The 144,179-nt window shown below is 41.0% G+C and overlaps 1 long non-coding RNA gene across 1 annotated transcript; it reads left to right on the top strand.

Moving 5' to 3' along the window:
* Positions 1 to 79,920: 79,920 nt before the first annotated feature.
* LOC144246566 (uncharacterized) lies at positions 79,921 to 143,763 on the top strand. Its single transcript, XR_013340224.2, has 3 exons — positions 79,921 to 110,310; positions 141,323 to 141,578; positions 143,339 to 143,763. It is a non-coding gene; the product is annotated as an uncharacterized LOC144246566 (long non-coding RNA).
* The last annotated feature ends 416 nt before the right edge of the window (positions 143,764 to 144,179 follow it).

Raw genomic sequence — 144,179 nt, 5'->3', positions numbered from 1 at the left:
GTTAGGTTGTGTTTGGGGTTTTTTTCAGTTAAGGCAAAGTATTCTCTTTTTTCTCCCTTTATTCCTAAAGCAGCCTGTAGGAAAGATACCAGGTACCTTGCAGAAGATACCAGATACCTCACTTTTCTTAATAATTCCCTTTCAAAAATCCATGCTGACTACTCCAAATCTCTTGCTTGGTTTTATATGTCTAAAAGTATTTTCCAGGATTATTCACTCCATCAGGGATTGAGTTGTGGTTGACCACCCGACAGTTCCCCAGGTCCTTCTCTTTGCCCTTCTTCAAGAGAGGAATGACATTTGATTTCTTCCTGTCCTAGGGAACTTCCTTTGATCACAATGACCTTTCAAAGATAATTGAAAGAGCCATTGTAATGACACCAGCCAGCACCTTTAGCACTTGGGGATGCATCTCATCCTGAATGCATCCTCACCTTTTCCCATCTTTATCTACAACTTGCAAGTAACACTAGTTAATTAAATATATGACTGTGTCCAAAGGGTAGCTATTTCACAACCATTTTTCCCCTTAAAGATATAGTTACCTCTCTCTGCTCATCTACTGAGATCTTGCCCAATGGTACTTTATCAGGTGCAGAGTTTAAAATCTTTGACAAATATAACAGAGAAAGTCAACTGTTCCTCTTACAGCAAGGAGGGAGGAAAGTTTGCCTTTCTAATTCTATGGTGACAATTATCCTACTGTCATTATTCTGTCTCATGCTTCAGCACAGATTTATAAAGCTGATATATGCCTCCTAGGCTGGCTCTCTGAGAAGTGGATAAAACTCTGTCTTTTTACAAGCCTGCAGGGAAGAGCTAATTCAACCAGGTTAGTCATGATTTATGAGCATTTATCCTAATCACCTTTTCTGACAAGCCTCCCATTGGGATCCCACTAGGTTGGAAGCAGACACAAAAATCTAGTTTCATTTCTGTTCTGAGATGTGCAGAACTTTTCAATTCAGACTTCCATCTGAACACTTGGTAAAAGTGACTTGAACTGTATCTGCCATGGAAAGTTTCTAACTGTTTCTGACCTGTTTCCAGCAGTTTCCCAGGGCCACTGAACATAGTGTATAGCTCATCTGTGCTTAGTGTTAGGGGTGCTGCTGAGCATTCAGGTGGTGCTTCACATTTTCAATGAATACCAATCTTAATGTTCATTATCATTCCAAAATCACCCTTTTGGGGTAACTCTGAAATGTAAAGAAATGGAAGCAAGAAAATTAAATATTCTCTCAAACAAGCAATTAAAAAACAGAATTTGGGGTGCTCGATCTTTTTATTTCCCCTGTTATCCTTCAAGCAATGGATTTTTTAAAATAATGTTGAAAAAAAATGGAAAATCCATCATTGCACACTGAAGATTGCTGACTTTGGGGGACACTTCACAACAGTTTCACAGATGGAGAAATAATTGAAGGGCTTCTATGATGTTCTGAATAATGATTTTCCATGTGGACCTAGTGATGTCATGTCATGAGGGATGTTATCTTTTGTGACATTTTTTTCTGGTTACTCCCTCCAAGAGTGACATTTAGAGGGAGGTAAATGTTCTTTAGATGGAAGCTGTAATTCTGATGTGCTTCAGTGCCTCCATATCTCCTGAGAGCACTGGACTTTTCTTTCTGAGAAGGCTGATGAGGTACTGAGCAAATTCAATGAATAGGCTTACCACTGTCTCTTAATGCTTCAGTAATAATTTCCTTTCATTTGTTTTCCTTTTTAAATTTGGCTTTTAATACTGTGGCAAGCAGCACTTTCAAAAAAAACTGGAGGTGATTAAAAAATTCACATGTAAATTGGGAGGGCACAAGGAAGAATTTGTTACCCTGAATTAACACACCTAGTGAAGTTAAGGATTTTGGCAATATGGTTTATGTTATCATTCCAACCATAGTTCTCTTCAGATGCATATGGAATCTAACCTGAGGAAGACAAGCTCAATTTGAAGGATAATTAATTTGTAATTTTACTTTAGTTCTGAATCTCTCATGTGCAAACCATAACATTTAAGGGAACACGAAACAATGGCTCATGTCAGGTGAAAAGAGAATTGTTAATATTCTGGAGAATGGTGGAGATTCTTTGGTGTCAGTTCCAGCAGGTTTCACTGCATCTTGTGTCCTGTGGTGGATAGACTGAGATCTTCCTCTCCAAGGAAGCCTGAGGTGTTCAGCTCTTCACAGTTCCTGGCTGCTGCTGTCTGGAGTTTCAATACCAACAGGGCAGCTGGAATTCAGCTTTCTGGAAGGAGGCCAACCAATATTTCTAAGCAGCAGAAGTGATCATCCATATAAATTTCTGTAGTTGATGCATACAACCTTAGATTTACCCTCTCCCTTAACCTGCATAGGAGAGCCTAATTGTTTAATAAAAGAAGGGATCTTAGTTAATTCATTAGAGAAAAAGCTTTTACTTGGTGGAATAGCTTTTAAAGCAGCAATAATAACACCATTTATCTGTCAGGAAATCTAGAGATGAATAAGTTCCTACAGCCAAATGAATTAAAAGTAAAAAGAGTAATGAAGTATGTTTAGCCACATTTGCAGAAAGTGTATGGAGCATAGGTTCACTGAAAGCCATGTCCTTATCTAGATTGATACTGCCAGAAGATTTGTTGGTATTATCAGTGCCTCCACGAACACACTTATTCACCTCATTTGCAGTTCTTCTCTTTTGATGGTATTTTTATTTTCAAAAAAAGCATCACTGCTTTGTAGTGGGAGAGTATACACTTTAAAAAATGTTTCAGAGAAACTCATGATTCCCACTCACCACTCAAGCAAGGTTGAAATATTTGAACTGCTATCTACTTTTTGAGTAAAATATGTATTTCTTTGGTTTCCTGGGCACAGTGATAAAAGCATTCCAAGTTTTTTATAGCTTATGCAGGCAGAGAGTTTTCCTTCTGAAAACCATATTTAGCTGAAAAAGGGAGAGAGAATTAATCCACAATCAAAGTCCACTTTCAGAGTGTGGGCTTATTTCAATAATGCTTTTTTATATGCAGTTTTCATTTGCATTTAGGATTAGCTTCTGCCCACCCCTACTTATTGTCATACCAATAATTGGTGACTTGTGAAAAATGAAGTATTTTACCCTGTAAGCCTTACAAGCCAAATACTTTTTACTGGAAAGAGCTCATCTTTGTCCTTGATGGAAAACATTTTCCTCCAGTATTCTCTGTAGCTAGGAGCATTGCTTTTACCAGGTAACAAACCATCATGCCACAGTCCAAAGGCTGCCCTGGGGCAATCAAAATATTCCTTTATAGGAAGAAAAAAAGAAAAGCAGGCATTGGAAGGTATTCAGAATACTTCTAATGCCCCAAAGCATGAATTTGCAATTCAAGGAAAATTAGTGTCCTATATTATAAAAACACTGATGTGAATTTTTAATATCCTAAAGTTCTGGGATGTTCAATTCCAGAAGTGTGTTTCAGCCCATCAAAAAGAAATGAATCATGTAGAAATTGTGGTGACAGATTCATGCTCAAGATATTTATACCACGGTTGTGATTGATACATGAATTTAGACAGTTTAGTTTGTAGATTTGCCAATGCTATTTCTCTGTCACCAATTTGGTGTTTGTGTTCATTATTACAGAGCACGAGGTATATTCCTGAGCACACAGTGACTTCCTGTTAGCAGCTGTATTTGAGAAATTTGCTACAGATTATTAGCTCTCTTTTCAACACCTTTTTCAATTGGGGTTGTTCTTTACAAATGCTAGGCAGGAAACCCACCCCCAGCTAAGGGTAAATAAATTACTTGCAGGGCACATAAATTAGTGTGTGTGTTAAAAAAAAAAAAAACAGTGAATTTTGCATGTGTTAAGTGAGGTAGCCAGCTCACATCATTGCAGGCAGCAGAGCAATCTCACCTGGCATGCTGCCACAGCTCCAAACTTTCTCAGTTGAAAGCCACCATGGGTGCACACACTGATACACATGGAATTACGTGCTCTGGATGAAATCCTGCTTCTGCTGAAGTCAATGGCGAATTTCCCATTGATTTTTCTGGAAAGCAGGAATCTTGTTTCATACACTCTGCCTGTTTTAGGTGTGAATCTCCTGAATTACATTATGCTAATGTTTTGCCTTGCACACGCTAAAATTGGCACCCTGTATTTGTAGTCTCTGAATAAACATCAGGTTATGTCAGCTTGTACACTACAGGTCCTGCAAATTCAGCAGAGAATTTGCCAGGTCAGTAGACTTTCACTGACTTGGGCAGTAACACCTACAAAAATTCTGGGGTCTGTCTATGCCCGTATCCAACTTCCATTGATGTCCAAACTAGAACAAGCTCAAAGTTTGTTCACCACCACTACCAGGACCACATAGAGACATTCACTTCCCCCACTTAGAAATGCATTCAAAGCTTGTCCAAGTGGAAGAGGAGCTGAATTGTGGCTGCATGATTCCATGCTGATATTGGAGACAAGTGTCTCAACCAAGGGTTGAAGGGCAGTGAATTTGCCAACCCTTTCGCTTTTCATTGTTACCCATGTTGATTTATATCAGTCAGACCTTGATCTAAATTACTCCTCCATCTTTAGAGAAAGGCTCCTGTCCTGGAAGCAGTCCCACCCGTACAGACAATAGTCCCAATGTAATTTTGTGCTCTTCTCTGGATTTATATCCCAGGTAAGCCAACAGGAATGAGTTCCTTAGGTATGATAGGCACAGCAGGCAATAAAAGGTATATACAGCGAAACACACAAAAAAGTCTACAGTTTTATGAGACAGCTTCAAGAGTAGTATTTGTCTAACCCAGAGAAATGAATTGAAGGCTGTCAGGAGCACAGAAGGACATTTGCAGTGGCAGCAAAACAGAAAGACAAACATATCAACTAAGGCTTTTGATCTATCAAAAGAAGAAAAGTCTCATGAAGAGCAATGAGCAAAACATATTTTGTGCTTCCTTTCCTTTTAGCACTAAAAAGCAAGGAAGATTTATGGATGCCTGACAGGCATTTTCTTTATTATGAAATTCACCAAGAAATACTTTTAATACTGTTTCAATGAAAACACTACTGATTTTCTTTATTTTACAATTTGGACTGTCAAGTTACCAGTATAACTTTTTTGTTTAGGGGTGATGGGTTTGGTGGTTTGTTCCCCACCCTGAGAAGATAGATCTGCGTGAATTGAGCTGCACATTAATTGTAACACTAAGAATAATCAATAGTTAAACCAAAATGGGATGTCAGTATGTAATGGTATTCATTAAATACACTAAACAGGGAAGCTGTCCTCTTTTTGGATGCAAGTTATGTCTGGTAGCTATAATGAGTATTTCTTTCAAATGCTGTGTAGTGCAAGGGACAAAGTAAAAAGAATATCTGGCTTAGCTCTTAAGTTTGGGTGTAATATCACTGGTGATCTGTGAACAGCATTTCATTCAAAATGAACATTGACTGAAAATAAAATGCAGCCTTCTGCATAAAAATATTAATGCCTAAGCTGGCAGAAAGTCTGGAATTTTTGCTGCCTCAGTTCATTATATTTTTAGATCCTGTGCTGATCATATTTACTTCAGAGAGGTTATTTTGTTATTATCCTTCTTTATCAGCCCTAGCCCATGTCAGATTAAAAAAAAAAAAAAAAACAAAAAAAACACCAACAAATCAACAAGACCTAACCAAAAAAGCCTGAGAACAAATCTTTTTAAAAATACTTTCTCCAAAATGGGAGTTGCTATAAAAAAATGAAATATAACAAAGTATCTCATATGTTGTAGTTTGAATTATTGTGGACTTATTTAAGGGGAAAATAATTAAAAGAGAAAGTTCCTGAACACACCACCTCATTTATTCTATTAAAAATGATTACTCATCTTCTTCTAAATCATCTTTGCTTCATTTATAAATAATCAAGGTTATGATGTGCTGAAAAAAACCCAAGAAAAATATCAAGTTTGGCATCCCAATTCATTTAATTCATTTAAATGAAAAACTACAAAGGCCTCTTTGAAGATGTAGAAGACAAATTCTGTAAAGATAAAAGCAGAAATAACAATCCTGAAGTATTGCTACGTAAATGAGGCTAGATTGAGCAATGGTATTTGTTTCCTCAGTTTGACAAAATTTTAGTGCTTTTGAAACTGGGAATATTGGGCATTGTTCTCTCACTTCTTCAGAGAAGTGGAAATGTATCCTGGACAAGGGCTTGAGCAGTGCACTCCAAACTGCACTCAGAGATATTGGGGTGTGGAAGAAAATATTTTAGGTATCATTAGTATTTTTTAAAATTTTGCTTATTTCATCTGTATCCCATTTAATTTTCATTTCCTTTTTTATATGTTTTCATAATGTAAATAATATGCTCGTAAAGTAGCACATGTGCATTATTTTAAAATGTAAATATATGGGAGGCATATTCAAAATGTTTACTGATAGCATTGTGAGATCAAAAACTATTGATCTGGAGAGTAATTATCCACATGATAGGTCCACCCTAGATATGATTTGTGATCATACAATTGTCTGGTGGTATTGATCATGCATGGTTGCATGCAGAACGAGTGCAAATGGAATTAAATCAGACTCTGTACTTGAAGAGTTTACAGAAAGGCTCCTGTTCATTTTTAGAAGATAAGGCTAAAGATGTTAGAGAGGTGATAGGAAGGTTAGAATGTAACTCAGACACATGAAATAAAACTGTTTTAGGAAAAATAATCCAAATAACACAAGAAATCTGTAAACCAGTTGTGCAGAGAAGGAGTTACTAGAAAAGGGAAGGGGGATTGAAATTTGGAATAAAGCAGCACAAATGGTCAGAAGGATTTTGAGTAGTACTGTGGATACATATATTATGGAATAGGAATTAATAATTTATGTTGACTTGGCTCCAATATGGCTCTGTCTGGAAAATTGCATTTTTCCCCAGGGTATTCGTATATCAAAAACCTATGAACACCAAAATGGAAGGAGTTTAGGACCAGTAAACTACTATGGGAAAGATCACAGTTATGACATTATGTATAGAAATAAAAAGATTTATTAAAATGAACCTGTTTTGCAAAAGAAAAGAGAAGAAGAAGAAAAAGGAGAATAGGGTGAACTGATTATTAGTGGCATAGTGAAGAGCAGAAGAAATGAGAGAAGTGTTAAGCAAAGAAAAATAATGATAGCTTCTATATAAAATTCTTAATGATGATAGAATGATGATCAATTGCTTAAATTTTCATGACATTCCAAGTACTAGATGTTTTCCAAGAACATAAAAAGATGCTTCAGAGTTTAATGTTTCAAAGATGAGCAAGAGCTGAAATAGCACAGGTCTCTGAGATCAACAGGGAGTCTGTCTTGGCACTAGATTATTTTATATTTTTGGTTGTGGTGTTCTGGGAGGAAATATGTGATAGACACTGAAGTTTAGATGATGGCTCCATGTCATGCAAGGATGACAGAAGCATTCAGTCCACTCTTATGGGTGTGCAGGCACACTGGGGTGATGAGTTGTTGCAATCTGTGGGGACTGAGACTGCCTAGAAATGCTTCTGTATAGTGAGAAAAGAGGTCATTATCTAGGGGCTTGCTACCTGTGTGAAGCATCTGTGTAATTGTTTGGTAGGATCAGCACAATTATTTTTTCATAGGGATTTGTTTTCCAGATCAGAATCAAGGTTGCTTTTTTATTAAAGTCAATGATTTGTCTTTCCTTGCCCTCAAGAAATTCACTTTTTTAAAAGAGCAGTTAAGTGCTGATGTATTTTTCAGCATGAAGTACAATTGATTTAAAATATAAAATGAGCAACCCTAAGTGAAGCATCTTTATGAAATGATGTAACCCTCTTCTACTGCATTTAAGTCATGCTATTTTTGTTATTGCAGAGCTCTCCACAGAGCTGCCCGGGGACAGTTATAATATGGTTTGAAGGTCTTGTGGCTTTTGTAATGTACTGGACAAATGTAGACATCAATCAAATCTAATTTGCTTCTGCCAGCAACTTCTTACCCCTCTGAATAAAAAACTGCCACAAACACACCACAAAACTCATCAGCTGACCTTCTGCAGTTCAACCTTCAGTCAACCCACTAAAATCATTCACCAAAGTATGAGTCAGAGAAGTGGTACCCTAATGCTGATGCCAAGCTGCTGGCTGTCTTCTATCACTATATTGCACATGTTCCTGTGTTTTAACTGGCGTAAAATACTTTTTGCGACATAAAATTACAAAACTCATACTGACACAGTTCTGAACTCAGAATGCAGATAGCTAACCACAGGAAATTTAAACTAAATAAACTTGCTGCTGTAGGTGTGATCAGACACTGGAGCAGGTTGCTCAGGGAGGTTGTAGTCTCCCTCCTCAGACCTACTCAGAACTGGAGTGGACTCAGGTCTGAGCAACCTGCAGTGCAAGACTTTGCTTTGAGTGTGGGAGGTTGGCCTGGATGATTTCCACAGTTCCCTGCCAACCTCAGACCTTCTGTGATTCTGTGAAGAAGCCAAGTATTTCCAGCAAGCAAATGTTCTGTTGTACCAATTGTGGTATTTCTAGTTTCTGTGTGCTCTTTGGTCTTTTACATCTCTCTTGCTTAAATCATGTGCTTAGTGCTATATGAAAACCTGGCTTTGTGCTGAAAATGGTGAATTTCTGTATTCACTTTAGATTACTGGTAGCAGCTAAGCAATGATCGTCAGAAGACGATCATGTTATATACAGAGTCTTCTTATTACTGACTGTGTAGCAGATAAACATTAGTCAAAAACATCCTTAAGGGATATTTTGGATGAAAAAGCAGTGCAAAGGCATAGTTATATAATAAAGTACCAACTGTTATTTGAATTAGGTATTACACATCCCTGTTTTGTCTGGCACAGATGTCATGGAGACACACAAAAAAGGATGAACACCCTGTAGCAAGTGAGGGAAAGGGGGAAATGTACACACCCAGAAGCTTTATTTGTCCTATGCATACAGAATTAATTGCCTGATGTATCTCTTTTCATTCTGAGAAGTAAGGAACAATACTCCTGTTTTACAGGCTGGAAGTTTAGGCACAGCTGCATGAGGTCACCTCATCAGACTTCGCTGGTTATGTGCTCCAAAGCAGGAGAGTAAACTCCAGTCTCCAGAGGTCCAGATTACTGTTGGAACCACTTAATGAACCACAGGCTAGTGTCTCAGTTGCATGGTAATTTTGTCCAGTTCTACTCAAGTGCCATGCTTGGGGTGGTGTTCCACATAAGAGTAATGATTTTTCAGTGGTATTGTTCAGATCTGAGCTGATAGATACCTCAAGAACATTGTTGAAAATTGTCTTTCAGGAAAACAGTTGTATTTATAAGTGGGGACTATTAATTCTTTCTAAATTATGAGTTAATTCTTTCTAAAGGATGACTTTGTCCACTTAACCTATTGCTAGTGCACTTTGAATATTTCAGTGTGTGCTGAGTTATGTGAGTTAGTTAATGGGCAAGGTCAGTCAGCACTTATTACCATGAAAAACTCATTTAGATCTGCTGATCCCCTTGATGGTGCTTTGTTTCTCATGGCACACTGGGTTTTATACTCCTTTTCAGTGTTTGGAACCAGGGGTGTTTCATTGCTCTTTTTGAACACAGCACTCAAAGGTTGAGTTATGTGTCGTGGTGCACGTAGATCATTGCTGCTACATCTGAGCAGCTCTTGAACCTCACTCCATATTCCTTGCACTTTTATCTCTTTCCAAAGTCTCTGGAAGGGTAGAAAATCTGTGAAATGGAGGAGTTTTGGTGTGGCTGCCACACACGTTTCTTGGCTCCTTGCCCAGCTTCCAAACTAACCTTCAGATGCCCTGCATATCATTCCTGGTGGTTAACTACAAAAAGCCAAGTTTCAGGTATTGAAAGGGAGTCTGCTCTGCCTTGTGCTGTCAGCAGACAGCAGGGGTACAGGCTATAGAAAGGTATAGCCACAGTACTTCCTGACTCTTTGGGTTTGTGGGCTTTTCCTACTGTATTTTTTTGAAAAGCCATTTGCTAAGACTGACAGAGACATATAATGATGAGATATATTTGTAAACTCTTCTGGGTTAATCAAGCAGGCAAGTTACCATGAGAGCAATATGGACTTTTCCAAAATCATACATATTCAGGTGATCTCTATGGCTTGAAGAAATATTTGAAAATGTGGTTTTAATCATGCAAATACAGTTCTGTAGTGACCATATTCATCCACAGTTTCTGTGAACCTGAAAAGTTATGCTTTCTATCTGGTTACCAGAAATTTCCTTGTGTATTCCCAAGGGAAAGGCATAGTTAATATAGGAGATCTGTTTGCTGCTGAGCTGACCTTACTTGGCATTGCAAATCAATAAATCACAGACAGACATTTCTGTGTCACCTTTCTCAGGATATGAATTCTCCTACTTGCATGAGCATTTCTATTTTAAAAGAGTGTAACCTACACAGGCATGTAAATACCACAGTCAACACTACAGTGTCTCTTCCTGAAGAACATATGGTACAGGCACTCGTACCTGCTGCTTCTGGTTGGTTCATTTGTCTATTCTGCATTCAGGTAGATGAGGTCTGCTTGCTTTTAGCACATTCTATTAGTAAAGAAAGATTAGAATTTCACACCGTGTAAAATATTTAAGCTTGTGTCTGATACTGTGTATTAATAATAACATATTGATATAATTAGCTATGGGAATAGAGGTGTGTGTCTTTTTTGTGTATTGACAGAATGTCAATACATGATTATTAATGAAAACATTAATAAAAATCTTCATTCAATTTCCAGCAGAAACTTCCTGGTTTTGCCATTTTCATCTGCCACGTGAAAGATAAATAAAAAGATCCAGAATATAAATCTAAATTAGTCTATTAGAGGGAAACCCAGTAATGTGACTACCTTACATGCATTTGTAAATATTTTTTAATCTATTTTTCTCTTCTATTTTTTTTCCCATTTCTCTGAATGTCTAAATCAGTGTTTGGGTTCTGTGGAAGCACCTGCAAATTGTACAAAAGCAAACTGAAATTATAGCTGTCATATCATTCTCATTAGGCTGTGTCCCAAAACAATTCTAGGAACTAATAGAAATGTAGACATCTGAAATTGATAAAGGTTTAATCTGGATGATTTTTGAATTGCTTTCCTGGTAAACAAGACTGTAATAAGCCAAGACTCATTTCTTCCATATGAATGAGTATGATACTCCCTGAAGGATGGTTTTGGTTTTGAGCAGTTCTAATTTATATGTCATTCTCCAGAAACAAAGGATGGGCCAAAACTGAGAATTGCCTTGCTTTAAACTGTTATGTTTCTAGCAAGCAGCCAGCCTTGCTCAGCTGACAGCAGCAGCTGTCTTGCCAGAGTCTCAAGGCCCAATAATCAGAAGAGACACTTAAGATTCCTGGTCTAGGGAAAGGTGTCCCTGCCCATGGTGGGGCACTGGAACAAGGTGGTCTCTAAGGTCCCTTCTAATCAAAATCATTCTCTGACTCCTGCATGCATTCTAAGGTAGTATTTGCTGAGTGCTGCCTAAATATGTATCTTCATCTGCTTAGGTTTCCTTCTATTTTTAATTCCTAAGGAAGTGAATATCTGCTTTTCAGAAATATCTGACCTTAAGCTGCGTTGATGTGGTTGATGTGTAACTGAGATGAGATGGGTATCTATCATAGAATTACAGCTTTCAAACGCAAGGACAAGATCTGCTTTCAGAATCAGTTGATCACTGAGGTTTGTACTCCTTTGGGGTTTTTCTGGAAGGTTATATCAGTATCACAAAAATGCAGAATGCCTTTGGTGCAAATGACACCTGATTCTGACTGCTGAAATGTATGGGCAGAAAATTTCATGGCATATTCCACACAACCACTGAATTCCTCTCAGTGAATTAAACATAACTGCTAGTTTGAATAGATTCTTTTAAAAGTAAATTTGAAAATCCTCATACTATTTGTTATGTCCTAAAAGGCATTTTTGTTGACTCTGAACCTCCTTTAACTCCTCTGAATCTAACCTGCCCTTCATACTGGCAATTTAAATGTGTCTGCTTTTATCAGTCCACCTGTGGAAGATTGAATTAACAGCACAAGCCTAACAGAGCTTCTTCAACTGCAAAATCTAAGCCAAATACCATTTTTATCAATTTGGTTTGGAAAATGGAAACGCTAATTATTTATGGAGTTGTGCAGTATTTCATGACATGCAATTTCATTTCTGACAGATCACATAATTTTATTATGGGGGATGGGATTTGCAAATGCAGGGCAGTGATCTAAGCCCCTTCACACCAAAAAGCTTGGATGGTTGATAAGAATTAACTTCAAATTTTTTCGTTTCTGATCCCTCTTCTCGTAAGTTTTTATGAATTATAGATATGTTCATGCATGTGCACAAGTGTGCATCTTTTCTTCATTATGACTTTCATTGAAATGACCTCTATGATAGAGAGTCTGGAAGGGAGTAAAACAGAACAAACTTTCTGTACAAATATTGAAGCAATGATGTACAGAAACTTTGAACTTTGATATTTACAGCTTCACAGTGGTGCCTCTTTTGTCCAAGCTTCAAAAACATAAAAAGCTTCAAACAACATGGAAAAAATAACTTGTTCTGAACGTTACTGTTTTTAATTTTTATACCTTTTTTTTTTCATCTCAGATATTCTGACCATCATTAAACCATGTTCCTAAGCACCACGTGTACACACCTTTTAAATAGCTCCCAACCATTTCCCTGGGCAACCTGTTTCAATGCTTAGTAACCCATTTGGTGAAGAGATTTTTTCTGATATCCCACCTAACCTTCCTCCTGTGCAACCTGAGGCCATTTCCTTTCATCCCATCCCTTGTAGCAGATCGCTGACCATTTCCCCTTGGATTATGGGGGCTTCATTCTGCTGCCCATCTTTGTCTTCCAATTTAGGAAGCTGAGTACCCATACAACAACTGGCCTTGCTGTTAAGGACTGAGGCAAAGAAGACAGTAAGTACTTCAGCCTTTTGTCACTGTTTCCCCATGAATCTTCATCCACTCTTTTTGTTGCTAATACATTTATAGAGGCATTTTGATTGTCTCTTATGGCAGCAGCTGGATTAAGTTCTAGTTGGCCTAGAGATTTCCAGTGCTCTGCTGAACCTTACAGGAACAATTCCACATAATTGTATTCTTCCTAGGTAAAATTATAGGTGATGTGTTTTAAATGACTGTCTCCTTTCTTCCATTTGTATATAAGTGTGACCTACCTTAACTTATGCAGTATCTTGTCCCAAGATAAAACCAAACAAAATAAAAAGAGCAAGAATGTTATTTTTCTAAAGGTCATGTCTCTTATGATTAATGTGCTGTTTTGAACACAAATATCACTTAGCAATTTTAATGTGAATGCAACTACCACATTTTTAAGAGAAAACCAGCATGATGTTTATTTGTTTAGAGTTATGCTAGCCAAAGCCATTTGGAGAATGAATGTTTCCCATAGGTATCCACACTTTATCCACAAATCAAACAAAAAAAAATTGTAAAAGCTCTGGGTTCTTTTGTATTTTCACATTCCAACCTGTGATTTTAACCTGACATTTCCCATCTGCCTTCGATTAGTGGCTTCTGTGCTAGCTTTTTATTCCATTGTTGAAAACACGGTTAATAATGTGGAAGGTGAAGAGGGAATGCTCATGGAATAAGGATGAAGACAGAAGGAGCATTGTGTCTTTGGCGATTGTAATTTTCTTCTTTTATTATTATTTTCCCCTTCTTATACAGCTTGAAAGGTCTGCATGTACTGTCCTGAAATGCCAACTGGCTGTCAATGTCATCCATCAAGGGTCGAGCAAGGACTCACTGTGACAGACACCTCTGCCTGAAAGGTAATTACTTACCCTCAACCTCCTAACACTGAAGTAAGCATTGCTTATAATGCAAAATGCTTAAGGCCAGTGTGGAATCAAAGGTTTTGCTTCATATTTATTTTGCAGCTGCTTTATTTACACTTTGCCATATACTGATGACAGAAATTAATCTGCTTGCCTGAACTGGTTGTCATGATCCCAGAGTGGTGTTACCTGGCACAACAGCAAACTGCATCCATGTCAATGCTCCTGATGTTAGCAGTCAAAGGAACACAGGCTTGGAACTCAGGCAGCATGGCTCTGTCCCTGCCTCTGGGTGACCTTAGGGAAATTCTTTGTTGCCTCTCTGCTTCAGACTCCTTTCCCCTACCTAGAGAAGAAATCCAGTGTACCCCCAGCTGGATAGCTGCAACAAAGATACAACCCATCACTTGGGGCCTGTGATTTAAAACTAGGTCTTCTTCTGTACTAATTTCACTATCACAACTCTCTATTTTTTTAGTCATACATTTAAAAATCAGAAAAAGCAGACTGGGGCTGGAAGGATTAATATGTTTCCTTTGATACTAGAATTCTAGTATTTTGGACTGTATTTCTGCATTTCTTTTCTCAAGGACTGCATATAAAATGCTATTTGCTGACTTCTCATCTATATAATTAAAGCAAGCTCTATTATCAGAAGGATTCTTTAGAGGCTTAGCTGTTATCCTACATATTCACTGTTTTACACCCATTAAAAATTATCTTCTAACTTTCCCTTCTATAGCAAATATATATAAAAGAGAAATTATCCCATTGTCAATTTATAGATTAAAAAATAGAGAAAAATAGGGTATATTTGATTTTTTTTTTTCCAAAATCAGTAGTTATCTAAAGAGCTATAGATTTTCTAACTTGCTTGATCTGTGAATGTGACCAGACATTTCTAATCTCTATCAGATGTTGTGAAGCTATGCTTTTTTCCTCTACACTGTTTTGAACACATCATGTTAATGCTTTCCTTCCTCAGGACCCTTAGCAAAGAAACATAAGGGGGCTTGCCATCTACATCCAACTGCAGATTTAATTTTGAGATTGCTTTCTTATCTTAGTGAGGAATTGCATCCTCCAAATGTAGTGGGCATTAAACATTGTACAGCTCTGTGAGAAGCCTGCAGCCCATATTGCTAAATAAAGTGCCTCTGCACAGCTTCAGTATTAGAGGCACAGCTCTGCTTCTGCCTGCCCCTGCCTCTCTGAGGCACAGCTACTGCAGGAAGTGCTCAACTTGTCACCAATGCTTCTAACACGCATGAAGTAAGCAACCAAAACTGGTAATGCAGTCTGCTTTCATATTAAAGCAGGATGGAAAAAGTTTCTCCTATTTTGAAAACCAATCTTCCATGGTAATCTGTTAAATTGCAAATGCACAGTAGTGTTATGCTGCTTTCTCAATGGGGAAGGCCCAGGATGGATTTTAAAGCAATCAGGAATACAAGGAGGACTTTAATGACACCCAGTATGCTGGATAAGCTGGAGCTTATCTCACTAAATGGCAGAGAAGGTGGTGACACTCTCCTGTGCTCTGAGCAGGAAAAGACCTCAGCTGGAGCCAGTGATTGCTGAGATTGTCAGCCCAGAAGCTCTGGTGACTTGGACAAAGTTTTCCATATCGTAAGAAGAAATTCTCCAAACAGAAAGATTTGCACTATGTAAGTGTGAATCTTTGGGTTGATTAGAAGAAATGAGAAAAAACTTTTTCTGATGCTCTTTCATAGCTTGTTTCAGAGGTAGCTGAAGCTGCTGCAGCCTTTCTGAACTCTGCCTGTGCCACTTTGCTGAAGGGCAGCTGCTTTGTTTGTTTGATAAGACTACTGTAAGTGCCAAAGTAGAAGAAGCTTTCAGATGTGAGCATAATTCAATTTCTGTATGGAAAGTGCCTTGACTCTTTTTTAACTCTGTTTTAACTTCCTCAGACTGAAATTCCAGGTAGTGGTAGAAAATGCAACCTCATATTCTCTTTCTTGTCCTCTTACCAGCTTTGTCTGATATTGTACTGGCCTGTGAGGAGAAATGGAAGGAACTGGATTTTAGCCTACAAATCTAAGCAGTACAGCAAGCTTTAAATATTTTAAAAGTTTCTGCAAGGAGGAAGAGGAACAAACTGTTCTCTTCAAGTTCTGAGGAAAAAAATGTAATATGCTTAAACTGGAACAAAAGCAGATTTAGGAGGAGCTTTGTAGAAAGAATGCTCCAGTGGCAAAGATAATTAAGGACTAGAATAGATTGCATATAGAGGCTGGGGAAGCTGGAGGTTTTTAGAGTGGTTACAGAACCATCTGTCAGAAATGCTTTAGTTGATTTGGGGCAGGTGGATGCACCAGCTGATCCTTTGAGTCTTCCTTACTCCTCCCTAGGATTTAGCAGTAAGAGACTAAAGAAAGGGGAAAGACTATATCAAGCATCCACATCAAGGTGAAATTCACATTCCAGTGTTGAAAACACAGCTGTAACAACAAATTTAGTCACATGCTATGCAGCTCTGGTCAGCAGGTCAAGTATTCTCTGCCACCTTCCCATCAGGCACTCGCTGATTGCTGGATCATTTGCTTTAAAGTAAAAGGGATTTTTTTTGGAGTATTTGTTGGAGAGATGTACGTGAGTTTGATTTACAATAAAGCATTGCCAGTTTGAAAAGGATTGCCATTATGCACATTAGTATTAAGCTGAGGAATGGGATAGAAATTCTCATCTCAGATCATTTGGTTTCCTTTGCTCTATATTTTGTGACCTTTGGGTAATAAAATGACCTGATGGCATAGAGGGTTAATCTAGTTTGCTCTTCCTATAATCAGCAAACTATTTTTAACTGGAGGTGAAAGGGTTAGTTAGTCTTTAATATCTTCTTAAGTCATGCAGTGTTAATTTAAAAAGTTCATTTATTTCATTTCACTAGAAAATATTCTGCCTCCAGGAATTATCCTTTCTGTGAAAACTGTTCTGACTGCTTTCTATGTCAATTAACATGATGCTTTGAGGATATTTTCTATAGGAATGCTCAAACTTAGAGCTGTGCCCACCTGCACTGATATAACTTGAAAAGCAAATTGCATTATTCTCTCAGCAAGCATTTTAGTTCTTTATTGTTTTAACCTGAGTTCTTGTAAATCAGCCAGAGCAATCAGTTTTAATGACTCCTCTAAGAGAAAAACAAACAATGGAAAAGGTCTGCTTTATAAATTTAATCCAGGGGAAAAAAAAAAAACAGAAGCAGCACTGCATTTTCCCCTCATCAAGACCCCTGATAAATAACCAGTTCTCATTGCTTGCCCTGTGCTGGAGGTGAGATTTCTGAGCATATGAACAGTAAAGCTGAGAAGTTGTTTTTCAGTGTTTGCTGTGGGCAGCAGTAACTCAGCAATCTGCTCAAAGGACTGCACCAACAGTAGGGAACAACGTGGCCCTGGTCCAAAATAATCTGATTCTGGTCATTACATATTTAGTGATCCCCAAATACGTTTGCATCAATTAAGGGCTCGGTTTGTTTTCACTGAAACCCAGTGCATGACTTCTCAGCTTGATTCAGCTGAGCCTTCCCTTCTGCCAACCATCCATACAAAAATGTGTTTCTCTGAGATGCTTTGGTTTTTTAAAGAGAGAAAATTTGGAAAACCTTTAAGGACTGAGTATTAAACCAAGAAGACTAACTGACTTTTCTGACTGCCAGGCATCTGCTCCTTCCCGTTGTGGGGAATTCCCTCAACAGCAGTGTCATGAGCCCTAAAAAGGAATGGCAAAGCCAATGAACTGTTTAAATCTGCTAGCATTCTCTCTTTTCTCAGCAGACAGAATGTCTTGATTCATGAATTTTTAAGATTATAAATTATAACTATAGAATCGTAAAATAGTTGCAATTGGAAGGAATAACTGGAGGTAATCATCCAAGTCTTATAGATGTTCTAAAAGTAATGGGTTACAGTAATTGCATTCTAAATCTGGTAGCTTATTTAATTGTTAGATGACTGTAAGACAATATTTTGGAGATTTAAGGCCAGGAGCCCTTTTATAGGGAGAGGAGGGAAAAGTACATTAAAATGACAGCCTAAAAGCTAGAAATGAGAGGAGAAGAAGAGAATGAGAAAGAACATGATTTAAGGACATTATTCCACCTGAGAAGTAATACAGTGGTACAGGGAAAATGGACTTATTCTTTCCAACAATACCAGTAGCTCTAATAATATAACACCTACTGTGAGCAGTGCTTCCCTGCCCTGAGAGCAGTGGCGTTACTGCACTACTGCCTCAAAGACAGGGTTTTAACCTTGCACCCAGTGATTTCCCTGTTGAACAGCCTTACTCAGTAATAGCAGTGTGTGCTGTTGTTACACTGCAGCAGAAACAAGCTTGCAGCCCATTTCCTTCCAGCCTTCACTCTCCCTGCTTCCTCAGCCCTCTCTCCTGCCACAATACTCCAAGCAAGTCTCCATCTCTAGAGAGGCAGCATTTCTGCAGGTGGTGTTCATGTGTGCATGTCTTAATTGCTAAGCAATTAACATCTGCCTGATGACCAAAGCCTGCCTGCATTGCTCTCAGTGTGCCACTGGCTGGCATCTCTTACCTGTTCAGGTATGGACCTTTACAAAACCTGCAGGAACAGCAGTGGCCAGGCAGAGATGATAAGTGAATGAAAGGGCTTTCTTTCCAGAGAACATCTTGCTAAATATTTTTTAAGAAAAGCATTTCCACCTAAACATTTAGTGTCTGTACTTAGTCATAGTTGCTATATGAAATCTGTATTCTCTGCCAATAAAATGTTTTATATAATTCTGGAACAAATCCACTGGTGGTGGACCAAAGCAAATTCCAATGCTATAAATCATGATCAGACAGGTTATGAAGGATAATAAATATTTATTTTCCTAAATGATTGTTTAATTAAGATATAGAGAGGCCAAAGCAGGTCTCTGTGGCAACACAAGAAAATTTTGAGTGCTAATAATTAACTGTTTGGTTAAGATTCCTTCCCATCATACATCTCTGCATGAGCTTACCATTAGCAAGGAATTAAGTACCTGTACACAAAAAAAATGGTGGATTCTTCAGTATCTGTACTGTATTTGCAATGATTACTGATATATATATATATATGGAGTCTTTTTGTTTTAATTAAAATCATCACAAATTAAATTATTTAGAAATTTAAAGAAGCTCTGAGATAAGAGGACATGTGGAAAAATATACAGAAAAATGTACTTATATTAAGAGTTCTTTTCCATATCATGGTGCCCAATATGTATTTTATTTATTCATATGTTTTGCTCTTCAGAAAGTAAATGTCTGTAGGATGAGAGACTGCTTGGAAAGGAAGGGTCACTCTTCTGTCCTTTGAGCGACTGAACATGTTGTTGGGAGAGCAGCTCCCAGAGCCCAGGGGCACACAGGAGGGGAGCCCAGCAGGGACAGCATCTGTGGCACAGTGCAGACTGCTGGAAAGAACAGGGACAACCTGACAAAAGTGCAACGTGCCAGAGACACTTCTCCTGATGCACAGAGGCTGTGTAATCTGCTAAAGTGACTGAGTCAGAATTCAACCAAGCCTAAGAGGATTTATTCACCAAAACCACAGTAAGGTATTAATTTTATAATTAAGAAATTTCTTGTTTCTAATGCTCTTATGCTTATTGTTTGGTTTTCGTTTTTAAAGTTTACTTTCAGTTTGTACTTAGAAAAATCACTCTTGTTTGCTCCTGAGAGCCTTCTGCATATTTCCAGTGGGTTCAGAATGATTTTGTGATTAGATTTGGACTTTCACTGGGTCTTGTTGTGCACTGTTCTGTGGAAGCATTTTGTCAGTTCTTCCAATAACTCTTTCACCCTCCACGGAGCACAAGCAGGCTTGGCATCTGCTGTGTGCACAGCAGCAGCTCCTGCTCTAGTGGTAAGTACAGTTCTAGTGAAATCATGCAAGGAGTGCTGCTGAATTAAGATATTAATTTTCTGTTTTCTCCACTGATTGATAGCCAGATTTTGCTCTCTTATTGTAATGCTTGGAATTACCATATTTTCTTAATATGATTATATTATGGATGAGCTACTTTTCACACCATTCAAGGTAGGCCCAGTACATTATTTTATACTGGTTTAAAAGCCTGGGTTTCCTATAAACTGTTCCATTAATTACCCAGTTTTTGATATCTCTATATTCTTAAATGGGCACTTGGGAAATTTCCTATACCTTGAATGGCCAGTGCAACCTCAGAAAGTTTGTGTAAAATAAGCAGTTATTTCAGATGAGCAATAAATTCTAACTTTCCTCTATAAAAGGTACTGGCCAGATACCATAATTACAGCAAAGGTGAATAACTGATTGTTAGTCATCTCCAATTTCTATTCTGTTTCACTGATAGAAGATAGGAAGCTGCTCTGTTCAACTGCTTTATTTTAGGAGTGCTTGATCAGCAAAATTGCATAGTAAAAAATGCAAGTATAAACTATTGAGGGGATTGAAAAGAAAATTTTATTTTAAGAAATGCTTTGTTTTTACTGTGCTGAAGCCCAGTTAGATTCAATTTACACTCTGCTTCCTTCAGATTTTATGGAGCTTTTACTTTCATGACTGTGAACAGCATCTGTGTCACAATCCACATCATAGAATTAGGCCTGTGGAGACACTTCCTGACATGCTCCCCTGGATATGTGTAAAAAGAGAATCTCCACAGCATAACTTGAGATCAGCTAGACAGCTTCCCACATTAAAGCTGTCATGCCACTACCCATAAAGGGATCCACTCTTTCCCTCAGACCTCTTGTCTTTTTGAAGACTTCCCTGGGTGTTCCATTGGATGTTACCTGTTTGAATGGCCTCAGGATAAAAGATGATTTCAGATGACACTATGAACTTCTATTATTCTACTATAAACTTATATTATTCTATATGCAAAGACATTTTAAAAAAATTCTACCTCTAGCCTATCCATAATGTCTTTTTTTAGGCAAACTACCTATAATTAAGAAGTTACTTGGTATTTTGCACTGAGATCAGCATTATGTGATTTCACTAGATTTCTTACCTGGCCTGTAAAATGTATGTAATTTAACATAAAATGTGAGATATAGCAGAACATACAGAAATGTTTAAATGAAAACAAAAAGTTTGCCATCATCAAGCCTGGCAAATAGAATTGATTATTCAGTGTGGTGTGTCTTATTTGGACTGAATGTTGTTCATGAACATTTAATTGGACTGACAGTTTAGGCTTTGATGTTTTGCAAATCCACAGCTTCAAACTAACAGGAAAGCACAGCCAGAATGGCCTGACTGGTGTGAATACACCCACAGAAACAACATGCTTAATGTCTCTGTTCTCTCATATAATAGCTACTGGTTGAGATTTGAAAAGTTGATACATTTAAATGGAAGCTCTTTCTTTGTGAGAACTCTCTAACCTGGTTCTCAGGAGGACTAGCAAAGGCTAGAAGGCTACTCAGCATGAGCTTGAATTTGATTATGACAGATATTGGCATTCTGTCTAAAAGCATGTTTGAAGTGAAACATTTTTACTGCAGTAGACTGAAATCTGTCATTGTTACCTGAGCATGTGTAATAGTCTCTAGGCAGCCTTTAAAGCAAAATGGTTTAGTTGCAGAAGGCATTTCAGGTTTCCTGAAAGTCAAGTTTTTTACTGGAAAAGACTGGACAGTCCAAATAGTAGTGGAAAGTACAACCCAGCCTCTCTTGAACTGCTAAATAGTAGTTTACATTTAAGCAACAGTTCATGAATGGGATATTATTTACAGGTCTTCTTTTTCATTCAGTCTATCTTGAATTAGCTATTCCACAGTCAGAAGTAGGGATGGATGGTAGTCATAACTGGGATGCCCTGGAAAATGTACTTTTCTCCTTTGAGATAGACTTGGTTTGGGTGTGGTGCTTACTTATGGTAAGTAAGCTTACTCATGGTGCTTACTTATGGTGTTCCCTGTACTAGGGATTTGAGGGCTTGGGTATTAGGGCTATGAGAACCATCAGACCCAGGGAATGTTGATAGAATCTGCACTGTCAAACCCTGTGAGAAACATGGATGTAGAGCTCTGTTAGCTGGGCATGAGTGAACTTCTCAGGGTGGCACCAGCAGCATAAAAAAAATAATGTGTGCTGGCATCAAGATGGCAACCTTGACACCAAGAAGGGAGCATCTCACAGAGCACACATGTGGCTTTTTCTCACTGCCTGAGCAGATGGGAGTTTTGGTTGCATGTGTAATATGGATGGATTTGTTAGCCTGAGTCAATATATAATTGGTAGTATTTCAAGCAAGATCACTTGCTTAATAGACCAGATCTTTTCTCCAGACTGTGCAACCAGGGAAGAATTATGGCTTTCCATTAGTAGAGACAAATGTAAATATTTTGCACATAGGTGTAAGAATTTTTAGGAGAAAAGGAATCAGAAAACTTGAGATAAATGTTTTCACTTTCTGTTAATATGACAAAACCATTATCTATTGATATCTATATTTATCTTTCTATTTATAAAGCTAATATTTTTTCATCTTTTTTATACCTTCAAATAAATCACCTGCAGCAGTTGCTATTTGTGAAGCAATTCAGAATGTTAATAATTAGAGCAGAGAGAAAGAGAGAAGTAAATTCAGAGGTCCTATTGCCAGCTCAAAACAGTGGATGCTTTAAAGATATTTGGGGTTTACATTTATTCAGAAATGATAGATTATGGGAAAATTAAGACCAAAGAGACCTACCTTAGGAATATGCTACTCTGGGGAGGAAATATGCTACATCAGATGTGTTAGACTACTCCTAAGACCTTATGTGAGTTTTGTTTGCATTGCTGGTTTTTAATTTTACTATTGAAAAAGCAGAAGGTGCAGCTAATCAGAGGTATTAAAAGCCTATTTTACCTCAACAAAGAATAGGTTTCTAACCTTGTACCCTACACACAGAAATAACTGTCTTCCCTTAACATCAGCTTTCTGTAGCTTTCTCTTTCTGTTATTTTTCCAATTCTATCAAATAGAGGAACTAATGTATGGAACCCAGTGCTAATTCCAGTCATGTGGTAGGTAGGACCTGTCTTTGAGCAAGTGAATAGACAGGGAAAACTGGCAGCTGTGGAGGAGGCAGGGAAAAGGAGTCTGTTGGACTGTGTCAGGAGCTGGGTGTCTACATCCCTGTGATCAAAGAGTGTACCAAGAACTCATTGCAGTCTGATGATTTGAATTATCCACTCTTCTTTCTGAGGTATTTCTGTAATAGTGTTGCCCTGCTACCTGAGAGCAGAGTTCCTCTAAATCTAAAGGAGATGTGCATTTTTCAAGATTCCCCTCCTCTATGTTTTTCCCCCCTCAGCCAGGAATTCAGTGCAGCTGTGACTTCACACCTGGCAGCAGCACTTTGCTGTCCTGCACAACAAGTGTCAGTCTTGTCCTTTTGACACTATCAAAAAATCCTTTCAAGAGCTCAGCCCTTTTTGCGTGTGACCATGTTCCAAACGAGGAGCTAATCTCCTGCCCCACTGCTCTCTGCTATCTGTTCCATCTTTGCTGAAGGATCACATCTGTGCAGCCCAGCTCGGGGCTCCTGTGCCACATTCCTGCCCTCACCATCTCCCAGAATTCCAGCATTCACTACCAGGGAACATTTCCCATGGGATCCTGGCTCTGATGCTGCTGGTCTCCAGTGTACCTTGGGCAGCCAGGGCCCTGCTGAGTCCAGGGCTTCTTCTGCATCCATTCATCAGCCATCCCTCATGCTTCCCTCCTTCCTACTTCTTTTCTAGTGAGAAAAAAAAAAAATAAAATGTAGAAACAAAAAGGAGGTCACAAACCAGGAATGCGACTGAATGAAGATGAGATTAACGTAAAGAGGGAAAAAAGAAGAAACTAGAGTTCTTAATATTTCCTTCATGCTATAGGGCAAGGCACGGATCAGTCCTTGTGTTATCCTAACTAATTTGTCTTCTTTAAAATACAGCCCTTTTATAGAGATAAACACTCTGCTTAATCAGAGTGTTCTGTGATGAAAATATATCTAGCTAAAGTGCTAATTCAGTGAGCTTTTTCTTGACAGTGCTATTGTTTGAAAAAATCTGTTTTGGTCTGTAGTACAGAAAAGGTGGAGTGCCCTGTGGAGATTTTCCCTATTAGTATGCCAGGCAGTTGCTTATATTTCTCCATTCAGTAATCCCTGAGCTGAATCCATAGATTTACCATAGACAAATAGAAATATGCACAATACATGTAAATCAACTTTTGGTTGTGAATAGGATTTGTTTGCTAGCTGTTGATCACTCTCTACTGTTCTTTATGCTATTGCTTTCCAAATTGGTGTCATATAAAGGTAGAAATGTATTTTGAATGGATTCTTCACAATCTGACACCACTTAGAGGTTGGATATTGTCAGAGGCAGATACTTAATCAGAGCTTAATCAACAAACTAGAAGAATCAAAATTAGTTGATGATCAAAACAAAATATAAATTTATTCTGTAATTGATTAGAGTGGCTTGGGAGGTTCTGTAAATTAAAAGATTTTGCTCAGCTGGAATGAAAATCAACCTTTTTTCCTATTTTCCATCCAGAAATAATGTTTAATAGCAGTTCAACAATCTCTGCTCCTGAGGAAAAGTAGGAAGAAGATAAAAGGAATAAAAATGGCATGTAGAAAATACCCGATAATATAAAGAGTGCTACTTTGTATGTATGAATTTAATCAGGGCTGGGGTGGAGGCAGGACAATGGCAAAATTCGTACAGTGAAACATTTCTTTGCCATGTATTTTCTTGCCTGCCACAGAAAAAATAATCTGTTAACACTTATGTGCATTTTTTAAAGGAGGCCCAGTAGCAGGGAGGTGGGGAGAACAGTTCTCAGTGTCCAGAGGTGTTCTCCTTCACCCTACATCACTTTTCACTGTGTCCCGTGGTAGGACTTGCCACAGGAGGTCACTTAATCCCATGAGAAAGGATGGCCCGTGGGCATGGCAAGTGTGTGACACGAGGAGGGACACTGGCCATCCTGGTGGATAGAATGTCTCTGGTGTGCAGTGTCTCAGGTGCAACTTTTCCAAAGCAAAATATTTTGATTCTGAAACAAAATATTTTAGATTTCCACTTACATTTTTTGTATGTCTAAATTTGTCCAGAAAAAGAAGTTTTTTGAGACTGATTGTAGGCCTAGAAGGGCTAAAAGTATGAAGTATACAGAAAATAAGTATTTCAGACTGGTGATGCAGAGGGAATGTAACACACTGCATCAACACATCTGAACACAGATCACATCTAACACAGAGATCAACACATCTGAAGTCTTTCTGCATTTCTATTCCAGTTATGTTCATCTGTTTGTCAGTGCCTATGGGAAGAGAGGTGTTGACAGATCGAATCTGCACTGAGTGAATTGGCTTTGGCCTTAACATAAGTTAAACAATCCTTTAATTATTTTTTAAACTACTTTAAGCAACTTTTTCTATTTCCAAGTTACTGCTGCTACCACAGGAAGCATGAGAAGCCCTCCAGAATGTGGATGCCTCAAAACAATCCCTGCTCAGGCAATTGAAAGGCCATTTTAAATGATGAGGTTAAAACAACACTGGCTGGTGCAATCCACAAAAACCTGCACCAATCTTAATGAAGTGCAGTAAAGATTCAACAATCAGATTTTGTAGTCAGCTAAAAGTCACAGGGAAAGAAAGGCCTCATGGAATATTTTGTCATTAGAGATCTAAAGAATAATAGTTTCTTTGGGAAAAGTAATTTTAGGCATATTTACAGATAACTTTTTTCCATATTTAGTGGGATGGAGGTTATTGTTGGAGATCTTCCCCCTTCCAATTGTATTTGACATAAAATAATTATTTTTCTTTTAAGAACACATCCAGTAAAATGAATATGAAAAAGCTGTCAGGCATGCAATTGTAATGGTATAGGATGAAAAGCTGGGAAGTGAAAAAGATGGCATATTGAGAGAAACATTTAATTTCTGAGTCCTGAATTTTAACTTGGCTGCACATTGCACTCTTAACAATAATAGAAGAAGGGAGGAAGAAAATAAATCAAATAGAATTTGCCAAACAAAAGTGTGCACATCTCAGAAACAAGAAGCAAAGACTTACAGCATACATCCAGGGAAACTGGCTTTTCTCCTCTGAAGGCAGGGCAGCTTCTCAAATTCTAGACTAATTCTCTGCTCCCCATATCTCAGGGGTGTGAGATGACACACACACCTGCAATTCAGCAGCCCAATAAAAGGAGTGTTTTTCAGAACTGTGCAATTTTTCAAGGTGCAAGCAATCAGCTGCCCAACGTGGCACATTGCAGAGTAAATCAGCTAGCCTGCTACTTGAAAAAAAACTTGCCAGGAACATTGTTGGATAGCAAAATAAAAAGTAGGAGAAATCGTTTGGAAAAACATGCCATAGAAAAATAGGAATGATCTATTAAATGGGGGGAAAAATCTACTGATACCACATAAGAATACCCAACAACTTTGGAATATTATTGCTCTTGTCAGTTCAGCTGCCTCCAATTAAGTATTTACCATATGTGATAATATAAAGATTCTCAAAAATTCACTAGGCATAATTATTTTTTGGGGAGAAAAACATAGTGTTAAGTATATTTTAGATTTTTCTCTTTTCTCCTTGCATCCCACCCTCTTGGCTCTAAATAGTTTTCTTCCAAACGCCTAAATCTGGATTTCCTTGCCACATGGAAGTTTTATAAATTAGCTGCCTCTGCCTAGCAACTGTAGCAACATTTCAGGGACAGTTAATGATTTAAAACAACTCGAAGTAATGGAAAGAAAACCTCACATGCCAGAGTGGCTCTTACACTATCCTTGAGAGAGCTCATTTGCAGGGAAATCTGCACCACTGAGAATCTTTTCTAGAGCTCAGATCACTCTTTCTGTTGACAGCTCAATGTTCTAGTGTGAAAAAAGGGGCAACACTTGACACCCATCGGCCCTTTATTACAGTTCCAGCTTTGAGGTCTACTGCTACAGTATTTGCAGATCAGTCACAAAAGAATGTGGGGTTTTTAAAAATAAATTTACATACGAAGTTGCATAGCCACCTTAACTCAACCAAGTGTATTTAGTTGTATTAATTTTAAACACCTTAGTAACCATCATGGGTTTATGGTTTTCTGAGTCTAAGGAAGTGGAGCAGACCTGTTCTCCTACTGCTCTGTCTCCTCAGTTGCCCAAAGAGCAATGGGAGGTGTGCATGGAAAAGCAAATGGGACAAAACAGTAACAGGAGTGGGGTCTCTAATGCACTTGGGGGCTGCATGTTTGATGCTTCTTTCCACTGGAATGCTTTCTGACAATTACTGATTGTCTCCTAGGGCAAGCCCCTGTTTGAGTCCCAACCCTCAGAGTGCCACATGAAGAAACCATTCACTCAAAGGCTATTGGAGTGGAACACAGAACTGAGAGAGAAGATGAATTAAGATCATTTGAAATTAAGAATCTCTTAAATAGATCTAACCAACATGTCTCTCTTGAGCAGAGGTTGGAATGCTGAACTATAGGAGTCAGAAACATTTCCATTTTAATGGCATTAAGTAGGACATTAGGCAATACCCTTGAATTTTTCTGCTACAGTCTTTGTCTTCTGAATGGGAGAGGCTGAAGGACAACAGTGGCTGTACCATAGAACATCAGACAGGGACAAGAACACACCTGGGACAGAAGCTGAGCAAATGCAGAAAACAAGAACAAGGAACCCTAAGCCCAAAATAATTATGTGACTTCAAACAGCAAGTTCTTAAAGTTAACACAGAGTAGTTGTATAACAACAACCAAAAGATAATCAGTAGGATGACAAAGTCAGGAGCTTTGGAAAGGTGTGGGATTCTCAATAGGCAGCAGAAATCAAGAATTGTGGTAAGTCAGATAAGGCTGAATGCAGCAGGACCTTACACAGACATATCCCACACACTTTGGCTATGGCTCTTTTCATTACCATTGCTTTTTTAGCAACACTAAATTCAGTCACAGATGTTTAAAAACTGTGATTAGAGATTCTGTGCTAGGCAGAGAAAAAGGAAAAAAGAAGCTGTATCAGCCTTGTCTTTCTCTTTTAGCTTTCATGCAGCATTCACAGGGGAGTCTCTTGAAAAAGAATTAGATTTCAGTGAAAATGCACTGTGAAAAGGCCTTTGATGAATCCTGGAGCTACCCTGTTGCTTTACTCCAGCTAAAAAATACATGTTATTAAAGGAAAGTAATAATTGTATTCTGATGGCATTTTTTTTCAAAAAGGTATCATATGTCTGTGTCTTACCTAAGAAAAATAGCTGCCTTCCCAAGCCTGCCAGTAGGTAAATAACTTGTCTGGGTTGAGCAGCAAATCTCTGAGACAGTAGAATTTTCTTGTGGTGCTGTACTTCAGAAACACTGAGAATAAAGGGCAAGGGTTTCATGACATTCCATTTGGTGGTGCTTGGAAAACAGACAGTGTATGTGTGTTTGTGAGTCATGAGGCTGCAGGCTGGTATTTCTGCCAGAGCTTTTCTCATGGTATGAGTTAAAGTAAACCCAGTGATGTTACTAGAGCCAAAAAATTGGAGGCCTCAGCACAAAGTTGCAAATTTATTTAGAAAATAAAGGATCTAGTGGTTTAAAACTGGAAACAATGTCTAATTTTAAGTTTTATTGCTATGATTTCATTTGGTTCAAGCACAACAAAGATTTTCAGTAGTGATTTTTGCAGTCAAAGAACTAGAGCCCGATCAGATCCCACATCCTGGGACACTTCAAGAGAGAAGGAATCAGCTAAAAGGGAGGAGAGTGTGCGATGGGCCTTCCTCTCTGTGAGCAGCAATCTCAGAGTGCTCCAAAATGCTTGTTTCAAATCCTCTAACCCACAAAATGTGGTTGCTGTTGTTATATTTCTTACCTTGTCATCCCTCATATCCCTCAATAGCTGGCAGCGGCCAGCTATTGTTAAGTTTCAAAAGAAAAAAACACACAGGCCTCAGATTTTGAAACCGTTCCATCTGTATTTGGCAGTAGCCAATTTTACTTCTTCACAGCTACCTTGGATCTAGGCAATGTGTTTAAATAAATAAATAGATAGAGTCCACCTTTCCCAGAGGCTTTAGAGTATGAGGACAGGCAAATATTAAAGTGCAATAATAAAGGAGTAGGAGTAGACAAATTTGGGAAGCTTAAGAAATTAATAAAGGCAGAGGATTTTTTGTAGCTGAAATTTTCTTTAGAGTTGTGAACTCTGCTGTATCACCATGGCATGCTGCAGATGCTACAGAAACAAGAGACCTCAAGGCTCCTGCTCTGCTTTGCCTCTTGTGATATGTCAAATCTTCTGGAAATTATAATTCAAGTAGTTACTGTATACAATTTTTCCTTATCTTGCATAAAATTCATCCTTGTGCTAAAGGCATTTGCATCCCTTTCGGAGTGCCAAATTTTCAGTGCTGTAGAGATCCATGGCACTGAAGAACAGATGAGAAAGATGGCTGAGTACTCTGCATGAGACGATGGGGTTTGTCTAGTGCATATAACCATAAAACCTTGAGCAATTATACTGCTCAAATATATTATGCTGTTTAGAATGGTGTTTTCATATTCTTCATAGATTTTGTTGCAAGTTGCAAAATAGTGTTCACTTAAAGATTTATCTCCTGTAGTACAGGTAGTTTGGAATTTCAGCTTGCTTCTTATTTTCTGGTGGTTTTGCAAGGTTCTAATGACAGGGTGGCAATGAAAGTGTTAAAAAAATTATTTACAAAGATACCAAGTAGACTAAAGTAAGAGAAAATGAGTCAAATATCCAGATCATTAGCTTTTGTGAAAATGAAAAAACTCATTACATTCTATTTTTTTGTGTGCTTTTGATAATATATTTCCATATATATTTGAGAACTATGCATTACTGCTACTATATTTCTTCCTCCTTACATCACATCTGCATGTCCAGGTGGACATCTGAAGTGCAGGGAAAATTTTCCCTTGTGTGAGAATTTCATTGTGTACTGTAATGGAAGAAGCACTAGAGTGTGGTGACCACTATCCTTTAAGCATTTGAAACCTTGATTCCAATCTTGGCTTGAATTTCAAATGAAAATAAGTAAATACGTAATCTTTAAGCCTTAAGTTTTTAATGATGCCCTTGATGTAAGTATCCATCCCAATAGTTGATGCAATTGTGTGGTTCTTCCTCTGTTGAGGACATCAGAACCCCTAGCAAGCTTATTGATGGTTAAAGAAGAAATGTATGTCTCACGCTCAGTGCATGAAAACTTCCACAACAGCAGATTTGTTCAGTCTGGGAACAGGGCTCATTTTCAGAGCAGTTAGAAAAAATGAGACCATCGAGTGCTGAAATGAGCTGCTGGAATCCCTGTCACAGTTCCAGGCTCAGTCTGGCACCCACCGTGGCTGCACCTGCTGATGCCATTATGCTGACAGGTACAAATCACCAGTCATGAAGGAGAAAACCATGAAACAGGCAACAACTGGTGCTGACTGCATAAAGTAATCACCAATCCCAGAGCCCGAGGCAGCAGGACCTAAAAGGAAGCAGGTGGACCACCAGGGACTGTGTGTTTTCTCCCCATCCCTCCAGTACAACAGCCACCAAGCATGCAGAGACATTTTGCAAAGTGCTTGCTACAGACAGACTCCCAAGGACGTGACAAACCCATCTCTCTCTTCTACTTTTACACACATCTTTCAAATGCCTACACGCCTCACAGAGATTTTCCACTTGTATTTTGAAATTGGATGTATTTTGCATCTTTTATGAATGTGCTGAGTGTAAGCAGAGAAGGATGGAGTTTCTGTGTGCTGTTGAGCAGTGTGAGCTTTAGTTTTGCCATGTGTCTAATTAGGTGGCTTTTTTAGTGTGTGCTCTGTATGGGCTAATTAGAGGAGTCTGGCCTACAGCCAGGCTATTTCTTCCTTAAAGATTTGGTTGCTCTACAGCATTGTTGGAACAGATTTGTCTTTCTGGTTCAGACTGGGAATGAATAAATACCACAGGTGGCAGAATACGAGCACAGAACGTTACCTGCCTTGTTGATAGAGATAGACTGTAAGTCCTAAATGGATGATATTGGCGCTTGTGAAAAGTCAGTTCTGTTCCTCACTGATTATCAGAGACATTTCAGCAAAATGTCCAGCAAAGCTGCAATCACAGTAATTGCATAACAATTGCAATCACAGGTCTATTTGGCCTTTCTGGAAGAGCAGCTATTTGTTATACAGTGGGTAGGTTTTCAAATGCCCTGGCAGTGTCAGGTTTGTTAGTGAACTGTGTGCCTTGCTGAAAAACTGCCTGGGGATCAGGAGTAAGGCACAGACAGAAATTAATGGCATCTATTTTAGCTGAGCTTGGCACAAGACAGAGGGGTACCCAAACAAATCCCAGAGAGAAAGTAAGCAAGCTTACAAAACTGAAGTCTTTAGAGCTGTTTTCTCTCCTCTTGCTTTTCCTGATTTCTGCTTTTACTCCTCATATGTATATCATATTTATTACCTCCCTTCTACTCATTTCACTGTAATAATTAATATGAAATGTTACATTTTATTGTCATAGATATTGGCTATTGTCATAGATAGTGGCCATTGTCACATACACACCTCAGAGCACCACTTGATCATGGTATAGCACTCTTTCTCAGTATTTCTTGCAATTGGTGATAGATTTCTTTATGCTACATGTAGTCCCAGATGCTGACCGTATGAACTCTAATCCTCAGACTAGAACAGGGAATTGCTTTGCTGGAATATTTACACATAAAAAGGCAAAAGCCTTAGTTCAAAATATGCAGCTGAATGGAGCCCATCTATTGCAGAGCCCTGTGAGACCCGACCTCTCATCGAGCCCATAGATTGTGGCCTAGAGGTGGGGAGGCCAAGCAGACCCTGGGTGAGGAAGGATGTGTGATGATATTGCCAGTAACAAAGTGCATGTGAGCTCTGCACTCACACAGCAATTGGAAGAGAACTACAGAGGAAGAAAGTAATTTGGGCAGGTGAGTTTCTCAAGCAGCCCCTGGACATGTATTTCAGCTCCCCCTCTTCCTCTTGTGGGAATTGGCAGTGCTGCTGCCACCCAGCTGGCAGGTGCCATCCCTCCCTTGCCTGCTGGCACTCTGCTCAGGTGTCCTGCCTGGTACCTGCCTCCTCTCCATTTCTCTCTGTCCTGTTTTAACTCTGCTTCTCATGTTTTGTGCTTGTTCTCATTTGCGTTCTCAGCTGGTTTTTTTGCCTTGTTTATTTTTTCACCATTAACCACGTTCCTCTTGAGGTGTTTAATGTAAATCAACAGGTCTAAGTCAAATATGGGTTTGGCACTTTCCTGATGCTGGGAGCAGAGCAGCCATCTGGGCTGTGTGTGGTTTTGGGGAGAGATGCTGTTAGAAGATGGCATCAGCTCCTGCTTTTAATTACAGTCAGGAGTGCACATTGTGGAGGTCCAGAGTAAAGTTGAATTCTTTGCTATTTTTACTCTACATTTTTACCTCACTGAATGATATTGGAGTAATTTCTTGTAAACCTATGAGGTGCCCTGGGAAAACCTGTCCAAACCTTGAGGGTCCCTCTTAACTTCAAATCACGTATTTCAGTCAGGCAGCCTAAGGAAGAGTTGGGGTCAGTGTCCTCTTTTTACTTGGCTGTGACTCGAGAAGGAACACGTGTGGCTGTGGCAGTGGGGAAAGGCAGTCTGGCTCAGTGGCCTTCCAGCCCTTCCCTCTGCACCATGAGCTGGCTTCTAAAGGGACAGAGCTGCAGGAATGTGCCCTTCTCTTGGGCATGGAGTCAGCAGGGACATGGGGTGTGTTACACAAGGTGACCAGAGGCAGCATTTCTGTCACTGCATAAGGGGAGGGATGGGACAACCACATAATCGTCCATGGGAACTTTCAATATAGATGGAATTCTGTTCCTCAGAATGTGGCAAAATGTAAGGGATAGTAAAGGACCAAGAGAGAATGTCTGTGCATTCTCAATAAAACAGGCCCTCAGTGTTAAGCTCGTGCCTTTTCACAGACTTGTGGTGTCTTCAGTCTTGCCCAGAAAGCTGAATATTTTCCCAGGTGGAAGTAACTCTTCCAGGTTTCCCACACAGCACACTGAGGAGACAAGGAAGATGTAGAAAATAACAAGGGAAAGTTCCTGTAGGAGTCAGAGAGTCACTGTAAGGCACTAAATGGGATAGTTCTTGCTTCAGAGCCAAAGGGCAGCATAATTCAAAATCATCCTCCTAACTTTGAGGAAAGGAAGTAGGAAAATGCAGTGGTGGGTGAGAAAGCTGAGTCTGTGGTGTCAGAGTGCAAGAGGCTGCAGTTAGAACAAGAGATGAGATGGAAACAGAGCCAGCAGGGACAGGAAGAGATTGTGCTAGCAGTAGGAGAGGAAACCTAACCTTGAGCAAGTCTACAACACATAGGAACACCAGCAACTTCAGCAAGAGCTAGAGCCCTGCTCCTCAAGAGAAAAATGAAATGCATGCAGGTTGTCCTTGTGTCATCGTGGGGGAATCTTGACACAGAGATGTCTTTATGTTATTTACTACTCCAGGTCAAGGGTCCAACGCTCTTGGATAGAGCTGTTACTGATAGTGGTTTCTCAAGTCACTTTCTCGTTCCAGAAAGACTAAGAAGGTGATCTGCTGTATGTTGGGAAAAACACATGATCCTCAGCCTCACTGTTTAGCATTCTGGGAGGCACACAATGCTGTATGGTCCTAGTCCCAGGGAACTTCAGACACAGCTTTCTACAGCTCATTTTATTTTTCACATTATCACAAATTAAAGTATTTTTCAATGGTTGTTGCTTGGCTGTTTGCTCAGCTTGTTTTATGAAGGAAGCAGAATGAATTTAAGTCTCTGAATGGGTAAAGCAACTTGAATTTCATTTCTTTCTGTTGATAATAATAATAATGTCTGCAACAAGTTTGGGGTTCAAACCTTCATCTTCAACCCTAAGGAATAAAAAAGCCCTTAAACCTCTAGGAAGAGACTAAAAGTAAGGATGTGTGGAATTAAAAAACGAGCCTCAGAGGATAAACTGAATTATGATTCATGCTGCAACACGGATTGGATCTTGTCTCACACAAGGAATCATCAGGAAGCAACAAGCAGTTAAGGATGAACCCAGAGCATGCCTGCAATTTTAATGACAGGAGCCAATCCTCAACAGGCACTGTCTGTTTGTTCTGATGAGCCTGACGAGCTCATTTTGGCTGCTGCCACCCAAAGAGCACCATTCTCTTCCTCTGTGACTCAGGCACAAGCACGTAGGATGGAGATCTTGCACGAGGCTCAATGTTTCAGGCAATGTGTATCCTGTTTGGAGTAACATTAACAGAGCATTTTGGCACATGCAGGCTCACTAACAGCTTGCAAAACCACCCTGAACTCCAAGGAAAAGAAGCTGTTCCCTCAGATGCCTCTCCATCCGTCAGTGTAAGCCAGCCAGCTCTTCCCCCTTGCATTTAGTCCCAGGATTTGTCTGGGTTTTTTATCTCCCTCCTACTTACAGGCAAGGTGATGGAATGCTGCTGGGCATGGGAATTGTTCCAGAATCGAATCCAGCTGCTCTTTAGTTTTAAGGGCTTCATTAGCAATTCACAGCTGTATAGCTTAGCCAGAGGAAGAGAAGGCAAACACAGCTTCTTCTCTCCCACTGCTTCCAGGGAGTTATCATGTGCACATTACTCCTCTACCCCCATTTTCTGAGACCGAGAGAAAATAACGGTCCAACACATGGAAACACTAATGTGCCTCTGTTCCTGTGACCAGCCCTGCAAAGCCCTGTCACCCTTGTTGTGATCATGCTGGTTACAAGCTCCAACAATGCATAACTTGATTTTCTTTAGGAGGTGTGAGTGTCCCAGAACTGTGTTCTTGCACTGATCAGGTTCCCCAAGAAGAGGTCACACCTTCCCTCCTTGTCTCTAATAAAAATCCATGGCAGATTCACTGCCATTAATGATCTAGGAGGGAAGGTTCTCCACATCCCTTTTCATTAATGGAGAAGAATTTTTGTATAAAAATTGCATTTCAGTGGTTTTGGAAATTCTGTAGTTTAACAAGGTGAATATTCTTCTTAAGAATGACAGGTTTGCTACTGGTGCTGTTGATTTTTATGATGTTTTATGTCCTTGAGGGTTCATAGGTTGGAATAAACTAGGCAAAGTAGAAAGCCAAAAAGCAAATAAAGTTTAACATCAGTCAGGTGTTCTGTTGACACAGTGAAAAGGTAATGTGGAGTTATAGGTACTCGTTTGAAAAAAAAATGGATATTTACAAATTGAAATAGCCCAAGTGAAAATCTTGAGATAAAAACTAGCTTCAGTGCTTCAGCTTAATGGGGTTTGAGGGGTGGGGAATTTGTGATTTCTTCCTTCCTGCCCAAAAAACTCTAGGAACACTTAAGCTTTCTAGTGTGAGGTGTGTGGCTGAGGCACTGCCCCTGCCATGGCAGATGTGGGAGGTGCCCCCCTGGGACAGGGCAAAGCCCAGTGCTCAGTGATCCATGTATATCTCCCCTTGATCTCTCCCACTACAAGCACTGGGTTGTACCAGGATAAGGGTCTAAAGTCTTCTTCATCCTCCCAGGAAGTGTCTGACTGCAAGGTGGCAGCCAAAACTTCTGTAATGCTCCATGGAGACGGTAACATTAAGGATGGCCTGATTTAGTGATATTTACCTTTCTCTTACAAGCAACTTTTTGTTATATTGGCTAGAATAACAAAATAGGGAAGGCCAGGAGCTGTGCTAGTGAATGATGACAGAGACTGCAGCTGAAGCAGTGGGTCTCTGCCTGGCACCTGTGCAAATCCTAGGAAATGTTAAACAGCTGGTAATGGTGTTAAAAAAAAAAAAAATCAGCCTCAGAGAGAAATATCCTCAGTGGAAATATCATTTCCGATGGAACTTACAAGATCTCAGACAGCTTCTACCACTGGAGGTGCTTCTCTTTGTTCCACTCTTATCCCTCAAAATGTGTGTGTTGAGGAGCAGCCAGAGTGGGTCTGGTGAGAGCCTCTCTGCTTCTCATTGGGGTGTGATTTGTCTTCCATCACACCTGTGGCCAAGGTCATTAAACCCTGGGCACCCTCTCCACTCCTGGTTTTCACTGAGGAGCCAAACAAGGACTTCATCAGGGAGTATTGAACCATTTCCTGCCGTGTGTGTTCCTGCCTGCAGCTGGATCAGGGTTCCTTGGGGTGTTCTCAGCAGGGCACAGCAGCCCCACAGCTGCTGCACAGGACAAGCCCAGTTCTGCTGGGGTGCCCAGTACTGCAGGGAACTGCTGTGCAGCCCCCAGTTTTATATCCATGTGCCAGCCACAAGAGGGATAAATACACCTTGGCACCAGCTCCCCGTGCCTTGTTGGCCAAGGCTGCCAGCTATTACTGGGACATATTTGATATATGCATATTTTATATACAAGGATATAAGCAGTATTGGAGAAGTAGCTTTATTTCAGAAAAAAATCCATATCAAACAACTTGACAATGCAGACTGCTTTATTCAGGCAGAAATTCCCAGTAACTGGGAGAACTTGGTTTTACTCAGTGAATTTTTTTTCCTCTCTCTTTGTATTAGAGCTCATTTGTTTCTTACTGATTAAAAGAAAAACACTTTGGAACCAGCAGAAATGATTTACAGTTTAGTTCTTTAGGAAAATCAATCAAAATATTTTTAAAATAGAAGATAATAACTGGAGCCGCTCATCAAGATTTAGGACTAACTGCAGGCTTGATTGAGGACTCTAAAATTAGCCTTTATTTTATTTTTAATGTAAGCATGTGCAAAGCATAACTCAGTAATTATCAAACTGAAATGTCACTGAAAAATGGCTTAACTGAATCCTTGTATTAGATTAAAACAGAATGTCCGTTCCTGCTGCAAATCTCTTCAGCAAGTGCTCTCTATCTCAGAACATGTAGCTCCTTGTTTGAGACTGTTTCCACTTCAGATATTTTGCAAGGCATAATCATGTATATACCTTACTTCAGTAGGAATGCTGTGATTTACACCTGATGATGAGTTGGTTCTACATTTATTCTTTGCTAGTCCATTTATGTCTCTCTCTCCATGGATTTAGAACCTGCTGAAACCTGGTGCCATCAATGAGCAGACTCTGCTGTCCTGAGCTGCCCCTTCTCTGTGTCTTCCTTGGATCTTCACTGTGAGCAAGAGCTGGAGCCAACTGAGACGTGGAACTTAAAATATATTTGCCTGCCCTAAGGTCTTGTGCCACTTCTTTCTGTAGCTCTCAATCATTCCAAGGTTAGAAAACCACCCAAAAAAATCACTGTGTGCAGTACGGTTTGCCCTCTGTTCCCATCATTGCAAATGGAGGTTATTTAATGACAAAAGCACAAAAAGCTGTGATTGTAAGCAAACCTGCAGTTTTAGTTTTGCTTGTAAAACATTCTGCATTGCTCCCAAATTGCATTAAAAATTGAACTCTTTATGCATCCTGATAAATAAAAGCAGGTGATTTCTAAGGTAAGTAAGTTTTGCCAACACCTTGTAGGCACCAAAGGGGACTCTGGAGATTGGGTCCCTATTCCAGTTACTTACAATGCTGGGCTACAATGAAGTCACTTAGCTCTTAGCTGCTCTATTGGAAAACTGAAAATACTTTAATAGATCATCTAAATGGGACATCTGGGCATCTGTTCCAAATGTTGGTCTCCTTTCTTCCCTCCTACAAAATAATGGTACTTCTTTATTCAAATTACCTTATTTTGTATAGGGCAATGGTGTTGTCATGAGAAAAAAGCAAAAATTAATTGCCTAAAATAAAAGTGAAAGAGTGTTTCCAGTATGGCAATGATAGGGATTTATGCAAGAGCCAAATTTGCTCTCTTGCTGTCTTTAAATGAATATTAAATAATATATGTAGGTATAAACATTTCAGAAGGAATTAAACATTTTCTTATTAATTAAATAATTGCTAAATTTGGGCTAAAATTTCTGCTACTTTCTAAGCAGAAAATGCTTTAAGATAGGAAAAGAAATAAACCTCTCATCTTGGAAGCATCAAACCAGATGTCTTCATTCCAAAGCGGTGTGGGGTTTTTTCCCAGCAGAGTTTCTTCCAGAAGCCATCTGATTAAACATTAGCAAAGCTGTTCAGTCAATCCAAATACTTGGACATTATTTTTCTTCATGGTAAAAAAAAAAGAAAATGTTTTCCCAGCTCTCATAGTTGCAGCCGACAGAACTTTGTTATCCTCCTATGACCTCCAAGTCCTGGATGGCTCACTTTAGTCTGAGCTTCTTCTAAATAGAAACTACCAAATCCAGGGCTGCTTCATGAACCATAAAGTACATTAGCCATCAAAAGAAATGGAAACTTTCCTCCATTTGCTGAAGGATTAATAAGCAAAGTGGTTACAATTTAAGAGGCAGGAGCACAGCCCTGGTTGCCTGGAAACGGGAGGATGCCTTTGGAAAGTCACCAGGCTTGCTTAGGAGAGCAGTTCCAACACAAACTGATGCCCATCTAGTCCTTTTTAAAAACATGGCTCTTCTCATTGCTTTTTATCAAGACTTTAATGATTTTGAAAATTAATTCAGTGTTTACCATATTTCAGCATGAGAATATATAAAGTGCTACCCAGGAGTTAGAGATGGATCTGAATAAGGGTCCCACATCCAAACTTTGAAGAAAAGATTCAGATTTCAGAACTGCTCTTTTTCTTTTACTGATGACCATACTGCTCAGGAGTGTTCAAACCTTGGTCAACCTATATGACTAGAGCAAGCAAAAGTTTGGGTGTTTTGCCAGGAGCCATACATGAAGCTGAGCTGTGAAAAGCCTGTCTTTCATCCCAACCAAGCTCATTTAAAGTAGTGTATAAAATTAGTTATATGTCTGCAGGGAAACCAATATAAAATCCTGACCAGTTGTGGGAAAACAAAAAGTAATCATTGTATTAATATTGCCAATGCATTAAATTTTCAGGCATGCTTTCCATGCAACTTAATCAGCAAAACCATATAAATAATATCCCCTGTGCTAAAAAGACCTTCAGTATCCAGCATACATTATGGTTTATTAGTATGATGTGAGTAAACCAAACCTGACCTACACTTTTCTGACACTTCTCACCTGTGACCTTTTTTAGGCATGCAGACATCTGGGGACACCCCCAACAATCAAAGGAAAAATGGAATTTCTTTGGAATTACACTCCTGGACTCAGCTTCACAACAGAACCCCACCTTTGGGCTGTGAGGACCATGTGAGAAGGAAATTCAGGTATCTCAGGTTCTGGCATCACAGCCCTTTGGATGTGATGGCTAACTTGATGAAAGCATCCAGAATTTTACTTAATTTTTGGGTAAAAAAAAATCAAATCCAACACTTTTTCTAAAATGTGTCTCGCTTCAACCATTGCTTGTGCCCACTGCAAGTGAGCATGGGAAATATCTTGCCTTTCATGTTGTGTTTTGCAGAACATTTGATGCTCCCAGCTTCTGCATGGCGAAAGTAGACACAGTGAGAACAGACATTTTCAGAGTCCCCAGGCATGGAAGGAGTTACTTTGTTCAAAAATGAGTTAAAAAAGAAAAAATTGCTAATACTTTAGAGGGCAGAAAGGGATAGATTCAGGACACCAGCTTTATGCCTTACACCCTCACTCTCTGATAGCTTGAACCTTTCATTACCACAGTTTCTCTCTGTGTTAAAGTGGAGATAATGCATTTTTACTGGGACTATTGTGACAGGAAGTGCTTTGCCAATTGCTTTGATGTCTTTGAAGGAAAAAATACTCTATCTGCTTAAATTTAGACTGACAGAACGTTTGAATCAGGTGCAGGTGGCTTTGACCAGATTCCTGTAGGGCCCTTTATTGCATAAGGTATGGTGCTTTTATCAAACACGGCTTTCCTTTCTTCATTGCTTCACAAACGATTGTGATGTCCCCCACAATGTGACACTTTTGCCTAGAACTGTTTGTTCTTGCTTAACTCCTGTGTGTGCTGAGAAATAGGAATATTTCATGAGAGTCTTTGTGCCTGGTAATTTTATCAGTTCTTATCATGTTGCAGAGAAAGAAGTGGCAGTAAATTGGATGTCTTACCTTGAAAAGCTTTCAAAAAGAAAACGTGACATGGTGAATAGGTGCCTGGAGGGGAAGGGTTTTTTTCTTCTTGGGCTACAGGAATGTAGACAGGTCAATATGACAGAGCTATGTTAGTATTCATGAGGTGACTTTGCCTCGAGAGCTCGCTGTAATGGCTTGAGAAACATGCTCCACTGTGGTGGCTAAATGGCAGATTGTATCCTGCATCAGAGGCTGGGGGAATGGTGACAGGTCCTGAATACCAATAAAGTAGGAGCTGATGATTGCTGCAATTTGCCAGTGGCCATGAAGTGCCTGAGACAGATAGCAAAACCTTCCTTTTACTTCTCTTGTGGGTGTTTGCCAGAGTTCACAGAGAATAAATACTGCACAGCAGCTCAGACAGCTAAAGAATTTTCTCATTTCATCAAGTCACATGGCACTAGGCCTAGTGGCAAGCATAGGAACCCCTCATCCTGTGACCCCAGCATCCTGGAACCTGGGACCTTAAAATGGTTCTTCCCAAAGAAATAAATTAAACCTTGTCTTATCAACCCAAAGAACGAAGGGGAATCAGGGCAAGGGCGAGTCCCTTAAGTACAGCTGGCCCTCAGCAATGGTCTGTTTGTGTAAAATCTGAGTATTAAAATTGGGTGAACATCCTGCTGTGGTTAGATTAAATTCTTTACCTGATTTGGAAAAAATACTAGGTTAAATATCTCAATTGCATAATTTTACCTAGCACTCTTCAGTACTGTGGGCCAATACTTGATTTGGCATAAATCAACATCATTAGGCATACAAGTATAACAGCAGCTGAGGCCCCAGAGCTTATATGGATGGGTATGTCTTCATTTAGCCTTAAATTCCTGGTTCCTTTACCCTGTGTTGTTTTTGGTTTTGTTCCCAGTTTGTTTCTCTATCTGTGAGATTTCTTCCTCAACACTAAAGAAATAAGCATGTCACATCTATTAGGAACAGACTGGTTACCATTTCTTTAGATCCCTGTATTTGGGGCACTCACAGCAAATCTGATGCAGCAGACCTTGGCACACAATGGTTCCTGTGCCATTTTATGCTCGAGGCAGTGTCCCATCAGTGCTGGCACAGTGGCTCCTGGGGCAGATCCATCTCAGCCCACTCTGTGCACAGTCTGTGCCCAAATCCAGCCTGCAGGCAGGTCTTGCTGCTCTTAAATCGACAGATCAGGAAAGAGAGGCCAAGAAAAGACAACTAGTCTGCCTTGTCCTGATGTTTGCAGCCTAACCATGGATACATGCCCAGCTTTGTGAGCTCTATTTGCTGCTGCTTTGCTGATGAAATCCACTTAGTGGCTAGCATAGCCAGAAAGGAGGCAGCTACTCCAAATAAGAATCAGCATAGACACGCTGCGGTACATGTACAAATTATGGACTCAGCAACTCAGCAATCAGTTTTTTTCTGATTTAAATGGAATACACTTGGAGATGATGAGAGAATTCAATGGATTCAGGATTTTGTCATTTGTCTGCTGCTGGGTGAGGCACAGAGGGCCTGCATGGAGCAGCTCCCTGGACCAGAAAAGCCAGGTAGTTTCCAAGCAGCTTTCCTTACCAAACAGGAGAGTAGGAATTGTGTCCTAGCTGACATGTGGGGCACCCTAGTGGGCATTCTCCAGGCACTATTATTCCAGTTAAATGTGTTATCATGGCACATATTTTGCAGGCAGATGATTTAAGCATTTTTGGTAATTAATTCTTATTAGGCTGTGCTTTGGCTCTAGAGAAAGCAGTGTGAAGAGCCCTTGTTGCTCCAAGCCTGGAGGTAATTACTGAGAGTGGACTTTATAAGGTGAAAGACAACCCGTCTGCTCCCAGCTCCTCTGCAATGCCCTCACCCGTGTTAGAGCTGGGGTGACTCAGGGAAATGCCACAAGGCTCGCAGGGGCTGCATGTCTGAGGATGCTGATGCCAGGTCCTGTGTCACAGGGACATCTGCTGGAGCAGAGCCTCTTAACAGCTGGAGACAGAGCCCAGCGCCCTGCACCGTGGTTATGGATTGAAATACAGCTGAACTCTCGTTTAAATGCAACTAAGCTCTCATTATTTTCTTTCCTCAGCTAATTTTACCACTCCGTGTCTTTGTTAAATTTCCCAGGCATCAGCACATGTGAGCAGAGGATTAAAAATTCTCTTTGACCTTGTTCCATACTACAGCACTTGTCAAAATGCTGCTTCTGTAAGAGAGTTTCTTGCTCCTGCTGTTTCTGTGAAGAGGACTGGCTTAGTCCTTAGGGAGGTGTGGGGCTGCTTTGTCCCCTCTGACCAGAATGTCATCTGGAGCTGACACTGCTGTACAACCTTGAGAAAAGAGGCTGTGTGTTTTATTCTGTGTGTTTTGTTCTGTGCCAGTACTCCCTACACACTGCACAGACAACATCTCACACGTTCCTTTCTCTGCTCCTCAGAGGCAACAAGTACCCATAGAAGTAAATGGAAAGAACATACCTTATTCCTCAGGATCACTTTGACAGCAAGCTTGATGCCTGCCATGCAGAGCAGAGGATACTCCTTTGTGTGGTGGCTATTTCTATCCCTGGGCTGTGGAACTCTAGAGGTAATAGCTGTTAGTACTGGCTTTAAGAGATTTACTGCTTAAGCATTCAGGAATAGTAAGTTAATCACTTTAAATCACATCTGTAACAAGGAAATTTCATTCTAAATTCTAAAGTGTTGCAGTAATACCCTTAGGAACAGTATCATTTGGGACTGCTAAGGGCTTAAAGTACAGTTCTTATCTTGACACCTGAGCAAGCACCTTTGATTCATGCTGCTGCAGCTGGGGTATGGTATTGAAGTATTGATAACTCTGCAACTCATGATACCAGGTCATCATCTCTCTGTGCCTCTAGTGAGGTGTAGGACAAACAAGGGAAGTTGTCATGTTTTCAGTTCCTTCCATTCAGGTCAGTTTGATGATCATCAGACAATTCACATCCCCACATACCCGAGTCCTTCTGATTGATCAAACAGTAGTGATCTCAAAGATATTTGAATTTGAGGTCCCTTTCTACATGGCTGCTCTCCAGCCACTCCTCCCAATTTATATTTAGTTACTCCATCCTAGATGCAGGACCTGGAGTTGTGGCTTGTTCAGTTTCATCCCAGCTGTCACTGGTCAGTGAATGCCCCAACCTATTGATATCCCTCTGCAAAGCATCTTGAAACTAACAGCCAATGCAACATTTGCCAAAACAACCGTAAGATTTTGCAAACTACTAATGTCTAATATTGTGATGCAGTAGTTTAAAATGTGGGGTTGAGATGATGTGAGTTCCCCAATGAGAATGGCATTGTCCAGGTCAGGTTTCAGTTTCAGTATGCCCAGAGGGAAAAAAAAAAAAAAAAGTCCTTTTCTGTTTGCTAAAGAGGAATATGGTAAAACTCAGCTTCTGCTCTTCCATTCCTGTATTATACCTACAAGGTTGATAGCTGATAATCATTCTGTGGCAAAAAATAAGTGTAAATACATACTTATTTATGCACACATATAAAACAGAGGTAAAATCTAGCATGTGTTAACTATTATGAGGCCTCTCTTCTCCTCCTGTAGTAACCTCCATCCATATTGTAGATCAGGGAGAAGGAGGCCCTTTATACCACTGAGTTCTGCAAACACAGCTCCTCAGTGCTCAGATGATGACTATCAATCATTACAACTTAGATTAGCTCTCAAGTCCATGCAAAGACAAATCTCTCCACTCTTCTTTCTTGTCATCACTATTGATGAGCATCAGTTAGAAGTTTCACGTCCTTTGATAATGTCATTTTAGATGTTTGTTTCAAGTTTTTATGATGCAGAATCTCTCCTGGAAAATGACAGGTAATGCAGCTCTATAGTATAGATGCTGAACTGGAAACAAATGTTTTGCACAGTACTTTCTCAGTACTCCCAGAATCCACTTAGGCAAAACTGGAGCATGAGATGTACTAATATTTGGTTCTTGAAGTAATATATCCACTTACTATTTATGTATTCAGTACAGGAAACTGTCTGCCTTTAGTACTGCTGATACAGCAGCATGTTCAACAACTGCAGAACCCAAATCCTATTTACCAGCAGGTAACCAAGCAGAGGAGCTCAGTGCCACAGCTAGCAGACCAGGCATCACCTCAGATCTCTAACTGGCAAAATTCCAGTGTTTTTGCAAATAAGTAGCTTGGGCAGTGTAGAGACTGCAGAGCTCATGAGTGACATAAATTCACTGGCTTGTGTCTCTCCCAGTACAGCAGCAACATGAATAGTGTTTGTAGCTGTGTGAGCAGTGAATCCAGGGAAATTTCTACTGGTGCTCATAACAGCCACCTCTGGCACAAGTAATATCACATCCCTGTGCTCATTTGGAGCACTAGGACCTACTCTCACAAATTTCATGTAATGTTTGTACCCGATTTCTCTTGCAGGACATCAATTTCCAATACATTCATTGTGTGCTTATACTGTACATACACTGTGTATATATATATATTTATATACAACTAGACAGAGCTAGCAGAGTTTTTCCTGTGTATTTGGAGTCTGTTGAGCATGTGTCTGCAGGAAGTTTCCATAGGCTGTGCTTTAAACCTGCATCTGGAGTAGGTGCACATCTTGGACCGTGTTTGTTGTTCCTTGACTTTCCCTTCTCCCTGCTGCCATTTGGGCTCAGTTGACTGGAAACCGGTTCCACCCCCTGTAGTGCCAGTCTGATTCAAGCAGTAAACCCTCTCTAATGTGAGGGCTAACTTTTCCTCTGTGAGATGACCTCAGATAATTTTGTCTTCCAGACATGTGAAAATCAGCTCTCATGAAACCGCGGTGTCATGTTCTGCGTGTTTTCGATAGTCTCTTTCCAAACTGACAACATTTGTATTGTTAATCTGCAGCGCTTATTTCAAGTACAAGAAAACATGTTCCAAGAGTACAATATCGTTAGCATCAGCTTGGGAAAGTGAATATAGCCTGCACTTGCCTTTGACCTTCCTAAAGAAGGACCCTGGCACTAATTCTGAGCACACAGTATCCAGACATGCTTGGGCAAGCAACAGGAAGGTTACTGGTCTCATTCCCATTTTTCAAGAGTGCAGTAGGTTTGCTAGGGACTGTAGCAAAATACAGGTGGGAAGTAAAGACTTTTAGAAATTTATTTCAACAAGTGAAGCAACAGAAGGAAGCTAGGCAATACCTGTAGTCGGTGGTAATGTATACAAATACACATGAAGAAATTAGCCCATGAGGAAGGCAAGGTCACTGATGTTTTGGGGATTTTTATCACAGAAGAGCTGAGCAGAGAAAATGCTACACTTCACCAATCTGTTGGTAGAAAATGTTGCTGTTAGTACAGATAAGATGTCTTTCAGAGAGAGGAGGGAATTCCATTTCTTTGAACATGGCTGGCTCATGGTGGCTTTGGGCAGAGACAGAGCAGCAGCATCTCAGTGTCACCCTTCTCCCATTTGCAGGCAGTAAAATCCATTTCTGTGGGATGAGGTAGTTCTCACTTGCTGAGTGAGGCCAGCCCTGCCAAGATCGAGCCCCTGGGCTCTCCATCTGCAGAGAAGTGCTTTTACTGATGATGCTAAAAAGATGTCCAGATGCTCCTCCTGTTTTGCATTTTCAGGCTGCTGCCAAACCAACTGGGAAGCCATATTGTACAGATGAGGCAAGTCATCTCCTGTATAAATTTGTGTGCAATTCATAGTCCATGCCTTTATTTTCCAGCAAACTTTCTTTTAAAGGTCAAACCAGAAATTTGGGAAGGAGTTTTGTCTCTCTCAGGGACAAAATGCAGCCTCCTTTCAGTTATAGTACCCAGTTGCTTACATGGAGTGTTAAACTGGATCCTACTGGAGAAGAAATGTTCAGCAGGAGAGAGTTTAAAAGTAATTAGTAACAGGGGAAGTCAAAAAGGTAGCTTTAGTACAAGTCGAAAGTAGTGCATAATAATGATTAACTGGAGAGATAATATGTAAGTGGAGAAAAGAGCAGTTAATTTATCAAGATAAACAATAAGATAGTTAAAACTAAGGGCAATAGAGGAAGAGATAATTAAAATCCAGTACTGTTAAATACAAAACCACACTTTGCAGGAGCTAGGTATTTATTTTTTAATCGAGCCCAACCGAGCAATCAAGGGAATGCAAGGTAAAGAGCTCCTAAAAGAACAGTGAAGCATCAGTGTAAAGGTATCTTTTAGGAGACATTTAATCTGTGTATAAACAAAATTGTTTTGCTTCTATTTTGCCATCAGCATAGAAAATTGCAGTATGTCTCTATTTGTCTGCATCTTTGTAACCTCTAACAAGAGGCAAATGGAGAATGAGAATGTGATGCTGGCATAAGTCAGAAGTAAGGAATTTTTAGTGCATTCAGTGTTACATGTGTGAAACTCATATCAAAGTGATAGATAAAAGATACATAAAACACCCTATAGAAAAGCAACAAATTCTAATGTGTTGCAAGAAGCCAAGCAAAGGAACTGGGAAATAAAGGGGATGTGAAATGTGGAACCAGTTCCTCTGTCCTGCATCAGAGTTCTGCTTTTTTGTTTTGTTCATTCGGGTTATTTATTAGTTTTTTAGCACTTTACTATTAAATAGAACTGGATTGCTAATAACATAGTGTGGTCCAGAATTTTGGTGATGGGGAAGCAAGGAAATTTGGACCTCTTTATAGACATGCTCTTTCTACCCTAATTCTTAGCAGGTCTATTTATGAATATAAATTTGTGTTTTTATAATCTCAGAATGGGCTGGAAAATACAGGAATTATTAGGCCCATTTCATGGCCTAAGTAAGATGACTTGAGTGAAATTTATCTGGGATTTCTCTGGCAGCCAATGGCACAATAAAGAATGATGGGTTTCATTTTCTGCCCTACCACTGATGTTGTGCCATGGTGACAGGCAATGGCATTTCAGATATTCATTGTAGTCTTACACATGCCACTTTTTGTCTCTCCTGAGAATATCTGGTTGAAGTTTCAGATTTGCCAAAAAAAATTGGATATTGCCAATTGCAAGGGACTGAGCTGGGTGGGAAATTGGGTGAAGAGAACCCATGAATTTCCAGCAAAGCAACCAGCATCTAAGCAAATACCTGATTTTCTATAGAGAGTTCTTCTGTCGGGTGATTTTAAATGATCAAGACATTTAAAAGGAGGAAATATGATCCAAAAATGGGACCACGGGTCAGGGGAGTCTCAGAGGTGTATTTGTCATAACTATGTTTGTGGCTAGCCAGAGAAGGAGAGAGAAGATGATTTAGAACAAAAAAACAAAACTCCCCAATGTCTGCTTTTTTCTGTTTTTAAGTACCATTAGCCACACATAATTTGACTGCAACCACTTTGTAAAGGCAAAAGACATAAAAAAATGTGTCTTCCCTAAGAGTGTTTCTTCTCTCTTTCATCTGGCAGTCTGCCCTAGTAATGTTTCCAAGGCAGAACTTCAATGGGAAGCTGAAAACTATCCAGAATTTGAGGTTTATACAACTCTAACATTTAGCATTCAATAAGATATATCAGAGGGCATATGCTACCATAATTTTTTTAATACTGTGGATACCATTGAAAAGAAAATAATTTTCCCCTGGGTAACAAATTCTTCCCAAATCCTGTTTCACTGCAGCATAAATTTCTATAATGGACTGAAGCTGATTAAGATCTATAGCAGGTGGCAGGTTTGAGATGGAATGGTGCTTTCATAACTTAAAAATAAAAATGGAGGGCTTTTCTGCTTTAGATGCTAATATGTGTCAGCAGCAAGGTAAAAGATGTCTTAGAAAGTGCTTTTTCTGTAGATGAAATGTATTGTAAGAAAACATGTTTCCCCATGTTGCAAGAGAAAGTGAAAGATGGGCACTGAAATACCATTTACATTTTTATATCACCTTTCATTCTGAACGAGGAACAGCTGATTAGAAATTACCCTGGTTAGAGAAATCCCTTCACCCACCCCAGAAGTGCACCACCCTCAAGAGAGGGATGTAGCAGGTGTTTAGCAGCGTATGGCACATTGGTGGGAACAAAAACATTCTGCCAGGTGAAACATACTGGGGAATTATATCCAGGCAAGGCTGCTGTGTGCAGGCTAAAACTAAGCCTGGGGTTTGAATTAAAGAAAAATGGATCCAGGCTGTGCTCACATTTTCAGCCTGTGACTAAACATGGTAATGCTTAAATGCAGAATCACTGATCTTATTTTTTTTGTTTTATTCACATCCACTTTTTTTCTCTGCAGCACATAGATTCTCTCCTCACAAAAAAAGAAGCTGCCAGGCTTTGCCAATGATAGCAGCACTGAATAAGATCCTAAAAGTGGAGCCATAGAATTCAAGAAGTGATCAGGGGCTGTGTCACTGGAAAAGTCATCCACTTGCTACTCTGTGTATCCTTTATCTTCCTTTTCCCCTTCTTTCACATCCCATTATATCTCCCTCTGAAATGGGCTCTTACTCATTTTCATGCAAGGATGGCAGAGATCCTTTTTACTGTGTTGAGTCACCTAAATGGGATGTCTGGGTATCTTCCTCATGTGGGGTACTCCCAGACAGATGAGACATCATGAAAAAGACCTGGTGCCTGATCAGCAGAAACATCACAACAGATGTTTCAAGCATTCATTGTGCTGGGTTGCTTAGGACAAAATCTTGCAGATCATGGTCTGTGGTTAATATGAATTAACCAATATGAAGTTTTGCTACTTCTTCTGTAGAGGTAAGGCACAAGATATTTGGAGCAGGATGTGAATTTCAGCTGGAAATAACAGCTATTTCTTACAATAAAAGGCATCTGAAATGTTTTAAAATTATTTATGTACAGGATCCTGCTTGGTATATTCCAAGCAATTCCATCAAGATCCTGCAATATTAAAATGCCTGGCTAATTGCAGTGACAGTTTCATGCTCAGGTGGCCTCTGGCTGCCTGGGAGTGGTTAGGGCTGACCTGTCAGGTCAGAGCTGCAGGTGGGCAGCAGGTTTTAGCCACAGACTTCTTTGTTCCAGCCACTGAGGCTGCAGGAACCTGGCACAGTAACTTGCTGCTCCTACTTTTTATCCACAGAGAAGATATTATTATATATTCTTCCACACATTGGAACACTGATAGACAACAACAAGCTGCATTTCTGAGGTCTGTTCTGAAAAGGATTGCACTCTAATGGCAGTGAAGTGCTAAACTTGACATTTTTTCCTTCTTATGTAACTAATTTTCATATCTCCTAAGTTAGACACAAGTTCCAATAATGAAAAACTAATTTGCTGATGTCCCAGCTTGGTGGCTCTTCATGTGTGCACACACAGAAATTTTCAGCAAACATCAATGTTGGAAATTACTTTAGAAAGTCATATAGGGAATCAATGGTGCAATTGGGAACAGACAGAAATCTTGACTTATTTGTTACTTTCCTGGTAGCTTTCCTGATGCTCTTAGCTGATGGACACCTGCAACTTCAGTTAACTCATTCCCTATCCTAACTGTTGTGTGCTTTCTTCAGGGAGCTGCAAATTTAGTCTTTCTTAACTCTGCTTTAGGACACATCAGAGGTAATCAAATTCAAGTCCTATGTATCAGGAAAGAATGAAATGAAATTAAAATTATAGCTAGGACTCAAATTACAGTAATTTGTGATGTTAATGGCAGTGCTTACTATCTTCCAAGATGTGGCCCTTGCTCCGAGAAATTGAAACCTTTTTCTTTTTTTGGTATTTTAGCACTAGTAGGAATAAATCTATCACCTGGAGGTAAGGAGTTTTCAAATAGTTCAAGAATATTTATGGTTTTTAAATCCAGTTCTGGAAAGGTAGAAGAATGCATGCAGCAAATAGGTGAAAGAAGTGTTACAGCTTCTTCCCAAAGTTCTTACCTTTCTTTAACTGCAGATGGATGTTTCCTTGCTTTGGCATAACTATGACAAATGACCCATAAAATGTCTGTCCATTCACCTTATTCACATCCCTACCTGCTCTGAAAATTACCTCTGGGGAGGGAGAGAGATGAGGGAAAGGAGTCACAGCTCTTTTCAGCAGCAGACACAGCACTGGTGGTGTGTGGCTGTCACCATCACAAGTGACTGATCTGGAGCTAATAAAAGGGCAAAATTCCTTCCCCCTCCTTCCCAGGAATTCTGGGCCCAATCACAATGATAAAATATCCACTCTACAAGGGAAAGCTTTGATATTTTTCATGAAAAATTGTGCCAAAATATGGTTGGAAGCTTAATGCCTTCCTCAGTGGTAATGTCTGGGAGAAATTCCTGTGCTTTCAGTGATGAACTGAGGTAATGAAACTCTTGCCATGCAGCAGCTCTAAACTGAATTGGGGGTGGTAGGTAAACTGCTCTCTTCTTTGAATGCTACCTGGTATTTTCTGTTCAGCTAATGGTCACAAATGTCTGTGACTATTATAGAAATGCCCTTATTTTTAATTCCTTCCATAAAAAGCTACAGAAATTCTGTCAGGCTGCATTTCTCATCTGTTCAAATGAGTGCATTTGGGTTTGTTTTGTTTTCTCCACAGCAGTGCTGCTGCATCTTAAAGTGACTTTTTACCCCATCAAAACCAAGGAGGCAATTTTGAATTTAATTCAAAATGTGAAATATGACTTCATGGGAACAGATTAACGATAGGAGTTTGAATGCTTTCTTGAGTCCCTCCAGCTCAAATAACCATAAAAAACCCACTTGGCAAAGAGGTAAGTTACCAAATCTACTCAATCTATTCTGAAACAAACATTTATTGCTACAAGTTATTACTACCGATATGATTTTAATTCTTAAAAAATAAACTCTGCAATTTATTTGGCTCTTCCTCATTAACCCAATGATTAATGCTTTCCCAGTACTACCAAATCAAACCCATTTGGCCAAAATTTCCACTGATGAATCAGACTGAGATCAGGAAAATGATGGAAATGTGGAAAACACAGATTACATCTTAATATTGATGACGATTGTTTATTATTTTTTTTGTTGGTTTTGCTATTATTATTATCATTATTCTGTGTCATTAGGTCACTATAAACTTGCATGTATCCTTGCTGTATTAAGGAAGATTCATTGTTTATATGTGGGGTGTCTGGCAACTGTAAAAGCAGATTAATCCATTTCTAGTTACTTGTTTTATAAGAAGAAGTGCTCAAGCTAATGTAAGGAGAGGTTATTTCTTTTACTGGTAAGAATCATCAAGCAATAACAGTTAGTTTATCACTCCCATTGAAAGAGTGATAAACCAACTGTTTACAAGTACATTTAACTGTAAATTGGACCTTTATTTCTGTGCTATATAAAGATGTAGGTAAACATTTAAGGATTATTCAAATGGACTGTTTGATAGGAGCTTTCATTGCAGGTTGCAAAACTATCTGGTCAAAATGACCAGAACAATTCTAGAACAGTGTCATTAAATGTTGAACAAACCCATCTGGCACGTGAGAGAGTCCTCTCTGGGTGATGGGTGCTAAAACTTGTAGCATGTGTAGTTTAGTGTTGGTTTGAAATGGTGGGAGTCCTAAGAGTATCCTTGACAAATCTTCTCTTTGTAAGAAAAAAAAAATCCATCAGGCCTTACTAGATTTCTTTTTCTTTTTTTTTTCTTTTTTTTTTTTTTCTTTTTTTTTTTCTTTTTCTGACTGAGGAATATCTGTATGGTTTTGAAAGTTCTCTACTGGTCTACTGGCAGTTTTCTTTCCTGAACCTCTAAGAAAATGCTGATGGTTTTCTAGAAGCCTTTGCTATGTATTAATACTTGACATATTTCAGTAGTTGCCTCAGTGCCCATGCACAGGAGACATCAGTGGGGGCCAGTGACAAAAAATTCTTGCAAATGAAAGTTATCAACAGTGTGATGCTCATGCTGCAGAGGAAGAAAAAAAATTAATTCTTTTTATTAGGTGAGAAGTTACTTTCCTTTTCCCAGGTTAGCAATCTGTCATTTCCATAGGATGCAGCAGTCAGACCAAGTGTCCAGTGTGTCATCTGGGAATATTGGTCTGCTCTAAGGCAAATCACAGGTGGAGGGAAGATCCTTTGTGATCTCCCTGAGCAGCTGGTAATAATTGCTTAATACATGCTGTAGGTGCACTGAAGAACATGCAAATAATTCTCCACAATCAGCAAAGAGTGACTGAGATGTACCTGAAAACACAGGAATTCTCTGATGATGACCTGCAGAAGGCACTGCTGCTGCCTGGGGTCCTTCTTTAACAGAGTTGTATTTTACCACTATTTGAAAGATCTGACTTTTCATTGCAACTGTTATATGCAGGAAGGATACTGAAGGGTTCCATGTCTCCACAAAACAGAACTACCACTGACTTGCAGAATATCTGCTTGTTGTTTTTTTTTTTTTTCTGGACCAAATAAAATCAGTTTTATGCTTGTATTGCACTTACCAGGTATCACCCTCAAGCTGAAGGAGCCTTGTCAAGCTCACACCCAGCAAGGAAGGCCTAGGAATGGTAGGAAGAGGATGCAGATGGCCTGAGTGCAATCAGCTGTCACCCTCAGAGCTGTCCTTTCATCTTTGGTTTTCTAGATGGGGATTGTTGTCAGCAAACATGAAAAATGCACTAAAGTTTTAGTTTAGAGCATAGAAAATTGAGGGACTTTCAATCTGGGGGGAAGAGAAAGCGAGAAGGACCATGGTCTTTCCTTTTGGTATGCAGGGATGGTATTGTCCTGCTGAAGCTGTGGATCAGCTCCAGGGAAACATGGGAGAGCTGGCTGTGGGCAGGATCTGCCAGTAAACTTTGGCCTGGGCTCACTGCACATTTGTAACTTGCAATCACAGCCTCAGCAGGGTATTAAACACGTTTGTTTCGTGATGCACTGCCTGCCTGAGACCATTTCTCAGCCATGGGACTTGGTCTCCAAGGCAGCTAAAGCTGGAGGTTTACACAGTAATTCTGCAGAGGGGAGTAAATCAAAGAGGGAGAAAAAAACTCAGGATTTCTCTGGCAGCTTGATGAAAAGTATGGTAAGACTAAAACTAAACTTAAGAATATCTCACTGCCTGGCTTGTTTACAGGCACTGGCAAAATATATCCTCTTTCTTCATTCTGCTTAGTTTAGGTTTTCCTGACAGTTCCCTCAATTCTGGTTGACCAAACTGTTGCTCCTGTTTGTTTTGTATCACAGAAGCACCTCTTCCATGTAGGCAGTAAAATGAATAGAATTTTTTTGCATCTCACAGCATAGAATTCTTTTTAAAGCATTTTTACAGTTAAATTTCACTTTGGTTGACTCTGCAAATATACTGAGCCTCCAAAATCAGATGTCCATCTTACCAGTATTTTATGGCAAATCTTAAGGGATCCTGGTAGAGTTCAGGATGGAATTGGCCTCATTCTTTTACCTAAGCAATTAATAATTCATCTGGTGGTACTTACTGTGTATTCCTTCTGACCTCAAGGTAGGAGTCAGCATTTCTGTGAGGATTCAGGCTGGATTTCAAAAGACCTGTTATAATGGTAATGGAGCCCTGTTACTTAGTCCTGGCTTCAGCAGCACACAGGGGCTTTTTCTCACCAGGTGTGACATGAGATGAGCAATCCCCCACAGGAATTTGGCACAGAATATTGCCAGTCTTTCATTTTTGTAGCACATTTTTTATCTGTTTTCTGAGGGAAAAATAAACAAAATGCATAAGGTTGGTGGGAATCCAGTCTATTTTTCCAACCTGAGAGATCATGAGTTTCTGCTGTTTATTTTTTTCTGAGAAAAATATTTCAAAATAGTGACTCTGATTTACAGAGTGGAAAAATTAAAATTAAACATACAAGAAGCATCACTCCCAGTACCCAAGCTGCTGCCAGTTAAGAGCAACATGTTGGTTCATCCTGCAGAGAGGTGTAGGAGCCCTTGGAAAGTGCAGAGATCCCCCAGCAAGTTCTCACTGCAGGCTTGGGACACCAGAGTGGTGGCTGGGTGAGCCCTCAGAGACTTCAGGCAGCTAGAATTGACTTAGATTTTATGGCATGTATTTTGTAGCATGGCTTAGCACAGATAGGCCCAAGGGCTGATGTCACCCTGATTCTTAAGATTTTCTAAAGCCTTCTGAGTTTACATTCTGTTGGAGAACTTTCCCACACAATTTCTATAAACAACATATTGTTTTGCATTCCTTTATGGGGGTGGAGAAACTTGATGTACTAGTGGTTTGTCCAATGTCTTTGGAGAGGTGGCCCATTCACTCTCCAATCCAGTGTCACCTTTGGGAAAGTATAAAAGTTGGAGTCAGGGCATAAACTTCCTTCTTTACCTTGCAAATAGCAGGTGGCTCATGTCGTGCTTTCACGTGTTCTATAGCAACAGGCTGGTGGAGTGCAAAGCTGGCTGTACACATTGAGCTGCAGCTCAGGACAGCCAGCTTTGGGATCTTGCAGGATCTGTAAATTTGTGGTACTTAAGAATTGGACTCGATGATCCTTGCGGTCCCTTCCAGCTCAGAATATTCTGCGATGCTGCTGGGCAGAGCAGAAATGCTCAGTGAGACACACCCTGGCTTTGATGGTAGCTCCATTCTGGAAACATTGGCCCCAAACCATCTCCCAAAGCCTCGAGCTTGGTGGAGGTCTAGGAAGGAGGGGGAGAAGCTCTGCAGTCCCAAACCCACCAGCAAGCAGTCAAGGTCCAAGGAAAGTACTTCAAAATCCAAGGTGAAAAAACATTGCAGTGCTGTATTACATGACTAATAAAGCAGACAAACATCATCAGACATCCACAATACATTTATAGGCTTAATTTTGAGTTTTGTAAAGCGGATTAGAGACAATTTATTCATTAAGAAGATAAAACTCCTTTCTCTGGAACTCAAGTGTTTTATTAAAAAAGTGTGTGTTTTATAGGTTGTAAAAGAGCCATAAGCAGCGCAGTGAAATTGTCAGAGAAAAAAAAGTCAGTTGTGTAAACTGCTTTAAAAAGAGCAAGGGCATTTATTTTGCTTAAATCCCTTTTTAGTGGATTAATGCATTATTAAAAAAAAAGACAGATTATATACATGGATGGAAAAAAACCCATGGGCCTTTTGGTTCTCTCTTGTCTTTCTCTCCTACTTACTGCAATTTGTCTCCCAGTAGTATTTAGAGGCTACGAGGCTGAGGCCTCTGCGAGTGCTGTAAAGAAGCACTCCTCAACTGGAGAAGCATCACTTGGATGAAAAACTTGATGGAAAAGTCAAAGTGAGGGTGGGGAAAAGGGAAATAGGGTCTTGTGTTTAAAATGGACATAATGGTTACAGAAAAGATTGATAGATTCATGTGAAGTCTTAGAGATTGAAGCAACCCCTTTTGTTTTGATAGCTACTATGAGCAGGGCTACTGGGAATAACCTTGTTTTCTTATTATTTACTCCATTTTTATGTCATGTTTTCTCTCTTCTCCAGTTTCCTCCACTATATCCCTCTCTTGCTCTGCAGTTTTTCTTTCCCTGGCTCACTGTCCTTCCCTCCTCTCTCTTTGGTTTCCTGTCTGTAGCATTCCCTGCCCTTTCCCTCCAGAAGCTGTCAGCCTTTTTCTGTGCTACTGCCTCCATCCACCCTCTCCAAGGCATCTCTTTGGAATTATTTGCCAGCTTTGAAAAAGGGCTTATAAAATAAATGACATTTATAACTTAGCACATGAGTGATTTGCTAAAGGTCTTAATTACCTGCCATAAAAAGAAAGCAAATCATGAAAATTCACTTGGGATTAATTGTTTTGGGAAACCTGGGCAATTTTTTCCATTTTCTGCTCCTGATTGGACCTTCCAAATGAACTACTGGACCTTCCAAATGAACTCCTGCCTTTTCAGCAGGCATGGGAAATTGTGGTTTAAAATAGATTCGTGCTAGAAGCAAAGTATCTTTTTTTTTTTTTTTTTAATGAGGGCAAAGAGGTATGTGCCTACAGCCAAGTTACTGCTTTGAGAAGCATTTGTTGCAAAGGGTGCAGAACTGTCTGTAACACGTTTTGCAGCTGAGTTGGACTATGCACAGTTTTTTGACAGCACACCCATGGGTTCTGCCATACCAAGACAGCCTTCTCCATCAACAGGATCTCTGAGCACCCACCTTGCTTAGAAGCTACTTCTGGGGAGCAGAGCAGGTGAGATGTAGAGCCAAAATGACATTATAGGGCTTTCCCCAATCCGTAAGCCCTGCAAGTGTGGATCGACAATCCTAACAGAAGATAGCTCTGAAATTACTTTCCACCAACCCTTCTTGGTGAAGGATTTCATCCTCATTTCAATGCTGAAACTGTTTCCTTTCACATGCATGTTAAAAATAGATGGAAGCCAGGATATTGAGCAGGTGCCCTTGAAAAGCAATTTTTAAATTTTTAACAGGATAGTATTATTAATCATCAAGAAAGAGAGGATGAGCATGAGATTTCTGGAGTATTTTCTTGCTCTATAGCACATGCTCTTTCTGAACAAATCACTGTATCTCCTAGTTCCTGTATGACCATCCTTCAAAATGGAAATGAAGCATTCCCTTTTCCATTTTGTGTGCCTTGTGTACTTAAGTTGTAAACTTGTTGAAAAATAGTCTGGCTATTGTCACTCCCTCATTGTGTACCTCACTTTTGTAGTGCAAAGGGCAAACTGTGTTAGAATAAGGAAAAGCAGGCCATCTGAATATTTTTCTTTTTTTTTTGCTTCACTTTTAATTTTCATATTAAAGTGGTCTCAAGCCTTCTTCCTGAAGTCTGTGAATTTAAAACAAGAGCACAGACTCTCACAGATCTCTCCAGCATGGAGTAAAGACTCTGATCCCTATGTGACCTGGAATTAAGCCACAGGTATGAATGTTCATCCTGGTGTTTTTGCAAAGGAGGTTTATTTTTGCTATTTTTTGCAATTATTCCCAGGGCTCTCCTATTGCAGGTCACAAACATATGCCAGCTCAATGGTCCTTCAGTTTATTTTTGTCTTCCAGCAAGGTAAGCATTCATCCATGGAGTAATTTCTTTCAATGAGGCATTTTAATCCAAATTGCCACTTAATACCTGCAGGGTCAGCTTCCCTCCCGATCAGCTCTGGAAATTAAGGGAAGCTTCAAAAGCTGCTGCAAAGTTGCTTGCTGAAATTGTGGAGGATTTCTGAAACACAGAGCAAAATTAGTAGGACAAGCTCTGAACCTTCCGATAAAATGCAAAACTGTAGGGGAAAAAAAAAATGTGTCAAATTAACTCTTTGTCCCAGTCTCTCAAGTTGTGTGGGTCTGGGTTTGGATCTGAAGGACTCAGTAAGTAAAAATGAGGCTGGAGTCTCACTGCACTGCACTTGTTCATTGATGTAGACTGAGCAGTGTTATGCTCTTCTGTGATTCTTCCTCTTGAACTGATTCTTGCGTTGTTTTCTCTGGTACCATAAAACTGAATGATCATTCTAATTTTGTGTGTTTATGTAGAAGCAACTGCTATAGTCTCCTGTTAAAATGGAAGTGAACAGGGCAGGGATCTGTCAAATTATCTCTGTGGAAGGGTAGATTTTTTAAAAAACTAAGCCAGACATTCAGACCACCACCAAAGCAACCTTCCATATCAAAGTACCTATGGAATTTGAGGGGAAACTACACCCTGTGTATTTACATGGCTTTTTCTTATTAGTAAATACTAGTGGATCCCAAGTGCACAAAAACAACTAGAAAAATCATGCAGGTCTCCTATTCCATCTTCCACTGGAGTAACAACTGAATCAATAGTTTCCTCTCTGAAAATCAGAATGTGGGTCATTAGAGCCAAGTGTGATAACTCTTGTAAATGGTGGTGGCTGTCCCTATGCAGTATTGAAGGAGAAGAAAAGCATATGGACACAAGCCACGTACAAATCAAATAGCTAAACCCATGTCCTGTAGCTCTGTTGGATCTGTTGGCCTCTGAAATCTGCAAATTGGAGAGCAAGTTTCTGAACTTTATTGGAGGTATTTTTAAGGTTTTAAGTTTGCAATGCCATGAAAAACCTGTGTGTCAATTCCCCCTATTTCCCACTCTGTACAGCCTCTTCCACCTGCTAGCAGATGCAGTTTAGCAGTCAGCTAAATTAAAGAACTAATGCAGAGAAGAATTAAACAAGAAAAACAACACCTGTAATTAAAAAGGCTGTAAGTTACCAACCAGTGATGTATAATTAAAAATGTCAATAATTGTAATTGTTCTTTAGTTATTCATTCATGGCTTGTTCCTTTTAGCTTTATTATAAAAGCTACCTGTTGATAATCACGGCATAGTCTAAAGACTTTCTACACCATTAGATGGAGAGGATTTAAAGCTGTTCATAATTTCTTATAAATAGTATAAACCATGTCAGAATGCTGTTCCATTTGTTGGACTCAACCTTTAAGCAATCTGTCCATAATTGCACTTGAAAATGTTCAGAGCAATTTGCCAGGCACCTATGTGGACAGTAAGTATCCTGAATAACATATGATTGTTGTACTCTGAGCACCAATAACAAGCAGAGCACTGAATGTTCCTGCTTTTAAAGCAAAATGTAATTGTTTCTGGAATACTTGCATTTGAAAAATCATCTGAGTGTTTTTACTGATGATAAATTATTATTTTGTTTTGACTTTAGAATAATGCAATTATATAACACAACTGTGAGGAAGAAATGGGTCAAAGGGAACTGTAATTACACTCAGAATTGAAGAAAAATCTCATCATATGTTTTCTGTCAGCCCAATTAATATAGCTGCAGTTGTACAAACTCTGCTTTCTAAGATGGCATTGAGGCTTAGGATGGTTAAGAGCTGATTGCAGTTGTGCTTAGGGTTTTTCACAATATGGAAGTGCTGCTTAACCCATCCAAACTTTCACAGAGTTTTCAGCAGGTTCTGGCTTTCATTTCCTTTTTTTATCCTCTACAAATGTAACTTCAGTTACAGTACCTATGCAGATGATCAAGACTGACCATTATGATATACATAATTCAGTTAGTCCAAGTTAAAAATCTACCATCCCTTGTTGTGTGTTTTCTCCAGCAACTCTAGCTGATGGTGGCTGAGAATTCTTAATTGCCCTCTTTAAAACCTTCCTTAGTACTCTATTTTACTGTGAAAAATACCAGTGTCCTACCTTTTATTTAAACTTTAATTAGACATATTTTGATATTGGATACTTCTAGAACCTGCAGACATTTATTCTGTAAGATCTTAAAGAAATGGTGTGCATCCTAACAACTGGCATGTTTTCTTCTAAGTTCTGCCCTTATCTTTGTATTTTTGTTTGCTACAAAACAATTTTTTTTATTCTCAACAAATATACCATTCCCCAAACTGCTGCTGCAAAGCTTTTTTGTCCAATCTGTCAGCTATGTTCTATTCCACTCTGCATCCTGATTCCATCTTCCATAGGCTGTAATTCCTATGTGGCTTTCAGAGATCCTCTCTGCACCCATCCAGTGATTAAAGTCCGGTTCCTGCTTCGGAATAATCATTAGTCCACACATTAGATTTATAAACAAGTATATTTATACTCTCTGCCATCAACAGGCCTTGGGAAGAATCTTATTCTTATTAGGAAGAATAAGCTTCTGCTGATTTACCTCATTATTTGCCTTCAGGTGCTTCTTTCAAGCCAGTGACTCTCTGTGTGTTGGAAATGGCAAGATCCATTTTCACCTGGGGGCAAGCTACACATTTACCTCTGGAGGAGGCATGAGCACAGGCAGTTCCCATGGTTCAGCTAATGTGCTGGAAATCTCCCCTCCAGCTTTTCTCACAGTAACTTGCTCATAAGTCACACCACCCAGCTTCACCTGTCAGCCTCACACTTGCTTTGAGTGAGGCTGATTTCTCTTGTTCTCCCTCAGTTCACACTGCAGCAGAATATTTAAACTGAAAGGAGCTTTCTGTGCAGGTAATTGTTTTGCCATAATATTTCTTCTAAATTTTTATCATAAACTTTTTCCCTAAATAAAACCTTAAAGGGAAAGGTACAAGGTAAGCCCAAATGCTTCCAATTGCTGAAGGAAAGAGTCTGCAGTGAAGCTTCTGCTTAAAAAAGTGGAAAATAAGAAAGTATCTTTTATTCCATCATTTATTAAAATTAAGGGAATGAGGGCCTCATTTGCTTAAAAATTGTCTATTAGTATTCACCTGATGGCAAGCAGGCTTAATCTCACACCATTAAAGAAAACAGAAGCTCATTAAATAGTAATTCTTTTTAATAGTGACAGGAGCTTGGGTTTGAGCAGCACTGCTCTAAGCTCCCATGTAAATTGTTCATGATGATCACCAATAAGAGAATTTTTTATACCACTCCCCAGTCCTCTCCTACTCTGCTTTCATTCCATAAGTAATCATTTATGAATGCCAGACAGGGAAATAGTCCTGCATTGAGGGAAAAAGCTTTCACTGTCAGACTTCTGATGTTACAAAACAGAAAAGAAGCCATTGGACACAAAGCAGGGGAAGTAATTCCTGAACAAGGAAGGAGTGTTCTGAAAGACACAAGAGCTTGGGGGGTCAGTGAGAGTTCTTAGCTTTTGGCCAGTACTGCTGTGGTTTTGAGACAACAAGGCACATTGAATTTTTCTGCTTTGACAGCTGCTGTTTGAGCTCTCGTTACCAGATGTATCAAACCAATATCCTGTTGAAGATCTCTCTCTGTCCATTGCTATGCCTTCCCTTCCTCCAGAGGATTTAGCCATTAATGCCACCTTGCTGCTGTGTGGGCCTGTTGTCAGCACTGCCCAGCTATTCACGTGTTAAAGCTCTACTGCAGTGGACAGGGTGCACTTATGTTCATTTTAAACCTATAGCTGAAATTCCTATTCTACTCTGAATGTTATAAAATGTCCTTTGCTCCCATTACTGTCCTCAGTAGTTCTGTTTTGCATGGTACAAATCATGCTGAGCTGCTTGTGGCTCTTTGGATGAACAGCTTCAGGCCATGTGGCCCAATTCCTTATTTAACATTATTCTGTTCTCTCCCACACCATTTCCTGTGCTAGGGATGTCTCTGGGCCAGGCATTGTTTGTTTTGGGTATGTGTGTGGGCAGATTGCTTAGTGCTGCTCCTTAGACATGCTTAATTCAATTACTGCCAGATTTTCTAGCCTCTTGACATTGCTATAGATAGCTCTTTAGTAATAATATTATCAATTATTTAAATTTTAATTTGTGCATGCAATAATTACATGATCCTTTACTGCAAGAGGAAAGAGATCTCACTTTCCACAATTATATGACCACGGCTTGTCCTCAGAGGCCTAAGTTTTATTTAGCATCAAATGGAATCATTGCTAATGCTCATCAAATAGCCATTACCCTATGGGAATGCTTCTGTTGGTCCTGCTGTCTCAGGACATAGCTTCTCTGAGAAGTTATTAAAGGTTTATCTCACTGGGCTGGCTGTCAGTGGATGGGAACTGACACCCTCCTAAGCCCTGCCGAGGCAGTTCTGCTCCCCCTGCTGCAGCCCCAGCCCAGCAAAGCTGTCGGGTGTTTATTCTGGAGCAGAGCTGCTCTGGGACTCCTTCCACACTCCCCATCACTCACACTGCCTGAAGGGCTGGGAGAAGGTCCTGGGGGATTTTGTGCTTTCTTGCCTCACACATGCTCAGAAAGGTATTTCCAGGAAACCAAGATCTCACGTCAGCACACCGAAAGCAGGAGCTGAATTCTGGTTGTGCCTGCCAGATGAGACAGCTGGCTGAGAAAGGTTTGTGGGAAGATTGGAAGAAGGTTAGCATGACATCCTCTTAATGGCCTTGTTAGCTCTTCTGTACTTCACTCTCTGTTGCAAATAGGCTTTCACATTTAGGATTTGCATCAGCATCCATACTTGTGCTGTGTTATTACCTACTACAGTTGCTTTGGGTGACAAAATCTTCCTCTGTGTTTAGCACTTGCTATTACATGAGGTAGATTAGTCTCCTGTCGTGTGCAGCAGCAAATACAGTGGCCTAGTGCAATGTATACATTTTCACTAAGTGTGCTATTAATGTTCCTGTACTGTATAAACCCTGGGTTTGTTATAGCTTGCATGCTGTGGGAATTCCTTTCTGTGACTCTATCAAGCCAGTGGGTTTCTCTTTGGTGAGGGTTTTTTCCAGCAGTCATAGGGTTTTTTGGGATGAAGTGAAGATTTTGATGCCTTTCTTCCTGCCACCAAATTTTTAACTAACTCCAAGGTTTTGGACGATCACTGCTTGTTCTCTTTTTTTTTTTTTTTTTTTTTTTAGCTTGGTTCTGGAAAATGGTAATATGCCCACAGAAAATTAATGTTACATCACATTTTCTCTGCACAGAGCATGGTAATTAAAATGTTACCCACTGAAGGTTAAAAGCTGCTGGAAGAAAGGGTTTTCTCCCCTTCGGATCAGAGAAGCAGTGCAATTCATCCTGCCCTGACTGCCCTCTGCCTACAATGTGCTATTTCACTGAAGCAAGCACCTGTCAGTACTTAACAGAGAACAGCTTTTTGCTGTAACTGAACTAAGGCAAAAAATTAAAAATAATTTCAATTACAGCTACTCTGTTGGTTTGGGGGAAAATATGAAGAGTGGATTTAGTGGGATGAGCAATAAAGGAGTTGTATCTCTTCTATTGTTTATCATTCCTTACCCCCTGGACTTCATAGTCATAATGATAGTCTTGATGATACTCTTTTCTGGAAGCCAAAACCAAATTCTTCTAGTTACAAAACACACATAATTTTAATGGCTAATTAAGAACAGGGAAATACAAAAACAAGCACAAATATAGATCCAGGAAAAGCAGTAGGATTATCTTCTTTCACAGTGACCCAGAGAAAGGAATTAAATGTATCCAGGATGTATATGAGGGTTTTTTGGTCTCTATAGGAAAAAAAAAAAAAAAAAAAATAAAGTGGGATTTTGCAGGGGATCTTTTTGCTAACAAACATACTAACCAACTTTTGTACTTTAATTTCACTGGATAAATCTGCTAGTTTGGTTTCGGCAAAAAAATCTAAACTTTTTGTAGAAGAGCATGCTTTTCAGTACAATAAAATGAAAAAAAGGTAATCAAAGTCTTGCCTTTCCTCCAAAAGTGGTTCCAACAGATGATGTTGAACAAATCCTTTTTCAGCTGCCTGGAGCCAGTGATGATCATAATCACAAAGGGAATAAGAACATGAAAGAATAATCAGAGCATCATAAAATTGCTTTTGGAGAGATTTTTGCTGAATTTCTACTAATTTGAATGGGAACCACAGCCTTGGTTTGTGATAAAAATGTAACCATAGCATAACTCTCATTGCTAACCCCTTTCTTCTGAGCAAGCAGAGGATGCTGTTATTCCCCCTTACAACTCCTTTCTTGTAAGATTTAAGCAAAATGTGAAGTTAAAACCTGCCAGTTTTGGGGGTGGTGACTCCACAAAACTCAGATGTAAGCACTAAATGCAAACTAAATGCAGTTGCTGCACTCTGGCTTAGCCTGCCTGCACTAAAGCATGCTGTTTTACAATTCCATAGGGTTCATTTCAACATGCAATAAAAGCATGCATTTTACAAGCATGGCATTAGATCTTTCATGTGGTCAGGGTTTGCATTATTTCTGCAGAAATACATGATATGCTGTGATCTGCAAAGCACTGGACACATCCATTAAATATTGCATGAACACCAACACCAAGGGAAACATAAAATATTGAACCTGGGCAAATGGATAGTTCAGTGTAGGGGAATGCAGAGATTTTCACCTGTAGGCCACCAGATTAAAAAAACAGTTCAGATTAGTGCCAACACCACACCAGATATAACTTGGCAGGTGTTCATTGGCTGAAATTATTTATGTTCTCCAGCTTCTGCTGGAAAAAGGGTTTGATCACACAAGCCATGGTTGTTTGTGGCACTCATGAGACAGATCATTGTTTCCATAGAACAGCTAAGGTTTAAAAAGGCCTGGATACTGTGAACTTTCCAGGCATGTCTAGGACAGGGTCAGGGTCTTAAGACTTGAAAATTGCACAGGGGTTTTTATTCTCTCTGCAGAAAGAAACAGTCTTTCTTCTGCAGGAAGGCTGGGCTGGCACATCCTCTGGAGTATGAGGCAGTGATGTGACTGCACAGCCTCCCTCCCAACCCTTTTCTCTGTTGGCCACCTGATTTTTTCCCAGCACAGCACAAACCACCCGGGGCTGTCTGCTCAGGGCCTCCATGGGGAAGCATTTCTCCACCAACCTCACTCTCGCTGCTTCTTTGCTCTTCTCCCACCCCCTTGCTTTAGGTTCTGTAGCTGCTCCTGCCTGCAAGGCAGCAATCACTGATGTGTTTGTTAAGCTCAGAAGACATAAAACAGATGTTCTTAGGACCTTGGCTGGGGACCCATGAAGAGATTATTTCATAATAGCAGCTCCCAGTCAGACTCATTGCTATCACTCCTTCATTTTCCTGGTCTAGAAATTCCTTACTCATCTCTTCAGCACAAAAGCACTGTTCTTCTCTGACAGATATAATCTTTGCTGACTTCATAAGAGGATCTATTTGATTTTTTGATATTAATAGATCCTTATCTATCTCTGCATCCGTCTTCAAGAACATGCCTGGTCTATTCTGGTTGGATAGACCATTTATTGTTACTAAAATGGATGCCACTTTGTAACAAATAAAGCTCTCTTTTCTCCAAATTTCAACTACAAGTACCAAATAGAGCTGTCCTGTATCTTTGTCGTGGCTTCATAAACACTGTCCTCTAGGCTGAAACGTCAAGGTTGAAATTCTGGGATCTAACAGAATAAACTGCTGTGATCTATGAAACCCATGTATTTTGGAGACTACAAAAGTCTGTGCTAATTGGTCTCCTGCCTGGTAATGGGGAAGGTGAAGGTGCAAGCACCACTAGCAAGTACAGCTGCTTCTCTGAAGATCTTAGTGTAGGAGAAGTACATATAATTTGGTGTCCCTAAGACACGAATAGGAGTGGTTTCTAAAAATCCCTGCAAAGTCAGTGTGAGGGCTCTTGATCCATGGGCAATGGAGCAAGATTGGAAGCAAAATTGTATGATTCTATGGGTAGGAAAAAACTTTTGCCTTCTACCTCCTGCTGTCTCCTGCTGGAGCTCCTGGCTGTCCCTGAGCTCTGGGATGAGTGGGAGCTGATGAGCATCTCCTAGCACAGCTCTGCCTCTGCTGTAGGCTCTCAGAGCACTGCTTGGAGCAGTGCCCACGGCTCAGAGAGGGGCAGCAGGGAAGGTCCCACCAGCCCACAGCTGCTCCAGCTGCCTGCCCCCACAGCTGGGGCAGGGGCAGTGCTGGGGGTGGCACAGGGAGGGGAGGGGAGCTGCAGGGCATTCACTTTGCTCCCCTTTTACCAGGAGTTGTGGGCCCCCCTCCCACCTGCCTGCCCTGAGCAGCCTCTTTGGGACACGGCTGCAGGGCAGTGCTTGCTGCAGGGCAGCTGCTCACCCTGAGTGTAGAATTTAGGGCTAAACCTCTGCCTTCCCCTGCCCATCCCTTGGCATGGGAGGAGCACAAAACCCCCTCTTTGTTCTTCACTCCAAAGGGAAAGGTTGGTGGTGTCACAGATACTGGTGAAAACACAAGTGAAAAAGTATTAAACAGCTGAATGAGAGCATTGCACTAATTATTCATGAACTTTTTGTGTGAATCCACACCTTGCAAACATAGGGGAAGTAACTACACATGGAAAAGCCATGAAGGAAAGGAAAAGCCCATCAGAGATAGGTGATGGTTGGATTTGGCCAGCCCAGCAGACTGGGTTTTGTAGGAAACTAAAACTCAGCATCAAAACAGCTGGCTTATTTACTCTGCCATGCTCATAAGCAAGGGAGGCTAATCCAAAGCATGGCTGCAAAACTGCTTTTTTAGAAACTGCAAAACTGCTACACCTGTGTTTTGTGTCTATTTTGTGGATAAAAGTCACATTTGTTTAATGACTTGGGGGAGAGCTGGGGGAGATATTGGCAAACCCACCTTTGATTTCTCTCTTTCAAGCGAGCCTGGGCAGGCAGAACTGGACACCTCTGCTGTTTATTGTAGCACAGATCTGCAGTGGCACAAAGCACTTTGGCATCTAGCACAGCCACTGCTTGCCTGAATTTACAAGCAAATGAAATCTGTAAGAGCACTACAAGGAGTTCTGAGTGGATCCCATCCCTCTGCTGGCAGGTCATTATGCAGCACAAAATGAGGCGGCCTCAGCTAGCAGCTGATGTCTCCAGCACACATGAGCCCCACATCCAGCAGAGGCTGGAGGAAATCCCCCTGCTATTTTCTAGATTGTCTGTGGGAGTACAACAGCAACAACAACAAGGTAATAAAATGTACAACTCCGAAAAGGCTGGCTTGCAAATACAGCTTGTCAGTGCAGTACAGAAACCCTTATTGAACATTAATTTGCCCCTCCTGCAACACACTCTCCTTAAGGTGTGAAGTCCAACATCATGGGTTTCTCTGCAAGATCAGGGGTCGAAATTACAAGCTCTAGGCAACAATTCGAATTGATTATCACATCCTTGCCTCTTCACACCAGCATCTTGGTTTTGACAGCAGTGCTGTACAGCTGCTGAGAGGCAGCAGATGCCCAGGCCTGGCATCAGATCTCACTGCAGGAGGAATCGGGCCATGTTCTAAGTGGGCATTTTAATTGGCCTTGTTTTAATTAAAGGAACTCACCTGTGCTAAAAGCAGCTGACAAGAGCACCCTGGGAAGCCTGGGGAATGCTGGGGAAAGCCACACCTGCCTCCCCTTTGCAGGACTGGAACGACCAGCACGGGGGCTTCAGCCTCCCCTTTGCTTCATGAGGCTCTTGTGGAAAAGCTCTTCCCAGGACAGAGCCCAAACCACCAGGACCCATCTTCCCAAAAGATGTGCAGCTGCTTCAGTGCTACGGAAGATATGAAAGGCAGTACGTATGTAGCTGAGCTGTTTCTTAGTCTTCTTTTGAAACAGATCACTTTTAATATGGAAAGCAATGTGCAAACTCTCCTTTTTAAAGGAATTTATTGTTTTAAGTGTGTAAAGGAAAGTCTGTCTCCCGTTCTTCCACTACAACTCAATTGCATCTGAAAGCAGAGATAGTCCCTATTGGCTTCCTGCATCTTAAAAATGCTTTGAACTTTGCTGGTTTTTTGGTAGGAAAGGAATTGTCTGGCTTCTCTTTTCAGTCATGTTTTCTTTATTTATTTACTTGTACTCTGGGAGTGTTGAAGTTCACTTGAGGCTGCAGGAGTCTGAGAATATGTCCTGGGTTGTAAGATAAGCTTGTATTCCATTTGCCATCTGTCGAAGGCGAACCGGTTGGACAGGTTTTTGTTATCTCTCTCAGAGACAATGGTTTGTCCTGTAGAGGCAATGGTTTGTTTATACACCATTGACTGATTTAATGAAGGGCTGAAAAAATGTAACACCGTGAGGGGTCCCACCCAGAGGGGGGAAGCAGCTCTCTCTTTTCTTCGCGGGACTCCGAGAGAAGCAGCTCTCTCTCTCTCTGCGCGGGATCCCCGGGGAAAGCAGCTCTCTCTCGCTCTCTCTTCGGCGGCACTCGCAGCGAAGCAGCCGGCGCGCAGAGGCGACGGCAGCGGAGCTCAGAGGCAACCCCGGCGCAGAGGAAGACCGGCCCCCACTGCCACCAGATCTTCAGAGGAAAATTATACCCTTCTAAAGATCACCACTTCAGCTGCAACTCATCAACTATTGCAAGGGAAAGCAATTGTCCCAGCAAAACTGTACTGGCATTCCTCAGGTTCTAGACTTTTTCTTTCACTAGTTTTGTTTGTACCGATTGCATTTGCCTTTTTTTTAAATTGTTGTCCAGTTTTCTCCTAGTAAAGAATTGTTACTCCCACTCCCATATCTTTGCCTGAGAGCCTTTTAATTTAAAGATCCTGGTAATTCAGGGGGAGGGGGGTTTGCCGTTCTCCATTGTACAGGAGGCTTTGCCCTCTTTCACAGACTCCTGTCTTGTCTAACCAAGACAGAATTTGGCGCCCAACGTGAGGCCCGAGGGCATTGAGAGGGAAAAAGGATTAACAGTTCTTAAGTAATTTGGTTTTGTTGTGTGTAAAAACATCTTCAGCATCACCATGTGGTCTAGTTTACCTTGGTTTGGGTGGCATGTGATCGTAGCTATACTTTTCCCATTTGCAGACCCTTATCTAAAAATGGGTCCTATAACTAAGGCTACGGTGTCTGTTATCAAGTTTGGCTTCTGGGTTAATTGGGTGAGGAATTCATGGATCTTTAATTTCCTCTGGAAGGCAGGTACATGGATTCATAGCTATCACACGTTAACTGTATGTTTTTGGGGTTACTTTAATAACGGTACCTACTGCGAGGAAATAGCACCTGGGCAAACTTTCTCTCAACCTTTTAACCATCTTTTTGGGTCTGCTCCACCAGTTCTCAAAGGGTTAAGATCCTTTATAAGTGCTAATGATACCATACAATGGGTGGTGTTGCTGATAGTCCTGTTATATTTAGCATTCAGAGATAAGGGAAGATTAACCTGGATAACTACCCTCACACCTACACCACAGACTCGAGATGCTGCTGCTCCAGAGCCTGACCCTGCCCCACAGCCCACCTCAGAAATGAACCGCCCAGATTGGGTGAGGGTTCTGGTTAAGGAGATACGAGAGATGCTGAAGGAGTGCATTTCCCCAGCTGGTGAGAAACCGGCCCTTTGCCTTGAGGAGGGACAGTCTAATAGTACAGCTGTGGAACCCACTAATGTTACAACTGTCCAGGTTCCAGCTGAACCACAAGGGCAGTCACGGTCAGCAGCAGTGGCCCCGGTAGAAACAAGGAAGTCTAAGGTGAAAGCAGAGCACCCTGCAGATAGGGACAGGAATGGAGGAACCTCACAACCCACAGGGGAGCCAGAGATTGCTATCATCACCGAGTCCCTGACGTACGAAAGTCTTCGCAATCTGCATAAAGACATTGTGCGACGAGGGCGTGAGGCTTATGCTACCTGGCTACTCCGGGTTTGGGATCTTATGGGTACAGGCGTGCAGCTGGACGGTGGTGAGGCAAGGAACTTGGGACCCTTGACCCAGGACTCGGGTATAAATCAGGTTTTTGTAAGGGAACCAGGGTCCCTTTCTCTCTGGGAGCGGCTCTTAATGAGTGTCAGGGAGAGGTTTATCCACAGAGAGAGAATGCAAGAGCACCATCATAGAATGCGCTGGAAGACCCTCGAGGAAGGGATCCAACAGCTGAGAGAAGTGGCAGTATTGGAGGTACTCTTTGGGAGGGATGGACGACACAATAATGATCCTGACAAGGTCAGGTGTACGGGACAAATGCTGTGAAGTCTGGCAAATCTTGGGCCATCTCAATACGCCACCTTCATTGCAACGATCAATGCTGACACCCACCGGGAGACAATAGGTTCTGTTGCCAACAAACTTAGGAATTATGAGAGTATGATTAATGGCCCAATGCAGGCTCATATCTCAGCTGTGATTAAGGAGTTTAAAGAGGAGATGAGGGAGGAGATAAGGAAGGTTAATACAGCACCCGTGAGAGTCACAGGCCCCAGAATCAGCACCCAACAATCCCCAGCTAGAGAGAGAGGGTACACCCCAAGGGCTAATCTGTGGTTCTTCCTGCGTGACCATGGGGAAGACATGGGGAGGTGGGATGGGAAACCCACTTCTGTCCTGGCAGCACGGGTCCGTCAACTCAAGGAGGGAAACTCTAACCGGGGGAGTTCCACCAAAGTGAAGGTAGCCTCAACCTCCCGTGACCAAGCTTGTGGGTACGATCTGTCAGACCCCCTTGAAGGGACCTCTAGTATGTATGCCCAGGGAAGGAATGATAACCAGTGTTAGAGGGGCCCTGTCTCTAGCCAGGGAGAGGCACGGGAAAACCGGATCTTCTGGACAGTGTGGATCCGATGGCCTGGCACATCAGAGCCACAAAAATATGATGCTTTAGTTGATACTGGTGCACAGTGTACTCTGATACCATCGGGACATGTGGGGGCAGAGCCTGTTTCCATTGCTGGTGTGACAGGGGGATCACAACAATTGACTCTGGTGGAAGCTGAGGTGAGCCTGACTGGGAAGGAGTGGAAGAAACACCCTATAGTGACTGGCCCAGATGCTCCGTGTATCCTAGGCATAGACTTCCTCCGGAACGGATATTACAAAGACCCAAAGGGACTCAGGTGGGCTTTTGGAATAGCCGCTGTAGAGGCAGAAGACATTAAGCAATTGAACACCTTGCCTGGACTGTCAGAAAACCCCTCTGCAGTAGGACTCCTAAGGGTGGAAGAACAACGCATGCCAATTGCGACCTCGACAGTGCACCGCCGGCAGTATCGGACGGATCGAGATGCCGTGATCCCCATCCACAAAATGATTCGGGAGCTGGAGAGCCAAGGGGTGGTCAGCAAAACCCACTCACCCTTCAACAGCCCCATCTGGCTTGTGCGCAAATCTGACAAAGAATGGAGATTGACTGTGGACTATCGTGGCTTAAATGAAGTGACTCCACCGCTGAGCGCTGCTGTGCCGGACATGCTGGAACTCCAGTACGAGCTGGAGTCCAAGGCAGCAAAGTGGTATGCCACCATTGATATTGCTAATGCGTTTTTCTCCATTCCTCTGGCAGCAGAATGCAGGCCTCAGTTCGCTTTCACCTGGAGGGGCGTGCAGTACACCTGGAACCGACTGCCCCAGGGGTGGAAACACAGCCCCACCATCTGCCATGGACTGATCCAGGCTGCACTAGAAAAGGGTGAGGCTCCAGAACACCTGCAATACATTGATGACATCATTGTGTGGGGGAGCACAGCGGCAGAAGTGTTTGAGAAAGGTGAGAGGATCATCCAGATACTACTAGAAGCTGGCTTTGCCATCAAGAAGAGCAAAGTCAAGGGACCTGCCCGAGAGATCCAGTTCCTGGGAGTGAAATGGCAAGATGGACGACGCCAGATTCCCACTGAGGTCATCAACAAGATCACAGCTATGTCCCCACCAACCAGCAAAAAGGAAACACAAGCTTTCTTGGGTGCCATAGGTTTCTGGAGAATGCACATTCCTGAGTATAGCCAGATTGTGAGCCCTCTTTATCTGGTTACCCGAAAGAAGAATGATTTCCACTGGAGCCCTGAGCAGCAACAAGCCTTCACCCAGATCAAGCAGGAGATCGCTCATGCTGTAGCCCTTGGCCCAGTCAGAACGGGACCAGAGGTCAAGAATGTGCTCTACTCTGCAGCCGGGAACCATGGGTTGTCTTGGAGCCTTTGGCAGAAAGTGCCTGGGGAGACTCGAGGCCGACCACTGGGATTCTGGAGCCGAAGTTACAGAGGGTCTGAAGCCAACTACACTCCCACAGAGAAGGAAATCTTGGCTGCCTTTGAAGGAGTTCAAGCCGCCTCGGAGGTAATTGGCACAGAAACACAACTCCTCCTGGCACCCCGACTACCGGTGCTGGGGTGGATGTTTAAAGGAAAGGTTCCCTCTACCCACCATGCCACTGACGCCACATGGAGCAAATGGATTGCCCTCATCACTCAACGCGCCCGTATTGGAAACCTGAATCGCCCTGGGATTTTGGAGATAATTACGAACTGGCCAGAAGGTGAAAACTTTGGTCTCACTGATGATGAGGAGCAAGTACAAGTGGCAAGGGCTGAAGAAGCTCCACCATACAACCAACTACCAGCAGAGGAGACCTGCTACACTCTTTTCACTGACGGTTCCTGTCGCATCGTAGGGATGAACCGGAAGTGGAAAGCAGCCGTATGGAGCCCCACACGCCAAGTTGCACAAGCTACCGAAGGAGAAGGTGGATCGAGCCAACTCGCTGAACTCAAGGCCGTTCAGCTGGCTCTGGACATTGCTGAAAGGGAGAAGTGGCCAAAGCTCTACCTTTATACTGATTCATGGATGGTAGCCAATGCTCTGTGGGGCTGGCTGGGAAGGTGGAGGAAGGCCAACTGGCAACGTAGAGGAAAGCCAATCTGGGCTGCTGATATATGGAAAGACATTGCCTCTCGGGTGGAAAGGCTGACGGTGAAAGTCCGTCATGTAGATGCCCATGTCCCCAAAAGTCGGGCTAATGAGGAGCACCGGAACAACGAGCAGGTAGATCAGGCAGCAAAAATAGAAGTGTCAAAGATAGACTTAGATTGGCACCATAAGGGGGAGTTGTTCCTGGCTCGATGGGCTCATGATGCCTCAGGTCATCAGGGCAGAGATGCCACCTACAAGTGGGCACGAGACCGAGGGGTGGATCTAACCATGGACAGTGTTTCCCAGGTTATCCATGACTGTGAGACGTGTGCTGCCATCAAACAGGCCAAGAGAGTGAAGCCCCTATGGTATGGTGGGCGGTGGTCCAAGTACAAGTATGGGGAGGCCTGGCAGATTGACTACATCACACTGCCCCAGACACGCCAAGGCAAGCGCTACGTGCTGACCATGGTAGAAGCCACCACTGGATGGCTGGAGACTTTCCCTGTACCTCATGCCACTGCCCGGAACACCATCTTAGGCTTGGAAAAACAAGTCCTGTGGAGACACGGCACCCCTGAGAGAATTGAGTCTGACAACGGCACCCATTTCAAGAACAGCCTTATCAACACCTGGGCCAGAGAACATGGTATCGAATGGATATATCATATTCCCTATCATGCTCCAGCTGCCGGCAAAGTTGAACGGTGCAACGGACTCCTTAAGACTACCCTGAAGGCACTCGGTGGGGGAACATTTAGAAACTGGGAAATTAACCTGGCAAAAGCAACCTGGATGGTCAACACCCGGGGGTCTGTCAATCGAGCTGGCCCTGCTCAGTCAGAACCCTTACACGCAGTAGATGGAGATAAGGTCCCTGTAGTACATATGAAAGGTATTTTAGGGAAAACTGTTTGGATTAATCCCACCTCAGGCAAAGACCAACCCATTCGTGGGATTGTCTTTGCTCAAGGACCTGGTTACACTTGGTGGGTAATGCAGGAAGATGGGGAGACCCGCTGTGTACCACAGGGAAACTTGGTCTTAAGAGAGAACTGGGTGTAAGATTTCATGGTGTGCAGATGGAAATAGAATAAGGGGTGGATAATGTCCTGGGTTGTAAGATAAGCTTGTATTCCATTTGCCATCTGTCGAAGGCGAACCGGTTGGACAGGTTTTTGTTATCTCTCTCAGAGACAATGGTTTGTCCTGTAGAGGCAATGGTTTGTTTATACACCATTGACTGATTTAATGAAGGGCTGAAAAAATGTAACACCGTGAGGGGTCCCACCCAGAGGGGGGAAGCAGCTCTCTCTTTTCTTCGCGGGACTCCGAGAGAAGCAGCTCTCTCTCTCTCTGCGCGGGATTCCCGGGGAAGCAGCTCTCTCTCGCTCTCTCTTCGGCGGCACTCGCAGCGAAGCAGCCGGCGCGCAGAGGCGACGGCAGCGGAGCTCAGAGGCAACCCCGGCGCAGAGGAAGACCGGCCCCCACTGCCACCAGATCTTCAGAGGAAAATTATACCCTTCTAAAGATCACCACTTCAGCTGCAACTCATCAACTATTGCAAGGGAAAGCAATTGTCCCAGCAAAACTGTACTGGCATTCCTCAGGTTCTAGACTTTTTCTTTCACTAGTTTTGTTTGTACCGATTGCATTTGCCTTTTTTTTAAATTGTTGTCCAGTTTTCTCCTAGTAAAGAATTGTTACTCCCACTCCCATATCTTTGCCTGAGAGCCTTTTAATTTAAAGATCCTGGTAATTCAGGGGGAGGGGGGTTTGCCGTTCTCCATTGTACAGGAGGCTTTGCCCTCTTTCACAGACTCCTGTCTTGTCTAACCAAGACAGAATATTATTCTTGAATAATAGATGCATTTTTTTCAAGTGAAAATCACATGAAAAATGCTTTACTATTTCATATTGGAGAAACCTCCAAACTTCATTTATCCTGAAACATATTTCTTTTTGTGATTTTGTGGTGTTTATTTTATTTCAAATGAAACTGATAAAATTTTGAAGACGTTAAAATCAAAAATTCAGTAGGTCTCATTTTGAAAATATCTGTTTTTGTTCACTATATTTGTCAATGATGTTGAATATATTTCTTTCACCAAGGAAATGTTCAGAACTGTTTTATTAGGCTTTGTCTCTTAAAGCTTTCTAAAGTGTATTTAATGCTTCCTAGTACACAGAGCCATAGATCATTAAATCCTTTGGACAGAGATTGATTTCATTTTGTTATCTGGATCAAGTTGATTCTGATTAAAATGGGGAGTAGAGTGGAAAATGCTTTTATGAGCTTTCTTTGCATGCACACCACCACCTGGAAGGAAGAGCATCATCAAAAATATGTTCTTTAGCAATACTTTAACTTCTTCTTAAAACATTTATTTACCCATTAACAGTCATTAAATGAATAATTCTGTCTATATATAAAAGCAAGATTATAAAAGTTGGTTTAGGGTGGATTTGTTGGTTTTTTATGACTAAATATCTCTCAGGAAAAAAAAAATTATAGAATTATATAAGCATCCAGGTCTGAATTCTTCTGTCAGTTATATATGGTGTTTTACACAAAGCCTTTAAAAAACAGTTATACTGTTTTGACTATCAAAAAGTATTGAGGTGAATATTCTGTTCTCCTCCAAAATTTGTAGCTTTACATTAGAAGAAAAACTCAGAGAGAGTACCTATTGTAGTGCTTTTATTTCAGAAGCATTACTTTTGTGGTATAGCTGTTCTGTAATACTGAGCCTACAGGTTAAAAGTATGGAAGATTTAATAATGCATAAAAGCTGAGGTGGAATGATAAGGACAGAAAGATTGATTGAGCCATGTTTGTTGCTTCTTTGAATGTTTGGATTTGCTAGACTTTTTGTTTTGAACAATGGATGGCAAGAAAATAATGAAAGAGAGTGACACAATATCCAAACTGTTTCCCTGGGCTGGCCAGATAAGCTAAAAATGCGATCTGTGGGATTTTTAATTGACTTTTCATGAACAGAAAAAGCAATTAGAAAAGGGAGCAGAGAATTTTTTTAATAATGACTGTTAGGACTTCAAAGAGCTACCACACTTTTCAACTTGAAGAAAAGTAACATAAAAATAAAAGCAGAAAAGTCGGGAATTTAATGCTTATTCTGGCTCCATGATGTTTTGTAGTTCCTAGACTCTTTTAATTGTTATATCATGTTTAGCATTTTGTGTTGGGCTGAGCTGTGAATGTTAATAGTGGTTTAACCCTCCTGGAATGTCAACTACTGTCACGTTTCATGTGACCTCGGGGCTCACAGTCAGTGTGTAAATAGGAAACATCTCTGTCTTGGAAGCACAGCCTGGGGTGGGAGGATCTGTGTGAATTAAGTTCTGCTTTAAAACACTCCAATGAACACATCTCGTTCAATATTATCTGTTTTCTAACCTAGCTGGGCAATCAGGTATATGAAAGAAAATAGGATGAATGCATATGTTCTTAAACTTCAGAATGTGAATCAGGAATGTCATGAATTGTTTCTTCTCGTATTCACAATGTGACAGGAAGACATTGTTATTTTTAAGCTCTTTTGGTGTTGTTAATTTTGAAGTAACATAGGTATTTTTTTATACATACTCATGAGACAGCTGGTTTTCTTTTTTTTTTTTTAACTTTCAAAACTTGCCAGAAATCACCCCATTCCTATTTTTCCTTTCCACTTCTAAAATCATTTAGTATCCATGAAAACTGTCAGATAAGTAGTGGCACACATCAGAGCACAATTTGGGCAGCACACAAGCTTTCTGCATCTTGCTTGAGGGTTTGGAGGGGTTTCGCCACTCTATTTCTGGCAGCAGTAGGGGAATTATCCAAAATGAATCATTAGTCTGACAAATTTTGCCTTTTTCCTGTTAATCCAGAAATTTCCCAAGTAATTTGAAGCTCTTGGAAGCTAATGCAAGTTCTTTTTTAAGCTATCCGCTGAATGAGATATGGGAATAGAACTTTGAAGATTGTACTTGATAGTCAAGATCTGAGACTTGTAGTTTATATGTTGTAGATCAAATAGTTTAGACTTGAAATTATCTAAAAGTTACACACCAACTTGGATACATTAAAATTCATGGTTTGGGTACTAAAAATGCATAAATGTCTGAAGGACAGCTTGAGAAACTAAGTCACAAAATTACTCTTCTTTACTATCTCACTCTGAATTACTTCAAAAATAAAATCTGGTTTAGTCCTAAATGTGAACTGTAATGTTTTAAGGAGTTTTCATTTGGCTTTTTCACATTTTGCTTTGTTCAGTTAACTTTGCTCAGAAAAGGACCATTCTGTTTGCTTTCCATGAGTGCCTTTGGTGACAATCACAGATCCCTGAGCCCAAGCCACTGCATGTTGAAAGCAACAACAGGAATTTCTGTCAGGGGGGATTCAGGGAGCTCTTCAGGCCTCTCCTGCACAGCTCAGTTTGTGGTCTTAGACACAGAACACAGGGCCACAATTCCCTTTGCACCTGCACCCTCCCTTAGGTGAGCCAATCCCAAATGGAATTATTGCCATGAAGATGTGCATTAGCAGGACTTCAGGCCAGCCTTTATTTTAATGGGACAGATGGGGACAGCACAAGTGCCTCTAGCACCTATTTTTGACAGAAATATTTGACAAGTGCTAAACTGAATGCAACTGGTTTCACCTTTATATTGCACTTTATCATTTCAAGCCTCCTGAAGTTCTTATCTCTTTGTCTTTAAATCGCTGTGAGAATAGCTATTTAAATTAATAATCTACCTAATCTAAAAACCAGGTTTTACTTAAAAGTGAAAGGCTGTTACCTAGTCCTTCTTTCATTACAGGAGGGGAGAATAATAAATTTAGAGATGTATGATTAGAAGGACCTTAATTTGCTTGGCTGAAGGCAAGCCCTAGAGTTAAAGATATTTCAGGGTCTATAAAGACATTTCCTCAGCACTGCCTTGCAAAATGGAGTCATCTGTCATGCTCTGCAAGGCAGCCAAACCTAAAATGCTTGGTGGGGGGCATGGCTGCTGGACCCCTTCCAACAGGCAGAGAGAACTGGAAACCACAAATTAAGCAAAATAACCTGGTGTTTACAAGTCATGGCTTAAGCAGGACACATCCAGTATAAATTTTTCCACTATTCATCTCTGAATCTATGTCTAAATTCTGTGCCTACTCATTGCAATACTTCTCTACTTTTGTTTGTGTGTATTGTACGTTTGCAAGGGCAAACACGTTAAAATACTCTTTTCTTCTTTTTTATTTCCTCTCTCTCTGTGGTGTCATTTTATCAGAGGGAGTGATCTTGGACTAATCAAAGCATACAGATAATCCAAAGAGGGGAAAGAAGTTTAAAAATAGTACAGAAATTAGCTCCTCAGCAATGGGTGTTATGTGAATGGAAGAGGATTTCGGATACCTTGACAGTGCCTAGCTAAGTCCTTAAGCTGTCTGAAGATACTAGGGAGTGTGTAAGGATCCTTTTCTGAGTTATATGCTTCAATTAAAGTACAGAGGGAAGGTGTGTATTAATACTGAAAATGGCTTTAAAATCCATTTTACACATTTAACAAGTAAAGCGCTGCCAAACTATTGTCAAATTATAGTGAGGCAGCAGTTTGTGATAGCAAGAGGTGGGCTGAGATCAGCAAGGACTATTTCTGTTCTCTCCTCCCCATTCCTGACACAGGAGACAGGTTGAAGCCTGAGAGGCTCTGCAGGTTCTGGAGCAGTGACCCAGTCAGCCATGGCCAGCGTGGGCACTGGGGAGAGGCAGCAGAGGAGCTCAGGGATTGCTAAAGTTCTTAACAGCCAGCCTAGGAATGATGTGGTTTTGACAGCCACTTCTACTGAATCAACTAAGCTAACACAGACCTGAATTAACAGGTGGTTTTGTTAATTATATAATTGTTTTATTTTTAAATCCATTAAGATGAATGAAACTATGCCTTGGGCGAGACTGGGAAATTGGTATACTGGAAAGAGAATAGTACAGTGTAATGTGTGTAATCTGAGACAACAAAACACAATGTTTAAGGAAGTCAATGAACAGGTAAATAAACATTTTCATTTGTTTGCTGCCTTGGAAGTCTGACTCCTGAGATCTTTGCACTGCCCAGATTGAGGTGATGCTCTCTAAATGACTGAAGGCTCCTGTTAAAACATGGCTTGGTTAAGTAACTACTGTTGGAGGGCATGAGTGTCCCCTTGCTGCACACAGGAATGATTTGCTACAAAGCTGATCCAGCTCAGCACTAAGGCATGGGGACAGATGACATGTTTGAAGTGAAGTGTTGGTCCAGAAGACTGAGTCAGCTTGCTTGAGATGCGTCTGCAGAGACACACTCCTATGGTCTTTTGAATTCAAAAGCTCCAGAAAGTTATACTTCACTTCCTCTGACTTCCTTTTCCCTGGCATTTCACTGTTGTTTCTTTTCACTTTTGCTGCCAATTCTGACCTGCCAATTGCAGATTTTCTGAACCTTGAACAATAGCTGTGACTTTGCTGTAAGAACTCAGAAACTCATTAATAGAAGGACTTGGCTTTGAGCAAATGTCACATCACATTAGTGTAATTCTCAGGCAGTAGCTAGCTCTTAGCTTGGCCCATTCATTCAGGCAGAGCTCAGAATGCCTCCTTGCTGTATCATAGAGATATTCTGATGATGCTGATTACTTTTGTCTCCATCTGCTTTGATTGATAACTCAGGCAATTATTAGCATTCTGAACACAGCAGGAGCTTTTCTCAGCTTTTGTCAGCATAAGAGGACAGTGGCAAGGAGGAAGGGAATTTGTAAGCAGTATCCCATGGAAAATAGCCTCCAGGGTCAGAAAGTATTAATGAGAGAAGTGCTGCTATAATTAGATGCTGTGCATGTGTATAGTACACACGTCTTGCATTCTTCTCTTCTTGGAATACAGCCCTGGGATCTCACAATAACCAAGATGAAGATATCTGAGGATTACTAGCAGCCTTCCACAGTGCTACTTGCATCTGCCTTTACAGGTGAAAGCAAGGGTAACACTGGGTTTAGGAATCAGCAGCTATGTATGAGATTGCCATTGAAATGGCTCTTCCTGGGCTAACAGAGAATTCATCATTTATAACAGGGACTGCAGAAACAGCACAGAATGTTAGTTTGCAGTGCTCTGTAGCAATACCCTCAGAGCTCAGAAGGATTTATCTTTAAATGCTACAACAGCAGAAGGGGAATGAAGCTGATTTTAGGCCTCCCCAGTGCACTAGCAGGTACATTGGTCCAACAGTGCTTGACATATTTTGAAGCCTGTATCTGCCTACAAAGCCTCTTCCTCCTCCCCACAATTTACATGGGAGGCTGTCTCCACCTCCAGTGCCAACACTCTGGCAAATATTTATTCCATCCGAGTGTCAAAAGAGTATTAAAGTCATTGGGGCAGAAAACTGAAAAGCAAAGAATCTTTATTGTGGTTGATGTATGACTCCCAGGGTCTGAATTGCAAAGCATGCTAATGCCTTTCCAGAATCGAGATGCTTCCTTTGGGCTGGGAGCACAACCAAAAGTGTCCCTGAGTTCCTAGTGCAGGGGAATGACTGAGAGTAAAAAGCTGCTTGACTACATAAATAGATAGATGGAAAATGTAGCTCTTGTTCGTGGACCACAAATAATCGATTATGTGTAGTGAGTGTGTATTCTTAGCTGTAGCTGGCATGCACAGTGAGCAATATGAAAGCAGTAGGGTGAGGTTTTCTGGGGATTTGAACAATTACAGAATATTGAGATTATTCCTGAAAGTGAGCTTAGTTTTTTTCCTCTGACTGGACTAAGGTCTGCTGCTTTTTATGAAGATGATGGGCCTGGTTGTGTCATTGAGTGGGCATGGTCATCTGGCAATGAAAGCAGCTCATTTTACCTGCTTACTGACTGGCATAACTGCAGAGACAAGGTCTGTGTCCTCAGGGAGCAGAAACTGATCTCTGGTGTATGGCAAACCGTGGGGAAGAGGGAAGAACAATTACCAAGGAAAAGGAGAAGTGCCCTCTGGAGATGTGGCCACAGAGCTCCCTCCCAGCCAGCTCAGCAGCTCCAGAGGGAGCTGAACAGAGCTCAGGGTGAGTAATTCACACAGCCCTGGCCTCACGCTCTGCCTCCACATCTCCCAGTGGCTGCCTGGCACAGCTGGCCCTGGGGGATGCACCAGGGCTCAACTGGGCTCTGCCTCTCGTGTGCCATGAGATGGAAATCTCGGAGGTTGGAGTTAGTGTTCATTGCTGATTCAAATCCTGGCAGCTCTGGAAACACAGAGCATCTGAACATCTAAAGCTCACTGACAAGGATACTGCTAAAATCCATGGCTGGTTTCGTGGAGTGCAAAATGGTTTAAATCTGCAAATAGTCTGGGCTGCACAGGGGCTGATTTGAGACCTCTTGGCCAATGCAGTACACTATTGTTTTCTACTACTCTTTTTTCTTTTTTTCTTTCCACATATAACTTTGTTCATATCTGGCTGGTGTTATGATAGTGATGAAAAGACACAACAATGTAATTTCTTTTTAAAATACAGGACTTGCACTAGAAAGGCAAGCCCAAATGAGGGTGATGCCTGAGGTATTGATGGATCTCTACTGTTACTAACTGGATTATGTCTGCTGGGCTGTCAGCCTGAAGTTAATGGAAGGGTAATGAGGACCTATCCATAAACAAGCTTACTTGAGGAGAGGGGGTGAGAATGTTTGACACTGGACTGACTTTTAGGGGTCTCAGGTGACAATTTGAATGAGTCATTGATGTGCTGTTCCGCTAGGGAAATTCACTCAGTCCACTATCAATTTCCCCTGACACTCACAACCCTCACAGGGTTTCTGGTATTGGTTATTTGTTACCAGGCAAAAAGAATTTGATTTTCATACTCCTTAAGTGAAACAAAGTTGGAGGAATGAGTAAGACAAACAAGGTCATCTCCAGTGCAAGGTTTTGTAAGTTAGATTCCATTTCGTGCACACACAAAAAAAGGTAATAGCTGTTTTCTTATTTCTTTGCATCTTTAATTTCCCTCAAAGTAATGTGTGGGTTTATTATTTTTTAAGCCAATATAAAAGACAGACAATAGATGAAGCAAGAAAAATGTACAGTTCTTTTCAGGGAGGACATTAATCTCTTGATACAGGATTGGTGACTTCTGATGAGTTCCCAGCCCCACAGTTCAGTGCTGATATGTATTTTGGGGGCCATTAACACCATTGCTAAATAGCTGTTACTGAGGCTTTTCCAAACTGAATTCTTATGTGCCAGAGCAGCATTCTTTATTGCTTTACTGTGTGATGGCTAATGGTAAATTTGCATCAAAAGCAGCCTTTGGGATGGCTGCCCAGCTCTGCTAAAATGTACCCATCTCAAGTGAAAATCATCATGTGGCAGATCTCTTGAGGGACCTGGTACTTTGTAGTGAAGTATGAAGCACCCAAGTATTAATTTCAGATTCATTTTCCTGAAAGAAGAACTCCTCAGCTGAGTGGTGCTGTGCTCAGAGGTGGGGAGGCTGGCTCCAAACAATATTGTCTAAGACTTTCCAAACACCTTTTACATAAGAAAATAACTTTCTCAAAAGGTACTGAAAGAAATAAATCTGTCCCAAAGAAACTTTAACACAAAATATCAGGCTCATTTTTGTGAGATATTGAGGCCACTTCTTCAGGTGAACTGAGAGATATTAAAGCCATGCATCTACTCTGGAGAGATTGAGAAAAGTGTCTATATTAAGAATATGCTTGTGAACCCACAAAAAGTGCTCCTGAAATATCCTTGAAGTGCAGCGTGGTAAAAATTTAGAAGGAAACAGCTGCCTTCTGCAATGTTTTTGGATGAGGAGTAAAACAGGATAATGTTTCCTCCCATAATGTCAGGAAATTTTTTTAAGCAAAAGTTTTTTTTAAGGTTGACTATCACACTTGATGCTTTTTTTTATGACAACCTCAGGGTAGTGAACCACTACATAAGATTAGTGTAGATGAAGACATACTTCTGTGAGAGTTTGTGTTCATTTTAACTTCTAATTTTTCTTCTATCGAGCTCTGTTTGTCAAACAGATTTTAAATAAAAATTCAGGACATCAAATAACAGATGGCAAACACTAGGATATTAAAAGTAAAAAGCCCAATTCCAATTCAGTTCATATTTCCTTGGAGAATCTTTAATTTTCATGTTCAGTAAGACATTGCCTGACCTATCCCTTGTACATCCCATGAAATGTAATCAAAGCAAGGCTTCTTTCTGCATCTCTGGTTGTTCTGACTATGCAGGGATACCTGCTTGGATTGGATCAATCTCAGCCAAAAAACAATCTTTGCTACGCTTATGCTGGAAGAAGACCAATAATATCCAGGAACAACAGCTTATAAAGTAGGAGAAGGATTTTTTTTTCTGTGTATCCTGTTACGTTTTTTCCTTGCAAAACATGGATGGAATCCAAGATAGTGAACAGTGGTGTTTAGGTGACAATGCTCTCAAGGGAAATGCAAAGTGATGCATTTGGTACCTCAGATCCTCAGGCTATCTTTTCACTTGCCACTACAAGGAAATTGTCTTCAGTCTTCCAAATAAATTTCTTTAATCTGAAAAGTGCCAAATAGTATTAGGCTTTTCTTAGGAATTAATCTAGGCAAAATGAAGGCTAGCCCTCTAGGCAAGGGAATTTTGTATCTGTAAACTACTGCTGCTTAGTCTGTGTGGAGCCCTACAAAATTAGTATATTGCTGATAGCTTCATATTTTCATTTGCCTTCTCAGCAGTTACATTCCAGTAGCTTCCCCAGATTGGATATTAATTATTCACTCTGCAATTTGTGTATCCATGAAGTGGAATTGCATAACCTAAAAAACCAACGATCATACCTAGGCACTTACAAGATCTTCTTGATTTACTGGCTGATCTTCCATTCAGCCTGATTTCATGGCAGTCAATGGACTAGCAAGTTCCATTGCATGTCAGCCTAAAGGAGGGGGCCACTAATAGCCCTGCGTGCAGCAATGGCAGAGGAGCAAGCTGAACTTTCTGTCCTAAGGCTCCAGAAAGCATTAACCCTTTTTTTGGAGCACCCCGTGGTGATGAGCAGGAGCTGTGGTGTGCTGGAGAGAGAGCTGTGACACAAGGGTGAGGGCAGAGGTGGTGACAAACCTCCAGTGGTTCATTCTGCATGGGCACTGCAGGAGCAACAGCATCCACTCTCCTAGTTCCTCGGGGAAATGTCTGTTTTCCTGTGTCTTTCTCCAAGTGGAAACCTTATTTCCTCCTGGTGTTAAGTAATGGGCAAAGGCGTTCTTTTACATTTTTTTTTTTTTTTTTTTAGCAGCAGCAGGTTTTAAGTGCAGCAGCTCCTTTTCCCTTTTGAATCAAATGAGTTCAGTTTTGTGCTTCTGGGTGTCTTCTCTTACAGGGTATCCACTGCTAACAAAAAAGCTGACCCCCAGCACTGAGATTCAGCTTTCCCAGGAGGGCAGTGTTAGAATTGAGAAGGATAATTATGCACTGCTATATTCCCTTGCCTTATTCCACATGCCATGAGAAATTGTGCAAGGAGATGAAGCAGCAGCCATGAACTGCTGTTATTACCATTACTTACACAGTCATGAAAACAAACAGCCCTTGCAGAGAGCTCTGCCATTGATTTGTGAACCTTGGTCACCCCTGGGCCTGGGACTGTGCCTTTGTTCCTTACCTGCAGCCCCCTGTTCCTCTTCCTTAGCTCAGCACTATGACAAATTAGACAAAAATTACCTCTGTGCTTGCACAGCTTGTGCTGAATCCTTAGTGTGCAGGAGGATCTAGATCATTGCTGGAAAAAGCTGATAATCCCTGCTATTTGTCCATTCAAAATGGGTCAAAAAGATTACCCAATTGTGCTAATTGCCTTCTGGCACTGCTTGTGCAACAAACCTTTTGTCTGCATGTGTAGGCCTGTGCCCAACAGTAGGCAGTCGTGTCTCTAATATCTGAGCTCAGAGATTAAACTTCCATTCCACAGAGCTGCCATCTGCTGCAGCTTGTGTCCAGCCACCACAGAGCCTTGATAACTAATCTTGCACACAGCACTGGTGCTGTCTCTGGGCTTTTTCAGGCCACCTTACTGGGATGACTTCCTTTGACTAGAACAGACTGAATAAACCAAAATACATAAAACAGCCTAGTAGGTGAACATAGATGTTAACCACCTCATTTAGCCTCTGCCTTGAGGCAGGATAAAGTGAAAACCAAAACACTTTTCAAATTATATGTTTGCCCACCGAATGGCTAAGTGCAAGTTCTGCATAATGGCACTGACTGAGTGTTTCAGGCTCGGTGCTGTCACCTGCAGCCACTGTGTGTGTGACACTGCTCTGTTTATGCTGCCACTGAACTCAGGCCATCGTTGCCCTGCATTCCTGTGGTCCCAGCATTTGTGGTAAGAGATAGGTTGGAACTATTTGAGCTGAGCCAAAAGGAGCCCAGGCTACATTTGCAGTCTCTTGTGCAAGTTTTTGTTTGCTCTACTTTGATGGGGGAGAGACATGCTGACATGTAACCTGTTACAGGAATGTTCCCATCTCCAACAGAGCTGAAATGCAGCTTTTTAGCAGACTGTCATAAAATACATATTGGAATTTTAATTAATTTCATGTACTGCTTGGAGACATTTAAACTTGAAATGGTTGTGGGCATGAAGGCAGCCTTCCATCAGCCCGACACCCCAGCACCAGGAGCTCTCTGGCTGCCCTCTGGGGCTCCCAGGGCTCGTGGACTTGCAGAAGTGATTAACAGAGACCAGATCTGGGGGGAGGTGACTCTGGGCTAGGATGTTTGAAATGGGTTAGTGATGAGGACCACCTAGTGCTCTGGACTGAGTGTTTTGAGTGGCAAGTATGTGGTACAGTAATCTCTGCGAGCCAGATGGAGTGGATTTAATGTCAGGAGACATTTTCCAGGGATCAAAGGAGCTTATAGAAATAATTTATTTTTACCTTTAAATTAAGAGAAATATGCTAAATGTTAAAATGGCCCTTAATTCATGAGCTTCACATCCCAGGGGTATGATTAGCACCAGATAACTGGGTCTCCCTGCTGTGCCTTGTTGCTTAGTTACGCTACACAAGTGCACTGTGCTTTCATTTTCTGTCTTATGTGAGCAGAAGCAGCATGATATAAAAGTTCAAAAAACCTGACAGACTCTGAGAGTACTCTCAGCTGTATTCCAAATCACTTGGGCTTCAGCAACACCACATGCACCGTGCTTGCTGTGAATGGAAAGAAGCTTATCCTGATGGTGGGTGTAAATCAGTAGAGACCCCATTAGCTGCAGCTGCTGGAATAAAGCAGTGCAAACAGAATCAGAATCATGCCCAAAAGACTCATCTTTTGTGGAAGTAATTTGTTTTCATTACGAGAGATTAGCATCACAGTGGTATGATAAACTTAAAAGGCCTTGGAAGTGCTATTGTTGTTCTTAACTAAATACTGATTCCTAAAAAAAATTTAGCAGATTGCATATTAATCTCCTAAAACAGAATTGCCTTGAAGAGCTAGATGCTTGAAGAGTGCATAGTGTCTTCCTTTTTACTGGCTTTATTAATGAGGGTTTGGCTGTATTGTAAAAAAATCCGAGCTGGATTATGCTGGGTCTCATGAGAGCCATTGGTCTGGTGCAGCTGGGAAATCTGGGGAAAGCTAAATGCAGAAAAATGTGAGGACCTGCAATGGAGAGAGGGACATCAGTGGGTTGCAAAATAAGGCTTCTGTTCACATTGAGATTTTCTGCTCATGAACATGTATGGAGAACATGTCTTTCACAACACTTTTTTTACTGTCAAAATACTTATTTTCCTATTTTGGTTGTGCTGTTAATGTATTCTTAAATACAGGTACATAAAGATCTCATAGGAATTCAGAGAAAACACAGGTCTGCTTAAGAAAAGTTACCTGGCAATCCAAATGGTTTTGCAGAAATCTGAAACACCTCACTCTAAATACATGGCTGAGTGATAACAGCAGTTTCCTCAGGGGACTGCTGGTATTTCTTTGCCCACAGTGGCTACAAAGTCTGTTAACACCAGCTGCTATTGATTCTTCTATTTCATGGCTGGTCTTCAACTACACAAAGATTAGAGAACAGTCAGGTTAGTAAACATGTTAGTTAATCCCCTCATACCGAAATGGGTCAAAGATCCTTAGATTCTTCTGTAATATTTTGGTTAGCTGTTAAAATTTGACTTTTTGGGGGTGTTGGGGGTTTTTTGTTTTGTTTTTGTTTGGTTTTATTTTGTTTGTTTGTTTGTTTTAAAGAGGACAATGAAAAATATGCCTCAAATAGTAATTCAGCAGTATTTTTTTTAATGGTGATTTAACAAGGGTGTGTTAAAAATTAATCTACTTTCAGTAGGGGAGGTGAGGAAGATACTGATAGTAAAGCAAAGAAGTGGCAAAAGATGGGATTCTCGTGAATTGGCAGTTCTGTTCTAGGTTTTGGAGGGTGAGAAAAAGATGCTGTTTTCTAGCAAAGAAAAGCTGTTTTCTAGCTCTCTTGATTGCTTCATTCATTCTTAAAGGTTGTGTCAATCAGCCATTGGTTTTTGTCAGGGTTAGGATTACCCAATACTACTGTTGTTACGTGGACTTAGTGGGAATGTTCTCTTGTCAAGGCCAGAGTGAGCAAATTCTGGGAACCTTGAAGTGACCAATGACTTTCATTTTCCTTGAACTGACTTTTGACAGATGATGGCTCCAAAGTGGTAAAACCAAAGCAGCAGCTTTGCCAACTTTGTTTTTATTTTCAGTATTTTTTATGTGATGATAGATATATTCCTCCCTCTGATATGTTCTGTTTCTTCTAATACACATTTTACACTGTGATCCCTTCTTTTAATATCCTTTTATTTAGACAAGCAGCCAGCCTTTCTGTAGCAACAGATAGCTGTATAATTTACTGAGAAAATAGTTCCTTTCCTGGATACTTGCTAGTATGAAAGAAGTTTTTATCCTGGGGAGCCAGTCGTTCTAGCCCTGCTACCTGTGGTAGATAAGATATTGCATATTAACTAGAAATTAATAAAGAGAAGAGGCCTCATTTTCACTTGTAGATTCTCCAAGGCACTCATCAGCAGGCTCCTTGGTCGAGAGCTTTTGCCTGGTTTTCAGCTCACAAGCCAATAAAGTTGCAGATATGTGGGAATGCAGTGGGCTGACTTGGTCCACGTGGATTTTACAGATTCATCCCATTAGTAAGGGACAAAGGAATCTTCCCTTTTAGATTTGGGTGGCGGGTTTTTTCCCTATTTGATGTGAACACATGCAGTCAGTGAGATAGCAACCAACCATGTAAAATGAAAGAAGAGAAGGAAAATGCATGACAGTACAGATTTTTAATTTTTTCCATGAAATCTATATATTTCTTTCTCACTAATTTACTATGTTTCAACACAGTGACTTCCTGCTTAATGTGATAGAAAGTATGAAAGCTGTTTATCATTAAAAAATATAACAAATAGCTTGGAATTAAAAAAAAAAACCCAAGCTTTATTACCCTACATTACCAGAACTGTAATTTTTACCCAAGAGAGATGGGAAGGCATCATTTTGAAGCTAAGCATCCCCAAGGATAATACATATGCTATCCAGCAAATATTTGGTTTTCCTTCCTGAGGAAAAGTCCTTCCATGGGAAAACCTGCCCAGTCAGAAATGCTTGCAGAGTGAAAATGCTTACTGCAGAAGGGACAACTTCTGCCTCAGTTTTTCTGAGTGCAATATCACTGCAGTTTAAGATAGGTTTAAATCAATGTGGATGATAGTTAAGTATTCTGGTTTAAAAATGAAAAATTGATTTTCACCAGGAGGATATTTCAATAAGGTCAACAGGGCCATGACAATTGAGTAAATCAGCTTTTGTTCACAGTTTACCAAATCTCTGTCACAATAACTTAAGCATGTAAACATTTGTAAAACCAGTTTTCTTTGAGGGAAAAGTGGTAATCGGGGCCTTCTCCTAGAGGGAGAGGAGCTTGGCCCTACTGCTTATATCAATAAGCATTGGTTGAGTTCAAAGGAGCTCTGTGGATTTATATATCCAGAACTCCTGCTCAGGAGATTAGACACCTCTAACCTGTTTTGCTTGCCACCTCTGATACAATGTGGTTCAGATGGTGCAATTTGGTGTCCTCTCTGCCCTGGACAGGTGTTTTAAGGGCTTATTTTACTTATCATTATCCTCCTCTGATTCTGTTAGTAATAAATTCACTTTGCAACTTTAGGTTGAGCCTGTTTTACCCTTGCAGTTTTTTCTCCCCATCCTTATCTCAACTCAGAACCCTTTGATTGTATTTTTCTTTTTCTCTCCAGTGCCCAGTTGTGGCAGGGGAGGGTGAGCAAGCAGCTTTTGTGGGCACCTGGCATTGAGCGAGCCAATGCCAGTCAAACCATAACAGATGCCTAATCCTGAAATTCAGCCTTGAATAATGTGCATGGTTTTACTGCCTGTAAGCTTGTGTTTGTAGTTTCTCAACTTTCTGACCCACCTGAAAGTGCCACAAACCTGATCTGATGTGATGAGGTGGGGAGCTGTGAGGAGCTGTGTAAGACTCCCAAGGTCCCACACAATTTTATGGGTTACCACGAAGAGCAGCTCCTTACTGGGTCTGGAGAGCAAGGTGATGCACCTGGAAGAACCTTACTGGGAAGATGCTGATGGCTGTGCTCTCAGTCCTGTTTTCTCCTGAGGGTGGGATCCATTGGGATGTGTCCATTTCCCCTGCCAAACCCTCAGCCCAGTGCAAGGGTCAGTGAGAGGCTGCCTGAGCTCATCCTGCTGCTGGTCTCAGCAGGATGCTGAGAGCTGTTTCTTATCCTTGTTGCTGTCCTGCTGCTTGAGGCCAGTGGAGTGTATGCATTTTGTAAATGCAAAACTGGATCTAAGTTCTGGTAACTCCTGCAACAGGGAACAGGTAGTTTTTTTCCCCTGGGCACTTGCAAAAATCTAACAGCTGTGGGATAAGCGAGGTATGTATTCATCCAACCAATCAGTGGGAATAAGGGGAAACATCCCAGATTTTCATGAAGCAAACTAAACCCTACCTTTTCTGGCTTACCTGTTTCTAGTTAGCACAAAAGTCTCTAGGTTTGCTCTGTTTTCCTAGGAACTGTTTTTCTGTTGTCACAATCAAAGTGAATTTCAGGTTTCATGAACTTCCTTTCACCTGATTAGATGTAAGCAGTTCTAGGAAGCTGTTCTTCCTTTTATCCTGGAAAGTTTAAAAATGTGAGAATCAGTAATACAAAGTTGTAGGTATCAGGGAAAGTTGTTGGTGTCTTCAGAGAATATTGTGTTTCTGAGTGGAGCTGATTGATATGGAAATGCTGTGCAGTGTAATATTCACACTATCTCTGTACACATTTTACAAGTGGTGAGCACGGTGATTTTTTTTTTTTTTTGTCTGCAAGTTTTGACAAGAGAAAACTCTAAATGCAACTTCTCTATGACTTCAGTGATTGTAGCATGGGGAATGCAGATGATGGGGAAGGGTTGTACCCAATTAGCTTCTTTTATCTAGCTGGGGTCTGCCAACAGTAGGAGTATAGTATAGGAAAGCAGAGTAGGAATTGACTCTGAAGGAGGAGCTTAGCAGAAATCACAGCCAGAGACTATTTGAACTGATTGACTGTGCAGCTGAAACCTGAATTAACACCACTAGATGAGAAAGCTCTTCTTGGGGACTGCTCTGACAAACCTGCATTTTAAACTCCAGTGCAGTTCTGCAAAGCTCTCTGTCTTTGTTGGTCTCCTGATAATTTCTTCCTTGCTCAACATACCATGAAAAAGTTTAACCTTCCCTATCCAAACAGGCACACACTTGAAAACTGAAAGAGCCTGCTGAAGTTTCTTCTACCAGACTAGATGTGTTCAGGTTTTTGGTGGCCACTTGAGACTTTAAGCTCCTGCTTGGGGAATGGAGTGTCAGCTCTCCCAGCCAAAGGTGTGCTGGGGCTGTGGGGTGGAGCTGTTTGCAGCCTCCCATCACTGACACATCCTCCCCACCTCGAGGAACAGTCCTACAAGGCAACCTCTTTGTGACACAGGTGCTCATTTAATTTCAGCCCTTGCTCACATGCAATGAAGCCAAGTGTGGCTCCTGGGGAATTCTGTTGACTTCAGGAGATTTACTGTGGTGTAAATCAGAGGCCAAGTGACAGAGGAAGCCCATATGTTCTCCTGGAGTGCTGATTATGGGGGAAAGGAGCTGGATCAGAAGAAAATGATTGCACCCAGATTGTTTTCAATGTTTTAATGACTAGCTTAAGGCAGCAAATAAAAACAGAATCAGAGGTGATTTATATTTTTGCTGAAATCTAAATAGGTCTGGCCCTAGGCATTTGCATTTGTTCCTGTCTAACACTGTGGCTGACTTCAAACCTCTTGAACTGCAAGAATTGCTGAAAGCTGCTTGTGTAAGTCAGTGTCAAGACTATCAGAGACAACAGAAAGGGCAGGAGAGGGTATAAGTATGGGAAGAATTGGGCTACAGAAGTGGGTTGCAGAGGAGGAATAACATATTTGTAGAGAAAACACTGCTGTCCATGGGAAATCCCTCCACTCCTCCCCTCCCTGATTAGCAATAGCTCCTCTGATAAAACTATCTTATTGAGATCAAGGATTATTACAGAACCACAGAATATCCTGAATTGGAAGGGACCCACAAGAATTATCAAGTTCAGCTCCTGGCCCTGCACAACACCATGCCCAAGAGTCACACCATGTCCCTGAGAGTGTTGTCCAAACACTTCTTGAATTGTGTCGGGCTTGGTCCTGTGACCACTGCCCTGGGGAGCCTTTTCTAGTGCCCAGCCGCCCTCTGGGTGAAGATCATTTTTCTAATATCTACCCTGATGCCCCTCAGGACACAGCTGGCCCTCCTGGCTGCCAGGGCACTGCTGAATCATGTTCAACTTTCCATCAACCAGGTCCCTTTCTGCAGTGCTGCTTTCCAGCATCTCATTCCCCAGTCTGTCCCTACATCCAGGGTTATCCCACACCAGGTGCAGAATCCAGCACTACCTGTTGTTGAAATTCATATGATTGGCGACTGCCCAGTGCTTTGTCAAGGTCTCTCTGCAGGGCCTCCCTGCCTTTGAGGAGTCAGAGACTCCTCCCAATTTTGTATCATCTGGAAACTTGCTCAGTATCTTTCCCAGTCCTGCATCCAAGTCATTTATGAAGATGTTGAAGAGCACAGAGTCTAAAATTGAGCCCTGTGGAACTCCGGAAGTGACAGGTCTCCAATTTGATGTCACCCCATAATGTGTTTATCTAGCTCTGGACATTTTGTCCAGAAGGATCGTCTGAGAGGCAATACTGAAATCTTTACTGAAATCCAGGAAGATTACATTAGCTGGTGTGCTTGGCCAGCAAGGTTACCCTGTCACTAAGGAAATCAGGTTTGATAAGCAGGACTTCATGAAGCCATGCTGGCCTGTAGCTTGCATCGTCTTTCAGGTGTTTTTCAATACCTCTCAGAATCATCTTCTCCAAACTTTACTAAGCACTGAAGTGAGACTAACAGGCCTGCAGTTTTGGGGTTTCCTTCTTGCCTTTCTCGTCCAGTGGGATCATTCCTCAAGGACCCGGGTGTCTTTAGCTGAGCAGGAGAGGAAAAGGAGCCAAGACTTCAAATTGGACTGAAAAGTTCTGCAGCCTGTCCTGAACTTTCTTTTTTTACTCCCTACTCAAAGTCCCAAACAGAAGGCTGCTTCCAGAAAAAGCAGCACCAGGGTGATTGGCCCCATGCATAGCCAAAACCAGCTGCCATCTAGGGCAGTACCTTTTTAGTTAGGAGAAAAAGACCATAAAATTCCATGACCTGGAGCCCCATATAGAAAGGTTTTTGCTGCTCTTAAGGGAGGAGTTGAAATGTGGCACAGCAACTACTGGGATACATTAAAAGCAGAGAAGCACTCCCTGTCTTTCCACAGGCAGGGCTTGCCATTGCATCTCATTTTTCTCTGTCACAAGAGCAGTCTCCACGACTCTTCAGGGCTGTTTCTGGATCTCTATCCTAGTTTTGTCACTCCAGAGTTTAGTTTTGCTTACTTTGCTGAAATGCATTTCTCTGTGTCTGGCAATAATCCTAAGGACCATGTCATTAGATCAGCAGGCTGGGTCCCAGGTCACCCTGTTTGGGTATATCAGTGTCCTCTAGGATCAGGAAGCTCAGAAATGCCATAGCTAGAAGCCCTGAGCAAGGAAAGAGGGCTGAAGGCCTTTCTATATAGGCAGTGAGGTTGTAAAAAATCTGCACATTAAATAGATGTTTGCTTTATGCAAAAGGAATAGCCCCTCTTGCATTCAAATTCATATCAAAGAGATGGTGAAGTCTGTTCTTCCTCACTCCCTCGGTGATGCGGTGTGGGTGTTTCAGTGACACACTGAGCTCACAGCACCATTTCTCAGCTTCTTGTTAATGCTTGCCACAGTAGAAATCTCATTCATGGATGACACTGATCTTATCACAGATATTGATTCATCAGCCCGAGCTGAGTATTAGCAATGAATTTTGCCTACACAGTTCTTTGATGGCTCTGATGTCTGATACCAGTGCAACAAGCTGGTGTTGGCTGATGTAGAGTGGGTGGTCTCAGTGGACGGTTTTTTTTCAACTGAGGGTTCTCTGTGATTCTGTGATCATGTGTGGGTTTGGATTAAGCATTCTGCATCAAAAAGGCTCCTAATTTTTTTACAGCAGTTTCCACTGAACTCCAAGTGTCTATTACACAACAGCAGATCAAAATGGGGAGGAAGGGTGAGGTGAACTGCAGATATTTGCTGGTATTATTGGAATGATTCTTCCAAACTAAATCTCTCATTAATAAATTCCATTTTAAAAATTTAGTCCTGGAAACTGGAGTTTGGGGTGTATTGAAAAAAACAATACCAGGGAAGGGAATGTTTAGCTGTTGGAATAATTTATGGTTTTGTTTTCATTTGTCTGTTTTCATTCTGTTTGGGGAACATAGGGGAAAACAAGGGAAATTCATAGAAACCATAAGTCATTTTAGATGCTTTAGCTGCTCTTGTGATCTCCAGATTTCCAAGGCTCAGTTAGAAAACAACAGGCCATTTCAGGGAAGGAGGACAGTTCCCTCTTGTACAGGTCAAACCTGACTGGGTAGGGACCATGGGTACTCCCAAGACTTCACAAATTGTGTTTCCCAGAGGACATTTTCCTGTGCCAACAGACTATTTAATAATGCTCATAGCTTTTCAGGACTGAATTTTCTTGCATTTATGTTCATTCATCTACTTCTTGCAGTGATCTCTGTGACCAGATAAGCAATGCCCTGTGGCATTATCTGTTCTCTTCAATACTACTAAATATATATAAATCCATGCAGCAGCTCCTGTCAGAAAACTGCAGGACACAGGCAGAGAGAGATGTGAGAGACAAGGTGTTGTAAGGGACAGCACCATCTGCTTTGTTGACAGCCACTTGTGCAGAGAGGACAAGGCACTGATTAATTTGTCAAGGACTCCTGTGAAGGTCTGTGAAAGGAGGCAGAAATGTGTATGCACAATGCCCAGGGAGGTGTGGGGGGCAGTGAGGTGGCTGTCAAGATCAGAGTGAAGGGTGATAGAGGCTTTCAAAATGGGTATTTGGACATCTCACTTGGAGAATGGGACAAAGGCATTGACACAGCTGGCTGCAAGACCACAATGAGTTACAAGTTGTTGCTGAACAGCAGAGTATAAGTATAGGTAGTTGTTTAGGGTGCACTGTAAGATGTGGAAAAGAAAGTGCAGGCTGGCTGCTAACCCTTGGTTGTTTTTTTTTTTTTTTTTCTTTCACTGAAACCTATGGGTTAGAAGGTCTGGTAATCTCCACTAATTGGAAGTGCTGCTGTCAGGCTCATGTACAAGGGATAAAGGAGCCAGAAGGATGAGGGACTGCCAGGGAGATACAGTGGAGGGATGAGACACACCAGTGGTCAATGAGAGTTTTCACAGCTGCAGTCCACTCTGGGCTTTTTCCCCAGGCTCTGTTCTCCTAAAGCCATGCTATAAAATACAGACAAGTTGTGTAATTAAGCAAATTAAAACCAGTCTGGAGGCACTTGTGTCAGCCTGGCTAACAAAGACAAAAAATGTTTCTTTCACAGAAAAGCTGCAGAAAAGAATTATCTTCTAACAATTGGTGCCAGTACTTTAGATCAAAAGAGAAGTATGATCAAATATGGATGGCAAAGACTGAAAAATTTAGGGAGAATTTTTTGAGGGAAGAGCATTTCGAGCAGACTTGTAACAATCTCAGCACTTTTATAAATTATCTGGAAACAATCTGTAAAGTAGACCTGAAAGATAATGAGTGACATTAACTTTTTGGGCAATTCAACATTGCCTATTTGTGGTATTAGTTATCTGTGGATCAACAAAAAATAACAGGTGAAGACCCCTAACTCACAACAGCTCAGTTCTGGGCTTTTAAGTCTTACACTGACAGTTTATGGCAAGGGTCCACTGCTGAAATAAGTCCATCTGGCATGGCATATTTGAGTCCTCTAGAGAAGCTTCCATATGGGGTCAAAGAAGCAAAGAGGAATGCTCTCCCATCCTCAGCACTGCATTTTTGAAAATGAAGAGATTAATACCACAAGTACTGTTCCATCCTCTTACAGAGACATGCATATACAAAGAAGAAAAAAAAAAAAAACAAAACAAAAAAAAAACACTAAAAGTGTAAGAGTAACTCAATTTTTATGGACTCCATACCAAGAGTGTACAGACCTTTCAAGACAGGATGCTTTGAACTGGATGTGTACCTTTCTCAAGTCTAATCCAGTGCAGTAGAAGGGTGATGAAAGGGTGGAAGTATTTGAGGTTCTGCTGCTCTGGAATGCTCCCACATTCATTGCCAAGCAAAGTTATGTGGATTCTGTGGAGGGTGGGTACAGCGTGGATTGTGTGCAGAGACATTAATCACAGAACAGGTGTAAATTAAAGGAAACTTCCAATTTTCTGCCAATTATAAGGAAACCAGATGCTTAATGAAAGGAATTTCATTTCAAACTCATTGCATTGCAAGCAACCCAACAGAGCAGTGCAGTCTGCTCTTCCATAGACAGGCAAAGAGGGACTGGAGCACAGATCCCTTTCACTTCCACACCAAGTCTTTACTAATCCCATGATTACAATGAAGATTTATCTCAGTCACAAATGCCTAATCAGACTTCTAAAATACTACCCAGCAGCAGGATTGACATTGGAGCTCTGGAGACAGACCTCTGCCAAAGTGTAATTGCAGGACTGGGGTCTTAGGTTAATCAGAAGTTTGTTCCCAAATCTGATCAAACTATGAAAAAAATTCAGTGGCTTTGGATTAGACCTTCATTTATGCTGTTTAGCTACCATGCATCAGATTGATTTCTAACTGGCTGGCTTAGTAGGTTTTAAGATGTGAGTGCCCACCTTCTTCAGGTTTTAGCCTGGAAGATTCAAGTCACTTGGGAAAAGTATTTCATAATTACTGTGAATCCATGTTATAAAAAAATCATCTCATGATAAACACATTTTTCTTTCTGATTTTTCAAGAGGAAGGAGGAGGAAAGCTGAAGTTACTGGACAAAATTTTGGCAGTATTTTAAAATAATCTGTGGAGAGTGGATTTTACTCTAGGTTTGGGGTGGCATAGGTTTGGGAGTTTTTTTGAGTGGTGTTCTTGTTTTGATTTGACTTTTTTGTTTGGTTTGGGTTGTTTGTGGTTGATTTTCTTAAACGTTTCTTATTATTTTTCTTTCTGATGCTTAATGAAGTTTTGGCTGGTAAAATGCCTCATGAGACATCCCAGGCAATTCACCCTGTGTTTTATGTGCTATCAAAATTCATGGCTCCAGCCTGTGCAGCTGCTTGCTGTCAGGTTCAAACATCCTGAGCATCCATGCCCCCAAGTGGCTCCTGCTGAAGCCTCTGCCATTCATTCAGTGAGGAGATGATCGACTGAGGAGAGCAGCTGACCCTCATGAGGAGGGACTGGGGCTGCCTGACTGATTGTCCACAGGGGCCATTAGGCACTGAGTCAGTCTGTAGGGAAGGAGGATACAACAGGCACTTGGTTTTGTCTTTCTCTGAGCATTTCATTCACATTCCTGCATAACATGTGCTTTGTTTTGCCTTTTTTCCACATAATAAACTGACAATGACTAAGGATTTTACATCTTTTTTCCTTTTGCTTCTCATGTGTTCCTAGAAACTGGAGAGGAAAGTGATGCTTTCAGACAAAGCCAGTTTGTCCTCTACAGAAAAGCTTGGTGCTTTTCTGCATCCAGTGCTAAATCATCTAGAAGTGTCATAACAAACAATTACACCTTGGTGCTTTACATTCTGAGAAAGTGAGAGGGTGGACTTTGGAGCACACTTCTCCTAAATGCATTGGTTTAACTCCACAGCTTCAGGGAATCAGTGCTGCCTCGCAGAGTCAGCTGTGCAGGAGTGCAGCTGCGGAGAGCGTGTGGCACATGCATGTGAGCTGTGCAGTGGCTGCTCAGCGCCTGTCCCGGGCACACGCGGCACCCCTGTGACCCTGGGGACACCAACAGGGCAGTGGCACCAGGAGGTTGCCAGCTTCACACTGGGAAAGGCTGGCAGGAGCTGCCACAAAGCTTCCCCAGCAGGGAGGGAAGCTGGCATGGCTGCAGCAGCTGCTGCCTTTTACCTCAGAGTACCGGCCAGGCCGTGAGGTGCACAGGCCAGCAGGGCCAGAGTGACCTGGGCTAGTGCCCCCATGGCGAGGGCAACCACGAGGGGAAGAAGGACAGCTGGACCTGGGCCAGCGCCGCAAGGGCTTGGCCTTCCCATCCCTGTGCCAGGCTGATGAGTCGAGTTTGCCTGGAGCAGCATGTGGTGTAACCTGACTTTTAGTGCTTGTTTTAAAGTCCAACTCTCTCCACGTGGCAGGATTTTTAAATGACAGGTGTGTGTGCCTCTATGAAAGCATTGCCCTATTTCCCTCAGTGATACTGTCGGGGGAACAGTCAAAAAGAAAGGCAGGAGAGGAGCTGTTGTCACAAAACCACCATTTAAAAAGGATGTCTGTGTCGTGCACAGTTCATCCAGGCAGCTGATTATTTAAGATCATTGTTCAATTTAAAATGACATGAGAATTTGAGCAGAGATTAATATGGTTCTGCACCTGCAGATAGACAAACGTGGGATGGGCAAATCTGTGACATTAAGGAAAAAAATACAGTGTTTAACTCATCTGAGCATTAGGGTCAAGGATTTCCCTATCTCCCACTTCATTACAGCATTTAGTGAAGGGCTCTCTGAGGGCTGCTTTTGTGATCACAGACTGAGTCCTGTGGCAGAACCCAGAGAAATACAACTTTGTATGGCATCCCCAGCAGAGATTTGAGCTGATAACAGTTGTGTTTGTAAACTTAGTGCCCTTTTATGTTACCCTGCACATTAAAAAATGAGCAAATAACACTCAGAATGGATCACCATTAATCCTTCCTTCCCGTAGGAAAGGGATGGACTAAGCAGAGCAGCTCTGATCTTCACTCTGGCACTGCCATATTAAAAGCATTTCAGACATGGGTGCATTTACTATCACCTGAGCTGGAATGGCTGTTTAGCACAAGAGTCTGGTGTAATTTAAAGCCTCTAAACCATAACCACAGAAAATCCCTTTCCTAATTTGGTGCTGGCTCAGGTTCCCAGATGGCTTCAGCATAGCAGCACGTTAGGCCAGATCCAGTCCTGCCTCTGCAGCAAATCCATGAGTCCAGATTATTGTTCTGGTAGTTGTTGGAGGATTTTTTGTGTTTGTGTTTGGGAGGTTTGTTGGTTGGGTTTTATTGTTGCTGGGGTTTGGGGGATTTTGCAGAGGAGGGAGAGGGAGGATGGTGGGGTTGGATATTTTTTTCCTCCCCTTAGGTCATCTGACATTCTTCATTTTTCTGTATAGTTCTTCCTTATGTCTAAATGTGTTTTAGTAGATCTGTTACTCCCTCCTCTGTTTTGGCAGCTGCAAATGGTCTGTCTTCCTCACTCCTCGAAATATTAATAATTGATTTTGAAGAGATCATATTGTTTACTTTCCTTTATAGCTATCCATTGCCTCTTCCTTGTAATTCAAAATTATGCCTTCTGCTCACATCTAGGTTAGTGGCAGCTCTTAACTTGAATACTTTGGCCACCTCTAATGTGATAACAAATTGCCGATTATCAGAGGAGTGGTAGCACTTACTTAGACTCCCCCACACACTAAATCTAGATTAAGGAATTTGAGAAATGAAATGTAGGCAGGAGAATGGTTGGTTCCTTAATCAGAATGCTATTAAACAGCAGAACACAGCCTTTAGTGAAAAAAAAAAAAATCAAAAGAGACATAATTGAATATTTAATATGACAAGTATGATGACATGGACATCTGGAAAAAAAAGCTGATGTTATAGCTTCTCATGTTCTAAAATAATCAAAGAAGAGGACAAGTGAAGTGTGTGTTTCTCCTAATGGTTATAGGAAAACCTATAACAACCTGCCTTTTGTTTCTGACTGCCTTCATGGAGAGTTCTGTCTGTCTACTGACTGTCCCTCGCTGTCCCTCTGCAAAGTGGCTGTAGCAACACCTGGCTCCTTAACTGCACCAGCTCAAACGACTCAGTCTGTGGAGTACCTGGGATTTTTTTCTCAGTTTTTCCTTCCAAATGAATAATAATGTGGTCTTTTTAGTTCTGTATGCTTGGTTTTTTTCCCTTGAGGACATCTTTAATTGAAGTTCATATTTAAGAAGGGATTCTGTTTTCATGTCTTCAAGTTCATTTGTAAGAATGACCATTTTAGGACATCAATTCCTGTTACTTTAGTTCTATTCCATGCCTTAGAATTTTTCTTAAACTTTAATTTTGGACTCAAGAAGTCTCTGGATGTAAGAATCTCTTCTTATAGAAACACACATTTTTATTTGCATACAGAAAGATACAGAATATCTGAAAAACATAGCAGTGTATATGGATGCTAGGAAAACAAAGAGGAACTTGCAAAATAAACCATGTGATCTGATGGTTGATGTGAGGATAGGAAAAATTATAATGTCTTTTGAATGATTGTGTTAAGAATGAGTTTTAGGGTTTTGCTTGGAATTAATTTTGGAAGCACTCCTTTTTGCTTCTAACTTGCCACAGAGCAGTACTAACTCTTTCTTCTGTATTTTTTTTCCCTGTCTGAAAGAGCAGAAAGAGGCACTTCTATTTATTTATAATCTCTTAAACTGAGATACATAGCCTGGTGTTCTTGGCAGATTGCATAAAAGGCCCATCTATGAACCAATAAAGAAATGCTCCAGATTGATTAGACACTGTATAAGGCTTAGGCTGAGGAGAGCTGGCCCAAATCCATTTTAAGTTAGGTACAGGTCTGATTTATGCTTCATCCCAGCCTGCCTTTTCCTGCCTTCAGCTGCAGTTCATTGAAGCTGTTGTCTAGGATACGGGCAGGCTTAGTTTATTCAGCCCACGGTTTAAATGCAGAAAGAAGGATAGTTTGGGGGCTGATGCAACATCCATGTGGCATTTGACAAGTCACTTATCAGAGCTGGTTTCATCTTTCATGTGGGAAGGTGCATGTATTTAGGAGGGACCTTGGAAATACAGTGCTAGAGACCACAACAGGTGAAAGAGAGAGAAACAGATAACATCCTGATGGATGCACCCTACAACTGCATCCTCTGGGTTTTCTCTTGGTGCTGCCCAGCTGACAGTGGGGATCAAATCTTCCACTTTATTTACCTATTTCACTCAAGTTTAAAACTTCCTGCCATCCTGGATAGTCCTAGAGACCTGAGAAGCTGTAGAGAGCCTCCAGGGACCATCCCAAGCTGCAGGACACGAGCATCTGTGTCTGTGGTCATCTATCATGACTGGGTGAGGATTTGAAAGCCACATTCTGTATGCTGTGTCACCACTGAGCAGCTTTCCTTGGCTGTAATGGCACAGCCAGCATGTGAGGAAGAGGAAGGGTAATGTTCTGTTCATGGGCTTTCCTTGCTAGGTAATTATGGTGAGGAAGCAGGAGCCCACCATTTTCTGCTTGCTTCTATTGAGGATCATGGAGCTTCTGCTATGACCACTTCCATTAGGGAGAACCTTCATTTAAGGAAATGGAATCTCCTGTGTCACAAAACCTCATAAAATTAATATTTTTATTATTTAATTTTTTAAAATAATTTTATATTAAAAATATTTTAAATAATTTTTATTAAATTATGCAGGTGATTTATTTGGAGACATGGGATTTTCTAAAAAGTTGGTGAGTTCAGGCTAATATGTAGGGGCTTGTGCAAGTCAGCCTTTCCCTTCCTCCAATGCAGGAGTTTTTGATGGCATGCTAAACAAACTTCCAAGCAAAACAATTAGCCAGTATCTCTGGAAAGCAGTGCTCTGCCTCTCTGAGCACACAGGAAAGGTCTGGTAAGACTTTCTGAGCAATAGAGCTTTAATCAACATCCTGCACAGAAGAAACTGCAGGGGAAACTATATTATTTTGCACCATTTCTCTAAAGATAAGCAAGGAAAAAAAAAAAGCAAACAACAAATCCCCAATAATCACAGCTCATAAATTCTTCATCGTGTGAACAGTCCTTAGGTAGATACATCCACCATGGGAGGTGTGTGACAGCTTCTAGGCACAAACTGCTGCCCTCTGTGTGGCCTACAAATTGCTGTGTACACTGGCAAACACTCTGCTGATGGGTTGGGCTGTTTAACAGGAAAGAGCTCTTGACTGAAAACAGGCCATTTTTCCCCTTCAAAGCAGATGTATTTTCTCATCACCACCTTTCATAGTAATTCAGGGATACTGTTTGCTGTGCCAGCATCATTTTCCCTGGCTGTTTAATAACCGTGCTCCGAAACAGAGCTGCAGAGTATCTCATTATTCTGCTCCAAAGGTAGGAGAGGAAGGGTAGATGTGAAGAAAAACATGTTTCTGAGCATGTCATAAGTAAGGTTATGCTGCCAGCTGCAGTATGGTATCTGAGATACTGCAGTCAGTACCCCTGCAGCAGCTGTAGGAGAGGAATGAAATGAGAGGAAAGAAAAATCAACATGGAAAAACATTATTGATTTCTTTTCTGCAGCACTGAGTTTAACCTGAGTTTAATACTACTTGAATTTAAAATATTTGGGAGCTGCTGCTTGCTAATCCATCTGCAGAGTCAGATGAAAGCTCCTATTCGTTATCTCTGGAGGATTTGCAAAATCAGAAAGAGTTAATGCTGGAGAAGGCTCTCCTGATGTTCCCCAGTGCCTCAGAAAGGAGACTTGTTGACTCACATGTCCATGAGGGAAGTCAGACCATTTTGAAATGTTATGAAAGCAGCATCCAAGGCAAGCTCCACTGCTGAGAGAAATGTCCTTCAGAGCAGTGCAGGTGCCTAAAGCACAAGGAAGAACTGTGGAGTAAAACACCCTGCAAAGACACGTGAGCTGTGGATCAGCTTTCCCAGTATGAAATCTGCAGTCTGGGTTTGTTCTTGGCAGTGCTGCTGGCTCTGTCTGTCAGCCTGGCCACCCAGGGCCAGAGGGGCAGAAGCAGCAGCTCAGAGAGGCCATGGGGTAAAGGCTGGAGGGGTGGCACTGCCATCAGCTGGCACTGCTGATGTGCCCCAGCAGGGACCAACCAGTCCTAGGGCAGAGAGAATCAACAGGCACTGCTGAAATGTTTGGCTTTTGCCTTTTTGCCTCTCATTTCTCACAGTTTTCTTCAGGGCACAGGTCTGGCCTTAATCTGCTCACTGTGAAAGTCCAGGGACGTGCTTGGACATGACACCAGGTCTTTCCAGCTTCTCTACATAAATCACACTAATTTAAAATAAATTTCTAATGGGAATATTTGACATAAAATGTTTCAGATGGCAGAGCATTTCCCACCACATGCTATGTCTTTCTTTCTGGAAACTAGTACCACAGGAAAGCCTGAAAATTGCTTTCTTGTAATGGGACTGCCTTCTTTTCCCTAGGTTTGCATTGATTTTTCTATCATTTTCATCCATGAGTTAGAGGACATTTCAGTCCTGTCACTCCAGCATCTGAAAAGGTAAAGCCTTCTGCCTATGGTACTGCAATGACTATTTCAGCATGGCTAGAATTAGTTGTAAAAAGTATTTCAAAGGTGTTTTTAGGATGACTTTAGTTTTTAGCTGTCTCTTTAAAAACAAACAAAATTTTAAAAATTACAGAAAGTAATATAAAAGGATTACTAGGAAAAATGTGGACACTCTCTGGAAGGAAATGGGAGACCTGGTTACCCAAGATATAAAGTCTGAGGTCCTCAAGGACTTTGTCTTCCTCAGTCTTCACTGGCCATGAAGTTCAAGAAGGCCAAGACAAGGTCCTGCACCTTGGTCAGGGCAATCCCAAGTACAAACAGGCTGGGTGGAGAAGGGGTTGAGAGCAGCCCTGAGGAGAAGGTGTTGGGAGTGCTGGTTGACAAGAAGCACCCAGCAGTGCTTGCAGTCCTTAAAGCCAGCTGTGTCTGGGGCTGTATCCCAAGCACTGAGGGCAGCAGCTTGAAGGAGGTCATTCATTGTTCCCCCCACTCTGTTCTGGTGAGCCCCCACCTGGAGTACATCCCTGAGATATGGGGCCCCCAGCATAAGAAGGATGTGGATGTGTTGGAAAGAGGCCAGAGGAGACCACAGGGATGACCAAAGGGATGGGGCACCTCTCCCATGGAAATGAGCTGAAAAAGTAGGTGTTACTCATCCTGGAGAAGAGAAGGTTACAGGGATACTTTGGAGAAGCCTTACAGCACCTAAAGGTAATCAATAAGAAAGATGGGAGAGACTTTTTACAAGGACATGTAGTGATAGGACAAGAGTTAACGGCATTAAACTGAAGGAGGGCAGGTTTAGGTTATATATGATGGAGAAATCCTTCACTGTGAGGGTGGTGAGGCACTGGAACAGGTTGCCCAGAGAAGCTGTGGATGCTCCATCCCTGGGAGAGTTCAAGGCCAGGCTGGATGGAGCTTTGAGCAGCCTGGTCTAGTGGGAGGTGCCTTTGGCAGAGGGGTTGGAACCAGGTTGGTCCCTTCTAAATCAAATTATTCTATGATTCTGTGACAGACACACCAGTGGCCCTTAGGCATGGAGCTGTACAGCACAGCAGCAGCACAGTGAGGACCGAGTAAAGCCAAAAAAAACACAAGGTCGGGGAAAACTTGATAGTGTTCAGCCCATGGATTTTTGACTTGAGGAAATTTTGTCATGAGATACATCATATTTTGGCTGCTAACATTTTTATCTTTTTTTTAACACCACAAAATATTTGAGACTAGCATGAGCAGAAAAGAAGCTAATAGGCATTTTAACCAGGTGTTTTAATGAGTAGTAAATTAAGCAATTACAGAATCAAGAAAGAACCTTGCATTTTGGGATCACTGGTTCAGTCCCTACCAAGACCAGCAACAACCCTGGGGGTTCTACTTGCTTGTTGATTATTTCTCTGCACCTCACAGAGAAGGTGGAAAAGATTTTTTTTTTTTCCAGATGCTTTTTCTCTCTGTGTTGCTGGCAGACTCTGTTGGGAGCCCAGGGACCTGGCTAGGGCTGGCCATTATTCCCACAGCTAAGCCAGGATATGGATAGGATAAGTTGCTCCTACACTGAAGCCTTCATATCTGACTCCCTTCACAGCTGGTTTTCCTCCCTTCATTTACTTACTTTCTTTAACAGCAAGAAAAAAAAGTTACTTTCTATTGCTAAGACAGTAAAGTGGGTATGCAGTTGCTTAGTATAGCTGAGGCATTCAGGAGCATCAATCAGCAGGTCCAAAACATTGGTACTTTCATAACACCTGTTAGAATATTTAAGATGGAAAATCTTGCAGCAAATGAGATGAGCCTCTTTCAAAAGGTCTCTTTGTTTTTTAAAGCTTTTGGAAGTCTCCTGAGACATGAGCCCAGAAGGCTGCCCATTTAATAAATGAGAGACCAAATTTTGTTTAATATTGTCTGTTTCAGAGAAGATGCTCCTGGCAGATGCTGTTTATTGAAACAAAAGCTTGATGGGTTTTGCTAATGATGGTGTATCCTACAAAATATTTATGTTCTGGGAATACTCAGAGTTGTGATCTTTTGGTAGGAGTTTTTATTGATGGAGTCTAGGACCCCATTATGGCAAATTTATCCTTTCCTTAGAGTTATATATATAAAACCTTTTCTCTGTCATTAGTCTTCCTGTCTCCGAAATGAGAATTAGCATTGCAGGATATTATGGTATGGGTGAAAAGATGAATCATTACTCTTTGGAAAGGTAATTAACCTCCAAAGGCATCTGCCAGAGAGCTGCCATTATACCATCAGCTGCACTCTGTTTCAGTTTTAGCCTTTCCCTGTCCTCCTCCAGCTCTCAGAGGTGCGTTGTTTATCTGCTCAGTTCCGTGCAGGCAGGAAGATGGATCCCTTCAGCACAACACCTGCGAGGAGCAGGGTGACAAATGCGGGGCTTTCAGCAGACTGACGCCCTGTGCTTTGCTCTCTTGCCATCAGGCTGCAGAGCAGAGCTGTGACCTTGGAGTGCACCTGAGCAGGTGCTGGCAACATCCAGGGATGCTGATTAATTGTACTGGCTCAGGCAGGGAGGGCTGCTCGTTAATCCAAGCCTGTGCCAAGGAAAGAGGAGACCCTTAGGACAGGGCCCTTAGGCAAGCCCTGCTGGTCTGTGTCATAGAGAGGCAGCTGTACAAAAGGCACATTGACTCTGGGGGAGAGGGAAGGGGGAAGAGCATCTCTCTCGCTGGAAGCTCAGGTTTGAATCCTGGTAGGAGTGTTCTGCAGCACTGAGAGAGAAATACTTAGCCTGTCTACAGGCACTTGTTTGATACTAAACAAGAAACACTGTTCCAAACAGAGATGATTAATGGCGACAGAAAAATTTAGGAACTGGGTGGAAAGCTTTATTCTGCCTTGATCACAATTACCCATTATGTCAGTAGGTTCTGAGTTTTTCAGACTAATGGTAGGTGTACACTCACACAAACATGTAACTGTGCACTGATCTCACCCTCAAGGGACTGTGGATTTATCTCTAATGCTGTCAGATTTATTTATAAAAGATAAAGTACACTTACAAATGCTCCATTGTGCTCTGTTATTTGGAACAGAGTGAAACCTGGTCCCAATGGATAAGGCATAATGGAAGAGGGTTTTTAAGTCTTTGCCCTCCCAAATGAAGAGATTTTTAATTGAAACTTTTGAGTTTCTACCAGCATGCATTAAAAAAGGAAAAAACAGTGAGGATTTCATACAGAATTCCTGGCAAAGAATGTACAGTGTGTCACAATGCTGAAGGTGTGCTCAACCTCGTATGACAATGATAGCAATAACCAGTCCTTTGCTACTGCTTCTGTTGCAATGCATGTTTTCCTCTTAAGACAATTTGGGTCTCTCTTACCCTTCAGTGACCAAATTTTAGTTTAGCTTTTCCATAACAAAGAGCTAGGAAGATGTTGGAGATGCTCAAGACACATCTCAAATAGGAAAGACTTTCATGCTTCCTGGGTGTCTTGTCTTTCTGGATACTCCTGATTTTCTCCTGGACACTTCTACATGTTATTGCCTACCTAGGTGTGTACATACAGTCTCCAGTGCTGTAGAGAATGTTTCAGCTAGTTCAGGAAAGATTTCCAGAAACTTTTGAGGGGTTTTCTCCCTCCTCCTATATGGTTGTTGCAGCATGTGCATCCATATGTTGTGCCACAGCTGTACATGCCTTTGCCTTCCCCATCCATAATGTGGTTGGATTTTTGTGCAGATGGGCATGTGAATATCTGTTTGTAGAAAAAGCATGGCTTCTTGTACAAAAATCTCTGCTTTCATAAGAAGCCCGTTGTTCTCAGCAGATAGTGAGCTCTCTTTAATCCTCGGCTCTTCAGTAAGAGCCAAATGCCACAGTGACAGAATTAAATTCACTTTAGTATAAAGACACTAAATGCATCTAAGCAGTGCTTGAAGCTTTCAGGTATGGGCAAGTGCTGCTGCATAAAAAAACAGCAATTGTTTCCAAACTCTCTTAGTGATTTTTATTTCACTGTCGATATTACATTCAAAGCATGAAATGATGCACCTCCTGAAGTGCAATTCTCATTTGAATCCATGGGTTCCAGCCTCTCCCAGTCAGTGGGAGTCTCTGCATTGATCTTGGCAGGCTCTTGCCAAGTGTAGGCAGAAAAGACTGATTTTGTCACCAGAATGATGAGCAAGCTGCACCCCCTCTTCTGTTATTGAGAGCTCAGCTCACACAGGCATTCTCCTCAGGTTCTTGTTCTGTTCCAGGTAGTAATTCGATTTCACATGTACATCCTTACATCCCTGTGCAATCCTTGCCTGGTAGGTAATGCTTTGTAAACAGCCATCCTTTGCCAGAGCAGTGCTTTCCCAGATCTTTGAGCCTGAGAGTTTCTGCAGGGGAAGCATTTCCTCCCAGCAAACTCTTTTTTATGTCCTGACAAATGGCTCTACTAAAAGAATCGTGAATTTGTGTGAGTTTGTTTCTCTTTTCTGCCTCTGTTGCTTGAGGTGTTCTCAGGAAGGTCAACTGACCTTTATCAAGCCCTGGCCACTGGCAAGATGATATCCATAGTGAATGTACTTCAAGCAGCCAGTGCTCCAGCATGAGTGGTTTAACATCTGACCCCTTCAATACAAATAGTGCAAGACACAGAAGATACTTGATTCCTTTTCCTAGAGAGCAAACTCTGTGTACCAGATAGGGTGTAAAATATCATATACTGATGATCTAGCTAGAAGAATAATGCATCCAGTCCTAAACTTGGTTAAACATAATAGTTCTTCCAGTTTGTTTAGGCTTTTCACTATATGTGTGACCTGTACTGCTGTCTGAAAAGATGCAAAAGTTACTAATTTCCTGATATTTTTTAGGTTTTTTTCTGATGTAACTTGCCCTACCCTCTAAAGGAGAAATACCTTCGTTAAATCATTAGTATATGGAAGAGCAAAAAAGAAGGCAAATAACAGCCTTGAGGCTGTAACATGTACTTTTCACTTTCTGTGATACAGGACATAACATCACATGCTCCACATTGACCAGGGTTTTTTATAACACTTAGGTTGTGTTCCTCCATATCATGATGGAAATTAAGCAGAGGTGAAACACCAAAGGGAGGGTGTGCCCTGTGTGATGAGAGCTGACTGCAAGGTGCCAACACAGCAGTCTAGGCCTTGAGTACAGTGAGGTGGAGCATTCATTAAGTGCTTCCTCACTACTCTCGCCTATTTTAATCCATGGTTCTTTTCTTAAAATTAAGAAAATGGCCCATATTAAGCCAAGTACAATACAAACATGTTTACTGAAGTAACCCTTTGTCTACCTTAGGGTTTTTTCCACATGAGCTGTCAGGCCAGCCAAACGCAGACTGTGCCACAGGGAAATGTTTTTGGGAAATAACTGTTCCTCCCTGTGTTTGAGGGAACAAAAATGGGAAGATCCCTTCTAAAAGGGAAAGGCTCATGCATTGGCTTTATAATTTTTATATTTGCATGTGTTATGACATTTTACTCTCTTAGCAATAGCATGGTTTTCTGTTCATTGTGAGGGGTATTTATTGCACTCTCCCTGAGGTTTTCATGTCCAATTGTCTCTTTGGGGAGAAACAGTTGAAGTTTTGAGGTGGACTAGGCTTCTAGTTTAGTGTCATCTAACACCTTTTAAAGGAATTATATCTTTCTTTGAGCACTGAAACTGAGATTTTATGAGGTATCATTTAGATAGGGAGAGACCACCCGTGCTCACTCCAGTGTCTCTGCTTTCTCATTTGTAGAGTTTGTCCAAAAGTGCTTCTGTTTCATGCTATATTCATAGCTGACCTAAAATTTACTTGGTCTTCTGCTGTTGCACATTGTTACTGAGTTTTATGGCAGAAAGAGTGGTCTGGATTGGTTGTTTGGGATTAAAACTGACTCTCCTTCCTCACTCCCTGGTTCAGCCAGTGCTTTGCAGCTGTCCTGTGACACGGGGTGGTACATGGGTTTCCTTCTCTCTGAGATCTGATTTTAAAATTCAGATTTTAATCTGAATTAAAATCACTCTCTGTAGAATTTAGCTTTCTTTGAAAACTGAAATAGTTGGCCTACTCTGTGCAGAAGATGTTGTTAAGTGATGTATTTTTTTAACAAGAATAGTTCTGTAACTATTTTTGTGCTTTCTGCAAGGCAGCCATTTTTTCAAACACAGCAGTGAGGACAAAGCCAAACAGATTGTGCAGTAACAGCTATAGCTAATCAAAGAAACAGGAGAAAGTAGAATTTAATGAAGAAAAAGTCACAGCAAATGTATCAGGAAAGGACCTACACTAAGTAGTCACCTACCAGGGGATGTACCTGCCCCAGTGATTCTGTGTATATGATGTAGCTAACTCAGTTGCTAAAGGAAACTTCCATTTCAAACACCTGATACGAATCTGTGTGTTTCAGGTTGGTTTGGATGAAAACCAAAGGTGCAAAGTGTTCGTTCTGTTCTGATAGGCCAAGTTAAGGTTTAAAACTCAAGCAGGTTTCAAAGGCACATTCCTATCTGGGCCATTTGGGTTTTGGCTCCTTTAAGCTGCTCAGTGTTTGAGGGGAGCAGGCTTGACCTATGCTCTGAGTCAGGTGGCAGCCATGCAGTTGCATCAGCAGAACACCTAAATTAGGATAACATATGCAACTGAGTCTCCCCACAGCATCCAGTGAGCTGCAAGAGTTTGCAGGTGCTCACCTGCACAGGACTGGCATGCTCTGATCTCCTTTTGAATGACAATCATCTTTGTGGTGCCAGAGAAGTCTCCATCTCTGTTAAAGCACAAGCTGCTGTCTGTTCTGCATTCTGGAAACAGAGGTTTGGGGTCTATGGGACTTAAACCTCTATTAGATATTCTTATCTCAGCAGTATTTGCTGGGATTTTGGTGTTGGGGTGAGTTTGTTCTGGAGACTTGTTAGTTTTACTTTGTTCTTAGGAGTGAAGTGGTTCTTCATGTGATGGCACAATAACCCTTTTGGTAGGGATTTTACACTGACATCTGATCATTATATGCAGGTAGATTTATTGTTGGATATAATTTTAAGGACAACTAGACTTTGAAATACTCCCTTCTGTGACCAGAGCATACACAAGAAAAGTAATAGTAATATTTCCAAAAAATCATTTGAAACACCTTCTTATACTCAGAAAATTATGATCATCTATTCCCTGTTCCTAATTCAGTACTCATCCTGATTTAGAGATTTTAATTTTACTTGTAATGTTATTACCAGTTGTTAAATTATAGAAGTCTATTTTTCTTCTGTACCTCTGAACTAGATAAATGCAAAATCAGAAGTTGCTTGAACTCATTTGAGATTAAATAAAAGAAAAATGAGAGAGGAGCTTGAGGAGGTGGAAGTATTTCAGGATGTTATCACATATTGCCTGAGCACTTAGATTCCAAGATGATGCATACCTAAAAATGCCAAAGACAGATGTATCTGGCATTATCTCACCCTCTAAATGCTTGGTAAAATTACAGAAAAACTGAAACAATAGAGAAAAGGGGGGTTTTCTTCTTTTTATACCTCCACCTGTGACAGTTACCCTTAAGAAAGCCTGTCACATCTTTTGATAAAAGGTCCATCTTCAGTTTTAAATGGGTACTATCTATGCTGAAGCACAGATTCAAAAGCACTTTCTACAAACAGTCCCTCGGGAGCTTTTAGCTCCCTGCTAACACAATAAGAAAAGTCAGCTCCTGGGTCAGGCTGCCCTTGTCAGAGCTGTGCCACGCGGGTCCCTGGCAAGGTGCTGCCAGGTGGGCACAGGGCACGGCGGCTCACGGGGCAGCTCCCAGCCCTTCTGCACACAGAATCCTTCCAGTCCTCGTCTCTCCTTGAGAGGCTGAGGCAACACTGTGGAAGTAAATGGAGCCGCACTCCGCTCACACAAGCAATTCTAGGAGTGTGTCAGATAAATGTACGTGGCTCTGAACAAAATTAAGCAAGAATTAAGGCCAGCTCCTCCCCAGGTGTAGCATGGTGCAGCGCCTTGCGCTCTCAGGGGACTGTGACTATATCCATGTGAGGATCTGTCCCCAGCGTGCTGTGAGCAGACAGGCATCTGTCCCTGCCCTCTGCAGGAGCAGGTGTAGGAGTTTGGATGAGAGGGAAGCCTGTAATGATCCTCGTCTTTCTCTGACCCCTCCTTTTAGCATAGACTTACCCAGGACACTTGCTTGCAGAAAATGCTTTTTAGTTTTGTTTAGTGGTGAAAACTCCCTGAATGCTGAAGAAGGGCACTGTTTTTCTCTACCACACATGCTTTGTGTCCAGTAGAAATTGATTTAAAAACAAACAAACAGAAAAAAACCTGTCCTGGGAGCCATCCAGGATGAATTTACTGAATCGTTCATGTGGAAGGGAATGGAAAGGTCTGCATCCTGCTGGTTACTTTTCAGCAGCACAGGAGAAAGGCAGTGATGGACAGAGGCATGTGTGTGAACAGGAGGAAACAAGGATCTCTGTGTGGCTGCAGGATATAAGGAGAAACAGTGAGTAGCAAGAATCTCTCCTTTGAGACAGAAATACTTTAAAATTATCTTCTGAAACGGGATGCCTAGTATAGACTTGCTGAGGGAGGGTGTGGGAAATAGAAAAAGAAAACCCTTTTCAACAAAAGAGGTACTGCAGTGGTGAGCTCGATGGTGCCACCCAGAGTACCTTTTTGCATAATATATGATGCTCTGTATGGGTCTGGAAACTGGGAAGATTAAAGCAGATGATCTTTCTGCATGCAAAGCAGCCAGAGACAGCATGATGGATTATTACTGAATACATTTCTGGCCGTGCATAATTGTGTTCTGATCTTCCTTGTTGAAGTTCTACCACCATTCCTCTGCCAGACTATGTCATTTAACTCGTAAGAGCCAAAACCACTATTTACTTCTCCATGTTCTGACCATAGCTCTCTCTGGGGTCACTTGCATTTGAAGTATGTTACTGCCAGCTCCAGTAAAATATTAAAATGGCATCAAAACATCCAGAGCAGACCAGCAAGGTGAATCAGGCAACTGGCTGCATGTAAGGTCTGGACAAAGATTGTCTGTTCAGATTTTAATAGGCATGAGCTTTGTTTAACACTTTGTGGTTATTTCTGCACTGTCTGATATCTGATTTGCACTGAGAATATTAATGCAAAACAACGGGGGGGGGGGGGGTTCTGTCATTTCCTTTCCTGTCATTTCTATTGGACCTTTATCAGAAAAATATTGTGCAGTGTATTTACTGAATAAGGGCTAAATAATCCTTAACATGTAGTGGTGAACAGTACAGAAGAAAAATTCTCTCTTGCTTACAAATGAAAAGCAAAGTCAAAATAAGGTGGTTGTGTGGAGTGGGAGTTTCAGGAGCCCTGAGATCCAGCTGCTGAGGGACAGGCAGGTGGTCTTGGTCTGCACAGCTGAGCTGCAGCTCTCCTGGGGACAAAACTTCTGGTGACATGGTTTGTACTGCTGCCCTCTGCATTGGTTAGAAGAGCTTTATTGCAAGCTCGTCAGTGTGGATCATTACCTGCCTTTACATCTGTGGGGTGTCACCTACTTCAAATAAGCTATACTTTATCCCCTGCATTTAAACAACTTTTAATTGTACATGGTACCTATGAACACTTAGGCACCTTTCACTTCTTAATAAATACAAGTGAGAAATGCAGAAGCTGCCAGAAAATGTTCTCCTCCTTTCTTTTCTCTTCTCTTTGCTAACTCAATAAAGAAAAACTGGAATTTTAAGGAAAGATGATTTAAATCAAACTTATGTTTAGATTTTTTTTTCTCAGAAATAAATAGTGAAAGTTATTTTGAAGCAAGGTTTGAAATGGAGATATTATTCCTTCACTCAAATCCCAGAAGCATTTCAACAGTCTTTATTTCAACACTTATCATATTGGCAATTACTCAAGATATATATATACACACACACATATATATATGGAAGTATAGATATACCCAATTTGCATTCAGTATTACTGCTGGTCCTTAATATCAGGCTGTGCTAATTAAGTTGTAATGAACAAATGTGCATCATTTGCTTTCCATGCTTTTTCATCTAAAAATGTGAGATTTTTATGTTCATTATGACATTAATCCTCCACTTACATACTGTTACTGAGCCTTTTGGATATAACCTTCAAGAATATTGATGCTTTCTATTTTCACCATTTTAATTTTTAGCCTTAAAAAGAGGTGTCAACCGGTGAAAAGCATACTTTAATGCCTTTTTATGCTGCTCAGCTCCAACTCTAATACTATGCATATTTTTCATTTATTCAAAATTAAAGAGTTTGTGCCATAAGTATAACCCGTGGTATTTTTATGTGATAAATAAATGATACAAATAATACATTTTTTCACTCTCAAAGACATAAATATGGTTTAATTTGGATCAGCACATAGCTAGTAGGGGTATATAATTTTTTTCAATGCTTCCATTTTTTTCTTTTAAGATGTCTGGAATTGTCTCATTCCAATTTGCACAGGACTCAATGCAAAATGCCATGTTTATAGAAGACAATTGGTTGCCTCTAGACAGCAAAAGCTTGGTTTTTCCTGACCTCAAAATATTTGCCATGAGTTGCAGAGAAAGGAACCATTTGGCTCGGCTCTGGTTTTGGCTTTCATTTATCTGAGATGTGCAAGGAGGCACAGAGTTCCTCCCTGTCCCTCCGTTGCTCTGCAATACGTTGGAGCTGCTGGAAATGCCATGGCATGAATTGTTGCCATGCTGAGCAGAGCCTGGCTGTGTGGCTCTGGGGCTCTGAGCCCGACAGTGGGGCCCTGAGCAATAGCTGCAGGCAGATTCCATGGGATCTGCAGCTTCTCCACGGGTGCTCTTCAGTTCTGGCCAGTGCCAGGCCATGGTGTGCCAGGAGAGGCCAACCCCCGGTGCTTCCCTGCAGCTGCACCTCGCTAACAAACGCTACGTTGGCACCTCCTTGCTGAGGAGAGTCAGCCCAGTAAGGGCAGTTTGTGAAAAGAAAATCTGCCTCCAGGATTAGTTGTATCTTGTGAAATCAAGCACTTGTGATGGTTGCTCCTTTTAAAGCCAGTTCTCACCTCTAAAAGGATTCTGAGATGCAGTTTCTTGCCAGGCAGTCCTGTGTTCCCACTTGCAGACCAAACCTCAAGGGCTGGCACCAGAAATAATCCATGATCCATGGCCTAAAGCATACCTGTACTGAATCCCATTAAAAATATATTATGTATGCAGCTTCCCTGTAGTTGCAGTTGCTTTCCTGCCTCTGGGTGACTCGTGGTCAGAAACTGAAGAGAAGTTTCTCTTTCAGGAGCTGTGTGGCCTGTTCCTGCAGCTGAGGGGAGCTGGAGAGGGGTGGCAGCAAAACATAACCGATATATGTCATATCATATATGTCAGGGCCCTCAAAGCCATGGGAAGGCCCTGATGTGCTCCAGGAGATCAGATAGCCTAGAGAGAGATCAAGAACCATGACAGCAATGTCAGTGTTGAGAGGGCAAGAGAAGCATGAGGAGAGCATGTGTATTTCCATCTGAGTGGCTCTCTTTCCATACCTCTTTCCATCCCCTGCCAGGTGCATGTTTCCCCTACATTCCACTAGGAAGTTGCAAGCAAGAGCTTCAGATATGAGGTAAAAATTGGAAGCACAAACCTGTCCTACAACCACACAGTATTTTTCTTTTTTTTTTTCTTTTTTTTTTCTTTTTTTTTCTTTTTTTTTCTTTTTTTTCTTTTTTTTTTCTTTTCTTTTTTTTCTTTTTTTTTTCTTTTTTTTTCTTTTTTTTCTTTTTTTTCTTTTTTTTTTTCTTTTTTTTGATGGCAGCATCCCACTGCTGCCTCACTGGGCTGTTTTGCCTTTGGGACTTGTGGGGTTTTCACTGTTTTCACTCTTGTCTGTCATCTACGTCTTAGGCACAGTCCATTTTTCCTCTAGAGAATTGTTTAAGACAATGCACTGAGGAATTAGTTCATGCAAGTCATTCCTGAGCACAATCAAAAAGCCTTGAAAGTGATGAAATGTGTTTGTGTCATCTGTGAATGCATTGATATTTATCCCTATTATCCTTCACATTTTCAATTCAAGCAGCCACATAATTTATCAGCTCTGTTGTCAAATGCTGCATGTAATTGTGTTAAGTAGCAAGCTTGATGGGAGAGGGAGGAGCAGATAGGGGGAGATAACCATCCACTTTTTCCCAGGAGAATTGCAGAGCAGACCTTGCTTTGAATTTGGTGGCCATCTACTCTTTTCAAGTACTCCCATGGCACATATAAAAGTGGAGCAAATGTTAGAGTGTAGTTCAGCAGGGACAACACAGGTAAATGTTTCACTGGATGCAGAGCACGAGACTGGAAATGCTTCGAGGGTTTGCCAAGATGAACAGTTCCACAGCAGCCCCTTGCTCACTGACATCACTCTGAAAATGAAGTCCCTTGGATACAAGACACCAGTGGTCTTCTTTCAGGATCAATATTATGCTACTTTGAGTAGAACTTAGTTTAGTTCTATCAGTCTCCTTCATGAAAACGTGTACACAACATGGCTAACAGATGGCACCACTTAGACTGGGGATGTCAGCTGCAAAAGTGGCTGCAAAAATCTACTGACATGCTTTAATTTCTGTAGGAAAATACACCTCTGTCTATGTTCCCTGGTTGCTCTGTATGGAACAGCTGTGGAGTCACAGCAGAAGACCTGACAGTCAGATCCCTTAATGTACTTTGCAGAGTTGCTAATTAAGACACACAGTAAGGGAGAACACCAATAAAATATGTCTATGAAAGTAGAAAAGGGGACAGCTGGTGGACAAGGGCCTCTACTTTATTCCCCACACTAAGTCTACTGCAGCCTGTGTGACAGCTGGTTCTTCTGTGGCTTCTCCCTTTCTCCATTTCTCATCATGACCTCTGGTGTGTTGACAGAACAGTCCTTTGGAAAGTGTTCTTGCTTATGTCTTTGTCAAAGACGCATGGACAGATTCTCACCAAGATTTTTTGCATCTTGTAAGCCTAAAAAATAACATTGAAAACACGTAGATCTTCCTGCTAGCTGTTATCTTTCACTCTGGAGGAGCTGCAGTACAGGGAGCATGTTGGGAATGGACAGATATCTAGATGGGTTTCTCTGGACCTGGTAAGCCTGGCTAAGAGAGAGCCCTTCTGCAATTCTCTTCTTCCAGCACACTTAGAAAAGCACTGATGGAGTACACTGCTGTTGGAAGGAACAGACTCAGTGCCTGCAGTATGGGGCAGGGTAGTAGGGAAAAAAATCCTTTTTCTTTCTTTTTTTTTATTCTTTTGATCGTGAATGGAGATATGGAAATTGCAATAAAACTCTGTGTTCTCCCAAGGTGCTTTGCTCATAGGAAAATGGAACCTTGTGACCGGGAGCCTCAGCACTGTAAGAACTTTATCATTAAGCCTAGTCTTTGAGTGGGATGTGTTTAAAAAGAGATTTCTTTAGTTTGGTTTCCCCATGGAAAGTACAGAGCAGTGGTGTTACTCCATCAGTAGAAACTTGTAGGGCTTTGCCTTTTCCCCTGTTGAATGCTGAATTTGTGCTGTGACCCTTAGCTGGCATTGCTTGCTTGAACAGGACAAAACAAGGCAGCTACTGAGCTGTCATAGGGATGGGGAGGCACCAACTCCTACCAACCACAGAACCCTTCAGCCAGTCTGGCAGGGAAAAGCTTTTCCTGCTGCAATGAAACCGTGCCCCATGCACTGACTGTGAGGGAGAAGTGTTGTGCTGTAGCTTGGGAAAAAAAAAAAAAAAAAAAAAAAGGGAAATAGGATGTGGTCTGCTCTGGCGTGTCAACCATTTGGAAGCACTAGCAGTGACAAGTGCCTGTCTTAGGCAGAACAGGGGGTGTGAGGGATTTGAGCAATAAGGTTTGTCAGACTGGTAGTCTGATGTCAGCCCTCACTGTGCCAGAAGAGCAGCTTGTCCCCCGTCAATAGATTAGCAGAAATTTCTGTGCTTCTCTAGCATATTAACAGCCATTTGCCTCTGTTTTGCTACATAAATAGATTAAGCTTTAGCTGTGCTCCTATCAGGCAAATTTTCTTTGCTTTTTTCTTTTTTTTTTTTTTTTGAATAATCGTCAGATAGTCTCATCAGTTTTGTCCTACAAGCAAAGCTTTGAAAAAACCCCAAAGAGCTGACTGAACAGTTGCTTTTCTTTCAGCATCTGTAGCTGTTTAATATTTTGCTTGTCTGTCTCTTCAGGTGCACAGGGGAGAGAGAGCTGCTCTCTCCAGTCTGTATCAAGACAAGCAGAACTTGATCAGCTGGGGAGAGAGGACGAACTGCCACAGCAGTGCCAAAATTTCTGGCTCATGTTCTTGAACTCTGCTGTTCATGTGTCAAAAATTGAAAGTGTAACAGGGTGACTAGTCCTCAGGCCATAAAATTTGTGTGTGTTTGGGTTTCAGCCAGGTCTTTAGTGGAGATTTTGTGAGTCCATTTTTAATTCTTCCTTCCATTTGACGTGGGAATCGTGTCATTTATGCAATTCTGGAGGTGTGGAACCAGGCAGTTCTTTTTATCATTGCTATTTTATTTATTAATTTATTTAAATTCTATGGTGACCTTTTACCCTTCTTATAAAATCAGAATTTTATACATATTTAAAGCAAACTGACATGTGAAGGAGTTTTATATATAGGTCTGGATTCTCACTACCACATGCTAAATGGACTTACATTTGCTGAAACAAAAAAATCCTGATAATGCTGTTGTAATATAGACACCTGCTATGGTGAGGTCAGGCATCAATGACCTCAGTGACAGAGCTTTCTTTAAGCAATTTTGCAAATAGCAACTGTTTCTTTCATGCACAAATGGTTTTTTGTGTTAAATTTCTGCTTAAGATCCTCATCTAAAGTCAAATCACTACAATGCCACTCCAGTATTTGTCTCACAAGCTGAATCCTTTGTTGGATTTAGTATCTCCTATAACTTTTAACCTAATACTCTTGGCAGATTCTTCAGGCATAGCCAGTAATGAGTTCAAGAGATACTTCATGCCTGAGCCAGGACTTTATTTATCCCATTTCTGTGGATCCACAGAGTGGAAAGACAGGGTAACAATGGCGTGTCTCATTGGCATGTACTGAGAATTCTATTGAAATCATATCCCTAACTACTTTTAGACATCTGAATCCTGTGCAACAACTTACTCTCTAATTAGCTCAAAATGTGTCTGACCTTCTGTGGTGAAACTTTATCAGCATGAAATGAATCTTCCTTGGACAAGGGTGAAAGGAGTTAACTAATCTTTTTCTTTTCTTTTTTTTCTTTTCTTGACAGACTTGCATACCTGGATTTAGGTTCTGGTGATGCTGTAGGCTTTTTCTGTGATGTTGCAGAAATATATTAGTATTCATGACCTAACCTAGAATGTTATTAATGCTCTCCTGCACTCTGCTTACAGTGTGAACATGTAGACAACTGTCACTAATGCTCCACAGCCAGTAACCCAGATTTAGTCTTGCAGAATTTGCTCTTATACATGGTAAAAAAGCATAGGAATTATACCTGGCAGTGGTCATCTTAAGTATAAAAGCATTATCAGGTCTTTAAGTCTGAGCTACAAGTTATTTCCATGAGGTGGAAAAGGCTGACTAATTGTACTTCTCCTTGTATAGAAAGGAGGAATAATAACAACAAAAGCTTTTGAAAGTAGAAGGTGAAGTTTCTTGGCATTTTTTTTCACCTAAATCAGTGATTTCTCTGTAGTAATCAGATGTTGCTCATTTTCTTTATTTCTTTTTTATTATTATAAAAGTATTGGTTTGGTGTGGTTTTTTTTAATCACAGCTGTGTCAGCCCTACTTCCACCCCCTCATTCTCTCAGCAGTGGATGAGAATTTGCTGCAGTGCATTCTGATAGCCTCAGTGCTTGTCCTTTAAGTCAGTTCTGTGGTTAAACAGATACTTTGAAAAAGACGACAGAATCCAAAGAGGATGAAAAATCATCCCAGTTTTCCCTGGGGAAATAATATCCTTGATGTAGAGTCTGTGTTACTTAGTTTTACTCCTGTAACATTTTTATGCTGACTTATTTTTCCCCTTCTCAAAAAGGCACAGGGATCTTGCCAGGCACATGAGATACAAAGGGCCCTAAAATGTATCTCCCTATGTGCCAGGAGAGCAGAGTTAAATACTGCAGCTTTCTGTGAGAGTCCATTTTGTACCACTGGATTACAAGGGAGTGTCACATAACATTTATTTCTGTTTTCTGACCTAGAGAGACAGATGAATAATGTAAGATTGTCATAAAATGGAAAACTGGCTCGAGATTTATTCTTCAAAAGAAACAAATACTATTATTAATTTCTTCCTCTCTGGTTCCTTCTTCTTGACTAGCTCCCTAGCAATCACTTCTAAATTTCGAATTTGCATTTCTGCCAACTTGGCATGCTATATAGAAACAAAGCTTTTTAATAATATATGTGCCATGCCTGCTCTAAAACCATATTTTGGCAAGGGTTTTCCTAACTCGAGCTGGTATCCACTGTCAGAGATTACTTTTCTATTCTATTTAATTCCAATGCAGCCTGAGAGAGGCTGCTATCCAAGGTTCTGGAGAGCAGTGCTGCACAGGCAACTGCTTCCTGCAGGAATTTAGGGGCTGACAAGGAGCCTAAGAAGCAGCCCTGGAAATTCAAATCCTGCATGCAAAGAGCAGAGCTTCTCACTTGACTGTATGCCCAGTGAGGTTCAGAGCTGTTGCTCCTCGGGGGTTTTTTGGGGATTCATGAACTTGCTGCATCCCAGAGAAGCTCGGTGCTAAAGGTCTCTGCTGCTGCTGATCACCCCGAAGGGCAGGGCTGGACACAGAGGGTTGGTAGGACCTACATCAAGGTCCTTTCAATTTCCAGCACTCCACGGGGAGGCTTTTTACAGAAACAGCAGGTTCCTGCTGATTTCTGCCAAGCCAAAATCAAAGACTGTGGGACAAAACTATTGGTAGTGAGAAATCAGTAACTAAGGCATCCTCACTTCACTTCTACCAGGAGCATATCCACAGATGTAAGTCCCAGGGGGAGGTTCTTAATATTTTTCTGATCTGCTGAATCACAGAAGCTTGATATGACACAGTTTTCTTGGGCTTTCTTGCACTTTCTTGGGTTTAAGTAATCTGAAATTATGATGCAGTTACTTTTTTTAGAATTACTAGTTCTCACTAGAACGATACCAACTGTCCCTGGATTTACTGCACCCTTAAAAGCTTACCATTCACAACATGCTTTAGGATATTCAATTACTGAATCACATATACTAAAAAGTAGAACCATAGTGTGGCCGGGTTATTGGTCATGGGTATGAAACTGTAAAAACCTATTTTAGAAAGGGATTTTAGAAAGTGTTTGTGCCACAACATAAAATTAAGTTCCTCAGTATATTGATATTTGTGCCTATGTAATTCTATGAATAATTTTATAGAAAACTATGTGATAGGGTGAGTGCTATTTAGGAAATTGATACAAAGAGATACAATAACATTTTGTTAAAAGTAATACAATAATTGAAGCCTGTTCTTCCTACAATTCTCATGGCTTTGTTTCTGAAAGCCAACCAAAGTTAGAAGTTTCTGAGGCATGAAATGCTGGCAGTTAAAATGTATTTTTTTCTTCTATTATAGAGAAATACATGTGAAGGAGAAACTTCAGAAGGATGAGGGTGTTTTTTAGTAAATCTTACTTCAGAATGAACATTCTTCCTTATTTTGAGGTTTGGGAAGGGTTTTTTCCCAGTTAGATTGTTTTTTATTGTTTGTGACACTGACTGTGTGCTAACATGCACTGATGATATGCCAAATGGCATTCTTTTATTTATAAAGCATTGGTAAATTACTTCCATTTTAAGATAATTTTTTTCTTTGTTCTGTGGCAAAACAGCTTTAGTTTTCATAAGATAGAATTGCCAAAAATTTTCAGTATTTTTTTCATAAAGAGATATAAGCTGCATCACAGAGCTGCATCAGCTTTCCACTGAAAATTTAGAAAAAGTGGTGAAAAAAGTGCAATGTTTCAACTTCAGATTAAAACCCAGCATTTTTATCATTAGGAAGATAACAGTAAAAATGTATGACCACCATCAATTCCCAGAATCAGCAATCACTGTAGGTAGTTTTTTGATTTTCTGCTCCCTTACTCTATCAAATTGTTGCATTTGAATATTTAGCTCAGCTCCTTTGATCTTCTTCCTCTATTCAGCTCACGTTTCTGTCTGTACTTCCTCACATTGACACATAATGAGGAATTATTTATAGATAATCGAATCTCTCTCAGTTTTGTAGCCACTGTGAGCCTGCCATATTGCATACATTTGTCGATAAACTACAATGTGATTTATTTCAATGCACCTAAAGCCATCTTCACACATGCAATTAATTTACAAAAAGATGTTCTCCTGCACTGCAGAATTGTTTCTTTCAGGTATTGTTCTCATTTTGACAAGCTTGAATAACAAAACCAAAGCTAAAAAGTAGCTGTAGCAGCCCCTCCATTGTGACTATACCAGTGGTATAGTCAAATATTGTGAAATACCAGTGGTTCATGTTTTTAGAGTTGTGTTTTAGCTCCTCCACAGACATGCTCTTGTTGCATGCCGTCCTCAAAACTCCTTCATTTCTCCATTTTGTCACCATATTTTTGGATGGCATTTACAATATACTTGGTGCATTCTCAGTTGCAAGACTGTGTCTATGATCTGTGGGCAATATAATGGGAAAAGCTTATGCTTATGCATATTTGTGGGGCAAGATGGTATGGCTGGAAGAGGTACAAAGCACACGTGGAAGAATGAGACAAGTGTATGGGAAACCAAATGCAGCAAAAATTAATTTTTATCTCCTGCTTATTTTCCTAAGCACACTAGCATCTATCTATCTTTACAATAATGATGGCCCCACTGGCAGAGAATTCTCCTGTTACTATACTGCAGCACAGTGAGTTTCCTGCTTATCCCAGCTGTCACATTGCTGAAGTGTCCTGGGATATGAAGCTGTCAGCTTGCTGTGTGGAGCCAGACCCACGTCAAGCAGCTGCCACCCCATATTCATAACCTATCCTGAATCAGTCTGAAGGCTGCATGCCTAAAGGGACACTCAGAAAGTCCTTAAATACCCAGCTTTCTTATCTAAAAAGGAGTTCTTGTAACTTACAGGTATCACCCCAGTAGGTGTGTATTTAAGGGCCTTTTTCTTCCCTTCTTCTAGCATATCTCAAGTTTGCAGCAAAATCTGTATTTCACCAGGCATGCATATACCCAGTGCACATCCAATCTTTGACCGTCTGGGTGGATGCTGTTAGCATTATTTATACATTACCAGACATGGGCTGGAAGCAGCAAGATAAAAGCTGTATTTTATGAGTGCTCCCAGAAGCACAACCCTCAGTTGCATAATTACCTGTGGCATCTGCTGGGAGACGTGTGTTATGAAGCAGTGGGAGCTATTAATTTGCACACAACTACTACTCTGGTTTTCCCTCATTTGTCAACTGACCACAGCATGCTCAACAGCCTCTTCCTCGTCTAGAGGAGGACATTATCCCTGCTTTCTTCTGCAGCCAGGCACACAATAAGCAGCACCTGCTGGGAAGGCAGAGGAGGGGGTGGAGGTGTCCCACACCACGTGTCTGTGACTGCCTGAGGATAACAGGGGTAAGAGACACTGCACAGCAACACTTGGTATGTGCCTGTGTGAGCAAGAGAGAGGTAGAAACAGGTTGAATGTATGCTGCAGGCTTCCTCTTGGCCTCCTGCAGTACTAGGAAGAATTGTACCTCTTTAATCAAGCACATAACTCTAATTAATAATGAGGAAGGCCATCCTGCCGAATTAGGGTTTCCCTGCTGACCCTGCAGGATGTTACTTCTGAATCTCATCAAATCTGCATTCATTCACCCAACAAAACATCGTTCATGAATAACTTTCATTTTTGCCTGATGCTTCAGCTGTCTGCCTTTTCTTCCCAATACCATATTTTCTTGCCCATCTCCATAAATGTAATGCTAGACAACACCTATTTCTTTCACTCTTCTAAAGAAAGCATTAGTCCAAACTAATGCACTTAGTACGTGCATTTGCATTTTTACAGTGGACAGGAGAACAAGATATGCATTTGAGAAGAAGAAATGCTTTCTGACAGTGAGGATAATGAAGTAGACTTATTTAGGTAGGTGGTCTCACCAGGACTAAAAGGCTTTAAGAATAGTTTAGACTATTTTTCACCAAAAGTGCTGTAAGGTGTAGTTGAGTCTGTCTGAGGGCAGGAACTTAAATGTGGTGATCATTCAAGATCCCTTGCATCATCATTATTCTTCAATTAATATAGCACAATATATTCTACAAGTTCAACTCATTGCCTGCCACTGTTTCCAGTTATGAGTTTTTGGCGTTGGGGGGACATAAATATAAGAGTAATTAATAAAGATGGTGACATTTTTAGTGACACTTTTAGGTACCTCCAGACATGAGATGAGGTACTAAGCTGTACCTTAGCTTGAAAACATAGTTGTGCATCTCTGAGAGCCCTTCAGCCATCACGGTATTCCATGTCGGAGCTTCCATGGCTCCTGGGAAGGAGCTGTTTCTGTGGGGCTTTGTAATGGCAGTGCTGAGAAGCAGACAGGGCACACAGCTCTCAGCCATCCCACTGCCCTGCAGGTAAAGAATTGAGGCCCCCAGTGTTCCTCCCATAGCCCTTAGATAATTAAGGATTTCAAGCATGCTAAGTTGTGGTAATTACCAACCAATCTTCCTGCTGCATGAGTCTCTCCAGGAGAGGCAGTGATTTCGGACTGCTTGCTGTAGATGCTGTATGCAAGCAGCACTTAGAGCAGATGAATATCACTGGAAAGTGTGATGTACTCCCCCTGTCAGATTTCAGCTTTGGTAATTAAATTCTTTCCACCTACATTCCCCTTCCCATTTCAATGGAGAGAGGTATACTTCAATTATTTTTCTAAATATTTATGTAGAATTAAGGGGGGGAAACTAAATGTTTCTTGCTGTCCATTCCTCATCTGGTTACAGCTGAGCAGTGAGAGTGTGAGCCATCTCTATCACTACATTTGAATGCTAAAGTGCTTTGAGAACTTTGGGACATAAAAAGCATTTCATACTAAATCTCATCCCCAGAAATGATTCAATAGCTTCTTAGAAAATAATATCTGCTCATGGACTAACATGGAGTCTCTAACATATGCTATAGATCTGAAACAAGACAAGATGCAGGTGATAAAAGGTGGGCCTGGGCAATCAAGCCCAGCAACTGATCAAAACTTGCATAATGCCAGTGCCTCTCCAGATCCACAATTTTGGTTTTTTGTTGTTTCTGGGTAATTTCTAATTGAATTGAAGGCTTTTCCTGAGCTTCTTCCAAGCTATTTCTAAAGTCAATGATCTTGTGAATGAACAGAACCTGCTTTCAGTACTTACTTTCCTATATATTTTGGTTTTGTTGTTTTTTTTTTTTCATGAGCCCAAGTATCTACAAAAGGAGAAACAGTCAAAGCCCCACATCCAAAGGAATTACAAGAGAAGAAATCCATAGTATTCTTGTATAGAATAAGACCTAGTATAAGCCTATTCTAGCACAGAATTGTGGTGTCTCATTTTTAAAGCTCTGTTTTTTTATAAAGAGCTAAAGCATGCAGTTAAGGAAAGTATATAAGCAGATTTGATTTGCTGCAGAGCAGTTAGCTGGGATGCCAGCAGCTTTGCCCTGCAGGCTGCATCAGCTGGCCCAGCAAGGGACACTGTGGTGACTGCAGGGACATGATGTTGACCCGTCCATGACTGCAGCCCCTCTGTGCCACTGGCTGTGGCTCTGTGCTTTGGTGTCTGCTTAAAACTCTGCTTAATGCCTCAATGTTTCCCCAGCTGGTAGGACTCAGTGTAAGTGCTGGAGAGTTTCTAGAGTTGAATCAATCGTTGCTATTGCTGCTTTCTGCCAAGACTTTAACCTTTTTTTGAAGCAGTTGTGCACAACGTTAATGAGTCTCTGCAAATAGAAGCCTGTATTAAATTGGCAGTGGAGTTTGTGCCCTGGAGTTTGTTCAGACACTAAACGCAGCTGAAGGGAAAGTCTGAGTATTATTCTAAAATGTTAAGTACCCAGAATTTCCTCTCTTCTTCAGCTGATGCACAGCAAGTCATCCCTTCTAAATGACCCTGTTAGCTTGAGTTAGAGGCATTTAGTGTTATGACTCAGCCATTACAAGCTGTATCTTTCTATTTCTCATCTTTCCTTCCACTCTGAGGCCAGCTGATGGATGCAGAGATGGGTGAAATGCCTAAAGCAGGTCTCAGCATGCTATGAGCCCCACAGAACTAGCCTTTATCTACCAGGATTGTGGGCTAAACTGTGCATGGGCCATGTGTGTGCTCTCTGAAGTGTGCACACACCTCTACACATAAACTTCTGCTCAGGATGTCAATCTCTATGGTATTTCTGAAAATTTGCTCAGGTTACTGAGCAAGATGCCTGAAATGATGCTTTGAGCAATCTTCATAAAAAAGGTTTGTTTAATAATCATGATATCTGAAGTCTTGAACAGCATTTCAAACCTTTCTTGCCATATCTGATTTTAGCTCTATTTGTTTCACAGAGAGAATATGCAAATCCCCACAACATGTCTCTACTATGAAATGAGAAATTACCAGAATTTTATTGCTGGTTTTCTTCTCTGCTACCTCCTGGACAAAAGCCACCCTCAAATTGTTTCTCTCATCTGGTTGGTATCAGCTAGGCTGACAAAGTAAAACCATCAAGATCAGAAATAATTACAAAAGCTTAAGGGAAATCTGAAATGTGCACATTCTCTGGAAAATAGACAAAGCACATTTTCCAGATCACTGAAACAAGTGAGTATATTCCATATAGGTTTTGTTAAATTATATACTTAAGAAAAAGACACCCTCGTCAATTGGATGGAAGGAATCAAAAGGATTTAAGTCTGAAAGTGGGGCATGGTTTGTGGATTATTAAATGCAGAGAAATATAAAAGACTTTGCAGGATGGAAAAACAAAATGTGACAGGTCTGATCCTCTGTGGCACTCAGGCTTCTGAAGGCACTCATGGCTGATTGGGAAGTGCCACAACAGGGTAGTGGGAGGACCAAGCTCTGCTGGGCAAAGGGGACTGGGGTGAATGTTTCCTGGGGTAAGTGTTTCCAAGGGTAAAGCAGAGGGAGGAATGGATTTTCCAGCATCGAGGTGGGCATGGAAGGATCTATTTCTGCTTCCATGGACCTATAAAATTTCTGCAATACCGCCTCTATGAACACTAGGGACTTTCTGGTGGGATGCTGCCAGCTTTTGGTTTCTCCCATCTTCCCCAGTAAGATGAAAGGGAGGGAACCTGATAATCCTGAGTAGAGGTGCTGGGAGAACAGAGATTCCATGGCTCTGTGCTGGCAGAGATTAGAGCTGTTGAAGATGGTGCCATCAACCTTGGGGCTTCTGGACTCTCTTTGGGGCTCATCTAGGAGATGGCTTTCCTCAGAGCTTGTAAGATTAGGCACACTTTGTAGGGAAGGTACCAGGCAGGGAAAGAGGACTGGAGAGCCAGAGAGGCCTTCATATGCCTGGTTCCTGACTGCTGAGGGGAGTGCCTGAATGAGTCAGAGGTGTGGGGGCAGCTCTGCCTTCTCCTGCTTGCCAGGCTGGGGCTGAGCTGACAGCAGCTCTGTCCTGAGAGGCTGCTGAGTGCACTGTACCCACATGGAGAGGGCAGCAGCCTGGCAGGGCCACACAAACAGGTGTGAGTGCTTGCTGAGTGTGTCCACATCACTGGCTGAGTGAAGAGCAAGTGTTATCTCTTCCAAGGACACAGGAGACTTTTGAGTTCATGGAAACACAAGATTATAAAGCCATCAGTGTAAAATAGTACAGTTTCATTTTCTGAAATGCAACCAGGTAGGTGGAGAGATCAAATTTTGGTCAATTTATTCTCTCACCACCTCAATCCCTGTATTTTAAAAATAATCACTTGAGTGACATTCAAATAGGTCTAGACATCCAGTAAAATATTGATACAGTTTTTTCATTTCATGATGTTTCAAGATTTTCACATGAGGTTGGGTTGTTTTTTTATAGCGTATGTAGCCTGAAGGTTGGATTTGTTACCTAATACTTATTCCAAGCGAAGAGGATTTGGCAGCGGAACTTACTTGTTTTTCAGAGATTTCTTTACTTTGCACTTCCTCTGAGGTTAAGCTGCCAAATAGCACAGCTTGGGCTCTTTTACTGGTTTAGGAAACACAGGGAAAAGTTTCCCCTGAAGACCATTAGAGGTTAGATCTCTTCCTCTAGATTTAATTTGCTGAATTCCACTCATACAGAAGGAAGGAGCTTTAGTACTCTTGGCAGACAACTCTATTGTCATTAACAGCTCAAAATAAGCAGTTATGTGGTAACACTGATAAATGACTGCCCTGGAGGGAGTGTGTACTTAAGAGGCATTACCTCAACCGAATTATAAGGTTGGTAAGTATGCCCCTCCTTCTGTGCCAGTGGAACAGGAGGGCACACTGCATCTCAACTTTGATGCATAGGATTTATGCTTCTTCACTATAGCATGTTAGAACAATCATACAGATATTTCCATGCTGCTTTCAAACTGTTGGAAGGGGTATACTAGGGAAGGGGAAAAGCATGCACATTAGTAATGTTTTTATCTTGTGTTTATTATTTTGTATATTTAGAGGTATGGGTTTTTAGAAGCTTAATAAAACTAGCTGTTGCCAAACAAATTGCAAGTAGACCTCCACGTTGATAAACCCAGCAGTTTAGTAAAACAGTCTCAAGGAAGGTGGGGTTATTGAATTTTATTGTGGCATGTTACATAGTTTTCTGCCTCTGAGGTCACTGGGTATGATGTATAAAATTGGGGTCTCTCAGGACATCAGGCACTCTTTCTTCCATTCTTATGCCTCATTTGTATAATGCAGGCTTTTCTAGCTTTGCTAAAGCATTAGTAATCCATTTGAGTTCACTTAAAAGCTCAGACTTTCCCAGAAGAATATTCATCTTCTCAGATGCAGAAAATCCTGCATATCTTGTGTAATTATCTAGGAGTACTTTCAGACAGAGTAGGATGATGGTCCTTTTGGTTTGGACAAAACATGGGTGTGACATCCAAATTTTTTCAAATAGTTCAAGGAGTTAACAGGGTTTCTTTTTGTATTTCCCCTAACAGAGTCTTGTTATCAGCAGAGATGAACATAATTCTTGTTCAGTGCTAGTCCCTGATTCTGAGAGGGCTTACACATATGATTAGATTTCAGTGGAGCAGCTTGTGTATAGATTTAAACAAGAATTTGTTGCAGGGCTGGAGCTATTGTGAATAAAATCCATATTACCCCTGGGATCATTTGATGAAAGGTGTTGTTATCTGTATCACTTAGATAAGATATGTTGCTTTTACATGAGTGCTGTGGTAGTAGTCAATCCATTTTCTAACATTTAGAATAAAAGATACGAACCCTGGATGACCTGAAAAGAGAATCAACATATCACAGGCACTGCATGTAGATTCCTCCCTGGCACAGCTGGCTGACAGGTATTTAATGGAGTTAAAGGTCATACATTTTTGTGTGTGTCAGGCTACAGTTTGCACACAGATCAGGTATCTTTGATTTTTGTATTCACATACACCACTTAAAAGTTCTTCCTGCTGACTGTTACAGAGCTCAGAATTAGCTGGCTAGCTAAATTCACATAACCTAATTTTTCTTTTGTGCTGTCCACTGCCACTGGCTATTACTAGATGTAGCAGAATTGTCAAAATGCTCAATAGCAGCCACTGATTTGTGGCCAGAGCAGGAACACTATGGATAGGCTTGAAAAATGTAATCTGAATAAAAAAGCATCTGCTGCTTTCCTTGGGAGGTAGTGCAAAAATATTGATTTATTTTTCTCTCCATGCATTACAGAGATGGAAGGGAGAGCTTCTAGCAGCTCTTTTCTCACTGGAGGATTCAAACTCATCAGCCTTCTGAGAGCCCAAGATTGAGGCTCTCATTTGCCAGTCTGTGATCCCTGTTATACTCTGTGGTATGGACATCACAATCAGTGAAGCTACCAAGATGGGCTTAAGGTTCTTGACATTCCTTGGAAGAGCAGCCCAGAGTTTCCTTTGTGGTAGTTTTATTAGGAATGTGCCATTTCTTCAGAAAAAGGCTGAAGTCCTGAGTTTATTCAAGATTGCATGGTTTGCATTTGGTTTCAGTTGAATCAGGATTTCACCCAAACTGGTCTAGACGCGGTCTCCTCGTAAAGTGCCCACCACCTGAGTGATGTAAGGTGTGTGTTCTTACAGGAGCATGTGCCACATTTTGTACAGATTTGCCTGGTTTCCTCCTCATTCCTACTGAGATACTGCTGTTTGCCTTCATACCCAGCCATTTTATATAGAGCTAAAGAGAAGCTGTATTTAACATGCCTTACAAAGAGCACCACCAGCAGGTTCCACCCTTTTCAGTGATACAGAACTCAGCCAGAGGCTGGGGGTTGGATGTGTCTCAGGGCTAGTGTGTGCACACTCCCAGAGTCAAGGGATAAGAGTGGCTGTGGCTACAGTATAACCCATGTGTGCTGGTTCAATTTCTACTTTAGGAGCAGATAAAACTGGAAATGGCTATTTCTCCCCATGGCTGAAATGAGAACGTAGCCAGAGAGTTCAGATACAGATACCTGCTTTGTAGAGACCTGTAATTTGCATACACAATCCTTACTCATGTGTGCTGGGCAGGAATAAAGCCCTAGTGGGATAAGCAGTGCAAAGTCTCATAACCCTAGACTCGAACAATTTTGTGGACAGAACACCTGTCTGTGAGGCACATCAGCACATAACTGTATTCAAAAGTCACCACTACACATGTTAATGACCCAGTTTTTCTTCATTTACCTTCTAGTACAACCGTGTATATAAAAACAGTAAACTCTAGCAACTTTATCTGTAGATTTAATATAGCATATATCAGTTTTGTGCTATGAACTTGGAGCACTTGCCATACATCTCAATGAAGACAAATAAAGTATCTTTTGTATCTAAGGTAGGAAAAAAGTATCTATCTCTAGTGCACTAGGCTCTGCCAGCTAAAGAATGTTGGGATATTTTGACTACAATATTAAGATTATAAAAAAGATTATAAAGTAAGAACTTCTTACTGCCACGTACTGCATGTTAATGGCCAGGAGTGAACTCTGCAGGCTGCAGAGTTCTGTCTTTGTACTGCACTGCCATTGATATTCTCATTAGAGGGAAAGTGATTCACCCAAAGCAGGATGTCGACAACTTTGCTCTTGCCCACACACCTTCTTTAAACTAAGGGGTTTTTTACTGTCAAGGTCCCTCAGGATCTCAGTCAAGGTCCCTCAGTTTATGAGAAACTTCATGCAAGTTTAAAACCTACTCGAGTCTTTTCTTGGTGCAAGTACTTAAGGCTGGTTTCTTCAATTATTTAATTTCTACTTTCTACTAGCAATGACTGGCTTCATTTTTTCTACAGCTGTTTGGCTTTGTTGCACCTCTGAAACCCTGGTATTGCAGGGTTTTGGTTTGGGGTTTGTTGCTTGGGGATTTTTTTCTGAGGGTCACATCAAGGATAGCTCAGCATATTGAAAAGCAACATACTTAGCAGCTTATCTTCCCCCTCAGACACTGAATGAATAAAAAACAAATCTAGAAAGACATTTAATTCTGACACCTAATAGCATGCCAGGACCAGACACACACTACATACCTGATAAAGCAACAGCCACAATCAGGTGAAGGGCATGGTTTCAAAATGAAGGTTCTTGTAATGTTCTTGTTGTTGTAGAGCATCACAAAATATTAATAGGGACCAGTAAAGAAACAGTATCACTTCCATCAGGAAAATGAAAACCAAGTTCATTGCACAGTCACATGACTCCTGTCAAGAGCTTAATAGAGATTCCCTTTACTGATGGATCATGCTATATATAAGCAGATGGTCATGATTTTGGGTCCAAACTGTTGGATTTACATACAAAATGTCTTTGGATAGCAGGAAGAAGGTTGAATAGCTTTAAATTAAACAATAAAAGCATACTGTATTAAAAAAAAAAAAAGAAAAAATATGGAAGCAAGAGTAACAATATTATCTATATGAAAAGCTTAAAGCCTGCAGTTCTGGCAATGTTTTAAAGCTGAGTGAGATAATACATAGTTAAGATTACTCAAATAGAGTAAATTGAAAAATCAGTGGAGTCTTGCTGATTTATAGCAATAGAGCTTTGCTCTTATGCTCTTATGATTTTATTTTCGAGTAAAGATTTCAAATACATTCATTCAAAAATATTTAATAAGCTCTATCCATAAGCCTGTTTTGGATGGTTCTGGTTACACAGCTTGCATCTGAAATTTTCTGTAAGTAATACTTGGTTTTAACCTACTTTTCAGTCAAGCTGATGGAAACCTGCCTGCCTTGATTTACACCCTCAGAAGGACTTGTGTCATAAGATCACTCCTACCTACTGTTGTAACATGATCCTGATCTTACAGCTCCTAAAAGCACACACAAATGGAAAACCTCATGACAGTGTTGCCTACCTGATTGACTTCAGTCCTGAGCAGCAGTAGACACTGCTGTAGATACATACAGAGAGCTTTATGCCAATGAAAAACCATGTTATATTGATGCCTTTTGCTTCTCGGGATTAATGTGGTCCAGTGTGGATTTCTCCTGGATGCTTTTGCATCTAGATACTGATCCAGTTTTTGGTAGAAGCATTCAGAATGCAGTGTTTGAGAGCAGCATGGGCAATAGCACATGGAGTACTTGCCCTGGAGCTCATGGACCCGTTCAGTTGCCCTTGAATGACAAACTGATCCCCCAAGAGGGATGAATGGGAAGGCAGCCACACAACTGAGACAGAATAACCCTGCCCAGCATCCCTCTGCAGCTCATGGCTAAATACCACATGTTGTTGCAGAGAAAGGTTGCTTGTAGCATCTTATGTTCTCATACAGAGGATAAAACTATTTGCCTGCTGAAAATGTCCTCCCAAGCCTGAGCCTTGTGCCCTCATGAGAAGGGACAGTGCTCCCTACAGCTGCTGTTTTCATTTGGGTGGTTAAATTCCAAATGAATGTAAACTACTGGAGGGGAGCAGAGAAGCTGGAGTTTGTCCAGGTAAATATTGGCATGTAATAATTGCAAGTGAGCTTGTGTTTGCTTCTCTGGGAACGGTTCACGGAATTCATGTACAGGCTTTGCCTTAGCCACAGCTTAAATGTAGCTGTCTCAGGGGAAATATGGAGGTTATTTAATAGTGCCCAGCAATGACACAAAACAACTTAGGGCAGGAGGAGAAGGCACCATATTAAATTAAAACTGCACAAAGCAAAATTTAGGGAGACAGAATGTAATTATCCAGCTTGGACCCTAACCAAGGCACTGATGCTAACACCTTTATTATTAAAAAAAAAAAAAAAAGCCACAAGAGCCAGGAAAATCAAAAACAGACAAGACCTTGCTTTCAGTCTCTTTTCTGAAAGATGGCACCTCAAGTAGCACAGTGCCCATTAGCACTATGCCAGGGTATTGATTCAGTACCTACTAAGAAAGAAGAAGGCCACCCACTGAAGAACATGCATAATTAAAGCTAAAAAAATGAGCTGCTTTCTCTGTGAAATACAATGCTCTCATAGCAGTGTTTCCCCAGGAATACACCATCAGGGAAAAAAAATAGTTTGCACTTCACCTCCAAGGAATTTTGCAAAGGTCAAGCACTAGAGCCAGCTAGATGCATTATTTAGTGACTTGACCATTTTATTACTGAATATTTAATTAGGTTTTGTTTTACAATCAACTATTTCTATTCATGTTAAAAGAAGTTATCACTAAATCCCATTTTTACTGTGGTAGACAGTGAGACAGAGGCAGCCAAAGGAAACAAATATAACCAGCTGTCCTTGATGTTCAGCAGCTTCTAGTTCCTTTGGTAACTCCCACCTTCCAGTGATTTTCTCAGTGTTATTCTAGGAGATTGCAACAGAAATCTGTATCCTTATTGCTTCCCAGCAGTGTTCTGCAGAAGTACTCCAAATTACACTGTGAGTTCCTGAAGATACATCACCAAGTACTTGCAAGGTTCCCTGGGCATATGGGAATAGAGAAAGGAGAAAATGAGTTGAAGGCAGATGTGGTGGGAGTTTTGTATAGTTTACAACTGGGAGGAGTTTACAACTTTTGTATAGTTTACAACTGTATAGGAATACAGTTTTGTATTCTCTGTGCAAATTAGAGACACACAGACTGGAAGTGACCCATACATTTACCAGAGTTATGATTTCAGCCATGGACTCAGATTCAGTCTGGATGTAGCAATTTGCCCTTTACAGACTGGGTGTCTTCCTGAAGGAAAATCCAGAGATTTCCCCTTGATCAGAAGTGCCACAGTTGATTGTGAAATCATTTGGTCTGTGTTGAACAGAAGTCCTTTTCAGGCTGAAATTCAGTAAATCTGTATAAGATGGTTACTCAAATACATTTTTTACCTTTATTGGTCCATTGTGCTGTTTTGCTTAATGGGTAGACCTTGAGTTTTAGGAAAACAGACACAGAAGGTATAGATAGCCTATGTAAAATCTGCACATTGCCATTTATTTCATGTTTTAAAATATGGGCCCTATCCTTGAATGTTTGTGTGGTTTGGTTTGGGTTTTTTTGCTACTAGGATATTTCAACTTTCCTAGGTGCATGTTAAATTATTTGTAAGATTGAAACTGCAGAGCAGAGCCTGCCTTTTATGAATAAATATTATTAAGCACATTATCTAGTTATACTAAGTCCTCACAGGCAGCAGCTTCTACTGTATACATTTTCTATATAATATGCCCTTCAGAGCCTGTGCATTTGCCAATATGATTTTATGGGTATCTGTAGTAAGCTGGAACATTTGAGATTAATAAATTACATAGCAGCATTATTATGTGCAGGTTGTGTTTGCTCCACAGTTACAGCTGAGAATGACTTTCCACTGTAAACCCAAAAAACACAGCTGCCTTTTATAATCAGAAAAGCTCTATCCACTTCAAGTAAAAAGTCATAGCACACAGGACAGGAGAATAAGAGGCTCTGTCCTTGGGCCTCATCTTAAATGCAGAAGTCTATACTGAGTTGAAAGAATTTCAGAAAATAATAAATACAGCCATATCTGAGGACAAAATTCTGAAATTGAAAGTGTTTTTTGCAAACATAGATTTGCATGGGTCCTGCATGAGCAGGTCCTTAATACCATTAAGAACTCGTTTGAAAAACTACTGCAGTTTTCAAAATTTATGATTTATCATGGATGAAAGGTTTCTCTCCACAGGATGATTTCTCAACTTTTGGTAGCTCTTATGATCAGTGCTGAGCACTATTCAGATTCCTTACCTGTGGTGTCTGCATGAAAAGAAACATAAACTTTTAATCAATCTTCTTTATATACAGTCTTCCTTTGTTAATGAGCAGAAAAGGCTAGAATGCTTTTCTCTTAATCATATAGTAATTTCACTAATTCCAGCCTCCTTAGTGATCATACTACAAACCACAAAAAATGTATTTTAAATTTCTTATGAGACAAAAAGAATACTGGTCTTCATTAAGACCCCAGGCTCTACCCATTCTGATGAAGGATCATTAAAATGTGAGTGAATATGTCTGTAACCTTCTTGGCCAGTAGCACACAATTACTGCAGGTGTATAAAAAGAAAAAATAATGATCTGATGCTGCAGCATCACCAGTGCCAAAGATATGGATGTACACAGTGAGTCAAGATCCATTTTACAAGTTGTCAGCGCTGTGTTTGGAGCTTGGATGTGCAGGGGTTTCTGACAGCCAGGGACAAAAAGCAAGCATTGGTTCATAGCTGTGAATTGGGATAACTTAGCTGGAGTTTCATCCACAGTGGAGACTCTCTTGAGTCCTCCACAATGCCTCTGCTGTGGAGCTATTCTGCCACACCCAAAGACAGTGTGCAGGAAGCTCCCCAGCTATCAGTACTTTTCATCCCATGTTAGCACATGAAGGGTTGATAGTCTCAAAACTATGCTCTTCCTCATCTTAGCACCAAGCTATGCTCCAGCAGGTTCTAGCAAAGCCATCCACAGGGGACTGGGCTTTGAACCATAGCCAGCCACTCCTGCTGCTACATGGGATAGCCACAAAATGGCCCCTGAACTACAGGAGCAATGCTTTTATAAAAATCCTATGTAAGAAGATAGTAACAAAAATCATACCCTACATTCATGTACTGGCATTGCTGTAAAGGCTTCTTCATGATTTTTTTAAATTAAGTTCCTTTGCAAAAGTACTTGATGCAAAAAGGTCATATTTTGTTGAAGAGGTACCATCTCGGAAAAGGAGATAGATGAGGGTAAAGCCACATTGACCCTTCTGAATGATTGGCTTGGCATCATGTTCAGTATTTAAAGTAGGGGGAAGAAGGAGGAATGGAGGGATATTTAGAATTATGATCTTCATCTTCCCAAGCAGCTGCTGGGTGTGATGGAGCCCTGCTTCCCTGGGGATAGCTGATTACCTGCTTGCCCATGGGAAGTGTTACACTAATTCCATGGTTTTTCTTTCCTTGTTTGTGTGGCTTTTACTTTCCCTCTTAAATTGCTTATTTCTCAATCCATGGGTTTTCCAGCTTTTACCTATTCAATTGTTTCCCAATCCTGCTATTGCAAAGTGAGCAAGTGGCTGTTTGGGGCTTGGCTGCTGGCTGGGGTTAAACCAGGACAAGGTTTGTCTACCCTACCCAAAGAATAGCCCTGATTCAGCTAAAATTGCCACTCCCATAAAGAGGAAAATACTTTTTTCTGAGTCTTGGGATTTTGTTATTACTATTGATTTAATAATCACCTTTTTAGATACCGTGGCGACAAGAAAAAAAATTACAAAGGGGGTAGATAATAGGTAGTATCCAGTCCAGGATTTTATCTGATTTCTTTCAGTCTGTTGTAGAGTGATGCAGCAAGATAATAGTACTGACTTCAGTGCAACCCACTGTAATAGGGTGGAGAGTCAGAGTCAGTAACCTTCCCATGGTAGCTCTAGTGAACTCCAGTGTTCACTAAAAGAGGAGATCCATCCTTCTCTTCTTCCTGGTATTTTGTATCTTTTAGTTATGAGCAAAAGTGTAAAGGGCTTTGGTTGTCTTATTTTCCCAAAAGGAATGATTCTATAGAAAACATCCATTACTGCTTACTCTTTAACTAGATTTTATTCCCAAGTGCTGTGTAATCATTAAGTGAGGTTTAATTTAACAAGTGTGCTGCTCTTAGCACATTTTCACTTATGTAGTAGTAAATTAAGTATAACAGATTGTAACTGTTCTCTGTCATTTAGCAGTAAGTAAATCTTCCCATAAATATCTTTAAAACTAAACCAAGGTATTTTTATGGCACTTGCTCACCACTCGTTCTTATTTCTCATCACAGCTTAAACAATTTCCATTTCAAAGAAAAGATTATTTTTAATGCTGAGGTTCAAAATTTCAGTTCATTTGCTTTCTGGTTACTGGGAAGGAAACTGCACCACCTGAGGTATGTCTCACTTGGCCACCTCTGGCAGATGAGCAATGCTTTGATAACAGGGATGGAAACACTTCAGTGGCCTAAGTGAATTCGCTGGATCAATGAGGCATCCCTGCATTTCCACAGTGATTTCTTTCAGCATCTCACAGTTTCACACATTTATATCACAGATTTTGCTTTGGTAGTAATCAGCAGCAAAGTCTCTCAATGCTAAGGGCCAAATCCCAAAAACACAGTAACCAAACAAGAGCCTGATATTTAGAGAAGCACTCACCTTTTTATCTGCCTTCTGAGATTGGATTGTTAAGTCAAGCCTCTATGCTCATGTCTAAAGGGGGAAAACTTCTGAAAGACTGTCCTTATGTGACACTTCTCTCTGTCCCTATACAGACAGGGAATGACCATGATTAATTAGAATAGCTACTAAAATAATTTCTTGAGAACAATGATGATATTTAACTTCAATATTGTTTTCTCCAGGGCTTTGCCCTGATCCATTAGGATTGTGCACTTCAAAGGGAAAAAAATGGATCTGGCACTTACATTTATACTAGGCTGACATTATTGGTTTGCTGCCAAAGAGGCATATCACAGAGGCACCAGCTGAGGGATCTCAGCCACTGAACCTTGGTGCTAGCCTTACAAGAAATCACTTCAATGGTGACATGGACTATCTCTGTCCTACTTGTCCTTAAAGTTACAGAAATGCCATCTCAAGTTAAGTAAAATCACAGCTTTCTCATCTAGGTACATGACCCTTCAGAATCAAACTGATGCCATCAGCTTGTTTCACATTTCACAGCCTCAAGCAAAGTCTTAGAGGATGAAAATTTTGCTTATAAAAATTGTTCTCTATCCTTACTCTCTTATTACCCCCTGCATATCACAGACCTCTTCATAGGACATTATCCTTTCTCTGGAGTTTTCTATATTCTAGCTTCAGGTTTTTTGGTAGTTTGAATTTTTTTTAAGGGCAAAAACAAACATGACATTAAAAATAATTTTTATTCTTCTGACCTCAGGAAAATAATGGTATGCATTTTAAAATAGTTGAATTTTCATTTGAAGTCTGTTTAACCATTGTGGCCTCTGTCACTCAGAAATGTTCTTCCTGTTCTTCTTTGGCACCTCATTTTCTCTCAATTCATGGGGATTTTGGTCTCTAGCAGAAACCAGCAGAGAGCAAAATAGTTAAAAGAGGCTAGTGGAATTTGAGTTGCACAGGGGTGTTACATTAATTATTTTTCCAGTGAGTACATATGTTCTTCTAAATATACAGAGTGATGGCATTAGATGGGCAATAATCAGTGATTTCTCTCAGTAGTTTTAGCTGAATTGTGAAATAGAATTGTTCCCTGGAAGCTTATTTTCACTTGGCAAAAGGAAATACATTCATTAGTCATGCAACTGCAAAAGCAAAACAGAACAGGAATTCATCCAGCATTTTCAACACTACCATTTTTTAACATGTAGAAACTTTTATTTTCCTTTATATGCATCATCAAAACAAAGTCTTTCTTTTGGAACTTGGGAATTTTTTTGAGGGAGGATGTTTTGGAAGTGGCCCACTGTCACAAGAAAATTCAATAAATATTGCTGCATTTAGAACCTGGATTTCTGTCTGGGTGACTTGTATGTAGAACAGTTATGTGTCCACTCTTCTTAAGGATTTTATTTTGTCAATCCATGTTATTTAGATATTTATTATTTCAGTTCTTATGCTATTCTGAAAGTTGAGAGAAATATTTATAGAGCATGGTATTTTTACAAATGTAAATATTTTTCATTTGTAAACAGTACTCCTTAGAGCCCGTAGAGAAAGGCATGTGTGAGCAAGTCTAACACAAGTTATTTTACTCCTGCATCTCCATAACATAACCTTGTTCTCAGTTCATGTGAGGCCTCTGTTTGTCTTGTACCAGTGTATTAAACTTTGCCAGCAGAGATTTGATCTTTATTATGTTTATGTGGCTCTGCTTAAAGTTATAAAAGGGCAACTTCTTTAGGACAAATTTCTCTCAGTAGTGGTGCTTGTCTTACAGTATTTTGAGAGCATGTGTTTCCCTCTCAGTCTTTCATTGACAGCCATATGTCAGGGAGTGCTGCAAGCAGACAGCCCAGAGTCACTACAGGTGTCCTGGTGATAAGAGACTGTTATGACTCTGATTGTAAGAATATTTGAAATTTTCATCAGATATGTAGTATTAAAAGCATGCTGCATAAATTATGAAAAGAAAAATTGAAAGTAGCAGAGTTGTTTAACACCTTAAATAAAAGGACAAAAAATAGATGGATCAAAGAAGCCTAAAAAGCAGGTCTGTTTGCTCTTTTTTCATCAGATGTTACTTGGATCCCAGGGGGTTTCATTATCCAGATGGAAAGTACGGGGCTTGTTTATCAGAGAGCCAAGGCTTGCACTGAAATGACAGCCTGGTCTGCAATCCCCTGGGATGGTGTGGGCAGAGCCATGGGCACAGCTGAGCTCACTGACACCTCACCTTTGGCTGGGATCCTTGGAAACCCTGGTAGCACAAGTTCAAGACTTCACACTGAGTTTCCTCAGCCCTTCACTGAGAACAGGGCCTTTGACTGCAAACCCCTTTTGCCAGCCTTTGATTTCCTGTCTGCACCATGTGGCTGCTATCAGTTTACAAATACAGAAAAATTAAAATTGGTTTATGAACTGTTATTATTGTAACTGAGTCCTGCTATTAGCTAGGTCTAAATGCTTTTATATATTCCACACCTCTGTTGCCCTTTGAGATTTTTAACTGTTGTTTTCTTGTACATTAATAATTTCCTTGTATAATTGTTCCCAAGAGAATGAGCTGAAAGAATTATGAATTAATTTGCATCTTTTAATGTACTAATAAACTTTGCAAGTAGAAAATTCACTCCATCCAGGTGGAAACCAATCACTTTAAATCAAAGCTTACTGAATTTCAAACAGGTTTTTTTTTTGAGAAGTTGGAGAAGAACAGTGCTCTGCATGTTAAAAGTAATTAGAAAGCACAACAGCAATTTCAGACAAAGCCCCGGGTCATTTTTTTGCTGCAACATAGAGTTCACAGGCACTTAGGAAAATGAGTATTTGTTGTATTTAAACAAAATGAATAGCAATTTCTTGGAGGTTGAGAGGTCTCAGGCTGTAAATGTAGATTTCACACTTTCATTGAAAAATATTTTTAAACTGTTTTAGTGTTTTTTATTGTCTGATGTAAATAAATAATTCATGGTATAGCCTCTAAAACAGGGTTCAAGAAAAAGAAATGTTCTTTTATGTACAATTTATTCAAATAGAATTTTGAGTGAACAAAACATTCTATCTCGTATATTTATTTATAGACAAACAATGTCAGGTCCTTGTTCACCAAAGCACTCACCTTCATTTATCTCTGAGCACTTGAGGAACTAAAGCTCTTCTCCCAAGTAACTAAATAAACAAGTTCTGAGCATCTACTCTGAGTTTAATACATGGGAGTGTTACTCACATAGTTACTGTCAAGCTTAAGCTATTTATTGAACTGGTGATTTGACATCCATGTTTATTTACCTTCATGTATTGTAGCCTTGGTAAATCTGGGAACAGAAATGCATTCTCTAGCCTCCATTCTCCAAGTGAGACACAAAATATATAATTATATGATATATAATTTATATATAATATATAAATAAATATATAATGGAGAAGACAGGTCTTGATATCCAGCTTCTGATTTTGGAAGTTTATTTTAGTAGTTGATAACGTTAAGCATAAACATTTGACAGGGCAAAAGCCATTTGTTTAAATGGTTATAAATTGTAGAGGCCAGAATGAATCCCAGCTGGTTTGGGACACAAGGGACAGTGCAGAAGGGGGAAGGGACTGAGGAAGGACAGAGCGAAAGCAAGGATAAATCACGGCAGGTTTGGCAGCGGGCAGAAGAGCTCTGGAACTGTGGCCAAGGGGAGGCCAAGGGAACGTCACAAGAGGTGAGAAAAGGCCAGGTGGGCACATGCTGGGAAAGGAACAGGAGTTCGAGGAAATGGGGGTGCCAGGCCAAACAAGGGGTACTGCTAATAAGGCAGAGAGAGCTGTGCCTCTTCCCTGAGGCAGCAGATGCAGATTAGAGGCACAACTTCATCAGGATTACTGATATGGCAAAAAAATGTTCAATACAACCTGGATGATGATTCCTCTCAGAAAATAGAAAAACAGCATAGTTTCTAAAACCATGGCCTAAATATGAATGATCAAGAAACTGAATGCAGGAATTTTTCAGCAGATATGGATGTTTAGACTGTTTATCCCCCTTAGGGCTTTGAAGAACATAAGCTTCTTTACCAGCATAGCCTGTTACAACGTTCCTTTCTTTAGCATGTCCAAGAAGGAAAACATTTGTATTGACTGAAGAAACCTCCCAACAGAACCCGTGTCTCCCACAATGCTCCCAGGCACGCAAGTTTCCACACGTTCTACCTGAAAGAGTTTTTCTGTTGTAAGTTTGAAGTTTGCAGAGTGCTTGCAAAGCAACCTTGTGTGTGCTCAGAGCACTGTTTGTCATTAAAAGTACTGACAAGAGCAGAACACCCTAGCAGTATGAAAATACAGATTTTAAACAGTTGCTATTTTTATTATTTGAGATGTATTGTTTGACTTTTCAATCTGATGCAGAGACTGCAAACAGATCATTTGTTTTCCATTCTTACATGATTTTTATACAAATGGATATATATATATATATATATATTTTTTTTTTTTATGTCTGTAGTAATTAAAGGATATTCTTCCTGTGCTCAAAACAGCATTTTTACACACAAAAACATCCAGCTATCCTTTGAACAGCCCAGAAGACACTATTTGATGCCAGAAGGGTCTGCCATGATGGATAAATTTTATTTTAGCAACAGATAAAACATGTAAAATTCTTTATAGCAGGCAAACTTACTCCAATTCCAGACTGGAATTACTTTTGCTTAATGTAAATATATATGAAAGTCTTCAAAATATACAAGTTGCAGTACAAATTTCAGTGCAATGCTTCTTGAAATTAGCAAGGTGAAAATTTCACACCAGAAAGGAGGGAAGACACCTCAGAGCCAGCACAGTTCAGTACCACTGAAATGAGGCTGCTGTCTATTTGAGATGTTTTGAGATCTAGCCAAATAATGTAAGACCCTGACAATTATCACACCTGTAGAAAATAGGGACACTGCTTCATTCCTGGCACTAGATCTTGGTGTGCACAAATTCCTGCATGGAAGGATTTTTTCTTCCATGGCAAAGTAATACTCTATTTAATGACATTTTTTTCTTGCCAGGATTTAAGAAAGTCATCAGTACTGTCTCCCCAGACTTTCCTCCCCACTGCAGTGTTTAATGATATCTAAAGTAAGAACATGGTGCCTAATGAATATTCATTTGTCACATGAATACCAGCAACAGATTAAGTCCAAAAGTCCCCTGTAATCTGCTGGGAGAGATATGTGGAGTGCTGGAGTCAGCACAGCCAGAAAACCTTCTAAATATTTTTCTTCAGAGCTAATTTGAAAACTTCAATAGCAAAGTTTACCCTAAGGAGAAATGGTGCTAAGCACAGATTTATTTCTTCCCTGCTGATGAACACAGACATGTGAATGACTGAGATGTTTTTTTCTTGCAGGAGGGTGCCAGAGCTGCCAAGTTAAAAGTGTAAGCTTCAAAACTGGCATTGACCCTATTTATTAGCACAATAATGGGCTTGTTGTGGCTCCCGTGGCTTTCCAGCATTGCAGAGGGCTAAATGTAAGTGTGCTTTTGCTGTCAATGCAGGCAGCTGGCAAGGCAGGGTGTGTGGTTGAAAATACACCCCGTGGTGTCTCCTGGAAGATGCCAGCACTACTTGGGATCCTCACTTTCAGGGCAAGGCAACACAATCTCTTCAGGAACTATTTCCCTCTGAAACTTTATTTGTTGAAAACACATGATGTTTCTTTTACAGGACTTGTGGGGCAGAGACTGGACGAGTCCCTTTTGGAGTCAGCAGTCAGACCAGCTTTCCCCTTGGGCAAATCTCCATTGGAGTTGGAGACCACCATCCCTTAAGCCCTGGCATCAGCCATTTATGGGAATGTCACTGCTGGGAAGTAGCAGGGCTGGGAAGCAGGGGAAGAAGGGCTGTTTCTCACCTGGTTCCTGCCTGGAAGAGAGGCAGGGTTTGGAGCCTGACCTCAGGAAACTCAAGTCCCCTCATAATGGTATTTTCTGATTTTGCAGAATTTCTAATTAGAAGTTAACCCTCTAATATCAAACTCTATTTGACCTTCCCTAGAGAATAAGATTTCTAACACATGTAAAACATGTTGTTAAAAACATGGCCTATTGAAAAGAAAAACAAGTTTTCCTGTTTATACTTTTGATTACTGAGGAATTGTTCACCTATTTTCAAAAAACAGTATCTTCATGAGGTTTCTTTTTTATTACTGTTATTTTTGTTGCTTTGAAAATAACTTTTTTCACAACTGTTTACTGTTTTCCAAATACCTCTTATTGGTGCACATCAGTCCTAAAAAAAGCCAAAAATGCTTCAGATCCTTCAGGAATCATCAATACTTTATAGACTCATAGAATAGCTGAGTTTGGCAAAGACCTCTAGAGATGATCTAGGCCAACCCTGCTGCATAAGCAGCTTGCTTAGGACTATGTACAGTCAGCTTTTGAAAATCTCCATAGAAGGATTCCACAATGCTCTGAGCAACCCGTCCCACTGTTCAACCACCCTTACAGCAAAAAAAGAAAAAAATCTCTAAAAAAATTTTACTTAAAAGAAAAAGTCTTGTATTTCATTTTATGTCCATTGCCCATTGTCCTGTCACCAGAAATCACTGACAAGAGTATGGCTCCTTTGCTCCTTCCATCAGCTATTTACACACACCGATAAAGTGCCCTAAGCCTTTTCTTCTGGTGGAGCAGCCCCACCTTCCTCAGCCTGTCCTTGGCAGGCAATCGCCCCTGGGGACTCTCTCCGGTGTGCCTGCATCTTTCTGCCTCCAGCTGGACAGCCCCAGCCCGTGCCGGTGGATGTGCTCCTGCCCAAGTGCAGGCATTGCCCTCCTTTTGCTGAGGTGCATGACGTTCCTGTTCGCCCGGTTCTCTGGGCAGTCTTACCCCGGGATGGCAGCAGAACCACCTGGTGCAGCACCCATACCTGCGCACTCTGTGCCACTGCAAGCCAGCCAGGCCGAACAGAGGCACTGAACAGCACCAGAGCAGGGGGTCCTGCACGGAGCATTTGGCCACGGCCCCATGGAGGAGCAGCGCTCTGGAGCTCAAAAGCCAGCTTCCATGGGGGCATTTGGCTGCCATCTCCCTACCAGGCCTCTCTGTCCTGCTGTTATCCCTGCTCGTGTCGGCAGGAGCTCCAAGCACAGCTCGGCAGCTCTGCAGCATGACCGGGTGGCACAGGGACCAAAGTGCTGCCCCACAGAGAGGTGCAGGGACACCCCCAGGCAGGATCCAAGCTGCTGCTTCCAACCAAGAAACCCCTCGGCATTCAGAGGCTGCTGCTGCCCCGCTCACACAGATTTGGCCAGCTGGAGCTTTTACAGGTGTTCACCATCGAGGAGGAAATGATATCTCTTAGCAGGCAAATTTCTGTGAGAAGGCTTCTACAGCTGAGTTTGCTGCAGGGTGGGCCATGGGTAGGTTTGGGTTGCTTCTGACAAAATTACCTATTTAAGAAACAGCTTGGGGAAAAGCTGAGATGAGTATCTTATTTGTAAGTCTCAGGAGAGTTCTTTACATGATTATATGTTGTAGTAAAAGAGGAAAGTTTGATTCCTTGCATAAATTATTACTATTAATAACTTAATTATAAATTCAAATATTAATTATTATAATGAATCTTTTAGTACCTAACAATTATAGAGTGTTACAAACTCTGAAATAAGCACTACAAGTCTCTAAATAAACAAAGTACTCATGTCCTGAAACTGACTTTTTTTTTCTTGTGTTGTAGGAGACCTCACTACAATAGACACCAAAGCTCTGGATTTTCACTTACACCAACAGAAAGAAAACAAGTGTCAGAGTAAGTAAGAATCACATCTCAAACGCCAGTAAGTCTGGCCTCTTCTGATGGAATTTCCACCCTTCTGTCACATATTCTTCTGCTTCATTCTTCTAAATTCAAATTCTTCCTCATGATCTTACATGCTGGTGCACTTTCAGATCTCCTCCGTATCTGATCTCTCTTATGTTGACTTTCATTTTGTGAACTAGCAGGTCACTGTATTCCCTTTCTTACAGTTTAAACAATGAGGCTCTGAGATACAAAAAGGCTCATCACACAATTCTCAAAAGTGTACCTGTAACTCTCATTCTGTTTCTGGACTTAATTCTGTATTCAAGACATCATTTTTATTATATTTGTCTTTGATCCTGCTCAAGACCCTTCACAGTCTGTTTTACTTGGCAGTGCAGAACCATGGCCATATGCAGTGTTAAGGTTGAAAGAAACAACACAGATGTGGTGGAGTGGAGCTGGAAAGGGGCTCCCAAACCAAAATTTGGTATCAATTTGAGGATTTGATAGTCCAGGAAAGTGCTGCTCTGTCCTTACTAAATCTTAGTTTAGGATTAAACTTAGGAAAAATTTCAGCGTTCCATTTGGAGTGAGGCTGGAAGGAAGGTGCCAGAAGAGAAATAGTTCAGCCCAAAATGTAAAGTTTACCCGGGAAGGGCTGTGGAGCGCCCCTGCAAGGCCAGAATTAGAGCCGGCAGCATCCACTTCTGTAATTTACATACACAACCCTGCTTTTTGTGCTCACCCAGCACTTGAGCAGCTGCCTTAAAACACG

This window comes from Lonchura striata, chromosome 6 (assembly GCF_050655825.1).
Source record: "Lonchura striata isolate lonStrDom1 chromosome 6, ASM5065582v1, whole genome shotgun sequence".
Lineage (NCBI taxonomy): Eukaryota > Metazoa > Chordata > Aves > Passeriformes > Estrildidae > Lonchura > Lonchura striata.
This window is presented reverse-complemented; position numbering and strand designations above follow the sequence as displayed.